Genomic DNA, 144179 nt, shown 5'->3' with positions numbered 1-144179 from the left:
GTGTGGGAGACAGAGCTCTGGAGATCGGACACTTAAGGAAAGATGGAAATTTCTCAAAATTCTTTCTATACTTTTCATTGAAAAATACATAAGTCAGTGACAGAATAGGAAGAATATTCAGTTTGACAGACATTTGAGTTAGACTTCATGGGTTGTTCCCTGGGGCAGCTGACGGGTAGCTCCTTCTTTAAGCGATAAAAAGTAGGTTTACCCGGAGCTGCTTGGGCTCCATGAGACTGGCACTAGGAAACCAAGTCTTTTCTTGCAAGAGACACAGACTTCACAGCAAAAGGACACAGGTTATGTTCTTTCCTCCTCTCTTCCCACCCATCATGCTTCTTCATTTTATTATTTTTTTCATTTACTTACATGTAAAGAATGGGGTATTTTTCATCTGACGGAGAGAAAGGAAATGTCTTTGACTCTTGCTAATCGATGTCAAGTGTAGTTCATGTTTTCTATCAAAAACATGATACGAATGTAAACCATGATGACACAGACTAGGAAGGAGCTTCAAAACATGCGTGATTTGGAGTAGAGAAGGATATGGGCAGTGAAATAAATGATGAAAAAGGTTATTGTTTTCTAAGCAGCACTGTCTTATAATCAGTAAAGGAGATGAAAATCCCTAACTCCATGAACTTTTTGAAGCTGACCTCCTTTCCCAGCCCGTGGTGTGTATACACTTACTAGCTGGTCTGTGGGCTCTGCACCCCTGGCTCTGCAGACACACGTTAGATTGGAGAAAGATTTGCACCATAGTCAGTGCTCTCAATCCCATAATTCAAATGTGTCCTCAGTTATCTCTCATTTCTGTTTAATTCGGCTTTCAAACTTGACAGCTGGACCATCTGTCATACAAAGCCAAAGTGTGAGCACTTACTGACTGAATGCCTGTGCAAGTTCAGCATTAAAAACTCCTGAAAAAACAGAGAAAATCTCTGCCTTAAGTTTTCACTTAAACTTTAACAGGGAAAATCATTTAACAAAGCTAATTCCTAGCAAAATATGTAAAAGAAAGCTCAGAAAAAGAGTGGAAGAAATGTTGAAAATGGGGAAAAGACAGGCAATATATGCAGAAAAAGAAACGTACTTTAAAAACAGATGAAAGGATAAATAAATAAATGTACACACATACATATCATAATAATATGTTAGCATTTTTGTCAATCAAATTGGTAAAAACTGAAAACATCCAGAATGGTGAGTATAAGGAAAAATAAATCTTCATAGGTACAATTGGTGAATTTTGAAGGGGAACTAATAAACTTTATCTAAATTTTCAGTGTATACACATTTGACACAACAGTTCCTTTCTCATAAATCCCATAAATGTTATTTAAGTACACTGTACAAGAGCAGAAATATTCAATTCATCATCAAATTGCTTGTTATAGCAAAACATTGGAAACAAGCCATGAGATTGTGTGTGTTTGTGTGTGTGTGTGTGTGAAATGATCACGTTAAAATTGTGTGTGTGCATGTGCAAATGCACACATGCTTGTGCACACGTGGAGGCGAGAACGCAAGAGAGAGTGTATGTGGAGGATTGAATGGGAGCTTTGTGGAGAACAGGCTGGCTCTTTTTCTAGGGACTCTAACTACATACTTGTACGTTAACGGATGCATAGAACAATCATTCTAAACAATAATACATTCTTAGCAGTTTTTACTCTGGGTGGGGAACTTGTAGAGTAGTTAGTTGTCCTTCCATGTTTTCTTATACATCTCCATGCAGTTTCAATGTATTATAGTAAGTAGTTTGTACTTTAAAAATCAAGAGGAAAAATTAAGAGCTATCACAAAGCACCAAAATGGCTAATATCCAGGTGAATTATAGAGAAAGTGAAAGTGATCAAGGAATTCAGAAAAGACAGAGCGACTTCCCAACTGGCTTCGTCCTGAGGCTGGATGGGGGTCCCATTGAAGTGAGGTCTGGAAGACACCGCACCTGAGTGCATGGGGTCTGGGTATTGGCTTCACCTTAGTGGACGCCGCACTGCAAGCTGCTGGACAGGGGCACAGATGTCCGATTTCTGAGCTCTGGGTCTGGAAGATGGGCTTTTGGTTACTGCAGGAATTGGGTCTACTTAATCTTTCTGTATCTCAGTTTAGAATGAAAGGTTTAGATCTCTCTCAAGACCCTTTGATTTCAAGAATTAGTAATACTTAAGGAGAAATGAGCATTTCTGCGGGAGGAGGGAGAAGAAGGCAGAAAAATACAACCTTAATCCTGGAATTAGTGAGAAAATCATTTCCCACCCAACAGAAAAAGGTTGTTAGAGAAGTATAACGGTATTATAAATATTGCTGAAAAGGTGAGTGTGAAGCAGATTGTAGAGGGTGTTGAGTATAAAAAAGATGAGCTTTATCTAATAGGAAATCATGATAATTTCAGAGTAGGAGACCTCCATTGCAAACTAATACTTTGAGAGCTGTAATTTGACAGTGAAATGAAGGAACGACGAACTAGAAGTGTGGGGAGGATAATTCAGAGGCCCTGTCAAGAACACAGGTGAGGGAAAAAGACTTGCATTGCATATCAGCCATGGGTATAGAAAAAAAGGGGAAATCTTGGACCTGGTGTTAGAATAGGTAACGGAGGCCTGGAGGTTGGAAGATATCATTTTGTTGCTGATACTTTAGTTTGAGGAATAAAAACATTAAACAGAAATGTAAATGTCACTACAGGGTCCTATTGTGGGAAAAAGGAATGGGATTCAGATTTAAGCTCCAGTAATATTTATTTGTGTCTTGGTCACTAATCTATGAATTAAAGGGGGTCCATTAAAAAAAAAACAACCTCTATAATCTTGCCTATAAATGGAAATGCAATGATCCACTCAGCATTAGCCAACACACATGCAGTGCATTAAGAGTGGAAAACCACAAAGGTCTTGTATCACAGAGGAAAGGTCCTAGGAGCCACCCAGCCCCCACATTCAAATTCTGCAATTTTTGTTCTAACAAGTGGAATACTGGGAGGCTTAAATTTTGCCAATTTTATGACATAAGACTTTTTTGTGAAGGGAAAAATATATTTTATTATTTTCCAACCTTTCTAATTGACAAAGCCCTTGTAAACATTTTGACTCCATTGAACATGCATAACGTTTTGAGCTAAGGATGCTGGGTACTATAATACTGTTTTGCAAGAGGAGACTTTAACTCCGAGAGCCTATGGTGATTTACCCAAAGGCCAGTGGCTGATTAATGGCAGAACTGGAGCAAATAAATGCCCAGGTCTCTTTTAATATGCTGACTCTGATAACCGTAGGACCGAAGATGCAATGACTACCAAACAAAAGTCTTTCCATACATCCTCACCTAGGATATCAGAATAAATACAAACGGTTTCCAGAAAAAACTGCTTTATTTATGATTGCATTATAAGGTTTATAATGTAACTAGCTGTGTATCAAGGAATTAAATGGTAGCATGTATCCATCACTGCAGATAAAGTTTGTCACTCAGAAAATGCATTTCTCACTCCGGTATTTGTGCCAGGGACTACTGCATAGTGGTCATGATAGCTCTTGGAGGTTCTACATTCTCCTGTATCTTGTTTCATTGATCTAGAACTCAGTATCATTTATTCCTCTCAAGTTAAGAAAGATCATGTTACTTTTGTCCATTTGGATCTATATGATGCAACAATTTCTAGAAATTTCAAGCACAGTTATTTTAACTACTATAATCATCCCAGAAATTAACCATGAAGAATTACCACATTAAGAAAAGTATCCTTTTTGTACATCCTGAGGATGGATGTAGCCTGTGTGACATTCCACTGGGGTGATTTCTGGATGTCTCTTGGACACATAATGAGGACTAGTCAAAACATTGGTTATTTTGAAAGTTATTTTGAATCTTGTGTTTGGTTTGAGTGTAAAAAGTGGTGAGCTGGAGGTGGGGCATTCTGCCATACATAAAATCTTTACCATTTGCAATCATTTGGATCTGCTGAGAAGCAGATACTGATATGGGTTGAGATGTACGTGCAAGAGATTTACTTACTGGGGGAAGGACCAGGAGCTCCTTTAGGCAGCAATGCAGACCTAACATCTTTGGAAGGTAAGAGACAGGAAGGAGGATTGCGTAAGAAGAATCTTAGACTGTGGCATAGTTCCAAGAAAGATTCAACCAGGTTGATGCAGACTCCTGGAACTAGTCACTAGTGGGAATAGACCTATATCTTGCCATCTTGGCCTGCCCTGGTACTTTGCCATGTTCAGTTGGTGGCAGCATGGCCGCGATGGACCAGGAGGAACAGAAGCTCGGGTCACCAGGCACCTGTGCTCACACCACAGCAGGAGATCCAGGCAGCACATCATGGCTGCTGTGTGTTGGCATCACCCATTCCTCGGAGAAATGTTTCTCTAAATCGGCTTTGTTGTCCTCGGATTGTTAAGATGTTCTCCGTGATTTGCCATCAGATTCAAGTGATCTATTATGAAGTCAAAAATACTGAATGTAATGTGCTTTTTTCAAGCTAGAATTATTATACGTGTCTTGATTGAATTTATTTTTGTTTTGTGTGTTTATACATGTGTGCATAAAGACAGATCTCTGGATCAATATAAAATACATCTTTAGTATATTAAATATTTTGTGCATGTCGTCAATTCAAATTTAGACTTTATGTAGGAAAGTTATATTGACAACCATATTGCCATCTATATAGTAACAGGACTAATTGGTGGCTCTTAGAGGGAAGACTTGTGAAGATCAATGGCATAATTATTACTATTTCCTGCTGTGTGTATCAAGAACTTCACAAATGAACCTTATAAGTAATAGACTCTTTTTATTTAATTTTCTACTTGTTTTTAACTCTACAGAGGAATTTGTGGATCTTAGTCAGAGAGGGATGCCTAGTCACTTAAACAAAATCATTAAGTTTTAAATAAAGCTTTGGCAAGTTAGATGTATATGTGTGTAAATGCTATATTTATATGAAGTTAATAGTCACTAATAGCTGGATTTATCCTTAACAGAGAATGAAAAGGAACGTGGCACAAAAATTTAGAAGACCTGAGTTTGGATGTTAGTTTTGCCATGTACTAATAACAACTCACCTTAGATGAGTCTTTCTAATCTTCAGTTTCATCCTTTAGAAAATAGAGATAATTGCTCATATGCCTTCTTCAGTTAGTTTCTAGGAAGGTCAAATGAGCTGTGAGATCACACTAGAGCGACTGGATGGTTCCGTGAAAACATTAAAAACTGGAATGGTGACATGCAAGATAAAATTATCCGTAGAGATTTTTCACAGTGTGGCAGCATTCTTTCTTCAAAGGAGTTGAATAAATCTCCTGGAAACTGTTCTGTGTTGTCTCCCAATAAAAACACAGAATCCATCCATGTCCATAAATTCTCCTCTGGGAGGAGAGATCACTGTCTTCTCAGCCATTTATTTGTTCAACAAATATTAATCAAGTACCTTTCAGGCACTGTTCTAGACACTGGGGGATGCAGCAGTGAATAAAGTGAATCAGGTTGATGAAGACACTATTCTCGTGGAGCTTATACTCCATGTAAGAATTATTTCCAGTGAAACAGACTCTGGAATGGAGATTTGTGCACAGGAGTTTTAATAGGGATCAATGCATGTCAGAGAATGAATGAAGAAGGCAGAGAGTTTGGGCAGAGGGAAAGGCTAAACTGAGACTTAGTTGTAAGAAGGTCCTCAGAAAACCCCAGAGGAGGATGGAAATTGGGGTGTCCTTTGCACTGACCATGTACTTGATGTGGTTTCCCCAAGGGAGGGACAAAACCTTGAGTGAGATAGCTTTTTTTTTTTTTTTTTTTTTTTTTTTTTGTTAGCCAAGGGCAACATTAAGTGGAGCAGGCTGATTACCTATGATCTGTAAGCAGACAATACTTCCCACAGCTTGGAGAATGAGCGTCTAGTCCCTGAAGGGATATCACAGCACCCAGTACAACAAATAAATGTGTGCTATGTCAAGTAGTGACTGATGCTATGGAGAAAAATGAGACAAAGCAAGACATAAGAGCGTTGGGCAGAGGGTATTTTATACAGAAAAGGCAGCAGAGTCTATTGAGAAGAGACCTAAAAGAAGTGAAAGCATGACGTATGTACATTTCTGTGGGTCAGAACTTTCCAACTAGAGGGGAAAATAACTGCAAAGACTGAGACAGGAAATAGTGGTTGATGTGTTTGAAGAACAGCAAGAAAACCACTGCAGCTTAAATATTAGGTTAGTGCAAAAGTAATTGCAGTTTAAAATGTTTTTAAAAAAATGCAAAAACTGCAATTACTTTTACACCAACGTAATAGTATAAATAGCAGGGGGTGCTGAGAAGAGCTGGTGTAAGGGGGACAGGAGTCATGTAGAGTCATATTCATCAAATATTGACTTCCTGCCACAGCTGGGTCCGATGAGCAAGCTAGCAGTAAGCAAGAATGACCAGACTTCTGCTGTCATGGAGTTTATACTCAGGTACTAGAAGGTTGGGGAGCATGGAGCAGTAGATAGTAAACAAAAATGTAAAAGATGATGTTCAATAGTGGTCAGCACGAAAAAGGAAATTTCTAAAAGGATAAAGTGACCAGAAATTAGTAAGGTTCAGAAGTATTTTTAGATTGAGTGATCAGGAACGTAGGTAAGAAGGTGATATGAGAGCTGAGACCTAAATCACCTAAAATGGCGTCAGAACGTGTATGTATATTAGTGAACAATGTAGAAACTACGTACAATTTACATGTAATCATCCTTTATTTAAAAAAAAGTTTCAGTAAATAGCCAGTAGCCTTTGGGAAAATTCTATCAGATATGGTTACCTTTAATTGTGCCAAACTCACTAGCCAGGTACAAGATGCCACTGCACTGACTCTTGAAGACAGATGGAGCACTGAATCCTTGGGTTCATTGTTTTAGGGATGGGATCAGAGTCCTAATTCATTTCAGCTCATTAAAATTACTCCTAGGATGCAAGGCCAATGAATGTCCAGACAACAAAATAGATAGACCTGTTCTCGTTCAGCCACCATTTGTCAATTTTTCATTACCTTGTTTAATTGGAACTTGATGAATGAGAGTAAGGCAATCTCCTCTGTGAGTCAATTACCTTCACCTATTTCCATGGTCACTTAACAAATTTATTATCTCAACTAACATTTCAATTTGTTTCACCTCCAAAAATGCTAATTAATGACCGATCCTGTACAAAGCACAATGCTACATGGGACAAGTATGCTTAGATTATCGATATATGTTCCATGTCCCCAAATAGATTACAAGAAAATTCGAGGAGGTGGTATTCATGAAGCACGAGGCTGACGGTGGTAAGTATAATAGAAGCGTAGCGGCTAATCATCAATTATTAAACATTGCTTTTGAACATGGAGCAGATAAGACAAGTGAACGTAAAGCAACCCATCAGCAGTGCTAAAATAAACTCGAAAAGAGAATGCTTTTGACCAACATTCACAGCAGGGAGAAAATATAACATTTATTAATTTACTTAATTCACTTTGCACAGATAACAAGTTCTGTGGATTCTATTATGTATCCTCAAAACTCATAATGTTGACACCCTAACTGCAGTACCTCAAAATATGACCTTTTGTGGAAATAGGTATTTACAAGTTAAAATGAGGTCATCACGGTGAGCCCCACTACAATAGGACTGGTGTCCTTATGAAAGCGGTAAATTTAAAGGCAGAGTTGCCAAATTTGGAGAACGCCATGTAAACATAAAGACAGCTTTTTTTAAGCCAAGGACATATCCTGGCACAGATCCTTCTCTTGTAGCCCCCAGAAGGAACTAACACTGCCAACACTTCGATTTCAGACTTCTAACTTCCAGAACCATGAGACAATATTTTCTGTTGCTTAAGTCACCCAGTTGGTGGTACTTTGTTTTGGCAGCCCTACAAACTAAGTTAAGACACTACACTTAATACACTAAGTTTGAATATACTCCCAGCTAATGTCTAAAGGCAGAAAAGACTATTATCGAATTCATTGATTAAACCATACTTTATGTATTTATCTAGCTCACATGTTTGAGGTTTGGAAAAGGTTAATTTTCAAGATGACTCAAGTTTACTTCCTCAAGTGCCGTCATTTTTTTTTCTTTAAAGAAGTGAATCTAAAATGTGTGAGTTTTTCATTCCTTTTAAGGAGTACAGTTAACATAATTCAATCACAGGACCATCAGGATGACTCTAAAGTATTTAGCCAACTTGTAATACAGAAAGACTTCAAGGGACATTAGGGTGAGAGAAGTTGTGTGTTCTGGCTATGGCCTCCAAGAGCTCTGCTTCTTGAGGCTTTGGGACAATTTTTCCCTTTTTTCCCTCCCTCTTGCCAGGTTTCTAGTCATCCGTCCTCCTTATTGTCTGTATGCTTGTTCCTCAATTTTTGTAATTGAAGGCAGTTACTCCTGGTTGGGAACTCAAATAACAGTCTGTGAAAGTTCCATGTAAAAAAATTTAAAAATCTGATCTGAGTAAGTGAGGGATCCCCCCCATAAAACGTAATATCTTGCGGTCTTTTTTAAACATCTATTTTTAAAGCAAAGGAGATGTCTGTCTGCTTGTTTGCTTGGAACAAGTTCCAAGCACTACATTTGGTGGAAGTCTTTCTTCTGACAAAGTTATTACCTTATTTTAGTCCTAAAACCTAAGGCTAGTTGGTGCCCTGTTTCCACGGGTGTGTTAGTCATCTGCAAAGCTCTGAGTGCACATCACTGCAATCATCACGTGCTTAGAATGAGCCTCTGTTAATACGTACTCAACTTTGGCACAACATGTGGGTACAAGGGAAGCTCATTTTGAAGAACAGCACTATCTTCCATGCTCTAATTCAGATAATCTGAATGATTTATCTTTTAAGTAAATTCTCTTACGGAGAACTTGTCCTTTAAAATCTTGTCCCTGGACCATGGTGGACGGAACCCAGAATTCCTGACATTCATCTTGGTCCAGCTCTGGTGCCAACCGTGCCTCTTCTCCTCCTCTGTTTGCTCTGTTAATCTTCCATTGGTCCCTCTGGCTTCCCGCTCTTGCTCCTCATTCTACCATCTCCCCCTGGGCAGTCTCAGCCCTGCCCCAGGCTTCAGTTACCACCTGGGAGCAAATGGCTCACAAAATTATATATCTAGCTTAGACCTTTATTTGAGTTCCAGATCTGTATTTTCAACTGCCTGTCATCTCCTGTTGGTCTGAAAATTCCTTCACACTCCGTGTGTCCAACATGAAACCTCCTCTGAGAGTCTTGTCCTCTTCCAGCATTTCCAGTAGGAGTCAGTGTTATCAGCACCTCAGATGGCAGAGTGTCATCCTCAAAAATCTCCTTCTTCCTCCACCATATCCACTCTTCACCAAATTTTATAGAATTGACACCAAAGAATACTTCGGAGTTCATCATCGTGTTTCTCTATTTCCACCACCGTGCCCCAGTCAGAGTTGCCATCACATGTCCCTGGGCCTTACGCAAGGGCCATGTCAACCTATCCACAGTTGCTCTTGCCTTCCTCCAACCGATTCTCCTCACAGAACATTTTTTTAACACATTTGATTATAATCATCTTTCCTCACACCCACTTAAATCTGCCAATTGCTTCCCATTACTTTGATTATAAAGACAGTGTTCCTAAACATGACTATACTTTCCATGCATGGTTTCCTTCCCCCATGCCTGCCAAACCATCTCCACTCAAGAAGACATCCCATAAATCTCCACATTTCATTCATACTGGATCTTTTTCAGTTTCTTTTCTGTCCTCCATGCTCTCTCTAAAGATCTGACCCGTAGTTCCCTTTCCTAGTAAATATTTTCTTTCACTCTTCACTTGATTAGTTCATTCTCATCTCTGAGATGTCAACTCAAGCTTCACTTCCTTAGGCAACCTTTCCTTGGCAGATTCAAATCCCCCTATTATGTATTCTTAGAGCAATGTGACCTCTGTTCCATTACATTTATCATAGTTGTCATTTTCCATTGAATTTCTACAATTAATTGCTTAATATTTGTCTCTTCCACTATACTGCAAGTTCTATCTCTGTTTACCATTTTATCCCAAATGGGTTGCCCAGGATCTGGCATATTGTAGCTGCTTAATAAATATTTAATAAACACATGGGTGGGAAATGACAACATTCCAGTGATTCAGAGGATACCTAAGCATTGCCCCAGGTTTACAATGAAAATTATGAGAAGCACTTGGGCTAAGGGGTAAAGATAGTGGCAAAAAAAGTAACCGCCCCTGAATAGAATAATTGTATAGGTGAGAAATAAGTTAGGTCTTTGGCTGTATTGTTGGGGTTAGATTTCTAAGACTTAAAAATACTGGCTCAAACATCTACCATGTTTTTCAAAATTAATATTAGTATGTGAAGAAATAGTAATTATTAGGCAAGAAATAGGACAAGGGAAAAAAACACCTGGCATTGTCCACAGCTACACTCCTTGTTCAAGCATGGTTCAGATTTGCGCAGTGTTTTCTTGGAGCCTGGCTTAGCCTTACAGTAGCTTTTTCCACTGCCTGGAATATTCTCCCCCCAGAACTTCACATGGATTACTTATCATCATACATCTTGGTCCAGGTCTCATTCTGGTCTCTGATGAAATTTTAGCCCTTACTGCCATGCCTTCCCTGACTACACTTTTCGTTCAGAATGGATAATTTTGTGGAGGGAAAGACAAATATTTGTAGCATAAAATGACAAAGTTTTATTTCACAATCCCGCTAAGTATCCACTGTGATTAGTCGGAGTCACTCGGGAACCCAGACTGTGGAGCTTCTATCAGCTGCTATATCAGAGGGAATGCATGAGGTTCTCACACTGGTAGTTAAATACTCAGCTTTGAGTCATATTAATGCCATTCACACCTCGTAAGTAGACCTAGTCGCATTACCCTATCCCGCCACAACTGCCACATGACTTTGTGCCTGTAAGGAAAGATAACTATAAATATTTAAACTAGTCTCTACTTGGTTTTGCATTTTGTAGTATCATTGTTTGGTTATCTACCTACCTACCTATCTGGCTGTTTACTGCCTGCTTTCTCCCACAACACACCTATGAAAACACGATTTTTGTGTTAGTCAACTGTGATCTCTAGCTCATAGAACCATGCATGGCTTTAGTAGGCACTAATTAAATATTATCTATTAAGTGAATTGAATGAATAACACCTGGTGGCTTTTTCTAACTATTACCTTCTTTTAATTCAAGTCTGCTAGTAATGCGCTCAGTTTGCCTGTATTCTAAGTCAAGAGCATTGCTGGAGTATAAAGATGGATTATAAGCAAGGGCTATGACATTCAAAGCAGAGTTTGAGCCTTGCACATGGGGAAACATAAGGAAGGGAATACAGACTGAGAAAGTTCACAGAAGCTGCATGTGGTATGGAGCACAGGGCCAGAGAAAATCTGACATTTTAGCTCCAACTGGCTTTGTCAAAACTCTGATGAGGAAATTTGATGATGAGACAAGACCCACTCCAAAATAAGGCGATTTATACCTCCTTCTTAGGTTATGATCAATCCAATCAGTCCCCAAATTTCAGGGACCTTGACAGAGGCTGATACCACAGAATAATTGACCATTAGGGCCTATCCTGATAATCTACTATGAAAGAATGTGTCCTGTTCTCTCTCCAAGGTACTGATTCACACGTGGTAAATATGGCTGAACTGTCCTAAGTGCTGAACATTGAGTGTCAATAAACTTCTTCCTTAACGCTTTTGCAGCCCTCCCCCTGACTCTACCCCCACAGTAGGAAGGTTATTGTAGCCACTATACTTGGCTGAGGCTTTGGGGCACAATACTTGGCACGATTATATTACCACTAACATAAGCACTGGAAAGTTGTACAAGCTAAATTAATGTTAAGCCTACAATACCTAAATCACTTTCTATAATATGAGTCAAAACTTGGTATATTAATTTCCTATGGCTGCTGTAGCAAGTTACCATAAACTTGGTAACTTAATACAATGCAAATTCATTATCTTATAATTTGGTAGTTCAGAAATCCAGTACGAGTCCCACTGGGGCTGCATTCCTTCTGGAGACGCCAACAGAACATCTGTTTTGCTAACACTGCCCATCTCCTACAGACTGCCTGCATCTTGTCTCATGGCCCCTTCCATCTTCAAAGCCATCAACGGCCAATCAGGTCCTTTTCACATCCCAGGCCTCAGATACTGTATCTTCTGCCTCAGTCACCTACTTTTAAAGACGCTTGTGTTGTGTTGGGCCCAACAGAAGAATGCAGGATAATATCCCTATTGTAAGGTCAGCTGATTAGCAACTTTAATTCCATTCACCATCTGAATTGGTTTTTTGCCACGTTTGGTAACATAGTCATAACTCCAGGGATTACAATGTGGACATCTCTGGAGAGGAAGCATTATTCTGGCTGATATACTTAGTACATATTAATATTGAAGATTATAAAAATCACCATAAAGTTGGCCAATGGAGTATTATGAATAGCTGGATTTCTCAAAATACAACGAATCTTGAGGTACTAAAATATATCTTTTAAACGATCTGGAGTCACTTAGGATGGATACATTGCCATTTTTCAGATAGAGGGAGTGAAGCATGGACTTCACTCTCTTTTATCTGAAACTACTTACCCAAGGCCATATGACTTAGAAGAACTAGGATCAGGATTGAGGACACTTTCCGCTAAGACATTACTGTGGCATTTCATTTAGGAAGCCAGGCTATTTTGCAATACGTTTCAGAAGAAATCTATCAAGTGATTAACATTTGTTTTAAATGCATAAAGCCTAAAATCAAAAATTTACAATACTAGAGTAATTCAACAATATAGAATGTGTTCATACATTGATGTTGGCCGAATGATCATTCCTCTCAGTACATGATTTCAATACTTCAGGTGACCTAGTTACAAGAGGCTGATGCTCCCCAGATGTGGCCAGGTGTACATCCACTCGATTCATCGAATTGCTGTAGGTCTCTATGGTATACGGGTTACATCCTTCCTGTGAGAAGCTGAGGTTTGTCATTTGCTGGTCTCACCACACAAACGTGTGCGCATAAATAGACAAATGTTTGGTGAGTTAGTTTTATGTGAGTTGAGATGGTCACTATTAAGGAAAAATATAAACATCAGCCATGATAGAAGCCAACTCAGAGACAGTGAATGGAGTCTTGAGATCTACTCCAAAAGAGCCATTCATCTATAGATTTATGTTGTTTGGAATTCTATCATGAAGTGTTATCTATACTAGGGAGTCACTTTTATTCTTCAGGGCTATCTGAAAACTAAATAAATACTCTACATGTTTATACACAGTCACATAGAAATGCTTTAAAAAATGCTGTCCCTAGCCCTGCTGTGCTTTGTAAAACTGGCATTGAACATCCTATTTATAGCTTTAATAAAATATTTAGATTTAAATTAATTTTTCTGCTTCACCACAGATCCATTTTGAGAAACACTGTGGCGTGCTGGTTTGGGGCATTGGACTCTGACCCTTCTCCTTAGCAGCTAGATTGTTACACATTTCAATTCTTTCCTCCATCATGTCACCACATCCTCAGGCTCTCTAGAATAAGTTCTTTCCATCCCTGCCATCAGGTTTATAAAGAGGCTCACAGAGAGAACTGTCACCACACAAGGGAAAACGCGAGCAAAAAGAAAGAAAAGAAAAAAAAAAACAGGAGCTTTTTCCAAGACTGTTCATGTTTTTCCTACTCATTTGCCTAAGGAGCTCTGTGGAATAGGTTTATAAAGTGCACGTGAGGCAGCGAGAACTTTCAGCTTAGCACAAGAGCCATGCTGTAGCAGTTCAGCCGAAGAACACAAAACAATGGCTCATTGCCTTTTCCTGACAGTGCTTATTTTAATTTCCCATCCTCCCATGGATGTATTTTGTGGTGGACACGGGGAGCTGGTTCCTAGCTGTCTCTTAAGATCACGAGTGTTGGTTCCATTAGGACATCTAATTTCAGTTGGCAAGCGCCTTTTCACAAAGTCTTCCCTCACTCCTTCTCTCCTCCCTAATCTTTTTCCATCCACTGCAGTCCTGTTTAGAATGTATTCCTATTTTCCTGTCTTTGTGAGTCTGTTAATTCAATGCTTTCCTTTTAGATCACGAGTTAAACTCACCAGGGTTACCTCCAGATTAGAACCAAAAATAACAATCAGAAGTTCTGGAGAGGAGAGAGAATAAGAAATCTTGTCAGTTCTAACATTGCAGAATAAGTCATTGTCACTAAGCAGTCAGAGTGAAAAGTGTTTTTTAGTGTATTGGGATTATTTTAATGATGTGTAAATAATGCACTTACATTAATATGTGTATTAGTGTTCTGGCCCGTGGCAGTTAAGCCCAGTGCCAAAGACAACTCAGATTTTAATATGAATTTAAAATCCCTTCGTGAAAACCCTCATCATACTGGTATAATAATGTCCTGAGAAATGTTCCCTGTCGTTCAAGTTGTGAACAACTAACCCCATCAAAGTAAAGCTGAGGTTGAATACAATACTTCAACAAACCTGACTTGGTGAGTGAGAGAAGGGTCTCCTGTGCATGCTTACAGCCCAGCTGCAGTGGCCGTACCCTGATTTATACGAAATGGTATTGGGTTCAAAAGAAGCAGCAGGAGAATGTTTCAGACCATAAAAAAATGTATTTTTTATGTATATATATGTCATATATATGTATTAATATATATATATTAATATATGTCACATACATAAATATATATAAATATATACATATATAAATATATATGTGACATATATTAATATACATATGTGTGTTTCATATATATAAATATATTCAAGGAGGAGGAGTCCATATCTAAACTTGCACAGAAGCACCGGGAAGTAGGGAGTTGAGGTCAAGATTATCTGGTGAATCTCAAATCAATTGGTACAGATACATAAGTACAGAGTAGCAATTGGGCCTGAGAGAATGTTTAAAGCAAAAGGCTTGGAATGAAAGGACGTTGATGAATTTAGCTGCATTAGAAAGAAAATCCGTTTCTTGTATAAATGCATAGATCCATAGGGAGCTTTTCCTGTATCATTTTACTATCAAGAAAGTACTTACATTCTAAAGGACCAGAAATTAATTTCTAGCGTTAATAGCTATCACTACTCCTAGTTTTAGAATCCAGAGCAAAGCAGCTGTTGGGAGTTGTATGTATGACTCAGGGCTGGAGAGGCATCTATCTTTGTGTTAGAGGAGAAATTTCACTTTTCTTCGTTGAGAGCCATATAAGTTCAAGGGGTACTTGGCTCAATACTCTATACCAGGAGCTGAGGAGACTAAAGAAAAGGAGACACCAGTGATTCCTTCATCTTTCTGGTAAGGATGCACATCTATTCTTTTCTGGTGTGATTTGAGTGAACAAGATTAATACCCTGCCCCCAACTTTTTCTGTCACCAGCCACGTATTAGCTAATATTCTCCTAAATTGGAATTGTTTTTAATTCAGACAGAAACACCTGCCTGTGGGGAGTTGGAATTGGGCAAGGAGAAAAGAAATCAGTCATTCACGTCACAATTTAATTACATATCCATAGTTAATAATAATTCACATTTTTCAAAGTGTTTTTCGCAAATACTTCAATTAATCCTCATCACGACTCTGGGACAGAATCTACATGTTATTGACACGTGAGGGAACTGAGTGGTAAAGGGATGAGGCATTTTGTCCAAGGTCACATATCTAATAAGTGGCAAAATTTGAACCTCAACCTTGCTTTGCCGTGGAGAGAGTTTGGGATCCCATCTTTCTCATGTTTTGGCCCTAAAAGCAAGTTTATACCTTAGCACTTTTCCATCCTCTTCACTCCTAGTTTTGTCCAGGTCTTCCTGCTTCAGAGATGATGATCAAGCAGCCTTCTAGGAAGCACTGTCTTCAGTTACTGAGGGGTATAGTCCCACTTTCATCGTGAAAATTCACCCCTTTCTCCATTTTAATTCTCTCACTCATCGACCTGGGCCAGCTCCAGTGCAAGACGTAGAGAAACCTGAGAGCACATTCCCAAGATAAGCCCAGTATTATTCTGCAAACTGAAAGTATAAACCATGTCTCCAAACAAGGTCCCATCCCTTTAAGTCTGTTCCGTGAACAGGGACTGCCTTCCACTTCCCCATGAGATGACCCTCACCCCCAATGCCATTCTAGGATAAGCTGTAACAGCCATGACCAAGAGTTTTCTTCTCAAGAAATCATGGACATGTCTATATGCCAGAGATACTGTGTGTTTTGGGAGGCAAAATTATACTCAGAGACTGAGATTGTCTCTGCCAGTAATTTATTTAACGTAGGTTCACTGTGGGACTTGAAATAATTTCACAAGCCAATAGTATACAGGATAATGTCTCTTAGGAAGCGTAAAAGAAATAACATACTCCAAAGTAATGATAGATTAATCACACTATTGTTCCAGGCAAGAGGAAATGAAAGGAATAAAGCCCAAATTTTGCTGAGGTGTAATTTTACAGGAGTTGGTACTAGGGAGAGAGTACTTAGCCAACTGAAAACTGACTACCCACTGCCAGTGCAAAAATAAAAGTTCCTTGTTGCTTGAGCCTGTTGCTAGGGTGCTGGTGTTGCTAGGGTGCTGGTGTTGCCAGGCAAGATGTCCTCCTTCATGGGGCCTCTGCATGTTTTTCACCACTTCTGGTAAAAGAGTCACGTTTAGCCTTTACTGCAGCAAAAGCTAATGTCCCAAAGGTCTTTGGAGAGCTATTTAGATCATCAAAAAGTAGCCTTCACCTGAGCAAAAGGGTTAACTTTTCAGAGCTTCTTTTGTAAATAACAGCTCAAAATAATATGCCAGAGAGGCATCTTTGGGATGGCCTGTTCCGTCCCCTTCAGTGGTCATTAATATATGTCTTCAGTTTTAACAGCACCTTCCCAGGAATTACTTTAAATGTTTTAAATATTGTTTCATCATTCGCAGCATCTCACACCCAAGATCTAACTCCCAGCTTCCGAATCCCAGATAGAGTAGACCTTGGCTGGAATCAGCCCTGCTAGAGAAGTGTCAAGGCCCTTTTCTGAACTCTCAATAGCTTATGAAATCAAAGCTGTTTACCACAGGTACCTCACAGCAACACTTCTGTTTGTGGTGTTCACGCCATCTGGGTTAGCATCTGGATGGCAGGAAACTTTTCTTACTTTTGTTGTTGCCCTAGTGGCTAAGAAAATGTTGAATGATTATATAAATATTTGTTGAAACCATCTCAATTCACCAGTTCAGTTTATAGTAGGCTTCGGAGAAACACTCAATTCTCAAAGATGCCCACTGGCGTTGTCAGCAGGGTCCCCGACCGTAGGAAGCAAAGCAATGGCAGTTGGCTTACATGACACTTCCTCAAGAAAGAAACATTTCCAGGAGATTACTATCAGGTGGGAGAATCTGAACTCCATATCCTGACATCAGTAAAAGGAGAGGACATTTTGTGGGCTGTGATGTTCTAAGGGTAGGTTTTGAGTGGTTATTAGTAAAGATGGTCAGTGATTACCAACACGTGCATATTAAGCATCCCTTTTATGTTAACTCACTTTCTAGGAAAATGTTTGCCATCGGTGGTATTGTGATTAGGTATGTACAGTGTCAGACGGGTAGTACACTTGTTGGGGTTGTCACTTTGTGAAGGGTGACACACACAAATATCTAATCACTATGTTTTGTACACCTGAAAGAAACGAACGAATGAAGGAACGAATGAATGAATGAATGAATACTTTGTAGGAATGTAGCACATACACTGACTTTGCCTGAGGCCTGGTCTCATTCCTGTCTGCAGGGATTTTTAGAATACTGCCCATGAGATTTTACAAATGAGGCCGTTACGCCAAAACCCCGTCACCTTGCTGAGTAAATGAGGAAGAAAGGACGAAGTGTCCAGGATACGTTTTATTGGGCACAGTAAATCAAAGAGTATGTTAGGGAGTGCTTATTTGTGTACTAGTAGGAAAAAGAGCCTGCTTTTAAAGTGAAACGGTCTACAGGGGGTGGTATTATAGACTCACTCAGTTGAGTCTTGCTTGGCAAAACACAGCTTTCTGCATCACGATGATCTCGGTCACTCTCAAGAAGCAGAGGGCAGATGATATGTAGTGAGGATGCTCTGTCCCATGTTGTGGTGTCTCCTAGGATATGTTTTTTTTTTTGTTTTTTTTTTTTGAAATGCGGTAGAGTTTCCACCGGTCCCTTGAAAGGCCATTGTAGTCAGCTTAACAACCAGGTAAGTATATGATCTGAGCAATTACCCAAATTCCCATGGGTAAAGTGATTCGTTAACTCCACATTCTAAAAAAATTCGGTTTACCTAGAGACAAAAAAGATTTTGAGTAGTCCTAGAGACTGCTCCAAGAGCCATTGATTTAAATAATTTGGGGCCCCATGCACAGAGAAGACTCTGTCACTTTGCATTTGCTGCCATCTTGCCTCCATCTGAAATTCCAGCGTCTAACTTAAACCGTTAAAGGGGAAGTTTAAGCTGTCTGTCAGAAAACACCCAGCGGTGGATGTGGTTGAAATGTTTCAGTTCTCCCTGTCTTAGAGGTTCACCTCTAAAGAGGAACTCAGCATTACCTCCCAGTAGGAGGAATACGCATACATGAAATGCTTCTCTAAGTAAACACACGCTTTTTTCCTTCTGCATTCTTACATTCTTAACACTGATTTATCACCATTGCAACGGCTTAACATTTTGCCTGGTGTTGTTTCATTTGCCCTCCCCACCCCCCATATTCCCTGTTTGAAAAAGAGCTCTATGTTTTAAATATGTTAGACTCAGCAAGCAGTAAATGTGTTCAGGCTTTGGATAACACCACCTCTGCTAGGAGAGGAGGAGTTTAAAACAGCTGTGACACCAAATTTCAAGAAAAAGGGAAAAGAAAAAAAATAGCAAAGCATTGTTAGGCTGTCACCAAATATCACTCAGAATCAGTCCCATTTGTGTACGGAAACTCCCGTGGCAGGGTTTTCCTGAAAAAGGAAAGCTTAGGAATTTCTAGAAGAAAAAGGGATAATCTTTTTTTAGCTAAAGAATAGACGCATTTAAATTACTTTCTGGGAAGGTTTGTAGGGAAAATAAATAACTCTAAAAAGAATAGTGTGTCTATTATGTGGCTGTTACTAAGATTTCAAAACAGTGAGAAAGACTGAAAAACCATTTTAGGCAGTGATTGTCATCTAGTGGACGTTTACTTTTAACCCAGGATTTTTTATATTTCAGGCTGAGGTCAAGAAAAAGATAGGTTCCTTTGCTCTATGTTGGGGAGGAAAAATTTTCCTCTGACACATAAAGGTTCTCTGGCTGGGCTAATAATCAAATCAACATAAGACAAGTTAACAGAAGAAAAACAAATTTAATTTCATACGTATGAGAACCACACACACACACACACACACACACACACACACACACACACGAGAGGTTCAAGGACAGAGTAATAAAATGAGGTATATGTGCCATCTTGAGCCAAGGAATGGGATGGGAGCCTGGGGCTTCAAAGGGGAGGAGAGTAAATTCACAGGATGATAAGAAGAGCAGATGTTCAGTAATTAGATGTTTGCCCTGCCATACAGATAAGTCATAAAAATTTATTTCTTATTATGGGCAAGGCCTGCAATTTAAATTCTTTAAGGGAGAGGTAAAAACATCTTTTGAGCCACAGGGTCTCACTTGACTTCAGCTCAAGATAATCCACATGCCAAAGTGGTACGTCCTGGGGAGGCCTATTCTGCACCCCTTCGTATATGTCAGAGAAATCAGCCTGTCTTTCCCAAATCCCCTGCTGATAAATGCTGTGCATCCCTAGTTCAACTCTGAAGGGTTTGTGTGAGTGGGAGATGAAGAATGAGGCAAGATTTCCTGCCCGTGGCTCATTTTCCCCTAAAGGGAAAGTCCTCACCTCCATTTTCTCGGTTCTTTGAAAGCAGACAATTAAGAAAATGTTTGGCCGCAATACCTGGTGGGAAATCACTTGAGCTGAACTTGTCACCCTCTAAATCTACTTATGATGATAGAGTGCTGATTTGTGCATCTAATTACCGAAGGCTAATTATGCTGCATTGAAATCAATGTGGCACAATAAAATACACATCGCCTTCCCAGGGATGGGATCTGTCAGTCATTCCCCTTCTCCTCACCTTAGTGGTGACTTTATTTCCAGTCTTACTGAAACGTGAGCTTTGTAAAAGACTCAGAGTGATCCCTTTTAGGCATCTGAGCTTTTCAGCGCATACCTAAACTAGCTTTATGAAGTTGTAGGTAATGAAGTTTGGCTTCACAAGTGGAAATTACTAATTTATTAGTGTTCTTTGAGGTGGAAAATAGGCATGTTAGATAAAGGGAAACCCATAGATGCATTCTACAAAGTCTTTAAAAACACTCTTGAAAATGTTCCACACCAGGGGTTACTAATAAATGTAAAAGCTATTTTCCTGGGATGGGGTAGTACTCTTTTATCTCAGAAAATGAACTGGCTTAAGAGACAAAAATAAAATGTTCAAAATACATGTGATCTTTTCTTGTGTAGAAAAAAAAAAACTAGAAGGGGAAAAAAATCAGGTTTCTTGGGGTTAGTGTTATGGTAGACAACATTTAACCTGATATTGATGGTTTTCATTGTCAGGCTCACTTCTAAATGTTTTGATTCAGTAGTTCTGATACATGACCCAGGAATTTGTGCTTTGAATTCCTGACTGACGGTCTTATAATTATGGCTCATTTGCTATAACCCATGCACTCTTCTGAAAACTTTATATGAATTAACCCTATTATTCCTTATAACAATCCCAGGACATACTATTATGTTCCTTTTACAGATTAAATAACAGAGGTATAGAGCAGTTAAATTATTTCTCCAAAATCACACATTGAATGGCACAGCTACAAGAAAACACACACACACACACACACACACACACACACACACACACACACAGAGTTTTTCAGTGATGACCAAGAAGAAGAAAATGGACTTCATTGTTGTTTGCTAAAACTCCTGCTTCTATTTTCAGGTCCTCTCGAAAAGGCCATAAGTATACTGATTTCTATTGGACACAAAAGTTCAGTTACTCACTAACTCAGTTTTATTCAAGGTTAAGAAAATATTTGTTAGCTTTCATTGACTTTTGCTTTATTGCTCTTTTAGGAATGTGTATCCCTGTTGGTAAGAAGGCATTAATGATGTGAAAGAACAAACTAGCAACAGATCACTGGGTTTTCCTCTTCTCTGTTACTGGCCAGGGATCCATTCTCTTTTCTTTTTCTGCTTTGGGGTGTGTGTGTGTGTGTGTGTGTGTGTGTGTGTGTGTGTGTGTGTGTTTTCAATAAGATTCAAGCAACTCCATGGATTTATGGAGACTTAACAGAAATAATGGAGTAAGGAAGGAAAATGTGAAGTCATTGTCAAAAGAGCACCTAACGTAGAAGAAATGACAAAATCCAATATTTAGCATAATGGACCAAATTCTGCGGGAGGCTGAGCTCAAGACTGGACAGAGCTGTCTTGATTTTCTAACAAGTATCTTATCATCTCCCAGTGATGGTGACATGGGAGGGTTTGGAGGCTGAAGACAGAGCCACAGCATTATAATGTATTCTTTCAGGTTGACTTCACTTGAGCAAAATCAAGTGTGTGCCAAGTCCTGCTATGTATTAGCTCTGAGTTAACAGAAAGGGCAGAGACTTCGAGCTACAGCATTTCCAGTCGTCAATGAATTTGTATTGTTGTATAATTAATGCTCTTGATTGTCAACTGCTACACAGGTGTTTCATATGTGTGTCTTTCCTTATCCTAAGATCAGAAGCTTCTAAGGAACAGAGACAATGACCTTTGATATTCCCTGTGCTCTTTGACCCTTAGCAAAGGCCTAGGCATTGAGAATTGAGCTTGATTTAACAAATTGGCTATATTAAACCAATGCATCTTTAACCTCCTGCACTTTGTCTGTCTTTGTGATCCAAAAAGAGATGCATCTGATTTTATGTTATTCAATTTAAGGTTTCAACTGTCTTCATTCGATTGCACAAGGTGGGTGAGAGAAAATGCAGCCTGTATAATTTATCAATATTGATGTTATCATCTTATACGTATATACTTTCACAAAAGCAAGTCTTGTACTCAGCTATACTTTAGAACCATCATTGTGCCTATGTTAAATGGATTAGTACCTAAAAATGATGAGTACTCTTTGAAGAAATGTCTCACTAAAAATGAAGAAATAAAAATGTAAGGCTGATCTGAAGACAGAAAAAGTTTGCATCAGAATGTTTTTCATGGATATCCCAAATTCCATTAAGCACCATAAATACTTTGCAACATAATGCCTGTTAGTTGAAGAACACATGGGCATTGACTGGTATTTAAAATAAGAAAAAATATTCCTCTAACACATTTACCCCTGTCCCAAGGTAATAATCCTTGAATAGTTTAGCACATTTATATGTCTGCAAAGCATAGCAGATTTATTCCAACATTTTCCCACCTGGAAAAACGAGTTTTAAGCATCTCCCGCAATTGAAAAGCAACATTATGTTCTTTCTAGTAGGTCATGTCACTTTTATAGCAATCACGTACTTGCAGGAATGGACTGGGCGGTGGTGGTGGTAACTGTAAAGGTTCTGATGTAGAAATTGCAGATGGAGAGCGGGGCTCTTTGGTTGGACCTGGAGACGAGCAGAAAGGCGCCGGGAGAAGAAGCTGTCATATTTGCTCAGAAGAACCGCCAAATCAGAGAGCAGGGAAGATTTCATTGGAGGAGCGCCTTCAACAGCAACTAATCCTGTCATATCGCAAGAAAATTGTAAATGTTGTCTCCAGAAATTGTCCGCCCACTGCAGTTAATCGAACATACACACGAACACAGACCCACTCTCCTGCTGTACCAAAGGCGCCGGGTGCAGAGACCCACTCCAGCGAGCTCACGCGCTCGCGCACACACGTACACACACACACTCACACAGGCACACGCACACACGCCAGCCTGCGGGTTGGCCAGAGCCTTGAAACCGCAGATCCCATTAGGAAATAGCCACAGGCGCCGAAGTAGGTGTTGCTTCTACACTATTTACTACTTTCCCAAGCACTTCGGTGAAGAGATGTATTCCATCCAGCTCTCCAGTCAATCCAGATCTCTGTTCTGTTTTGCTCTTCAGATTCATCGTCTTGGTGAAAACCAGGTTTGAAAGTCCTTTTGGCTTCTTGGGTGGTTTGGTGTGGAGGGCGGGGGCAGCGTTAGTTTCACTTCAGTCTAAACTGCGAAGGGGGTTTCTGACTCGCCAAGTGGCTGGGACCGGTGTGAGATGCGTGGCTCTGCTGGCCGGCTCTGCTCGGGTGCGCTGCAGCCCCACAGCTCTCGCCGGAGCCTTTGGGTCGGCTCACTCCCCGCCTCCCCCGCCCCACCCCTCCTGGTGTCTCGGCACCAATAAATCTTTTCCTTTTCTCATGCAAGATCAAGGGAGAAAGCAAGCCGGCAGCTGGCTTCGGACTCTGAGCGGTGCGCAGCTTGCACAGGGGCAGGTCAGCCCCGAACCCGCGAAGGGCTCCTCGTTCCTGCCAGCCTGCACCAAGGAAATCGCAGCCCCAAGAGGCAGCTGGAACCAAACCATCAGCAGGTAAGATGTTCCGCGCTGCCCAGCTCTCGACTTGCCGGCGCCAGGGGCCCTGGCACTTGGGGTCCCTCCCAATCTCCAGAACCGGGAGAGGAGGGGTTGGGGGTTGGGAAATTGGAGAATGGTCTTCCACAAGTGCAGATTCTCAAACGGAAACTTTGGCGCCGGGGGCTTGGAGGGCTGAGGGCAACGACGGCGGGTCAGGCAGGAAGGGGCAAAGGAGGCATCGCGCGGGGCAGGGGTGCGCTTCCGCGGGTCACTGAGTCCCGCGGAAGGTGGAAGGCAGCCTAGAGTCCCGCTTGCTGGAGGGAGCATTGCGCCCCCTTCCAGTCCGCCACCCCTGCACTGTCACCCGACCGACCCCCTCCCTCCTCCTTCCCGAGATGCTGTCATGGAAAAGACAAGAAGAGCTTCGCCCTCTATTACCCCTCCGCTCCCTTACCGCCTGGAGTCTGGCCACCTCTTCCAGGCGTTGGGGGTGGAGGCCTGGCTCGCCCAGCTCAAGGAACCTGGCTCGCCCGGTTCCACTCTTTGGTGCTGCGGTCCGTGGACCACGGCCAAGGGGCAGAGGAGATCAGAATGAGTTAAGGATCCCAGGACAGATGAGGGGGACCCTTCTGCTGCTCCGTCCCATTTCAGCTCCGCACGTGAGGAGCTTGGCCTCAGCTTGGGGACAGCGTCTCAGCCCGGCGCTGGCGAGGTCCCAGACCTTGCCGGGGCTTCGCCAACACCCACCTCAGGCTGTGCCCTAGGCCACCCTGGTGGGGCTCGGGCTGTAGACAGAGGCTGCTGCACTCCCGGTGTCCCTCGCGGTCCGCAACTGCGGACCTGGACGATCGCTCGTAACTTGTAGCTCTCAGAGCCCGCGCGGGGTAGATCGCGCAGAAATCCCACCTGTACGCTCTGCGGGGAGCCCCTGGGGCACCTCTCCCGGGGCAGTAGGAGGCTCGCCTAGGGGAACTCTCAGGAGATTCCCCTGAATTGACACAGAGAGCGGCGCACACACTCTGCCTCTGGAGAGACCCCTCCAGCACCCGCCTCTCTTTCTCTCCTCTCCCGCTAGTCTCCATCCTCTGAGCTGCCTTGAGCCACAACACCGTCCAAGGAGGGTCCTCTGAGCTCACCAGTCCCAGGTCATGAGACTAGGGCTGTTGCCAGTATGGAAAGGTCACCGAGGTGGGGAGACACGGGAAGAGAGCAGAGAAATAGGTAAACCCCTAAGGCAAGCAGAGCGGCACTCCGACCTCTCACCCCAGCCGCCCTCCCGGTGTCCTGCTGTCAGATCAGGGCCCCACCACGTCTGTGAGGAAGTTCACCGAGGGTTATAGTCTGCCAGCCCGTGTGCAGCCAGCCTATCAAAAGAATGGTGCCTCCCAGTCTTCAAGCTCCAGAATCCCCCACGTTGACTTTCTATTTCCTTTTCATCTCTTTTCTTTTTTTGGTTTGTTTTGCTTTTCTTGCTCTTTTTCTTAGCGTTGGGTGGCAGTGGGTAGGTGGCAGCCAGCTATGTGGTGTGTCCGTCCCTAGTACACGCAGCCAGTAATACAAACACACGTCCCCACGCTGTCCTGCACACCCGCGGCGCTCCAGCACACAGCCCTGGCTCGGAGACCCCGCGTGCCTGCGGCCTCAGTCACCCTCACGATCTCAGTCACGGCCTAGGCTCCTTTGAGGATGGGGCCAGAGGTGAACGGGGCCAGCCCTGACTCCAGAGAGAAAGGGGCGACAGGAAAGCCCTGAGGAAAAGCTGGAATTGGGTTGGGGGTGTGTTGGGGGTTGCTTCTGGGAGGAATAGGTCCTGGCTGCTCTGTGTCCCACTGTGCGAGTGGAGAGTTGAGCAGTCTCTAAGAGGCTGTGGAGCGCTGGCCTCCAAGTCCCCTCAGCCTGACGCCAAAGCCCACCCAAGGGGTGGGGGCTGGCAGCCTCTTTCACAGGCCCAGGGAGGTCCAGATGGCGGGGTCCCGGGATGGACCAGCACCTCACTTCATTCACTCCAGGCCATTCTGCTTTACGGGCTTTGAGAGGGATCTAAAAGTGAAGTAACTCTTAAAACTTCTGATACGCAACCCTGCAAGGGCCACACACTGCATTTTGTTGACAATCGTATATGAGTATATGCAAAGCATATGGCAGGGAGGTAAATATATTCTCATTGATAAGCACATAATGGATCATAATTCTGCAGACAAGTACAAACAAGCATGTGTGGGTGTGTATGCGTGTGTGTGTGTGTGTGAGATCTTTGGAGTGATAACAAGGGTACTGATAAACACAGAAGTAAACCAGTTCTTTTGGCCAAGAGACAGCCTCACACTGGGAACTGTACTAGGCTGCAATTCAGGACGTGGCGTTTTGAGACTCTTATCAACTGGATGGAAGAATTTTGTGCCAATGATGTTGCGGCTTTGCAGGATTTGGCAGCTGAGGACTCAAAAAGCAATTAAGTTAATGCCAGGTGACTTTTTAAAATTGTTATTACTATTATTAGTAATGTGTTCTGGTTGTGACAGTGCAGTAAGATAAGCAAATTCTCTTGACTCTATATGCTTTACTGAGCTAAACAATCATGCCAGTTAAAACTGAAAAATTAAACTTGACCCTAAAAAGGCATGGAAATTCCAACCAAGTTCACTTAATGTTTTAAAATTGAATAGATGGGTATGGGGAAGAGTCTTGGGACCCAAAATTCAGGAGGCTTAGTTTTCCTACAGAGGAAATAAGCCTGTTTGTTTATGTAGGTGAGCCGGAGAGCATTTAGAGGGGGATCAGAGTGAGAAAGTAGGTGGATTTGAATGTCCCTATCATACTTCAAGTTTAAGAGAACCCAAAGAGCTTGTTTGCAGTTCTCAACTGTCTTCCGAGGGCAGAGCCGGAAGAAACTAGCAGTCAAACATAGGTCAAAGTCCCTTTGGGATGGTCCCCACAGTTTCTCAACTTTGGGGGCAGAGATTGCTATCTTCACATTAAAACATTGCTTCAATGTGATCCTATTCCCTTCTTTGCTGAGATAACCCGCGAGGTCAGGCAGCTGGATATACATTAACGGGAATTTTCCAATTCCAGTTCCAGGGCAGCCGGCGCCCAGGTTCAAGGGCACAGAAGGGAGAGGCAGCTTCAGAGGTGGGAAGCAATCAGCAGTCTCCAGCCTGCTGGGTGGCAGGGAAGGCCGGGAGGGCATGGCACCCACTTCAAGGGAGGAGGGTGGGTGGGCTTCTTATGTCTCTGACCCACAGCAAGGAGCAAAGTTTAAGCAGGTGCAAAAGATGAAGAGGAGGGGACAGTAGAATAAAAGGAAATGAAGAGGGAATGAATGGGAGAAAGAAAAAAAAAAATAAACCCGGGGTAGGAATCTGTGGGTATGCCATTAACAGGCCCCATGAGTGCTGGGTCCAACCTTCAGCACCCATGTCAGTCCTTGTTTCGAGTCTGCCTGGGAGAAAATGCCCATCATAATTGTCTAAACTTGACCACTCAAGCCCAGTCTTTTTTTTTGTCTTTAAATTTATTTTTATTAAAATATAGCTAACATACAATATTATGGGTCAGGTGTGCACCATCGTTATTCAACATTTATAGACCTAAAGAAGTGATCACCATGATAACTATCTGACTCTGTACGATGTTATTACCCCTCTCTTAATCTTCTCTTAGTCTTTCTTCTCTCTGGTTACCCAGTTCCCCTGAAGGACTGTTTTTCTTCATTTAAACATATTTGCAGTGCTTGGGCATTTTACAATGCGGACTCTCAGTGTGATTTTCCTCAGTGGACTCCTACCGTGTTTCCCCGAAAACAAGACCGGGTCTTATATTAAGTTTTGCTCCAAAAGATGCATCAGGGCTTATGTTCAGGGGACGCCATCCTGAAAAATCACGCTAGGGCTTATTTTCCGATTAGGTCTTATTTTCAGGGAAACATGGTATCTATCAAACATTGTCAGTATCCTCCTTGTGATGATTGACAGCTGGCCGTCAGTCCCTATCACGTGTCCCCACTTTGTCTACCTTCAGTTCATTGAGCAGGTGGGGACTGCTTTGATTAAAGGGCATCAGAGTAAGGGTACTGACTGCATTCGCCAAAGGTCAGCTGGGTCACACGGTGGTAGAGCAGGTGGTAATTTTAATAGTGTGTGTTATATGTGGGGCAAAGGGAACAGGTCCTTTTTCCTTAGAAATGCATTTTCAAAGAGTGTGTTCTAAGTCCCTGGCACTGTCCTGAGTACCTTATATGTATTGTGTCATTGGTTCCATCAGTGCTTTATCCCCACTGTTTAAGATAGTGTCTGGCACATCCTAGGAGGTTATTATGTATTTGTTGAATGCGTGAATAGGTGAATCAATTTTATCATTGCAACACTCCTATGAAGTAGAGGTTATTTTCTCCATTTGAGGAAAACAGAGTTCAGAGGATCAAGTAATGGCCCGAGTTCACCCAGCTAGTCAGTTGCAGCCCCAGGATTCAAACACAAGCCTGTTGGACTCCGGTCCGTCTTTTGCTGTGACGGGCCATGTGAACGGTAGCATTCGTCTGCCCTTTGTTTGGGGCAAACTGTGGTGTTCAGACTTCAACAGCGTTCTCTCCATCCTTTTCATTCCACTCTGCATATTCTTGTTGGATCCCCCAGACCCTGAGCGAGGAAGACTCAGGGCCAACGAGGCTCGTTCTGATTAATCAGTGATTGCCTCTGGCAGAGGGAAACAAGGGCACCGAAATTACCTGGTATCTTGGCAGGCGAGGTTTCCACCTATCGCTATATTGGGATTTTCTTTGTCTGGTGCAAAAGGATGAAAGCATCCTTTTGATTCTTTCCAGTGGAACTTGTAATAAGTGTTCAAGTGGATGAAGAGGCCTTGCCAGCCTGGCGCTGCAAACGCAGAACTGCGCACAATCCGACATCCAGTCCAGCCGCTTCTTGGTTCTGCCGCGCTAAATGTGTTCCTCTTCTTTATTCAGATTGCTGGTGCTTAAGGGTCTGTATTTCAATGGCAACTTTTCATTTCAGTTAGAATTTATCATCCACACTTGCTTTGAAAGGCATAATGTGACTTGGAGAAACTGCTATTAGCAAAAAAGGGTGAGGTAGATTCTGGCTGGTTTGCCTCCTTCCACACTTTATATATTCTTGTCTTTATTTCATTTCCCTTCCCCCCCCCCCCACCCCTCCATGTTCAAGCTCCTTCTTTTATACTGTGACCTAAATATACAGTCCTCTTAACTGGTGCCGTTACCATGGTAATGTTTCATGGTAGATAAGGGTACACACTAAAAAATCAGTTTCTTTCATGAGCAATGGAATTCCTTCCCTCTTTCTCCCTCTCCCAAATCCAGGCTTTCACGGAATGATGCCCTCTGGTGTTCAGTAACAGGAAGCTCATTACTTTGGCTAGGTCAAGAACGTGTTTTTAAAACTTAGAATTTCATTTTCAGTTACAATTTGAAATGGAAAAAAGCAAGAAGACTTTTAATTAGCATATTTTTAAACAAAGAGATTAGTAGAAGAGATTCATTGCCTGGGCATAGTAAGTGCTGTTTGTTATGTAAAATTCTAGAAAGTTACCAGAAAGGGGTAGATATATACACTTATGTGTTTAACATTGTTGTGAAAATATTTCTGTGGAGACAGAGAGATTCCATTGAGATATCCCTGGAAGAAGAATCTAATGGAATCTTCTATGTTTAAATCTTTAAAACTTCAAAATGGAATTATTTAGAATAAGAATGTTTTTCTTCTATCTTCTATAGATTATATATTGTATAGTATATATTATTATATATACTACATTATATTATATATCATATATAATTTGTTGTTTTGTTATGAGAGAAACTTGGAAGCTTTGCTCTATATTATTGTATGAATAATAACATGAGTCTGCACATTATTGTTTGTCACAAATTACATAACAAATTAGAAGTGAGATTGATATGCTATAAACATGTCTTCTTTCTTCCTTGTTCCAAATGCTACTGTCACCATCTAATGGCGTCACCAAGTCAGACATGTCTCTGAGCCTTGTCTAGAATTCATCCCTGCCTCTCCATCCACAGGTAGTCTAACTGGTTTCTCACCTCCAGTCTTTCCCTAGTACAATCTGTGCCTCACACTGCCAGACTGACCTTTCTAACATGCAAATCTTGAACATGTCATTCTCTTATGAAAAGTTCTTCACTGTTTCTCAACTGTCTAAGATAACCTCGAAAATCACACCCACAAGAGATCTTCCATAACGATCAAAGCCTTTTGGCCAAGACCTGTCTATCAGCCGCTTCTTCATTCCCCGACTGCACAAGGAGATAATGCATGTAAATAGCTTAGAGTAATGACTGGTACAGAGTAAATGTTAAATAAATATCAGTCTATCAGTATATTTCTTTTCTCTCTTTATTCTCCACTTTCTCTTTCTCCCCCTCTTCATTTAATTTACTCTTAAGTGTAATAAGCACTGATAAGTACTGGTAAACATCACAATTCTACTAGCCATCGCCCCAGTATCTTCCTGAGAAGATATCTTCATGACTCCAAAGTTCACCTGTGCCCTCTCCTATCTGGTGTTCTGTCTACGTTTCCATTACTCATCTAGCTGGACTGAGCTCATGGCACTCTTCCTCTTGATCTCTCCCAGCCCTGGAGGAGGAGTTCTTGAGAAGCAGGGGATGGCCTTAAATGTGAATGAGGTTACATTTTGCTGTTACTGTTGCAAAATGGTGATGCACTGTGATAATCCCCGCTAACAGACTGATCTACTACCCCCTCTAGGAATAGGAAAGCCATGATGATTTCTCCTGATGTTATTGCTCACTATTGGTCATGAAGATAATTCTTCCACTTTAATAAAGCCAGGAAGCTTTCCCTTACCTCCCCAGCTATGCCAAGCCAATAAACAAGATGGAATAATATAGGAAGACGAGCCTATTATTCCTTGATTATTTAATTAACGACTAAGGAGCTCTTTAGAAGGAGTGAGATGGGTAGCTCAAGAATTACCTGAAGGCTCATTTTCCCTACTCTTCATAAAAGCTAAGCATGAAATAATTTGATGGGTAGAGGGAAGAACATAAATTTCACACACAGTTTCATATTGGTGAACACAGCTGCCTTAGCACTACTACAGAGGGAAGAGGCTTCTACCATCTGACCAGCAGGAAAATAGAATATGATAGCAAAACTCTACTTAATTATGTTCTCTGGAGAGCTTCAAGGCATTTGGTTTCATTTTAGGGAGAAGATAAAGAGCAGCCCCGGGGCCAAAGTGTTTCCCAGGCCTGCTTGCTGTTTTTCTTGCTTCATCCTCAAAATTACTTTTCAGTCAGATTTTATCAGTGGACTGGGCATCCATGTCTTCGTGTGTAAGGCGAAATATTACAGACTTTTTTCTCCCTTGAATTTGTCCTGAAGGTGCCATAGTGGCAGGTGGTGTAGATTTCATTTCTATTGTCTCTGCCCAGTGGGTGTCATTCAAAGGTAAACACGGAGTCACCATTTTGCCTTTATTTTGAAGTGAGAGTCACTGGATATTTTCCATGACTGGCTATTTGCATGATAGGGGAAAATTTCAGAATTTTGAATGAGATACTCTTTTGTGACGATAGCAATGACAACAGAAACTATGAAATGGCAGCCACTGTTTCTTGAGTGTCGACCAAATTTAGGACCCGTGCCATATCTTTACTTACATTATTCCTATACCTCACGCCAATGCTTTGTGGCTGATGTTTGTTATTGTTTCTTTGTGCGTGTAGAAATTGTGCTCGTTGACATCCAATAACTTGCCCTTGTCCCTTTGGGCATCAGTCTTCCATCTAATGTCAAAGGTAAGTTTAAAAAATGTGGGTTTTGTTAGTTTTGTTTTACTATGCCATAAACAGTTCCTTTAAAAGAATATCCCATTATGCTATTTGACATCTAACTCTGATAACGCCAAGGAAAAAGAAAGAGGGAAGAAAAAGGAATGGAGGACTCACATCACACTTTGAGTCAGTGTGTTCAGAAAATGTGAAATCATGAAAGTAGACTTCATGATAGAGGAATGAGTTTCAGGTGAGACTGAGAAACCTGCACTTGGCTAGCTTAATCTCATTACAGTCTTCATATTTGAAGATGCTTTCATCTTCCTTAGTCCCTGGGGAGCTCTTTCTAGGCAGAGGGGAAAGAGTCAGTAAAGCTTCCAGTGATGGCAATTCTAAGATATAAAATATGATTTTATGAATATTTGTAAAACACATACAGGTGGGGACATTTCTGTTCACTAGAAAAACACCGTGTTAGTAAAATATTATTTGATCGATTTTATAGTGTTCGGTCTGCTCCATTTCTCTGCAAAAGAGTTGTTATTACTTAACAATAACCTCTGCATTGCAGATGGAAAACAAAAGGCCAAAGGAGCTCATTAGTCTGCAGGATGGACCATCAGTGGATTAATTCTGTTCCTGGTTACTGTCCACTGTCAGCTCTGTTTGTTTCTTTGTCCCAAGTCTCCTGAGAATCATGAGTGTCTATTGGTAAACGATAATACCAGCTAATTCTTTACAATTAATTGAAATTTCACACTCTTACATTTCAATATCAGTCAATATTTTTACATACTGACACTTTTAATCAAGGATAATCTTTCACAGGGGAGCTACAACAGGGCCCTAATTAATTAACGTGATAATTGCTCCTCTCCCTCTCAGTTTGTTAGTTACATAACACGTTCTTCAGGAAATTCTCATCCTTAGTGTTCCTCTTTAAAATCCCCCCGTTTATAAAGAGGTTCCTTGGCTTCCATCTCTGTAAGATTTTACTAGAAATTCAAATTAGATTTTCAGGCAGGGGTATCGAAAAGGAGGTCCTATTTATTTCCCAGCAAGTTTCCATCGTCAGACAAAATAAAATGACATCTTTCAATCATTGAAATGTTCAGCAAGAATCCTGGGGGGTCGTCTTCATGGAAAAAGAGGTTGTCAGATATCTCCCCTTTGATGTTTACTGGCTTATTTTAGCTTCTTTATCACAATGCAAGTTACCATGGTCCATTCCTCTTGGATCTTTCTTCCATTCCTCAGTCCTCGGCTACTTAATTGTTCCTGCTTCCCTGCGGCTTCTTCAGTGCCTAAGGTGTGTTTTATTTTCCCTCTGGTTTAGTCCCATCATTTTTGTAGACATTGAATCTAGAGAGTTGGCTATAATTGGCAGCCCTGCGTTCTTCTTCTTTAATAGATATCACTCTAATTCCTATATTTTGGCACCTGTTGGTGTGAGGTGCATTTTCAGAAATAATTGATGGCGACTAAATCCATTAACTGACTTCCCTAAGACTTAGGAATCTTGGATCATTGAAATCACTGCACCATATATTGGTCAGATTTTCTAAAGGCTGTTATCCTAGTTTGCTTTTTTTTACATTAAATTAGTGTAACTTACTCATTCCACTTGCAGCAAATATCTAACTACTTTTAAAATATTTTTTTCTCCCAAACTACTATGTGCTCATACTTTACTTTTCCAATATAACTGAAAATGAAGCCATATCAATTGCTTAATTATCTAAAACTCAGACTGCTTTTTTTCCCCATGACTACGTATAATTATTGAACGATAGCTTTTCTTGCTGCAGAAGGGTTTTTTTTTTTTTTTTTAAATAGACTATTTTTTAGAGTAGTTTTTGGTGCAGAGCAAAACTGAGTAGAAAGTACAGAAAGTCCCCATCTACCCCTGCCCCCCAAATATGCACAGCCTTCCCCACTATCCACATCCTGCACCAGAGACGCCCATTTGTTACAGTGGATGAACCTACACGGACATGTCACGTTCACCTGACATTCCCAGTTGACAGGAGTTCTCACTCTTGGTGGTGTACATTCTACGGGTTTCGACAAATGTGTCATGACATGCATCCACCATTATAGCATCTATCACAGAGAGTAGTTTCACTGCTCTCACAATCCTCTGTGCTACCCTATTTATCCCACCCTCCCTCCTAACCTTTGGCAAGCACTCATCTTTTTATTGTCTCCATAGTTTTGCTTTTTCCAGAATATCATACAGCTGGAATCATACAGTAGGTAGCCTTTTCAGATTGGCTTCTTTCATTTAGTACTATGCATTTAAGGTTGCTCCACGTCGTTTCATAGCTTGATGGATCATTTCTTTTTAACGCTAAATAATATTTCATTGCATCAGTTTTTCTTTGGTGTTTTCATTAAACCAGTACATGTTTTTCCTTACTTCTTTTTGAAAATTATTTCTTTCTTTATTTTCAGTTACAGCTGACATTCAATATTATTTTATATTAGTTTCAGGTGTACAGCATAATGGTTAGACATTTATATAATTTATGCAGTGATCCCTCCAATTAGTCTACACCCACCTGGCACTATACACAGTTGTTGAAACATTATTGACTATATTCCCTGTGCTGTATTTTACATTCCTGTGACTGTTTTGTAACTGCTGATGTATACTTTGTAATCCTTTCACCTTTGTTTACCCAACTCCCCAGTTCCCTTCCCCTCTGGCAACCATCAGTCTGTTCCCTGTATTTAGGAGTCTGTTTCTATTTTGTTTATTCATTTATTTTGTTCTTTACATTCCACATATAAGTGAGATCATATGGTATTTGTCTTTCTCAATTTGACTTATTTCTCTTGACACAATACCCTCTAGGTCCATCTATGTTGTCATAAATGGTGAGATCTCTTTTTTTTTTATGGCTGGGTAATATTCCATTATATAAATGTACCACTTCTTCTTTATCCAATCATCTATCAATGGGCACTTGGGTTGCTTCCATATCTTGGCTATTGTAAATAATACATAGGGGTGCATATATCTTTTTGAATTAGCGTTTTGGATTTCTTCGGGTAAATAACCAGAAGTAGAATTGCTGAGTCATAAGGTAGTTCTATTTTGAGTTTTTTGAAGAACCTCCATACTGTTTTCCAGAGTGGCCATACCAATCTACAATCCCACCAACAGTGTACAAGGGTTTCCTTTTCTCCTCATCCTCGCTAACACTTGTTTGTTAATGTATTGATGATAGCCATCCTGACTGGTGTGAGGTGATATCTCATTGTGGTTTTAATTTGCATTTCTTTGATGATTAGTGAAGTTGAGCATCTTTTCATAAGTTCTCTTTGGAGAAATGTCTATTCATGTCTTCTGCCCCTTTTTTTAATTGGATTATTTGTTTTTTTTGGTGTTGAGTTATGAGTTCTTTATAAACTTTGGCTATTAAGCCCTTATTAGATATATCATTGGCGAATATCTTCTATTCAGTAGGCTGTCTTTTCATTTTATTGATGGTTTTCTTTGCTGTGCAAAACTTTCTTGTTTAACCTAGTCCCATTTGTTTGCTTTTCTTTTGTTTCCCTTGCTTGAGGAGATAGATCAGAAAAAAATATCACTGAGAGCAATGTCAGAAAGTTTACTACCTATATTTTCTTCTAGGAGTTTTATGTTTTCAAATCTTTAATTAATTAAATTAATTGAAGACATTTAAGTCTTTAATCCATTTTGAGTTTATTCATCTATATAGAGTAAGACGGTGGTCCAGTTTTATTTTTTGCATGCATCTGCCCATTTTCCCAACACCATTTATTGAATAGACTGTCTTTCTTCCACTGTATGCCCTTGCCTTCTTTGTCATAGATTAAATGACCATATAGGTGTGGGTTTATTTCTGGGCTCTAATGCCAGTATCAGGCTGTATTGAATATGACAGCCTTTTAGTACAGTTTGATATTAAGTTGCGTGATACCTCCAATTTTGTTCTTCGTTCTCAAGATTGCTGTGGCTATTTGGGGTATTTTGTGGTTCCATATAAATTTTAAGATTATTTGTTCTAGTTCTGTGAAAAATGCCATTGGTATTTTTATAGGGATTGCATTGAATCTATACATTGCTTTGAGTAATATGGACATTTTAACAATTTTGATTCTTACTATCCATGAGAAGAGTATATACTTCCATTTATTTGTATCTTCCTAGATTTCTTTCTTCAGTGTCTTATAGTTTTCTGAATATAGGTCTTTTTACCTCCTTGGTTAAATTTATTTCTAGTTTTTGTTGTTGTTGTTGTTTTGAAGCAATTGTAAATGGGATTGTTTTCTTAATTTCTTTTTCTGACAGTTCATTATTAGTGTATAAAAATGCAACTGATTTCTGAATATTAATTTTGTATCCTGCTACTTTACTGAATTCATTTATCAGTTCTAATAGTTTTTTGGTGGATTCTTCCCTTACTTCTTGAAGATAAGTTGTAGCTATGCATTAGAAAGACTTCTTTCGTTTCATCATGTGTATTATTTTATTCTTATACAGTATTGGATTTTCTCTAGTCCTACATTTCCATTTTCTTAGATTCTGGAACTTTCCAATAGAAGATGCAAAACTCATGTTCTTAATTTTTTAATTGTATCTTTTCTTCATTTTCCTTTAACGCACCTTACCTTTATTTCGGTAGTTAAGTGAGAAAAGAGCATTGTTACTTGACGTCTAGTGGTTTTTATTTAACTGTTTTCATCTTCCGATTATTATATTTTTCACAAGATTTTTTTTTTTTTAATTCAGGTGAAAAAAAAAAAACCTTGCACGTCTTTTCTGAAAGACTTAAATGGTTAGTTTATCCAGTTTGGGCAACTCTTCTGCTCCTGTAAGTCTGTAAATACATGAAGAGGGAAGAAAAGATATTGCAGAGCTGTCTTTTCTATTTCTCTTTCCTACTTGATCTTCCAAGCTCCAGCAGTCACGCTCGTGATGAAGCTAAGTAAAAAAGCCAAGAACTTATCCAAGATACTTCTCCTGACCTCTAAATGGAGTGCTATAAATTTTAATTTGTTTGACCAATAGGAAATAGCATATTCTTATTTCTATTTGCAAGGTAAGCGACGTCCTAAGAGGTTGTTCAGCGCTCATTTCTATTGGCCCTTTCCTCTCTTCTGTGCCCTTAAGAAGACTGATGCTGTTTGAAATATTGGTCGAGTCATTCCAGCTATTTATACATAACCTTTGCCCTGGGCAGCTAGTGGTTCCCACTTTTAAACTTGACTTTTAATATCTTAGCTTGGGTCTATCCTTCAATTTATACAGGTACTTTATATTTAACTCCTTTGTACAATGAAATCATCATTGATATTCCCTGGTTTCATTAGAAGAAATCTGCTCCACATGGGCAAGATTTGTATTTTTCAAATTCTTCTCAGCATTAAATCTCATGCCTAGCTCTATTCTTGTCACATAGCAGGGCCCAATAAATGTTTTCTTAATGATGATTTTATGCCACTAGTCTGCTAGAAAAGTTTCTTACCACCCTAATCTTCTCCTCTGTTGGTTTCATAGTAGCAAGTCATTATTTTCTGAAATAGCTCAAAGAAACTCTCTTTCTTGGTTAAAAAAAAAAAAAAAGTCCTTTCAGAATAAATCTTCCCTTCTGACAAACTTTCCTGCTTTTGAAACCAACACTTCATCTAAGCCTGAGCAAAATTTTCTCTGGTCTACCTTTGTAGCTATATAGTAGTATTTTTATTTTATTTAAGTGGAATCTAATTACTATCTAGGACATGAACTTATAAAGGGATCCACCAAGTTTGTTTTTATGTGTGACATATCTTGAAACAAATTTTAGCTGGCACAGGTCACAGACCACTTTTTCCCCTCCACATTAGGACGGATTCCCAGTACCACTGGGATATAGGACCAAAGACGGAGGACAATTTACATCACGAATCTCAGTTGCTGTACTCTAGCTTTGGTCTTGTGCATAGACTTGAAGTATTCATTTATTTGTTCTTTTATTACTTCGTTCAATAGACATTGGCTGCACACTTATTCTGTGTACACTCTCCACTGTCAGGCAGTAGAAAGTAGTGGTTAAGAACATGTACTTCAGAGACAATTGTACCATTGTCAGTTTACCTCGAGTTCCTTCAACCTCATATATTCAAGAATTTAGTGAAATGTTCCACATCATCTAGTTGGGCACCTTTGTTTTACTGTTAAGGAGACTATGACCAAGAAATAGTAATGAGTTGTCCCATGAGTGACAATGACTAGAGGTGATAGAGCCAGGATTTGGGGTCTGAACACCATCATACCCAACCCATTGTCAATTTTTATTACTCCCACCATGACTACCCCTATGAAATGTTCTGTGTGATTATTTTTAATGTGCATCTCTCCTAAGAAAGAGCAGAGTTTTAAAAAAATAATAATAAAATAGCCTGCTCTTCTTCCTCATTTGTGTGGAACTTCTGATTCGTTTTCCATCTCCCCACTTCTGTTTTCCCTGATGTTTTACAAAGGGTGTCTCTTGGTTTAGTGGTAAGATTTTGTTGGAAAGGCTGAGGTTCACACATGAGTGATTGTCAACCTATCAGAACACGGAACAACCATTATGTCATTCTTCTGGGTCCCTGCTAAGAATTAACCCTGGTTCAATGAACTCTCCAGTCTTGAGAGAATCTACTTTCCTGCTTTCCAGAAGTTTTGGAGACCTCATCTATTTAGGTTTGCTTAATTGCATGTAAGTAATTAGGGTTTTCATTAATTCTTGCAGTAACTATTTGGACCAATATTTTTTTTGATGATGTTGATGCTTATAAAAAGATCTCAACTCAACCTTTTAACTTTACATAATAAAGAAGAGTTGAAAACAACTTACACAATGTGTTTTTTTCCCTGAAGATGTACGGCAACTTTTAAAAAGCAGAAGGACATATAATGGATGAAGCCTTTTAGAAAACAGAATTAAAATCCACTTCTTTCTTCTGCTTCTCCATTTCATGAGGACATTAGGAAACTCTGTTGTCACATCTCCTGCCAAATTGGCAAAAATTGTCCATGCAGTATCTTTAGAATAAGAAAAAAAGACAAATTGGAAAGCTGTAATTTGATGTCATCTCTCCTAATTGTCGATGTACTTTTCTTCCAAATAGCAGATTACTTCATCTTGAAGTCCTGATAACCATAAATATAATCAGCTTTGACACAAATGTTTTCAAAATGAAATGCCCATTTTTTCAACTTGTCTTTTTGCTTTGTTTTATATCAGAGGAGAGTGGAAAGGAGAAGCAACTGGTAGTAAGTTGAGGAATTGGTGTTGTCTGGGACACTGGGCATTTCATGGTCCAGAGAAATTCACAATGAGGTGACAGAATGCTCTCTCAGACCACTGTCACTTACATTGGAATGTGATGTGCTCCTGTGGAATTTTGGGAAGGCATTTGCAAAGCTATTTTAAGAGGTGTTTGGAACTGTGAGAGGACAACGAAGTATAGGAGAACATGCTAGAAGTCTTGTTTGTAAATACTATATTCTCTTTAGGGGCTGTTCAGTGACAAAATCAAAAGGATGTGTTGTCAGGAAATAAATCTGCTTATCTTGTCTCACTAGAGGAAAATTCCACACAAAATGAAGACCTGAAATTAAAATGGCAACATTTCAAGAAAAATCACAAGAAATCATGTTTGTTTGTTTGTTTTGTGTTTCTCTGAGGTGAGCACCCCAAGCTTATCAACCAGCTAGTACCATTAGTTGGTATCAGTAAACAATCAATCACAAGACAAATGGGACTTTGTTTTCAGGGAAAACCGTATCTGAGAGACTGAAAGCTCATTTGCTCTCATCTTTTTAGAAAATGTTTCACTCATCTTCATAAAGGCTCAAAGAAAAATGATTTGGACATGAATGACAATCTTTCTTTGGCAGATGGCACTACCTTAACAATCGAGAAAAGGGAGAAACAGATTGGACCCCAGTGTTTCCCACCTTTTTCATCTGTGGAACCCCTATGGAACCCAGGTCCCCAAAGGAACTGGAATAGAGCTTGCTCATAAGAAGAGCAGGACTGCAGGCCTCCCTTCAACTCCATCCTTGTCTGTAAAAGAGCAAAAATTCCAGAGATTAAAGGGGACATTATCTATAATTAAAACAGAAAAAAAATTCATCACTCCTGTCAGTATGATCCTCATCTCGTCATTCTGTCTTCCCACAGTCTTCAGTCAGTTTTTGTAAAGAATGCATGTGTAAGTGCTTTATAGGGGACAGATATCGATACACAGGAAATACTTGTTTATTCATTTATTCTTCAACATTTATTGCTGCAAAACTAGGTACAACCGTGTACTCTGCTGGACATCCAGAATACAAAGACGATTAGTCATAATCCTAGTCCCCGCTGTCTGTTCTGGGAGATAAGGAAAGGAATAAAGAATGATACACGATACACAGGTGCTGTAATAGAGGTGTTAGGATTCTTGCAGTCACAGAGGAGAAGGGGAAAACTAACCCAGCTGAAGCCTGGTTTAATTGAGCATTTAAAGAATGAGTTGGATTGATGGGGATATCTTAGTCAGCTTGGGGTCCTATAACAAATATAACATAGATTAGGTGGCTTCAACAACAAACATTAAAATTAAGTACTTATTATATATAACACATATTGAGTACTTATATGTAATGTGTATTGAATACTTATTATATATAACAAATATAATTGAGTACTTATTGTATATAACTTATTATATATAACATATTTTGAGTATTATATATAACATATTTTGAAAGTATAAATTTATACAGAATAATTCTAACTATAAGGGTAAGATAGGAAGAAAATAACTATACTTTATTACTTACCAAGCAATGACTATCACAACATAAAGAAAAAGTATCAAAATATGTAAAGTACACATTAGGAGGTCAGCAAAAGAATAGCGTGGAGTTGAGCAAACCACCCCTTGTGCTTTCATGTGGCTTTAGAGTTACCAAAGCTCATCATTGCATTGTTTTAGAGCAGGGATTGGGGCCAAGTACAGCCTTTGACTTTTCTAGATGGCCTCTAGCCAAGAATGTGTTTTGCAGTTATTAAAAGGTTGTTAAAAGAAATCCCAGAGAGATTCGGTGCAGAACATACTAGACCTTCTACCTGCTCATTGTAATATGTTCCTGCTCTTGTTTTACATTCCTCTGGTTTCCTCCATTTCTGTGTTTGTCTTCTTTTTTATTACACATCCCGTAGACCATCTCAATCTCTGGAGACATAGGTGTGTAAATACTAAAAATGAAAAAAAAAGAAGAAAAAGAAGAATGCACAATAGACACCAAATGTGGCCTTCAGTGTCTATAATATTTACTTTATGGAAGAGTTTTCTGACCCCTCTTTTAGAGGAAGCTTTACAGGTGCTTTTAGTGCTTCTCAAGGTGTGATTAGTTCTACTTAGTTCATTTCTGATGGAACTAAGGCAAGATGGAGGAAGCACAGTGGTCTGATATCATGTGGTTTGGGTTAAGGAAACTTATTTGTTGTGGTCGTTCTAAGTGATGCATTCTGTGTTCCATTGCTCCATAAATATACCTAGAAGGTCAGGTGTCTAGGTTTGGGTTTCAGAACACGTCCACTTCTTCGTCTTTGTGCCTGATTCCCACTTTCTTGATGTCATATTTTGGGTCTAGTTAATGATGATTTAAAATAGACAATACTTTGTTTAAGAAGCAAACCTTTCACTTACAATATATTATCAGGCCCATCACCTCATTTTATTTTAACAAAAGCTCCAACCAGTGGTAATAACAAACTGAGGAAACTCAGAAATCGGCATCTTGGACGTGTCCAGGATGATACAGCTTGCATGAGAATGCAGAATGCCCAGCTCCTATCCGGTTGTGTTTTCCATCCTTCCTCACAGAAAACCCACTGTGTCATTGCCAGAAATGCCCTTGAGTGTGTAACAAATGTCAACTGCAAGCTCGTCTGTGATAAATCTTCTAGATGGGTTACGGAGAAGTAAATTAAGAATGATGAGTCCACATTTTTCTCTTGAATCAACTCACCCTCAAAGAACAGGGCATTCATTGTGGAGCTCAAAACTTCACTGATCCTGCCTCATAGGTTTTCGTGAAGACAGATTAAGGTAAATATATATATACACACAAACACACACACACACACAATACATAAAACAGTTGGATCTTCAGGTGTACTCAAAGGCAGCTTTACTTACTATAGACAAATGTCTTTGGATAGAGACGTCTGTCATAGTCTCTTCAGTTGGGCAGAGTAAGAGTTGCAAACCCTGTACCCTCATTAGGCTGGAAGGCTCTGTTACTTGATAGAGCAAAACCCATGGTTTCTGACTATCAGGATGAAGGAGGTCCTCTGGGTTTCTCCCTAGAACACCCTGGTAAACAGTGTTTCTTCCTGCCTCTGAGTCACAAGTTCTCACTACTGCAGAATATGACAATTTTCTTTTTTGAGACTGACATCCTTTGGGGATTCTGCAAAGGAAAACTACTTAATTTGAAAGATAGCTAATGGTTGCAAACTATACTGTTCAGAACCTTATTTTTTTCTCAGAATATTATGATCAATGTTGTGCACACAGAGCAGCCCATTGCGTCATATTGGAGACAGTGACATGACAGAGTATTGAGGTGACATCACGGTTCTGATGCCATGTGTCCACATCTCTCCTCAGATCACATTTCTGTTACTTCCTTGCCAGTACGTCTCAGCAAGATACAAGTCAAAACTTCCAGAAATCATGTTTAAGCACAAACGAGACATTTCTTAACTTTCGCCTAGAGTAGGAATATATTATCGCAGTTTTGAAGAATTTCCTTGAAAATTTGGCAATAACTTTAACTTGTGACCCCAGGTTAGAAAAAAAATACTTACAGGAAAATTAATTGGAGGGTTCATGCTGGACTTTGATGGAAAACAGTTAGGAGCATCTGGATACAAGGTATGGTAGGACAGGGGGATTTCCTTCTTCACCACTGGCTAATGCTAGTGGACTGAGAAAGTAGCGAAGGCGTCATGTCTGCTTTATGTTTGTGAAATGTCACTGGATCCAGCAGGAATAAGTCAGTCAGTCTAACAAGAAAAGAAACGTAACTTAAAAAATGTACTAACATGGAAAACAACAGCATATCTTTAACAGTACTATGTAGCTAAATGAACCAAACAGAAATGGTTGGAGATTTTATCTGAATCTAGTCATTGTGAATAGTAATAATAATTTCAATATACTCATTTGCATAGCATTTTAAGTGTTTACAAAATGTTTCCAAATTAGTTCTTCTGACTCTTGAATAATCTTAAGAAGTCATACGTATAGATGTTGGTAATACCCATTGTAGAAATGAGGAAGCGACAGGGTTAGACGATGTTCTGAGGGCCACCTTTTTGGGAAAAAGTGTGGTGCACTTGAGTCAGAAAAATGGATTTGTTTCCTGGTGCTGTCATATTCTTAAAGCTGAGATTGGGCAAACTCTTATTCCTCATCTGGAATTCAGTAGTAACACCTACCTTACGGGATTGTAAAGGGAGCAACAGATGCAGAAACATGTGAAAGCAGTAAATATCAAGCAGGTATAAAATGGTTATTGTCTTCCTTAGCTCAAGAGGAGCTAGGCATGCTTTGAAGTCAAGTCACCTCCATGTAAGAAATGGCTCCCCGGAGCCTTCAGAGCTACCTGCAAAGGACTAGCATCTGGTGATAGCTGAGCACACAACCTCACACCACCAGCCTTTCTCCCCAGAGCACATTTCCCCATCGGTATTAAACATTATAACTATTCACGGGCAGCAATCTGAAGGAAATGAGGACAGCATGAATTGGGCGATGAGACAGAAAAGTTGTTTTTTTTTTAATAGGGGATCACTTTTAATTGCAATAATCACATCCCCATTTCTTTGAAGCTCCCAAGTCACTTTAATAACAAGAATAATTATGATTTTCCCATTGGAGGAAGTAAAACAGATCATAGCCCCATTTTAAATTAAAGGGAACTGTGATACATGGGGCTCATCAACAAACAAACAGTCTGAGGAGTAAGTGCTAACCCCTTAGTTCTCAAAATTAATTCCCTAGCAGAGAGATCTTTTGCCCTGAAGATTGAGGGCTGATGACTGGTGTGACTTGAAAAGGGTTATTTCTACTCACATATGTGATTCCATTCTGAAAACCTGCTAAAATATTTCTCACTGAGCTTCCATACCTTCCAACATCATAGGTCAACTGCTCACTTTAGACTGACGCAAGGATTCAACCAGGAGGGTTCTCGGAGATAACGTATCTCCCCTCTCCCCAGTACAGGCGAGCGTACGACTGTGTACATTTATGTCACAGGACAGAGGGGACTTCACGTCCTATCCACTTTCAGACAATAAGATCTTTCTTAGGTTTCATATTAGGGACCCATGGACTAAGTTACGACTTGATGCCCTAGTCCTCTGCGGGGAACGGCAACACCCACGTAAAATTCAACTGTTTAAATACAGCAGGGCAAAGCAGCACATCCAGCGGAGTCTTAACAAAACGAGGTTTAGAAAGGTTGAGTAGCATGAACAAGATCACCGTGCCAGTAAGAGTTGGAGTTCGGATTCCAAAGCAAGTTAGTGTCTTTGTCTCTTTGTCACGTTGTCATCTTCAGGACTGCTCAGAGAAGGGGCCAAGGGTGTTTAAAGAAAAGACCGCTGGGAAGGACACCTAGAAAAAGTCAAGCAAGTATAAGTCGCTTGACTTTCCATCTGGATGGAGTTGGTGCCCCTCTCAACCATCATGATTCTTTTCAGCACGTCTTGTTTTTGTGTGGATTTCGGTGTTCTTTATTACTTTATGTGTAATACTGAAAGGGAGAATAGATAATAAGTTCTTGTGTGCCAGCTGCCCAGAGCCATCTACTCTTTTTATTGAAGTAAAAAATACATACCATTTACCATTTTTAAATGTCCTTCTGTTCAATAGGTACATTCACGTTTTTGTGCAGCCATCACCTCCATCCACCTCGAGGACTCATCATCGCAAACTCTGTACTGCTTAAACAGTAACATCTCTTTCTTCCTCCACCAGCTCCTGCAACCACCATTCTGCTTTCTTGTTTCCTTTTTAGGTCTCACCTAGACCTCCATTTCTACCTGCCTGGCATCTTTCTTTGGATGTTTGACTACACCTCTAACTTAACGTGCTCTGAAGTCAAATTTTGCTACCTCATGAAACTCGTCTCCTCCTAGCCTGCGTGCATCCCCTCTCTGTTCCTTTGTCTTTCTCATTTCAGGAAATTCGTACCACCATCAACTTGTTTACGAAGTATAGAAACTTAGGATTCATGTTTTAAAATAAACTTTAAGTTTAGTATTGGTTTAGATTTAACAGAAAAGTGACAGAGATAGTACAGAGAATTTCCATATACACCCTCACCTAGTTTTCCATTTTGAGATACATTCGTATGATACATTTGACACAACTAATGAACCAATATTGATATTATTATTAATGAAAGCCCATACATTATTGGGGTGTCCTTAGTTTTTACCCAATATTTGTTTTATGTTCTGAGATTTCTTCCAGATACCACAATAAGTGTACTTGTCATGTCTTTCTTCTTTGGCTCCTGACAAATGTGACAGTTTCCCAGACTTTCCTTGTTTTTTATGACTTTCGTAAGTTTGAGCAGTCCTGGTCAGATATTTTGTAGGATGCTCTTCAATTTTGGTTTGTCTAATGTTTTTCTCATGGTTAGACTCAGGTTTTGGTTTTCTGGAAAAGAAGACCACAGAAGATCAAGGGTATATGCCAGTATCAGAGAGGGTGAAAATTTCCCCTTACCCTTCTTGAGTTCTTATGATTGGAGTAATAATAAAATTGACACAAAATCAAATAAACAGGAGAAAAAACAATTTTATACGTATACATGGGAGATCATAAATGACGCTCAGAGAAATGATTGAAGCAGGCAGCTATTTATACTTTTTAGACAAAGAATAAATTTGTGAAGAGCCGACAGAACAAAGCAACTTAGGTTTGAGTGCTCATTAGGGAGGAATCTAAACAGAGAGTTTAGGGCAGTAAATTAGTAAGAAGTAACAAGATTTGTTTATACAGGCTTTTGGCCCTGGATTTCTTAACTCTGATGATGAGAGTTTCTCTCTCAGCCCCCTTGGAGCAAGGAAGGCACCTTTCACTGGGGAAATTTACTTCCTGCATTCAAAATGACAATGGAAGGACAATGTGCCCCTTCCATAACCGGTTGCTTTTCAAGCAACCTTAATTCAGAATAATCAGTATGTCCCTATGGGATATTTTGGGGCACCCTGCCTTGGGCCCTACACTGTCAGCATGACTTCTCATCGATGATGTTAAGCTTGATCACCTGGCTGAGGAAATGTTTGTGATGACTCATCTTTCATTCTGTCATTACGCTTTTTATCATGGTCTTCAGTGCATAATCTAGAACGTCCCACTTCTCCAGTCTCATCTTGAGCTGCCGTAATCATGTTTTAGCCACAGTTGTTTTGCCTTTCAGTATTTTGAACAGGATACAACCTTTTCTGCCTTAAGTCTCCTGCTTAGAATGTATGCTATATACTGTTCCCTTCATGGAGAACCTTCTCTGTTTAGCATGGAAAGCACCTTCGCATTATTCAGTCTGATTATCTGCCACTCCACAGAAAGCCTTTCCCTGTGAATCCAGTCTAAAATGGCTTGGTTTAAAAGCCATCTTAGCACCTGTCTATTTCCTTCCTAGAATTGAATGCAGTCACTTATGTAACTTTTACTTTATATCTTTCGTGTCCCATTAGAAGGCAAGGACAAGATCTCTCTAATTCACCACTCAATCACCAGGGCTTCAAATGGTATCTGATAGACAGTAGGTCTTAACACTGTTTGAATGAATGAATGAATGAATGAATGGCTCATATTGTCTTAGATACGTGCTAAGCTTGACTTTGAAAGATGAGGGGAAAGGTGCATGCTTAGAGAAATCCCTTTTTCTTAAATTATTGATAGTCGTTGAATTATGCTTCATTTATTTTCTCAGTTATCTTCCTTGCTCTGATACATAAATCAATATAGGAAGATAGAATGAACAAGATTTACTTTCTGTGACAAATAAAGGAAAGGTATCATCTAACTATTCAGTGAGATGATAGTGGTCTTATGAGACCCTAGCTGGGTTATCATGCTTGGTGGGCCCCAAATATCAAGATAGTGCAAACCCATAGACAAATCTCAAGGGAAACAAACAAACAAAGATCCATGGCAGAATTAAGGCCTAAGCCTGAAAGCAAACAGACAAACCGGTGTGTCAGTCAGTTAATTTGGATCCAAATATGATAAGGGCAAAAGCATCTAGGTAGGGAAACGTTGCAAATATTTGAAGATCTCTAAAGGTGATGCCAAGGAAGGAAAAATAATAAGGTATTCTTACCAAAGTTCTTCTACAACGAAGATTAAGGGTTCATGTCTCTCCTATCCTCTGTCCTAAGAAATAAAAAATGTCCCTCTATCCTCCTCTCGTTTTAAAGCTGCCATTGCACAGGCCTCCTTGAAATGGCCGTCAGACTTCTGCGAACAGTCGTTCACACTGCTCAACACCCCCTTGCTATCTGACCTCTGCCTTCTCCTACTTTACTGACAGTGGCACCCACATTTTTCTTCATCCTGTGGTCTTTCTCGGGCTGGTCCTTTTAGACGGAGGAGAGCTGCTGCAAAGTCTTGCTACAAAGATTTGTCTGAGAAGGCAGATCTCATTCTATTTATGACTCAGTTTACACTTCTTAGCAATGGATTCTCAAATTAAATTTCATAACTCTGTTAGTAAACAATTGGAGTTTTAGTCTTAATTTGCCCACTGCCCTCTGTCTGCCCTGGTTGCAATAGCAAGACTCACCCAGTTTAAACGTTCCTGCTACTATACCCTCCTCACCCTGCCCCTAGAGCCTAAAATGATATTCCTTTGGTAAATCACTTTTTCCTTTTTATGGCAAAAGGCTCAAGTGGCAAATTTTGTTTGATGGATTAATGCACCCTTTCACTGATACATACTATTACTTATGTGATTCTGTTTTGTTGCAACTTTGCTTTGTTTAATGAAACACACTTGCAAACCTCTTTTGCACCTTTAAAATGTAAAGAATTCAGCGAGATGCTCAAACACCTCGCTCAAACACCTGTAAACAATACTCTCAATCTATTTGATATTCAAATAAAGAATTAAATGTAAAAAAAAAACATATAGTCACTATCCTATAAAACATGGATCGGATTCCAATAATTTTAAGAATATAAAGCTTTACTTTTCTCAGAAGGCTGGGGGAATGAATGTGTGATGTGTGCCAGGTTGGGGGTACTTCCAGGGTGGACTATTTCCTTGAATATAAAATTTCTGTTACCTGCTCCATGCTTCAAATAGTCCAATACAGAGGGAAATGAAAGCCTTTGAACAGTGGGAAAATTACCTCTAAATCTTTCCAAAAGAGAAAAATAATAACAGTAGACCTGATCACAGTATCGTATTCATCTGGGCTTCAGTCTCCTCATCTGAAAATGAGAGAGTTGAACTAGACGACCTCTAAAAGATCTATGAGATGGTCTTCATCAGAGGAGGTTAGAAAGTCAGTCTCCGTTTTCTATTACAAAGAAAAGCCCTGTCTCACAATTCTCTCAGAGATGAAACACGATTTCTCAATGATTTTGAAAGGTTAAAGTAAATGTTGCTTTCCTGAATGCTCATGAATTCCCTAAATTCCCTAGTGTACTCTAGGTCTAGGAAAGCATCATAATGAAATCGTCCAGTATATCTAAATGAATGTCCAGCATTCATTTTCTCACTAGGAGAGGTTATTTTTTTCTAGGTACCATGTGGTAGTCTCTGGGCTGAAGATTATTTAGTAAACTGTAAGCCTTTACAACACAGAGGGATATAAGGCTCAGTGCTTTTAGAGTTAGTAATTCTGCCGTGTGTGTGTGTGTGTGTGTGTGTGTGTGTTGTGCACTCTTCTGTGTACACAGAGTACTAGCTAAAAATGAAAAGTACACAAGAACATCTAGGGTCATGGAAATCTCAGACAGGCGGAAGAATCACTAGAGGGGAGAACATAATGAGTTTTCTAAATGAAAGTATTCAGAACAACTCAACTGAGGTGGGGGTGGTGCGCGGTGATGATGTGGCTTCAGGGTGGCAGTGACACACTATGAAGAGCCCGTCAGGTTGAGTTGCCTTAAGGCTGGGTTTAGAGAAGTGAGGCATCATTAAAGACTTAATCAAGAGGTAGAAATGATTGATTTGTGTTTAAGAGAAATGACTATGATTGAAGAATGCAAAATGGTTTAAAAAGAAGCAAGATTAAAAAGAGGGAGGCCGGATGAGTAAATGAGGTGGCCAGGAGGGGATGGATTGGAAAACTGTTAGACAGGCTAGATTTGCCTGGGTGATTGGGTATGTGTGGTGGTGGTGGTGGTGCTGGTGGTGGTGCTGGTGGTGGCGGCGGCGGCAGTGGTGGGAGGTTGACCCAACAAAATGATACCAGAAGAACAGTTAGGTTTCCAGGCTGGGCAGCTGGGCGATGGAGACAGGGCCAGTTGCCTAAGAAGGATGATTAGTTCAGTTTTGAACCTTTGGTTTTGAGGAAACCCAGTGCATGCTCAGAGGAGTCTTAGGATGAACTGTTGGGTCTACAGGTCTTAGTAGAGAGATCCGGACTGAAGACATACAGTTAATGTTTACCAGCACATTCATGGCAAACTGCTGTTGTATACGTATATTCACATATAACCAGTTTATTTTCAACTCACATTTGTTCCCAACTCAGTGGCTCTCAATGCTGTATCCTTTTAGGAAGTAAAACTGCCAAGTGGTGATAAAAAAGGGCAGATTTGTGATAAATGAGCTTTATAACTGGAAAGCAGTGCTAGGTCATTTTTCTTAATTGAGAACAGTTTATCTTTTATTCATTTCCCTGCTGTTGTTTCCATGCTGTTGTTTCCATGTTTGCCTTCCGAATACCTAGGTGTAACTCAGAGTATAATTAAAGGGTCGTGGTTGTACCACTGTTAGAGCCATTTTTAGCAGTCATTAATAATAGTCATGAAAAGTAAAAACAGGCATAGCTTTCATGATATTTCACAAGGGAGAGCTCATGTTTCCATATCTACATGTCCTCATTTTTACTTTCGTGTCAACCTAATCACAGTTTCTCCCTGCTTTTTGTCCTTCATGTATGTTGCCCTTCAATGCGTTTTTCTAGCAAGTTTTTTAAAAAATACGAATGCTGGCCAAAAGAAAATAAAATTCCAAATGTCATCACTGTGTAAAATCAATATCCTATCTAATTTTGTGCCTGTTTCTGTAGTGGAATCACAAAGGCCGGCATATACTGGGACATCTCTCTCTCTTCTTTCTCTCTCTCTTATTAATTACAGTTTATTGGGGTGACAATTGTTAGTAAAGTTACATAGGTTTCAGGTGTACAATTCTGTAATACATCATCTATAAATCCCATTGTGTGTTCACCATCCAGGTTTTGTGAGATAAAACTGAAAACAACAAAGGAGCAAGACAAACAAATAAAGAAACAAAAACTCATAGACACAGACAATAGTTTAAGGGTTACCAGAGGGTGATAGGGGAGGAGGGTGGTAGATGAGGGGAAAAGGGATCAAATATATGGCAAAGGAAGGAGAACTGACTCTGGGTGGTGAATATACGGTCTTCTCTTAAAGACTTCGGCATTGTTACTGATGTCAGCAATGTCTGCATTGTGATGGCAATAAATACATTCCAAGTGATTTTATTTCTGGTCATTAGACACTTCACCTGAAGAGTGAAAATGAATTTAACAGAAAAATAGAATGTTGGAATTAACATGGAACAATATGAAATATTTTTCTCAAGTTTTATGTATTTTTCATAGTACATACAAATGTGGTGTGGTTTTTTTTTTTTACTTTTTTGGAATGTTTATTTGATAAGCTCATATTAGTTAGCATCATGCACTTGTAGAATTAAAAACAAAAATTAATCCGTTGTTAGATGCTCTCCATGTAGTGTTAAATCTCGAAAACACTTAATTTGATGACAAGCTATCTCCATTGACAAGCACTGAATACAACCAGCAGAAGAGATTGTTTAGGCCATATCAATAACCAGTTTTTCAGTACAATGGTTTTTATGCAGTTAATTATTTCACATTGTTAAATCTCTAAGAGTGTGGATTGAATATTCAAGTGTGTGTGTGTGTTAATTAATAGATTATCTGGAGGCCTTCCTGTGACCCTGTTGAAAAGATGAACCATTTCCAGTGACTAATTTACTTTCGAGGTTAGAGAAAGAAGTAGCTGATCAGAAAGGACAAGACATATCTTGACACATAGTAAATAGAAAGTAGGATAAAGGATTTATTCAATGTATATTGAGTGCAGTAGGTCCTGAAGGGAGACAAATTGATGGTATGACTTGGGTACACAAAGTGGTAAATTAGAAAGCTAAAATGAACACTGCTTTTATTTGTTAAAGAAACCCAATGCTGTTAACTATCAAGATGAACACTGTAGTGAAAGATTTCAAAGAGCTTTAAATCTGGTTGCTAACATAAGAACAGACATAAAACAATTACAGAAGAATAGTAAATTCTAAAGCGTTACTTTATATAGAAAGCAAATTTTATGTGATAAACTTGTTTTGGCTGATTTATGGCTTAATGTGAATTTGTCGTGCTACACAAATTCAAAATATCACAGTTATTATTCTCATGAATATTACCACTAAGGAATATTATGCAGTTCTGAATTTCAATATTTTGATTTTGTTCTTTGTTATCTCTCGTACTTTATAATCTATGTAATTTGAATACTAGCTAGTGGGTGTAGACCATTGCTTTCAAAAAACCGAACAATTTCATTTCAGGGGTCTCTTACAGATGTGTTGCTTTTATTCATTATTTCAAAAGAAAAACTAATTCTGTACTGAAATCGCATCATTTGGCAAACTGAAAATGACCCCTCAGTTGGGTACCTGAGAGAACTTACAGCACAGGACACAAATAACTGCTCATTAACTTTTTAATATGAATAATTGGCTTCACCCCAAGAATCTAAACCACTAATTCTAAACTCAATGGGTCTTGTGGTGGGGCTCCCAGGGGATTCTTACCAGCCTGTCTGACCTCCATCTACTACAGAAATGAGAGAAATAATAGGAAAACTTTTCTAAGATATGTCACATCTTTACATATCTGTTGGTTATGAGGTGTGACAATTAAGCATTTAATTCATGTTACTGAGAGCCAGAATATATGTCACTTAATCAAATTAAACAATTAAAGAGGCATTAATTTAAGATTTGAGAAGTATTCCACTACTCCCTTTGGAAACAGCACAGCAGGTGTATGTAGAGAATACTAAACTCTGTATTCTCCTGCCTAATGTGTTTCTGTGTAAAATATAATGTGTTTCTGTGTAGTGATCCATCTCTTGTTTTACGTTCCTTGAATGCAAAGACCTCTTTTTGAGTACATCAGAATCTTCAGAGTTAATATTTGGAAGGAATGGTACTCAGAAAGTATTAAGGATTGGGTGACAAACCTTAGATACGGGTGCACTCAGCTTTAAAAGTGAGTGTTCATGCAAATATTTTCAGCAAATTCCTGAGAGAAGATAAATCCTGAAAGGTATCTGATTCAAGAAGAAGAATCTCTTATCAGGAGTGCTTAGTTTTTATTATTGTCATTATTTCTCCTTTCGTTTTCCAGGAGGCATTGAAGACTATTTAACTAAACAAAGACAGACACAGAAACCTAGTGAGTCATGACTTTGTTTGCATGAATTAATAGGAGGAAAGTAATTCCACCAAAACAAAAGCGGGGTGATTTCTGGTCCTATCATCACCACCTCGTGTGATGCCTTCCCCACCATTCCACTCAGAAGCTGAGAGCAGCCCAGTGTAGACATTGGGCAAACTGGTAAAAGGAAACAAGGACCTAAACAAGCCTTAAGACAAACCTGAATGTTTTGCTGACAACTTTCCTTTTTTCTTTTTCTTTTTGGTATTATGCCACATTGCAACTGTACTACACCACAGAGAGACGTAAAATTAGACTGATTTTGCTCTGTCAGTGATTGTGAGCAGATTGCCTTGAAAATCCACAAAATAAGGCCATGCTTTGGAGCATCTGAATGATTTTGACTTCATACCCATTTTGGTTTCAAGACCCTACTTCTGCTTAGGAAGTAAGTGCAAGGAGCTACCTACATAGGAAACAGGGAACATGAAACAGGAAAGGAGAGTCAGCCGATCAAAGGTTTTCTAGTAAGCTGGGCACTTCAGAGGGTGACTAGAACTTGAACACATCGGAAACTCTAAGAAATGGTGCAAAACCATGAGCCTCGTAATTTACCTTGCCTGAGGATTGAGGGAGCTAGGGTATTTAGATGCCAATGGCCGAACTAATCATTACCTGAAGGCTGCTCCTAGAGGCCATAAATTTTGGGTGCATTTCCAGCTTGCCGCAAGGATTGGGCACAGCAGACTTTTAGGTTCCTGAAAAAGCTCTCAGATGCAGAGAAGCAGATATAGGCATGTGGAAATCAGGAGGAGGACTTTAAAAGATGAGTGATATGTGTGGGTACCAAGAAGGTCAGCTATGTACATCTAATCACAACACAATTTTGAGACCTTATCAATATATGGATATTTATTTACAAATTATATAGATGGATGGGATATCATTTGATTATGTATATTATAGTCTGTATGCACATTATTTTATTTTTTTATTAAATTTACTGGAGGCGACCTTGGTTAGTAAAATTATATAGGTTTCAAGTATGCATTTCTATAAAACATCACCATATATTTGCCCCCTTTTCCCTCTTCTACCAACCCCTCCCTTCTTACCCCCTGGTAACCACTACCCTGTTGTTTGTGTCTATGAGTTCTTGGGTATACATTTCTTTTTTTAAAGGCTAAGATAAAAATAAATTCTTCCTGCAAGCTAGTGGATTGTCTTGCACAGCCACTGGAATGTAAGCACCCCTCTATGAAGACCACTGCGCTGGGAAAGTGAAAGCATCCTTTCAGCTCCAAAGAATGATGAATTGCACAAAATTAAGGACATACAGTGGTGACCCCTGGTTCTTGAAAAAGTGGAAAGGTGCCGTGGGTTTGCATCTGTGTTCACGGTGGAAGTGGACTGAGGCAAGTCGGACACACAGGTGCTTGCTTGAGAGGCAAGTTTTCAGTATCACTGTGGTCTTCTCATGTAGACACATCTGAAAACAGGCACACTGGATGCCGACTAAAGGAGAAGAAAAATGTGTGTCCTTCATCCAACAGATACTTAGGTAGCATCTGTCACGTGCTCTGATTGAGTGACTCCAAGAGACAAGCAGCTCCTCACGTGAGCCTATAGCAGAGGGACATGAAGATCAAGGGTCTTTGGATGTCGATGCAACTTTGGCCATGCTGCCATTCTTCCTCCTCTCCATTACTAGTCTTAGAAACACACAAAGGCTGTGTGATCCCATTTGTTCTTATAAGGGCCTAGCCCTTTAGCTTCTTGATCTGTTCATTTTATTAAAACAATATGAAAAGTGTCTTAAATGTGCAAGCTTTACAACTTACAAAGAACTTGCACACACCTTACCTTCGTCAGACCTCACAAAACTTCTCCTATGATTTTCAAATAATACACGGAGCAGTGTGAACTCAGGGGCGATGCGACTTGCCAAGAGGCTGTTGGTTATAACGTGTGAGAGCCCCAAGGTGAGATTGACACCCTGGCTTTCTAACAGGAGTGTGTACATCTCTCTGAATATGCTAATCTATTACACAGCCCGATAGAAAGACCTATCAGTAGAGACCATCATTCTTCCCTCCTATACATAATAAAACGGTATTCTTAGTTAGATTAGGTAAATGAAGGGCTGTCTGTAACACTTCCGCTTGCCCCTTCCGACCATTGTTTTTTCTAGGCTTTCAACAGGCTCCAGGGTCCACTGCACCATCAAAGCCTACTCTCAGATCAGAATACGAAAATAACAGTTTATTACTAATATGCATACTGTGATCTTTCTTTTAAACTCAACTATCTATCCATCTATCTATTTTGTAGTCAGCTGCCAGTAATTAAGATACTTTGAATCATTTCAGAATTAATAATTGGTGTAAATTTCAGAAGAGTTTGGATTTAGATAGCAACATCATAAGAAATAAGAAGTTAATCTATAGTGTCTTCCATGGCTTTGTACCTTTTAATTTTTTGTTCTCTCTCTAATTGAAAAGTAATAGACATAGCCCCAGTAAAACACATCTAAAAGTCAAAAGCAGATGGGATACATCTATCTATCTATCATCTATCATCTATCTATCTACCTTAAAATTATAGTTGGTGTACAACATTGTATTGATTATATTAGTTTCGGGTGTACAATATAACGATATGACATTTTCATACCTTACAATTTGATCACCCCACTAATTCTAGTATCTGTCACCGTGAAACTTATCACAATATTATTGACTGTATTCCCTTTTCTCTTTTCACCCATCCCTCCATCCCCTTCCCTCTGGCAGCCATCCCTTTGGTCTCTGTTTCTGTGAGTCTGTTTTTGTTTTGTTTATTGATTTGTTTGTTTTGTTTTCTTAAAGTTCACATATAAGTGAAAGCCATACGCTATTTGTCTTTCTTTGTCTGACTTACTTAGCATAATGCCCCTAAGGGCTGTCTGGTTGTCACAAATGTCATTCTTTCTCTTTGCTGTCAAATATATAAATGCATATATATATATCCATTCTTCTTTATTCGTCCATCTATCAATGGACACCTAGGTTGCTTCCATATACTGTGTTTCCCCAAAAATAAGACTGGGTCTTATATTAAGTTTTGCTTCAAAAGACACATAAGGGCTCACGTCATCCTGAAAAATCATGCTAGGGCTTATTTTCTGGTTAGGTCTTATTTTCAGCAAACATGGTTTTGGCTGTTAGAAATAATGCTACCATGAACATAGGGGTGGATTTGTCTTTTCAAATTAGTGTTTTTGTGTTCTTGGGATAAATACCCAGAAGTGCAATTGCTGGGTCATAAGGTAGGTTTTAGTTTTTTGAGGAACCTTCACACTGTTGTTTTTTTTTTTTAATTAAAATTTATTAGGTTACAATGGTTAGTAAGATTATGTAAGTTTCAAGTGTACAATTCTGTTACACATCACCTATATATCACATTATGTGTTTACTGCCCAGAGTCAGTTCTCCATAGTGGCTGTACCAATTTGCAATCCCACCAAAAATGCACAAGAGTTCCCTCTTCTCCTCATCTTGTCGACACTTGCTACCTCTTGTCTTTTTGATGGTAGTCATTCTGACTGGTGTGAGGTAATATCTCAGTGAGGTTTTGATTTTCATTTCCCTGATGATTAGTGATGTTGAACATCTTTTCCTGTGTCTCTTGGCCATTTGTATGTCTTATTTGGAGAAATGTCTTTTCATGTCCTCCGAACATTTATTGATTGGATTATTTCTGTTGTTATTGAGTTGTATGAGTTTCTTATATATTTTGGATATGAACCCCTTATTGGACATATCATTTGTGAATGTATTCTGCCAATAAGTGATTTGTCTTTTCATTTTGTTTATGAATTTCCTTCACTGTACAGAAGATTTTTATGTTGATAAAGTCCTATTTGTTTATTTTTGCTTTTGTTTCCCTTGTTGGAGGGGACATTTCCAAAAAGACTCAGACTGATGTGTAAGAGTTTACTTCCTTTGTTGTCGTCTAGGAATTTTATGGTTTGTGGTGTTACATTTAAGTCTTTAACCCATTTTCAGTTTATTTTTGTATATGGTAATGGTCCAGTTTTTTTCTTTTTTCTTTTCTTTTCTTTTTCTTTCTTTCTTTCTTTCTTTCTTTCTTTCTTTCTTTCTTTCTTTCTTTCTTTCTTTTTTTTTTTTTTTGCGTATATCTGTTCAGTTTTCCCAGCACCATTTTTTGAAGAGACTGCCATTACTCCATTGTATATTCTTACCTTTATATCCTAGATTATGTGACCATATAAGTGAGGGTTTATTTCTGGGCTCTCTATTCTGTTTCATTGATCTATGTGTCTGTTTTTGTACTGATATCATATTGTTTTGATTATTATAGCTTTGTAGGATAGTTTGAAATCAAGGAGCTTAATACCTCTAACTTTGTTCTTTCAAGATTGCTTTGGCTATTTGTTCTTTTGTGGTTATGTGCATTTATACACAGCCCTTCCCTGGTCCTTGGAACTCATGCCACATATAGAGGCACTTTCTCTCCCTATGCCTTAGTGACAGTGGCTGGGATTGGGGAAGATACAACTGCAGGGATCTGGAACAGCCAGTGTACCCATCTGAGGGGCTGAGGGGTACAGTAGGAATAAGCAGAGCAAAGAAAAGGCTTCAAAGATCCTATGAAATGCAGCTCCCAGGGCACCAGGAACAGGCTACAGCCTGGATGGAACAACCTTAGGACAATCTAGAATATAAAAGGGCAAATCATAAAGAACGAGGCCCTAAAATGTTGGATGCAGCCCCAACCCGAGGTCAGCATTTACACATGACTATTAGCTGGGCATTCTTTCTCCATTGTACATATAGAAAACAACTGCAATTAGAAGCGTAGTCATTGAACTTTGAAATTCCACCGCAAGATGTAAATATTTGGCCACCAAGTACAATTTACTGTTTGTTATACAGCAACCAAAATTTGATACTCTCTGGACTTTCATGATAAGGTATACACAACCTTCAATTTCTTGCTCGTGTCCTTGTTTGTTTTTCTTCATCAAAGGCAAAATGGTCAAGTTTGGGATTAATCTGGAGTCTGGGAAGCCTACATCATGGCCAAGAGCTTTAAAATGGGCCAGAGGTGGAAAATGGATGGAGGACATTCTGAGAGAGAAGGCAAGAGCAGAAGCTGATTTGGGCTAGAGTAGGTGTAGGTTGTGTGTTCTCCAACCAACGATGGTGAAGAGGACCTCCCCTCACTTTACGGAGACCTTGCTGGTTCGGAAAGTTCATTGTTCGACACCATGGATCTCCAGGTGGGTCACGTTTTGAGATACACCAACCTGGAGGACTCCATGCTGTTGAGCTGTTCACAAGCAGCGGACACTTCTAACCCCATCTTCCCAGGAGTTAAACTGGTGTCTTCCATAATGTATATGCAAATCTTTTTCAAAAAGAAATTTTACTCTTCCTATTTCAAAAATGGGGGCAAACTTCCCCCCCCATACATATTTCTGCTTCAAAATATGTCATTTTTGTGGATATTATTTAAGCTGGTGTTGCAATGTACTCTGGAAATGCTATAAAAAGATGTATCTTCATAAAAGCTAATTAAAAATGACAGGTATAAGTACAATATTTATTTGTGGACTTTAATTATAACAGGAGTTTTAGTAATAAGTGAGTCTAACATATAACACAATGCATTTTTTCAAAAATTTGAATTTATTGGGCTTAGTTGGTATATAAGTATATTCATAAATAATGAAAAATGTCCCTCTGCAGTAAATACATTTCTTGTTTTTATTTAAAATCTTTTTGAATTAGATGTTTTGTATTAAAATTATAAAACTGTTACTATAACTATAGTATTGTTATAAAACAATAATGTTGAAGCAATCATTCTTGTTATATTTTAATAAGAATTCGATTAGTCTTTTATCAGTAATATGGAATTGTGAATTGGTTTAAGGTAGGTATTATATATCATATTAAGAAATTGACTTTTATCAAATAGTTTATTTTTAATGCATTGGGATTTATATATGTATATACGTATGCTCTTATGGGAACGTTATGTGATGTATCAAATTTTAGTTTTCCTAATATGAACACATTTTCAAATTCAGTGGTTTTGTCATGATATGTTACTCTATTAAATGTACTGTTGAATTCAAATTGTTACTATTTTACTAAAGCTTTGTGCATTTACATTCATAACAGATTGATTTAAAGTTTAAAAAGATTTTTTGAGTTATATTTAGCTCATATGTTATTTTATTGATGAATATCTTATAAAATAGAAGCAGAAAATCTATTTTTATTCTATTCAAGTCTTTTGTATTTGTCAGTGAAGGAAAGGGTTGGTACACACACACACACACACACACACACACGCATACCCGATGGTGCCAAAAAAATGTATACACATTTTAAGAAAGGAAAAAACTATTAAAATTGCAATGGTCAATATATACCAATAACAAAAGATGAATATGAGTCACTTTTGACTTCTGCAATTACAAGAGGTGCTCAAAGTGGTTAACATCAGCGTAATTTTAATACAGTTTTTTTCCTTTCTTAAAATGTTTATGCTTTTTTTGGCACTACGTGTGTGTGTGTGTGTGTATGTATATATATGAGTAAACTTGGAGAATCAAAAATAAGTCTTCACCTCTAATATATAGAAGAGATTGGCTTAACATTCACAAATTTGAAATGCATTGTACCACAATGAATAACAGGAAAGTTTTTTAATTATTTGGAATTATGAGTTTTCAAGTTTGTTTTCCCAAAGGAGTTGACAGGTCTTTGCCTAGATTTTCAGCTTTATTTTTTGGTGTGCAAAATGTGTGCTAAAATGTTTAATATGCTCAATCAAGGGCACACATGATTCTCACTGGGATTTCATCTCACTGACTTAGGGATGACTCTGCGCTCCATATTGCTTCCAACTCTTCCAACTATTACTTGATTCTAATGTTGGAAAAGCTGCCAATATTTACAGGGGGAGGAAAGGGAATGTAATAAATGCACACAAGGCATAGCCAGTGTTGTTCTCTGACGCAGACATAGCAAGCACAGTTACATTTATCAGAGCATGTGTCCTTTCTTTTTCGTGGAGATAATAATATATGATAATATTTACCCATTACTATGTACCAAGGTTAAACCTTGTTAAAAGATTCCTTAGGTAATACTCATTACAACTCCACAAGGTAGGTACAATTCTATGCCCCCTGTATAGATGAGGAAACCAAGGCAAAGAGATCCAAATAATTGATTCAAGGTCACACAGCTTATAAATGTTGGTCCTTGGATTTGAATGCAAAAAATTGAGCTTCAGAGTTCAGGTTTATAATTATGCTAAATTGCATCCCAAAAAGATCTTCTATATGTATATCTATGCATAAACACATATATACACATATACAGAAAAGACCTTCTTGCAGAAAAGACATTCTTGAAATCCACAAGCCTACCGAAACCTTTCAACTCACATCCTTCTTCCATTCTCACACACATTTATGCCTATCTATCACTTAGCTGACTTGAATCCACACAAATATGCATGGATAAACAACTATTTTATTGGAGAAGCTGACTTAAAAACAGTGAAATTATCTTGTACTATGTCATTTGCAGAGCATAACCAAATCTGGGTGAAAGAAGGGTTATTGCTTGAATAAAATTTCCCTCCAAGATAAAAATTACACACACACACACACACACACACACACTCACACCAGACACACACTCCAAGAGCCATTAATACTTAGTAGTTGGGTGCGTAATTCTGTGATTTTTAGCCAACTTGAAGGGTTCAGGTGGGGCTAGGAGAGCAGGTAAACAGGAAAAAGTGGACAACGTTGCATTCAGATTATTTAGGTCATTCAAACAGATAAAGGGCTGCCTCTCTAATCATTTTGTTCTTAACATTTAAGGTATTGCCCAGTTCTGTATATAGTGTCATAACTCTATATATACTCAGCAGATATTAATTAGCTTTGGTTTTAATTAGCATAGTAGTAAACACAGACATTGATTCTTTTAGTAACCTTCTATGTCCACGTGATTTTAATCTTTCTTATTTTCTGGGAGTTTGAATTGAAGCCAAGTAATTATTGTTGCAATCAGATAGGTCCTCCGACAGGAGTTTGAAATTCTCTTTTAGAACTCGAAGATCCTTATATGAAAGCACCAAATGTTCTATTGTCTCAGTTACTTCACCTGTCACCTTTGGGAGATGTGAAGACTGCGAACCTCTTTTCATCGCTGAGGTTCAGAATAAAGCTTTCGTGTTTACCAAGGGAGAAGATAAAAAGGAATGTGATTAGAGGAGTGTTGGTACTCACACACAGCTAAACCTGCCTTCAGTCTCTCCCCTCTCACCTTTCAACAGCAGGTTGCCACCTTTGAAAACTGGAGTCTGGCTTTTTTCTTATTGTTACTATTTTTTTCAGTGCTACTGATGTTTTGTTAGTGAAGAGTAGTTCCTAACTCCTGACCGTATCATTCCTAGGCTTTGTTAATTAAAATTAAGTGTGGGTGTGAGAGAGAAAGAGAGAAAATGCCAAACTGAAGCATTCAAATTATAGTCACGTAGTTGTCACTCCAAATGGTGTGTTTTTAATTGAGTTTTGCTGAATAAATTAGTTGTTCTAATATACAAATTCTGTTCCCGATTAGTGGAGCTGACGTTTGAAGGTTTCTGTCACTTCCAGATTAAACCAGCTATTTCTGATCAATTGCATCCAAATTGGCTTAGGTTAAGAGGAGCTAAGAACCAGTAACTTTACTGTACTATGATTTGCTAAATTATTTGTTTGAGAAGTAAATTGCTTTTATTCAACAAACGAAATGTTGGGTTCCAGCAGTGATATAGATTAAAAACTAACATGTTGTCACTTTACATAATTAATATCATAGTTGAACATACAATACCTAATAATATATCTAACATAATGTTTTAGATCGAGAGCTTCTTAAACATAATAGCAGCAAAATCAACAACAAAAAAGCAAAGGTCACACTTATGTAGTGCTTACTGTACATTTAATAATTGCCTAAGTATACTGCATGTACAACCATTCTATAAATTAGGTGCCATTATTTTTCCCAATTTACATTTGAGGAAACTAAGGATCACAATTCTTAGTAAGTAACTTGCCCAAAGTCATACAGCTAGTTTCTGACAGGACTGGGACCCAAAGCCATGCTTCTCCCCACCGTACTGTACTGATGCTAATTTATTTGGGTCCTCAAGCTATATCTTCATGTACCCACTGGTTTGGAGGAAGGAGGGAGGGAGTGAAAGGATTGTATTTGGTTACAAATAATACTGAGCAACTAGTTACAACCTAGCTATAAAACGTCTTAGTTCAATCAATGTCCTCTTTTTCAAACCAGTTTATGTACTGAAGTTTCTTGTCCTGTTTATGTAATATTTATGATTCAGGTGAATCTGTTTTGCTTTGCTTTTCTCTATACAAATTACTATATTCTTGTAAATATTTATTGCAACAAGTCCTAAGGCAGCTTTTTAGATATTCTATGGACAAGGGGGTCTGCATTTTTCAATAGATCCCACTGAATTCTCAAATGGCCACCTCTAACAGTCTTCCATTTCTTTTTCGCATATTACAATGATATTATCTATCCCTATAGATAATGCTTTCAAAAAATAAGTGAAAAATAATAGGCTAATGGTGATTTTCCATTTTCTTTACAATAATTTCTTGTTACAATTTTGTCTTTGCAATAAAAATGTAACTAAATCATAGATATTTATTTTTATACATTCTTGCAAGAGGGTCTTTATAGGAAAGGCAATTTTCAATATCAGAAAAAAAGATAATTAAATGTTTCTGACCCTTCCTTCCTCCATAACATTATGGTTTTTTCTAGGCAAGATATACTTAAATATTTATGTCTTTAATATTGGATGCAACCAAGGAATAATATAGCTGTTGTCTTCTTTCCTCCTTCTAAATACATTCAGTTCAACAAATAGTTATTGAGCACACATCATAACTTTTGTGTTTCCATCAAGTTTTGACATGTTTCACAAGTAATTTATTGACAGTGATATTTGGGGGACAAAAATCTGTGGTTGGTTTCCATCCTTAATAAATTAGAGCAGATCTATTTTAATCTTAGTTACTTGCAATTTAGTGTACTCATTTGCATGAGAGAAAAAGAAGTGAAATTATGTTTATTGCTTGTTAGTTTCCGAGTGCATCCAAGGGACCGTCGTATCACAGCAGGCAAAACAAATATATTGCTTTGAGAGATAGAAAGATAATAAATCTGCTTCTTGTCCCGAAGGAACTCAGTTCCCACGGTCTCTTCTCATCCTGTCAGTGTGTCAGTGCACTCTCTTCATCACAGATAGCAGTGTTGTCACTCTCTGTTAGTGGGGAAAACTCCTAAGTACATCTAGAAGGTCTCCTTTTTCTCATCAATGGGTAACAAAGCCGAGATTTGAAGCCAGAACTTCTGACTCTTGGCATAGCTTATTAGGTAGCATAGCTTATTAAAAACTGTACCACCTAAAGTTACTGTTATTTTTAATGGGAAATAAGACTAGAGTCAACGTTATCACATGGAAATACCATATTCATTCTGAAAGGGTAACTAAGATTAGTATTGGCCATTACTACCTAAAAGCTGCTAATTGACTTTAAATAAATTTAATACCAGCAGACATGACATTAATTTATCTATGCCTTTGTTGCATCCTCTGTGAAATGGGATGGCAAGGATACGTATCGTCGGGCTGCTGTGCAGGACAAGTGCAATAACCTGCCAGAGAACTTGCTATGATGCTTGGCAGGTGACAAGCATCAATAAGCATTATTATTTTATTACTGTCATAGTTTTCTTTAGCTCATTACTATTATGTACAAAAGGGCAAAAGTCTAGAATGACAGTGGAATATTAATTTATAATAAATGTATACTAAATTTGTAATTAATACATTTAATACATGAAGCTCATGACAGAATGTCTAACTTAATGAGCATTCAATATCTATCCAAATGCTTTCATGATATAAAACAGATGATTCTGTTCATTTATACGAGAAATGTTTTCGAGCACCTTCTCCATAACTGGAATTTTTTTGATTGAAAGATATAGAATAAAAATAAAATAAATTAGCAATTAGCTTCTTTATTATTCAAGGTGGCAGAATATGTTTTCTATTTCTACAAGAAGGATTTGTTTTAAGGAATCCTTTTCCAAAAGCAAAAAAAAAAAAAAAAAAAAAACCTTTCAAAATCTGGCTGAAGTAAGCTCTCTGTTTCTGAAGGAGGTCTCTAGAGCACATTTGTCTACTTTTGAGGAGATATTTCTTCTCAGCAAAGAGAACTGACCTGTCTCAGCCCTCAAAGACCCGAGACCAAACAGGCAACTGCCATTTTGCATGTGTCCTGAGTTCCTATCACTTGAGTGACACTTGATTTTCAAAACAATTCTCCAAAGTGGTATTATGTCTAAAAGATTGTGAAACTGAAGTCCAGAGAAATGGCAGAGCATGTAGATAGCAGATGTGGGATTGACAGCACAGCCATTGCCTTTCCTTTTCCATTATAGTTTGCATCCCACTTGGAGGCTAATTTCCCAAAGCACTCTAAATGTATTGGTAGCACAGTGTGCCAGGCACAGTGCCATACCCATCAGGTCATTCATTAAATGCCATTTTAGTATATTGCATTGAGAAGTCTGGACCATATTGCAAAAGATCACACAAATATTACTAGTGAAACCTGAGTCCAGCTCGTTTCCTCTTATGCCTAACTCAGTCTCTTATTTTGCATCAGGATTCCGAAAATACACATGCAATTGCTTACCTCAGCTTCCTTTTATTTCATTTCATTATTGTTCCAAATATTGTTCCATTATTGTTCGTCTGTTTTCCAGTTCATGCAGTTTTTCTCAATTGATTACGCATTCCCTGCAGTAGCCACCTCAGATCACCTACCCTCCCGTTGATTGCCAAGGATGCCTAAAACAGCATCTTAAGAAAGGATACATTTGGGAGAAAAACAATTGCAGCTTTCATTTGTTCTTGCACAATACAGTGGTTAGTAAAAGAATAAGCACTGTCGCCTCCTTGTTTCAGAAAGGCAGACCAGGATTCTTTGGAGGGGCTGCCGGCTTTCATAGTGAATCCCCACTGGGAGTAACTTCATCCACTTCTGAAAGTAGGGTCATGTAGGAGCATAATGACCTATCCCTGGAGCAGCCCATGTAGGGAATCAGAACACGCCCCTTTAAGACACATAAAGAAACCGAGGCAGTATTGTACAGAAGGTGCTACCTCGATGGTGATTGGATCACTCTAATAAACAGTGGGAGTTTGAGCTTCCATGTCCTCATTTTTTAAATACAAATATTAATCAAATCTACCTTATCTCCCATGTAGAACTATTGGAGGGGAACGAATAAGGTAATTCAAATGACAGGCTTGAGTACATTGTAAGTAACATCCCAATGTTTGTTGTTATAATGAAGTCGACTCTGCCGAGTGAAGGGCAAATTAAGTCCTTGGGCAATTTTGGTTCTTTCAGATAATTGTTGATTTCTTTTCAGACTAGAAGGGTTGGCAATCTTATGTGATACCCTAGTGAACTAGAGGGATGGATTAATGCATCCATCGAAGTGCCCACATTATATACAGAGTATGATTTACAGCAGTTTTAAGAGTTATCATGATCAATTAACTTACAGACTTGGACTGCAATGCTCCAATCACTCCTGTAAGAAATGTGCATGGGGAGAAAAGAGATGTATTTGGGAAGAGAGATATCTGCGTATATTAAGGAAAGCAGAATACAAGGAAAAATCCCTTAGTTAGGTTGTATTATTTGCTTAAAATCACAAAGTACCTCCATGCATCTCAGTCTCAGGTTCAACAGGATTAATTAGAGCTATGCGTGCAACACCGTAAGATTAATTTACTGAATAACTCGCCGGGAAGAGTCACTTCAATTTTAAAGTGCAGAAACTGGAATGAATCATTGGCATAACTAATTGACCTTCCCTGAATTGACTGATAGGTTTTAAATTGAAGTGATCGGTAATTTCGGTATATTGATCCCACTACATGTCACATGTATTATTAAGAAATCCCAAGATTTTGAAGGACTGGAACATGTTTTTCTATATAGGGAGATTGAGGAATCTCATAACTTTTCAACTGGACTTTCTTCTCTAGACCCACGCATGTGTCAACAAATTCCAACTTCTGGTCACAACTGATAAATCCAGCGAGAGGATTACGTTGGTAGTGATATGCAAAATTCACAGGAACTCAGAGAGGAAGGCTGACAGAGAAATGCCTACTATTCTTCTTTGTGACAGAATTCTCGTCCACGGTGCCAATGACTAACCTCAGCGAATTCAGTACAACATGACACCAATCAGTAGAAAACGTGGCAAGCACAATTATGTTATCCAACTCAAGAGACATTTGGAGAAAAGAAACTTTTTTTTTCTTTTTTTGGCCTGTGAAGTAGTCTATAATATGTTTTGGAGAATCACACTTACTTAGAAACAGAATCCGGGAGAAATTAAATATATCCTAATGACTGTGTCATAGTCATCTTCATATAAATTCTGTCTATCTCCAAGCCTGGCCCATTGTAGGTGCTTATAGTTCCTCAATTAATAGAGTAATGGTCGAAAAAAATAGAGTAATGGGTGAGCTAACTCCATGGTAGGTCCTATTTACAAGAACCACTGCTGTATTACTGTATTTCATCCAGACTAGGTATCTCTTATCGGTACCTATTGTTCTAACTTCCTTTTTGCACCATCACTACACTTGCCATCTTGGTTTTCATATCGGAATTCTTACTATTGGGAGTGATGCAAGCACATAAATTAAATCTGCTCTGCCTTCTTTAGTATGCACATCTCAAGTTGAGAAGCAGCCGCATCCTTTTAAAATCAAATTTTATCTTGGAAAGAAGAATAAGTGAAAATAAGAATACAGTTTACTAGCCTTTGGCTGTGTTTCTTCATCTGTTTTCTAATCCTCGTTTAAGATACTATACTATTCTCTGAAGAGAAACTATCACTCTAAAACGAGTCTGCCTTAGATTTCACTGAAGAAGTTGTTTTCTTTTTTCAAATGTTTAAAGAATCTCGTCTTAACTAAAAGGTACCCTTGTGATATGGATTCTAAAGACCATATTACTTAGTTCAATTGAAGATATATTTTATGCCCACTTTCTGTTCTTTTCTTTGAGTGGATGTTGATGCATTTCCAGCTTTCACAACATATTTTTTCATATTTTTCTATTTTTCCTCTGTGTGCACGTTCCCATTAAAGTTTATCTTTTCTTCACCTTTTCCCTTTTATTTACTTATCCCCTTTCTCCTTAAATGTTCATTTTTAAACTTTTTTCTTATTTTTAATATTATGGCATATAACGTACCTGTGCTTTCACAAACAACCGTTGAAAATACTATTTGCTATATTATACGAGTATCTTCATATAAAGATGCAAAAGCTAAATTCCTATTATAAATCAGGATAAAGAGAAATTAACAGTTGTATTGTGTTCTCTCTCTCTCTCTGTCTCTCTGTCTCTGTCTCTCTCTCTCTCTCTCTCTCTCTCTCTCTCTGTCAATGTGTGCATGTATGTAATTTCTTTAAGCTGTCAGGAAGCTCCAGTTTAGAGCCCAGTTTTGATTTCTGTTTCAGAAGTTTCTTTGTTAAATACTTCTTAGTATCACTTCTGCCTCTTTTTTCAATGACCCCTATTACCTTGGCTCTTGTATTGACGACTCTAGGATATGCCTGAAGTTCGTTATAAAATCCCACCAAATCCTTTTCAGAAATAGATATATTATGACTTTTAAAAGACAACATGATAGTTTCCACATACAGCTCAATTACATTCATTATTTTCACCTTTCCTCATTTTTCTCTGTTTTCTTTCATAATTGTTTTAGGCACGTCCACTTACTGTCCATTTGTCTTCCTTTTTCCTTACATTCCTTTTCTCCTCTTCTCCTTCCTTGGGTTTCAGATATTTTCTCTGTTCAGCATTATTCTCCATATTCTTAATTTCCTTATCCTTTCCCTGATCTGACAAAAGGAAATAATATATGAATAATAAACTTTGTGTCTCTTTGCTTCGTATTAGTTCTTAATGTGAGAACATATTATTGCTTGACCCATTGAAAGTAGAGGCTGGTTGCTGGCTGTCCACAGGCTCAGAGTCATAAAGGGGTCCTGAAAGATGAGTTGGTTATGTCTTCTGTGGTTCCACTCTGCATTACGAAACCCTCAGAACTGTTTTGCACACATTTACTACCCTTCATAAGGAGAGAATGAGGTAAACAGGTCTGGGTGGTGGACTGCTGATACATTTCACCAGAGCTAATGTACAATCTTAAACATAAAACCCAATAATGAATCAATGTCACTATTTTGCTAGAAAATGCAAGACCAGATTAGGAAAAGTAGTGATGTAGGGTTTATAAAAAAGTTGTTATTTTTTTTTCCCATCTCATCTTCCCTTTCCTCCTTTCAGAATAACTAAGTTAGCCAATAAGATCAGGGTGAGTCATCTAAGATAGTAGGTGAGATCCAGGCTAAAAAAGGCAAGTAGAGTCCTATTGGGTAAAGATATTTCCACTTATTTTCCTGGGGTCTTAAGCATGTGCATAGTCTACCTAATGGATAATCCATCATGAAGCAGAGGTAATCAGCTTGAAAATGTACTAAAAGTAAACATGTATAAGATTTTAGAACAACTGATTTCTGCTAAGAAGAAGAAGCTTTTAAGATTTGACTTTGGGTGGTGAACACAAAATGCAATATACAGATGGTGTATTATAGAATTGTGCACTTGAAATTTTATATAATTTCATTAAGTTACTGTCATCCCAATAAATTAATGTCACCCCAATAAATTTTATCAAATTTTAAAAAGAAGGGAAAATGAATTAAGGGAACAGGAAACAGGAAGATCCAAAATGTGCGTGTGGAACAAAATGCCTTCTCTTTCCAACCAGGTCATAAACCACTGAAGCTGAGCGCTGTTCCCCTGAAAGCTTTATGGCCCTCGGTGCCATAGATTTAACGAGGAAATGGGTTAGATAAGAATTCCTAACACCTCAAGAGAGACAGGAAGTTGAAATTCACTACTTCAGCTCATGCATTATGCATTGCATTTAACATTTTACCTATATTTTATACCTATATTGATACCTACATTTTATATCTATATATTATATATTATGCCTATATATTATGCCTATATTGATGACATTTTACCTATAAATGACTAGCTACTAACAACTTAGTGTTTCGTTTTATTTATTTTTTTTTAATTAAAAAGCAGTACAAACTTAGGCTACTGCATTTTAAGTTTATACTGAAATTCTAAGATTTATATCTGACCTTTTAGGATTTGTAGCCCTATGTTCATCCATCTCACTGCTGTTATCCTCAAACTTGCATGCTCATCAAGTGGGGTGCATAAACATTTCATGAAAATGTTCCCCTGGAGTGACACTTCTGACCTTGTCAGCAAGACTGTGGATTCTGTGTTACAGAGAAATTTCCGGCAGCCCATCGATACATCTTTCTGTGGGAACTTCATGACCCTGTATTTATTCCTTGTCAGTGGGAACTCACAAGTTAAAGCAGATGCCATGGGAAAGGTTTCCTAGATAACGCTTGCGACCCACTCCATTGCTGCTTGCTTTTCAGTGATGGATCGTTTTCCTTGGTGGTTCCTCGTGGGTAGATCGATGCCCTGAGGTCTTAATGTCATTGCCTAATGAGATATGAATCTGAGAAAATAATGCTGAATGGCTTCTTAACAAAGTAGAACTCCGGTGTTATCTGGAGAAATGGCTGTTACTAATGGTCCAAATAGTTTTCCCAGGAAATGAACATTTATAACTTTTGTGTAGCTAGCTATTTCTAAAGTGCAATGTGGCAGAAAACAGTTGGCCATTTCCTCTACGTTATGCTGAATGGACAACCTTTTGAAGACCCTTAGGACATATCATAACAATTTATTTTTCCTGTTCTCAGTTCAAAGCACTGTATGAAAACAATAATTTGTCCAGCATTCGTGGGGGGAAAAAGATGTTTCTGTAAGTGAATTTCCAAACTGGTAGCCTACTCCTTTAAACTTCATATTTTGAAATAAGATCAGATTAGGATCAAGATGCTTTTATGAAAACTTTCAATCGGATAGAAGTACTTCTTTAAATGTGATACATCACCATAGATTCTAAGGCTCTCACGAATGGTTTACCTTAATTAAAAATCATTCCTAGAAATAATCAATTAGTATTAAGTAGATTATTTCAAATCTCACATTTATTTTCCTAATGAAGTTAGTGTGCTCTTTCTAACTTGCAAATTCAGTCAAATCATCCCCCTGCTTAGACTCCTTCAATAATCTCCATGACCTGTAGGATAAGTCGATATTCTAATAAGTTCGTCAGTGTCATGTCTCTTCTTACTCCTCCCGTTTCTTCTTCCTTTCTCCTCACCCTTAATGCTGTAACCCGATGAAACTCCATGCAGTCCCTCCAGTGGGCCACGGTGTTACACAGCCTTACGCTTTGATGCTCCACTTTTTTTTTTTTTTTTAAATTTATTTTTAATTTATTGGGGTGACAATTGTTAGTAGAATTACATAGATTTCAGTTGTGCAATTCTGTATCACATCATCCATAAATCACACTGTGTGTTCACCACCCAGAGTCAGCTCCCCTTCCATCACCATACATTTGATCCCCCTCACCCTCATCCCCCACCCCCCAACACCCTTACGCTCTGGTAACCACCAAATTACGTTCCCCAGATTAATTTTCAAACCCCGTGGCCATCCTGTGGTCACCGACTGCCCTCCAATCCCCTCACCCTCATCCCCCCCCCCCCCCCCCCCCCGCCCATCTAGCAACCCTCAGTTTTTCCTCATTGTCTCCCAAACTGTTTCTGATTAGTTCATTCACTTATTCTTTTCTTTAGAATCCGCAAATAAGTGAGATCATATGGTACTTATCTTTCTCTGTCTGACTTATTTCACTTAACATAATGTTCTCTAGATCCATCCATGTTGTTGCAAATGGTAAGATTTCTTTCTTCTTTATGGCTGCATAATACTCCATTGTATAAATGTACCACAGTTTCTTAATCCAGTCATCTACCGATGGGCATTTTGGTTGTTTCCATGTCTTAGCTATTGTGTATAGTGCTGCAATAAACATAGGAGTGCATAGAGATTTTTGAATTGAAGTTCTGGATTTCTCCGGATAGATACCTAGGAGTGGAATTACTGGATCATAAGGTAGTTCCATTTTCAGAATTTTGAGATACCTCCATACTGTTTTCCATAGCGGCTGCACCAGTCTGCAATCCCACCAACAGTGCACAAGCGTTCCCTTTTCTCCACATCTGCGCCAGCACTTGTTGTTTGTTGATTTATTGATGATATGATGCTCCACTTTTCCCGAAAGCCCTTTCTCTCCATTTCTGGCTGGACTAAGCTTTTCCTGACCCATTGCCCACATCTCCTGTTTTTATTTTAGCCCTTCCAGCCCTATGATGTCCTACATCACAGTCTTCAGTCACAGTCGTCATCAATCTTTGGTGTGCTTCTTTATCTAGATATTTGACTCATGGTGACTTACTCATCTGTTTTTGTAGTCCTCAGTGTTCCTCAATAACTGGGTTTCCTAGTGTTTCCTACATGCTTATAAGGTCAGTGAGTACAATGCAGAGAAGCTCCTGGAGATTCAGAGATGTGTGAGACCCTCTCCTGTGTGTAACTCAACGATCCCAGTTACTCTGATAGTTGTGTATTTTGTGACTGATGTGTATGGTGTTTTTTCCCCCGCATCTCTTCCCATCATGTCAGGCCCTTGTCAATTGCTGCTGTCAGTGTGCACGCTCAGCTAAGCATCTGTGTGCCCTTAGCTAAGATACGGAACCCTTCTGTGCCTCACTTCCTTTTATAATGATTAGTGAAATAAGTTGGGGGAGCATAAAAGTGATTCAGTGGTTGCCCACCAATGTTTGCACGGGATGCAAACTTTGAATGAGACCTCGCATCCGGTTACAGACCTTCAGACTGTAGTGCGTTCACGATCACGATGATGAGTGGGCCTCATCAGCTCCACGTTGTAACTTCATACTGGACACATCTGTGAGGCTCTGACTAGTGTTTTGAAACTTCAGCTTGGAACGTTTCTGGGGAAAGTATTAAGGCTCCTTTTGCCCTCATAGACTAACTAGGACGCACTCTCTTCACACCGTAACTCCTGAACATGTGTAAACTAGATTTGCATAGTAATCGTTTTATGGAAAAGAATTATAGGCACCTTAAATCCACAAACCTTAGACCCCTATCGTTGTTTCTTAAAGCCCACGCTGGTATACCCTTTCCTGACTCAGCTGTCCCTGTGCTCTCAAATTCATGGCACTCAGTGTTTCTTTCTCACAGACACAAATGCCTCATCCACCCACTTCTGCCAAAACTTTCCACCATCCCCTCCACATTTCTCATTTCTGTCATGAACAATTTTTCTTCTTCCCCACAGCTCCTTCCCTGAATACCTCCTGATCTTAACTGGCATCTTACTGTTCCTTGAGGGCACCACATTCCCAGAAACCATCGGAAATGGAGGATGCTTACTTTTTCACAGCCCAAGGAGCTCAGCATCTAGATGTGGATATTGGAATCTTCCAACCTCCCCAATGCATGCTTCCAGAATTACTTTTACACAGTAGTGTAAAAAAAGCGTGCTCCTCTATGGTTCGTGCTGCTGCGACACCCACCCTCACGCTTCTCATTTCCCTCCCCTGCCCACCTCCAGGTCACTTTGTCTCCTTCCAGGAAGCTTCAGCCTTCAACACCTGGCCCACATTCTTTATCTCCACTTCCAGTCTTCTAGTCAACCTGGATGGCTTAAATGTCCACCCATCTAGTAGCCTAATCTCTCGGTCCCTTCTTCCCTTGTCTCCAGTGAGCTTTGCCTTCACCCATTTCAGTTACCCAAACCCAGAAGATTGTCATCATCTGGAAGAGTTCCATCACCTCTTGAGATCCTAAAACCAAACATCCCACTTTCTCTGTCTACGACTTCCTATATTTATAGCTCTCTTATTCCAGGCACGTGCACTCCTCCACATTATAAGGACCTTCGGCAATGTGGCCCCTCTAACTTAGCTGTATTATCAGTTTCCTTTTCACTTTTTTCTCTCACGGCTTTAAATCCCTCAGCCTATCGCTTTGATAGTCTCGTCACTACTTCACATCAGTTTCCCCACTGTGTTCTATTCACACCCACTCAGAGAATCCTCTTTCCAAAAAAACCCAAGTGTACCTTCTTTGATGCTATATCCTGACTCCCACGCCGTGCTGTAACAATGTCTCCTCCATGAAGATTGTGGCTGCTACAAGGTCATGGCCAGCAGCCTTAGCCGGTCCCTGGGAGAGGCTCAGGTGTCTTGTTTCCATAGTTAGCTTGTTACCTGTGCTACAATCTCCTAAATCTCATTTGCTCAAGCAGCTACGTTGGTGTCACCCTTGACTCTGCTTCCTTTCACGCAACAGATCTCATCAATCAGAAATCCTGTGAACTAAACACAATTTCACTTCTCAAATCTCTCTGCCTTGGCACTGCCAGTGTCTTAGTTCAGTGTCACATCTTACTCCCTCTAGACTATTGTAAGAACATTGGCCCTCCTCTTCTCCACAGAGTGACTAGAACGATCACTTGACAATGAAAATCTGTCCACGGGCTTCAAGATGTTCTTCTTGTACTTCTCAGTAAAAAGCCAATGTCCCTGTATATGACATTCAGCATCCTGTGGGACATTCTGCCGTAGCTTATCATCCCAGTTTGTCTTTCCGTCCTGTCTGCATCTACACACACCTCATCTACAGTTCCTTCATGTCCCTTTCCTTCTTGAACACGGTAGCCACCGTGTCCAGGTTCCCTCTGTACCCTGCCCCCTCCTCCTCCACGCCTTTGGACAGGCTTGGATAATGGCAATTTATCTTTCAGTTGTTCCATCTGACGTCATTCCTCTGGAATGCAGTCCTTGCCTCCCTCCTTAGCAACTGGGAGAAATCAGAGCGTTTTACTGGCTCTGATCTCGTTACCAAAGGCCGTGTATGTTGAATTGTGGTTTCTTCTTCCCTTGCATTTTTATGCTGAGGTATAGCCTGACAGAAGGCAAGTTTGTTTTGTGCTTTCAGAGCAAAACACACTTTATAAAAGGATGAGAGAAAGTGACTCTCTCATCTCCTTGCCAAATCCTGAGCCTCAATGTACTTATCTCTTCAATGGAGATTATAATGGGATGTGCATATAAGCACTATAATGATCAAGTGATTAAATGAACTGTCCCCTGTTAAATGCCTGGAAAATGTTAACCCTTAAATACATTTTAATTACAATGCCATTTCTAGTGTGGCAGAGGGTTTTTAGATCATTATCGCAAATCTGATGCCAGATTTTATGTAAGATGTTTCCTTTAAATTATCTATCCACACAGCTGGCAACCAGAGGGAAAATATTCATGCTTTTTACAAAAACAGAGGTCATGAATGATAAAAAAAATTATAATAATAACATTCAAGCAAGTTACCTTTTTTTTTTTTCCTACTATGCTCAGTAAAGGTGTTAAATTTTCAAGACAGATTTTGAATTACAGTGATCACAACAGGTATGGAATGGACCGTAGGCATGTACGCTCCCCACATTGTCCAGGAACATGCTCCTTCCTCCATCTACACAAACTGAATAGATGAGTCAGGTGTGAAAATTCCTCCTCAGTCAGGCAATTGATGAGTTGTTACAATCGAAACACCTGTTTACCCTAATTCAGCCCAAATTAGGCACTGAGAGATGAGTGGCTTCTTAGAAGTGGTCGTGAATATAGACTCCACATAAAGGGACTGGCATTGCATTAGGGAACCCCCAGAGCCACATACTAGGGCCTAGGTGCCAGCACGTCAAAGAGCATGCGCACCTACCAGGCCTTCTAATGATATTTTCCCTAGTGTTGCACTCGACTTTTTAATGTTTTGACTACAAAGGGCTTTCGTAATTTAAGAAAACAAAACGAAAAAATTTTCTTGTATTCTCATCTCCTGCAAATAGGTTATGAATAATTTTCCATCTGTTCACCTGAATACAAACTTCCTACAGGAAATGTGTGTGTGTGTGTCTGTGTGTGTGTGTGTGTGTGTGTGTGCATGTGTGACTTTGTGCGTGTGGTGTGTACACACATTATTTCTAACATTCTATGAAATTCCAACCCATTGATAGTGTCACAAGAGATTATAGTAGGTTTACAGTTACTTTTACATGTTGGGATCGGTTATCACAACATCACAGGTTTATTGATGGACTTAACCCAAACGGTCCCATTAGCAGACTCCCTAGGTGATGTGGAGATTCCCTCTGCCCACTCTGACCTGTGCTCGTTCATGCCGTGCTTGGTACCTCCCATGAGGTTACACCTTTGCCCACATTCCCACCGAGACGGCTCTAAGGCTCACGAAGTGCCTTTTTATGGCACGCCTAATTGTATTTTCTCATAGCTTTCGTTCGTGCGTCATGGTTCTATCCTCTGGAGTAATGCAGAGTATTTGAGGAAAAGTTTTACTACGTCACTACTTCTTCTCCAAAACCAGCTTCTGTACTCATGCCTACTGTGTCATAGTTTTATAATCATTCATTCACTCATCCATTCAGCGAGCATTGCTCAAGCTATTACTAAATATAGAGTATTATTTGGGGTGCTGTAAGAGATAGAAAGAGACATAAGACACGACCCTTTCCTTCGAGTAGCTAGTACACAGTAATTTGTTCATGTCCCTCTTAAAATATGGCATGCTGAATGGAACATAACCCTGCAGATGTGTTTCTCCCACCTCCTCGAAGGAGGTGATGGGAACGGAAGGTATGAAAGAAATGAGCTATTTGTGGCAGAGAATTCAGTCCAAGGAGTCTGCCGTATGTGTGTCCATTCTTCTGTAGAATTTAGTTTGTGCTCTGCTGTGAGCATCCAGGAACTAAGGCCGTTACTGTGTTGGCAATGCCTCCGATGGTGTTTCTGCTGCAGCTGTCAGATGGATGGAGACATCATTAATGAAATTCTATTTATACCCAGGGATAAACTTAGAAAACCAAGCCATGCCGCCTAAACAAGCACATTCAGTGGATCCCCTCGCTGCTGCTGTCTCTACCATCCAAGTGACAGCAATATTCATTTTCTCTTTGCCTTAAAAATCACTGATTGGTTCACACCTTAGAATATACTAAGAGTGTGTGACAGGAATGCAGCTTCTGAGGTCAGAAGACCTGGGTTCAAATGCTGGATCTATTCAGGAATATGATCCTGCGCAAGTTCATCAACTACTTCTACAGTAAAATGAGAATAGTTTCCACTTTACAGTGTGGTAGTGAGGATTAAATCAGCCACATTGTATTAAGCTCTCAAGACAGTGCCTACATACACAGTAAGATCTCAAAATTAGTTACTTTTATTTTCATTATGGTTATTTCACTTCTAATGGAGACAGAGGAGAGAGTGGTGGGCCAGAAGGTGCTCTGGTCCAGGAGTTAAAACACTTGGGTTTCTCAAATACCATATGATCTCACTTATATGCGGAATCTAAAGAAAAGAATAAGTGAATGAACTAATCAGAAACAGTATTGGAGACATAGAGGAAAAACTGAGGGTTGCTAGATGGGAGGGGGGGTGGGGATAAGGGGGAAGGTGAGGGGATTAGAAAACAGTCGGTAACCACAAGATGGCCATGGGGTTTTGAAAATTAATTTGGGGAATGTAATCAATAATGTTGTAAAGATTTTGTAGGGTATCCGATGGACACTTGTCTCATTGGGGAGACCACCTCAGGGATGATGTAGATGCCTGATCACTGCACTGTACACCTGAAGCTGAACAATAATGAATGCCAACTATAATTTTATATATATATGCATGTATATGTACATATATGTATGTATATACTTACAAGAAGTGGAGTACAGCATTAGGAATAGAGACAGTGGACATGTAATGGCTCTGTGCGATGTCAGAGGGATAGGGGTTGGGGGAGGGGGGTTCACACAGTGTGAGGGACATAAATGATAAACGTCTAAGTATTACTTTGCCTTGTGCACCTGAAACTAATAAAAAAATAAATTAATTAATTTAATTAAATTAAATAAAAAAAACACTTGGGTTTCAATCTCAGGTGTGCTGTTAGCAAACCCATGTGTGTGACCATGTGACCTTGGAGAAGTCATTGGACTTTCTCTGAGCCTTAGTTTCCTTGTGGGTAAAATGGATGTATGTGGGAGGAAAGGTACAGTGTTCTAAATGTTAAGGTTTCTTTCAGCCCCTGAAGTGATCATAGCACCATCAGTTGATGGATCCCTAGATAATACAGCTTGAAAAAGGAAGATAAATAGTATTGAGGGAATTATATTCGTAAAGGAAACATTGGGGCTAATAGGAAATACCACTTATGCCAGAATAAAGAAATTTTAGAGTAAGGAACCCTACAATGCCACACATATGGGCAGCATTTCCAAAATCATGTTTTTTCTCCAGTGACAAGCTATTTGGGGTCAGTGTGGAAACAGAATCAGTAGAGTTGTGTTTCTCAGAGGAATCAGGTACACCCTCATTGTCATTCCGATCTGTAGTAGAAATTTAAATGCAGGCATAGGAGTGGAAATGCCTGCTTTCAGTTGCAGTTATTCCAAGGAAGTAAGCTCACGATATAGACCCTGAAAACAGAATTACAAATTCTGGGGTATTTCTCTGAAATACCACAGACACAAAGGATGCTTATTAATCCCAGTAGAAACCAGGCTTCTCACTTCATATCCCCGATCTTTTCCCAGAAGCAAAACTGTTTCTTGTTCTATCGTAGTACTGGACAGAACCTTGCACCACAGGGCGGATCAGGAAAGGGAAAAGCAAAATGTATAAGACTAAGAAAACATTAGTCAAAAGAAGAAGTGTAAAGAGGAGGAGAAAGAAAAAGCTGCTATAAGTTGTTCTAATGGTTAAATCTGGGATCAAATTCTAGCTTTCTGACTCTGTGAGCTTGGGCAACTTATTTAACCTCTCTGAGCCTTAGGGTTCCCATGAATGGGTTGAGAAAATAATACAATTTTAATAGAAAATAATAATATTTTAGTAGAAAGAAAATAGTGTTTTCTTTGTTGGATTTTAACGTACGTGAAATATATAAAGAATCTAGCAGAGAGACTGGAAAGTAGTAGCTGTTCAATAGCTTAGAGAGATTATTTTCTGGATGTGAAGGGGGAGGTTTGCACATGCGACGCTGTGTTGATCCTGGGGCATAGTCACATGCTTCCTAATTCTTCAAAACATCAGTGGAAACAATGTTTTTAATATTCACCCACTTTACTTGTATTCATTGGAAATAATGCCGCTGATTGACTGAGTTAGCTGTGTGGCTATTCCAGCTGCTATTTCTTGCTCAATGAGATTATTTAGTAAATATTCTTTAGAGAAGAATTCACTCGTGATTTCAAGACTGGAGAGGAAAGGGGCTGCAGCGTACCCTTCTTGACAATGTTGGGTATTGGAAAGAGCCCATGATTTTGAACCCTATCTTGTTTGAATGCCAACTAAACCACTTACTAGCTTCTGTTTCAGGGATAAAAAGCATTTAACCTCTGAGAATAAGATTATGTAACTGGAAGTGGAAATGGAAACAAAAATAGCACCTATCTCAAAGGGCTGCTGTGAGGACGAAATGCAGATGTACGTGAATAGGTTTCTTGAGGGAGTAAAGCACTATAAAGGCTGATGTAAATACTCAGCCATGTTTGAACCCGAACCACAGGAAAAGAGCTTACCCTCCTCTTAGCTTAGCCTCCTCCTGCTGTGTACATGAAATGCAGGAGGAGAAGGAGACCTCTTTCTACTTTATGAACTGTTTGTACTCCCAACAATCTGACACCAAACACGTGTGGGAGTTTTTTTCCCCTACACCAACCAATTCTGGGGTTCAGTGCTGACATGAAGTACCCACCCAGCGTTAGGTTAAGGGCAGTCTTGCAAGATTTCCACTTCAAATACCAATCAGAAGGCCCAGGCCTCCTGGACTTCCGAGTAGCTGACTATAAATTGGGGCTCTTTCCTTAGGTTCAGTAATTGACTATAGTGACTCACAGAGCTCAGGAAAATACTTCCCTTACTATTACTGGTTTATTATAAAGTATGTTATGAAGGATACAAATGAATAACCAGATGAAGGGGTACACAGGGTGAGGTCCAGAAGGATCCCAACCATGGGAGTTTCTGTTCCTGAAAAGCTGGAGGCTGCCACCCTCTCAGCATATGGATGCATTCACCAACCTCGAAGCTCCCCAAACCCTGTCATTAACAGGTTTGTTTTAAATGGAAGTTTCATCACATAGTCATGATTGAGTATTAACTCAATCCTTAGTCCTCCTCTTATGCCTGGAGATGGGGGGAGGCGGGCTGAAAGTTCCAAGTTTCTAATCAACATTTGGTCTTTCTAGGTACCAGGTCCCTGCCTAAGCTATCTAGGGACCCACCATAGGGACCCTAATTAGAACAAAAGATAGTCCGATCACCTTTATCACTTAGAAAAATCCAAGGCTTTTAGAAGTTCTTATGCCAGGAACCAGGGATAAAGACCAAAACTATGTTTCTCATGATATCACAATATCATATCTTTTTCCAGGATTAATAATAGAGGTATAGACTCTTTAGTCATTCTATTTTTTTCCCCTACCAACTTGTTCTGTGGAAACAGCTTCGAATTTACTCATTGAAGTAAGTCAAACTTTTTAATTTTTCTTCCGCTTTATTGAGATGCAAATCAAAACCACAAGGAGCTATCACCTCACACCTGTGAATGGCTGTTACCAAAAAAGACAAGAGATAACAAGTGTTGGTGAGGATGTAAGGAAACCCATACGCTGCTAGTGAGAGTGTTGATTGATACAAATAGCCAACATGGGAAACAGTATGGAGGCCCTGAAGTCCTTAGTTTGGGACCAAATTAAAAACATTGGAACTCTCTCTTTGCCTCCAAAGGCACAATAGCTTTTCCGAAAAGAGCAGGATGAAACGTGTGTCTTGCCTCTCAGTTTTTGTAGACACAGCTATTCCTCTGCGAAGGAATGTCCTTGTATGTCCTGACTCAGCTCTCCCACGTTTTCACTACCAACCCAAGGAAGCTGGAAGAAATACAGGTAAAGGCATAGTCACCACGCGCTCATTGCTGCCAGGTTCCATGGCAGCCTCCTTCAGGAAGCTCCAGCCCTGGGAAGAAGAGGGAGTCCCACTTTTGATCACTCCTGCTTTTTCTAGTCCCTTGTTTTCCTCCCTCCTTTTTGCCACTCTGAGACATCCCTTCCAGACCAGGGCGTCCAAGTGGATAGGAGATGATAACCGATGGGGTACTTGCACAAGGAAACCCTGCATCGTAGAGAAAAGAAAGATACTCATGGAGAATGGAAACAATTGTGGGACTGAGGAACAGAGCAAATGGTAGGAGGAGTGGACTATTTGGTCTTCTGTTTTCAAATAATAGTGGGAAAATATGTATCTGTCTATTGAAGAAAAAGTTACTAATTAGGGAGAGGTGAGTGAACCTCCAGGTTAATCAGGACAAAGATAGAATGAATGAAATATTCATCAAGTCAGCAAAAGAAAGAAAGAGGATCAAAAAGAAACCACAAAGGAGAATAAATAATCACATTGAATGGAAGGGTTAATAGCAAGTCTGTTAGTCATTACGCTAAATACAAATGGACTGAATGTCCTATTAAGTGAGAGGTGGTCAGATTATATTTTAAAAAGAAACTCAATACATGCTATGTAAGAGAAACAATTAGAAGAAAGAAATAAGGAAATGTTGGTAATAAAGAATGGGCACCAGTGGCAGTGATAACCTACCTGAATTTTAATTTCTTAAAAGTTTTTTCTATATAAAAGTTAAATACATAAAAAATTAAATATAAGAGTTAAATCTATATAACCTAGATTTAAAGAAATACAACCCTAGACTATCTGATCTATAGATTTTCTGCACTATATGTTTCATATTTTATGTTGGTTTATTTATTCTTTTATTCAACAAATTAATTGTGACTCTTTCCATCCAGTGACAAAACTGTGTATGGTGGCTGAGAACTTTATTTGTCAACCTGGAAGAGATTTCTGATTGATTTAGATTCTGCACATCACTGTACTTTTCCTCTTCATTTGTTACTCTGGCTGGCAGGTGGAGCTGCAATTTATTTGTTGGAGCTGATAGGATTTTTTTTGGTGGCCTTCCTATTGTCTATTCTTTTTTGTACTAGCCATACTAGAAAACCTTATGTTAAATGTTTGTTAAGTGTCTGAAATCAATTTTGACTGAGAAAGGCTATATTATTCACTCAGTAATTTAAATCCTGATTATTTGCTAGTTGCTTTCTTTTTGTCATCTTTAACTTTATGGCTGTAGTTTCCTTTTTCCATTTAAAAAGGAAAAACACATTTGGCTGTTGTCCTTTGCCGAATTGCCATGTGGGAGTGCCAGCAGTGAAGGCTTCAAAAAGATCTTATTGACCTTCAGCTTCATCTGGATCTAGTTGGAAATACAGATGCTCAGGCCCAAAGCTTCTTGAAACATAATCTACATTTTAATAAAATTCTAAATTGATTTATTTGCACATTAAAATTTGAGAAATACTTCTCTAGGAGATTGTTTTTTTGGTTACTATATTAATTGTGAAATAAAAATATCCTCGGTTACACAGTAGAAAATAATGGTCAGAGAGATTCTTATCCCATATTCCCACTTTGCTTTATCTGTAGGAGTCTTGGGATTTAATGGGGTGTTCAGGCACAGGAGTTGTCGTATCCTAATTTTTCTGGTACAGTTACCTCTTTATTTATATTCCGAGAAGCATTTTAATTCACTCTTAGTGTCAGTGGCTTAGATATGTATATGGTTAATGTTTACGAACATCTTCAGAACCTATTTAGAAGTGAGTATAAAGAGCAGAGAACAAATTCAAAATGTGTCTTTTCTGATAACAGAATTTAGGTGTGTTGAGAAGTGATGGTACTTTCATTGTCAATTCAGTTAAATCAGTTCAGGCCCAAAGACAGAAAGGAACTTTTGTTCCAGTAAATGCACAGCAGGAACAGCTGAAACCCAGGGAGAGATAATGCACTGAGGATAGCAGTTAAATGGTAAAATTTTGGTTCCTAAAGTAGCAAGCTCAAAGCATCGAAGCAGAGGGACCAGCTTAAGGCAGCAAATAGAAGTGGTGAGGACTCATATGAAGATGCCGCTGGCGCCTGTGAGAGGAGGCCAAGTGAGGTGCCTTCTAAAGGGACAGATAATTACAACTGGTGACAATTGACTGTACATCATACAAAGCACCGTATTGTACTAAGACTCCGACTCAAAGAGCTTTTTGAAATTATTTCCTGTTTGCTCTATAAGGTCGTGTACTCCCAGACACCCCTGTTCCCCACCCCCCAAACCCCACCCCCTTTAACTTTGCAGACCTGCCTGACGCTGGCTGTCCTGGCTTGTCCCCTTGACCTGATCCTTTGAAAACAAAGGATTAGAAGACTTAATCCTGTTCAGTTGGCCTTATTCCTCAGAATGACCTACTGCTTCTACATAATCTCTATCAAAATTCCAAATGTGTTGTTACAGAAATCAGCAAGGTAATCCTGAAACTCATATGGACATGCAAGGGGGCCCAGAATAGCCAAAACAATACTGAGAAAGAGAAAAGTGGAAGGACTCACTCTTTTCAATTTCAAAATGGATTAGAAAGCTACAGTAATTGAGCTAGCGTGGTAATGGCATATGGACACAGATCAGTGGGAGTACATTTTTATGTACTGACTTTGAGTTAGACAGTGGTTTCTTAGATATCACACACACAATCCATTTTACCATTTTCTCAAGCCCCAAGTCTTCATCTCTGTTATCCCACTGGCACCTAAGCTGTAAAGTCAAGAGTGGGGAAATGTTGTACGTTTTATATGCACAGGCTCCCCAAATCTGGTTGTCAGCCGGGCCTGCACGTTGGAGTATTGGAGGGCTTCAAAAAAAAATGCTCATTAGGCCGCACTCAGACCTTCTGATTTCATTGGTGCAGCCTGGACATCAAAATAGTTTAAAAGTTTTACACGTAATTTCAACAAATCAAGTTTCAGAAACTTGCCCTAATGCATAATGAATTCCTTTGTCATTCATCGTATCCTCAGCACTTTGAACAGTACCTAGGATGAGAAAGATGCCCAGTCTCAATCATTGTTGAGCCAGCATTCTTTTATTCTAATTCTTTATCCTGTGTTATTCCTATATTCATTACTTAAATCAAAATGATCAGACTGAAAATTTTGTAAAAAGCTATGTTGACCTAAAAGTAAGGTCAAATGTTTGGCCTCGTATTACTCTCCTGAATCCATTGATAGGAAGAAATGAAAAGTCATAGTTCTGTCAACAGTGGAGACACGACAGATATTGGTCACCCATGATCCAGATTGGAGATCTCATCATTGTTGCTGGATATCACTGGCTTAGTGGTCATGCCTAATTCTGTTAACGTCTTTCCCCTGTACTATCAATGTAGAAGGAAGAGCACGTAAGAAACAGCATTCGTCTTTGAAGAACTTGCAGTCTAGTAAAAGAGATAGGACTCAATGAGCCGGGTATCTGCTGACATTTCAGAAATGATATACTTAACACTGGACGTGTTGTTGTTGTTATTTGTTTGTTTGGTTTTTAATATCACGAATGAAACTCGGATGTCCACAATCACTTTGACAATGTATGGAGGTCTTGACCGGCGTATTAAACAAGAAAACAGAAATTAGAAGGATAAAGTTTAGAAAGGAATAAGTTAAACTGTCATTGTAATGCAGGTAATGTGATTTCTTTTACATAGAGAACCCAATATAAGTTATTAAACATAATGAAAAAAGTGGTTGAGCAAAAGATAAGTGGTTATGCAAAAAAGAAGTTACTTTTCTATGCCCCAGCAACAAATAAACAGAAACTGTAATTACAGAGAGGACATTACTTTCTATAGTATCAGAAATTATCAATAATCCAGAAATAAATAAAAAATAATCGCAAGACACAAATAGGATAAATCATAAAACTGTGAAGAGACACTGAGGACCTAAAAATCAATGAAAATTAGATTTATATTCAAGGTTAGGGAGACAGATTTTAAAGATACCAGTTCTCCCTTAGCTGTGCTTTATATTCATGAAATTCTAATTAAAATCACTAATAGGAATTTTCGTTGAATTTCATACACAAATTCTAAAATTTCCACGGAAGAATAAAGAGCTGAGGAAACTGAAGATTTCTGCTCCACCAGATCTTAAGACTTAGGAGTTTATATTAATTAAGGCACTATATTCCTATGTAAGGATAAACACATCCACCAAAAGAATAAAATAGAGACCTCAGAAATAGACCTGAAAATATATAGAAAACTGTTCTCTTACATAAAGCATGTAGCATCAATTATGAAAGAAGTCGGGTAACTCAGAGATTAAACCAGGTGCTAGAATGGAGTGTGTGCACAGAAGTGCTGATGTGAAACAGTGGATTAGACAAAACTTTGAAATAAAGCTGGATTTGATTAAACAAGTAGGTAGTAGGAAGCAACTGAAAACCTAATGATGCAGAATAAAGAAGCATGAGAAGAAATTCAACTACAAGGACCAAGATTAACAGGTTGACTCTGTCTTTGAACTCTGAATTGTCCTCTCAGGGAGCAGCTGTTCCCACAGTCTGAAGTCGTTTGGGGAGCTGTTCCTGAATGCAATGTTTGCGTAGATGACCCAGTCCTGCAAGGCTGTCTTAGTTTTATTAGGTTAAGTTACATTGGAGGCAGGGAGCCATCTTCAAGCTCATAACACCTATAGTTATTTTTATCAGAAAGGAGCACTGCCCCTTTAGCACAGGCTCGGGTATCCAGGTGAGTGGTCTTACCCTCAGAGAACAGGTGGGCATGGCAAGAGTAGGACAGGGAACAGCTCACTGCCTTTTCACCTAAACATTAGTCCTCTGGAAACCCCATCACTCCTGAGAAGGCAGAATGGACCTAACCTAAAGCTAGAGCCTCCACCACTAACCCTCAGCGATATTTACATTAAAAATACTCACACGAGGGCCGCTCCCTCTGTCGCTGCCTCACCAATGACATCCTCCGTCCTCTACAGTGGGAAGGTGGTGTTTGATTTAAGTGTGTATTTCACTGGCGTCTCATTCAGAACTCTTAACAAAAACCTTGTTTCTCATGTTCACATCTATGTTCGGGTTGGATGAGGATTTTCATCCATCTAGCCACATAAGCCACATGATAAAAATGACTTTCTAATTACACCCACATATGTGGAGTAATATCCCTTTCTACTGCCATGAACCCTGCTAATGTCAAGTAAGTGACTGACTATTGTTGATAGTCTCACTGGTGTCTTTGCCTGTGACATACTTTAAATGAAGATATGTATGTACTCAAATGGAGACAGCTAGAGAAAAGGGAATATGTAAAATGTCACTCAATCTCCCAACTCCCCTTAGTTAGGAAGAAAGTCAGGTGGAAACTACAAATGTCGCAACACATTGTACTGTGGCAGGATATGTAATAGGTAATTAATAGGCACCTACTAATAGGTTTGTTGAATATTAAAGTAGAAAATGTTTTAAAATAAATGACATAATGTAAACTATAAATTAGCCATCATTGAGTACAGATCAGTCATATAAGACTCTTCTGGGATTGTGTGTGTGTGTGTGTGTGTGTGTGTGTGTGTGTGAGAGAGAGAGAGAGAGAGAGAGAGAGAGAGAGAGAGAGAGAGAGAGAGAGAGAGAGAGTTTTGTGAATGAATAGAAATAAAGAACTGAAGTAATACAGACTAAGTGCAATCATGATTCTTTGTTTTATTTCTCTTCATTTTCTAAATTTTCTACAATTACCTTGTGCCACCTTGTAATCAGAAACAAAATCAATTATAATTTTCAAATACCTGCAACATTTTCATATAGGTTGTAAGGTACAATTAGCATTCTCTTTCATATTACCTCTTTATGTCTCTAATTGCTTTCTTTATAAGTTGAAAAGACTCTAAATTGAGTCTGGATATTACTGGAGACTCAATGTAACTTCTGTCTTATAATCTATCTCAAACAGATCAAGGTCACACGTGCTTTCAAGTCCCAAGATCAAACCATTTCTATCAAACCAGTCAACATGCGTAGAGTTTCTTTTAAGCCTAACGATTTAAACTAGGAGTACATTGTACTTTATTGCATTCCGAATACTAATATACTTCAGTTTTTCTTGTCTGGCCCAATGGCAGAGATTGTGATTGGAATGAAAAGAGGTAGATTTAAATTTTTTTTCCTGATTTAATCAGTGATCCAAAGAATGATCAGAGTTTCAATGGCCACATAAATGAAGTTATCATTCTCATTGACTCAAACATACAGGCTCAGGACAGTTAGAATAACTTTAGAGTTAGGGTGAATTGGGACTCTTATAAAAATTCATTTGTCTCCCTTTAATTCCTATATATGAACAAGAAGCCAAACTGAATGAAAGAATTAATTTCAGAATTTAGTGAAACTATTTTCTTTCTCAATGATTTTTTAAAACATCGGTAATTTTTCTAAAATCTATCTTGCATGTAGATTCACTGTATTATAGTACACTCACCCCTGGGTCACTCTTTTTATTTAATAAGCTAAAAATAAGCAATAAGGCAATGATTGTGATTACACTGGACTCTAGCTCCCTGGGCAGAGTCTGAGCAGTTTGAATTGGCATTTGCGTTATTGTCAAAACCCAACTGCTTGCCACATCCATTGGTGTTAAACACAACATCTGGTTCAGTCTAATTAGGTTTTCAAGTAAATTGATGAGAAAAATGAGCCTTATGCACTTATCTAAATGGAGAAACATGAAGAATTTTCTCTTGATTGATGTAAACATATGAGTTGAGTTTAAAAAAAAAATAGAGCATCAGGTCTTGAAATCACACGTTTGACCTCAAACTTGACCACTGCATAGCACTTAGGAAGGGAAAGTAGAGACAGAGCTCTCTGTTATCACCAAACACATGGTCAGTCATTGCATTTTTTTGCGTGAAGAGTAATGGGAGAGGGTGTCCTGTGTTTGTTTTTCTAATTGAGAGGTTGGCCCAGAAATAAAGAAGAATTGAGTCTGATGGCTTCCTGACGGTGCCTGCAAAGGTATCAGCATCATCATGGGCAGGGCTATGAATGTAACTGGATCATTGGACTTCACTCTTGAAGAGAGGACGATGGAAGGCATTTTTGGAGTTGGGAAATGGCCAGCTAGGTGGAATGGAGTTAGGTGACCTGGCCCTTGCCAGAGATAGGATCTGAATACTATCTCTACACACTATCCTGGAAGAGTCCATTGCTCAGAAACTTGCTTCTCCCTCCGAGTAGCTGTGTTATTGGGCCTTTGGCTAATGGTTTCAGAGACTCTAAAAGAAGAGCACTTGTGAAGCAGTTACTTTTTTATATATTTTTTATATTTCAATTACAGTTGACATGCAATATTATATTAGTTTCAGGTACACAACACCAGTGATTAGACATTTATATAACGTATGAAGTGATCACCCCTATAAGTCCAGTACCCATTTGACACCATACGTAGTTATTACAATCTACTGACTTCATTCCCCATACTGTACTGTACATCCCTATGACTATTTTGTAACTACCACTTTGTGCTTCTTAATCCCTTCCTCCTTCACTCATCATGCACCCCCCCCCCACCCAGCAGCCATCAAAATGCTTTATCTATGAGCTTGTTTCTGTTTTGTTTATCCATTTATCCTGTTCTCTAGATTACACATATAAGTGACGTCATGTGACATTTGTCTTTCTCTATCTGACTTACTCCACTCGGCACAATGCCCTGTAGGTTCATCTATGTTGTTGCAGATGGTAGAATTTCATGATTTTTTTGTGGCTGAGTAACATTCCATTGTATTTATGTACCATCACTTCTTTATTCATTCATCCATTGATGGACACCCAGGTTGCCTCCATATCTTGGCTATTGTAAGTAATGCTGCAGGGAACATATGGATGCCCATGTCCCTTTGATGTAGTGTTTTGGCTTTCTTCAGATAAATACCCAGACGTGAGATTACTGGGTCTTTCTTTGTCACTTGTTAGAGCCTTTTTCTAAAGTCTGTTTTGTCTGGTATAAGTTACTAGTTGCGTTTTGTTCTGTGCTCGGTTCTTAGGCTCTGTAATGTGTTTATTGATGGCTCAGATCAAGCCCAGAAAGAGCAACTTAATATATTGTGGATAATAATAACTGAACAGGATAGTTTTACAATTTAGAATCAAAAATGTAAGCAACACCATTAGGTTTAAATAATGAGCCAAAACTAATTAGATTATATTTAAGAGAATACAGACAGTATTATGCACTGAATTTCAAAAATAAATAAATAAACCAAACAGGAAGAAGATAGTAGCTTGTAAGAAAGAGTCACTTAATTTGATGACAAAAATCAATACACTTGCGGTGTGATTCAGATGCTAGACAGCTGTGAACATGAACACAGTCTTAGGTAGTAACTTGAATAAGAAGCAGTTAACAGTACCACTTTCTGGACAGACCAGTCCTCGAGAGGAACTGTAGATAGTGGCTAAGGGCATAGACTCTGGAATTAGATTGCCTGGTTAAATCCTGGTGTTGTGACTGTCTTCTCGTGTGACTTTGGGGAAATTACTTAATTGTCTCATGCCTTACTTTCTCCAATTGTAAGATGGAGTTTATAACAGGACATGGCTTATAGAGTTATTATGTGGCTTAATAGCTTAGCCCAGGTGCTGGAAATGGGGCTTGGCACAAAGTCAATTAATCGTTATGATTATTACTATTAATTCTGAATCACAAACTGAGAAAGGCACTTAGAATCTGGATTATTTCCAGAGGAAGCAAGTAGGATGGCATCAAGATAATAATAAATCACTATTTATTGACTATTTATTAAACTCCAAACCATGATCTACAGCATTTTAATTTAATCCTTTCAAAAAACCTGAGAATGAGGTACTATTATTTTCACACTGCATATGAAAAACCTGTGAATTAGAAAGGTTATTTAACACAACCAGTAAGTCATGGATGTTTGATTGACTTTGAGATACCTTTCCCCATTAAGCAATGCTTGTTTGATGAGCAGATGACACAGCTGAAAAAGTTTAACCTGGATAAGCAGGGACAAAGTAGAAACATATTGTCCCTAACATTTGAAGGACTGTCAAGTAGAACAGGGGTTTGACCTTGCCGAGCCAATAATATAGTCCTAGGTAAGCATTCCAGGCCAGGACTCTAGTTCATCTCCTTATCGGTTCAGGCCTGGGTTTTCTGTGTTAACCTCTTATCTGAACTTCATACCACTAAGCTTTTCTTAGTACAATTTATCTTGCATCCTATTATGAGATTAAATCTTCCAAAAATACTACCACAATGATATCAACCTCCAACTTCAGTATTTCCTTCCTGGTAAACAGGGTAAAGTCCAGCTACCTTAACTTGGCATTTGGAAGCTTTTGTGACCTGGTTGCAACCAATATCTAGAATCATTTACTTTCAAGACCGAACAGTGCCTTGGCCATAATGTAGTTCTGTCCCATCATTGTCATATGAGGAAAATGAAGCTCTGAAAAGTTCCATGATTTATCAAGAACCCACTGCTACTTAAGAGAAGAGGGTGGGTGAATATCTAGGACTCTATCCTACTATTGCAAAAAGACATTACAACAACAGTAATTGAAGCAAAGCAAAATACTTCATCCTAGACAATATAATAGGTTTTCCGCACACATTTCTTTTATGCAACTCGGAGAAGTTTGTCTTCCCCTCCCCCTTAATTTTAAAGACTTAACTTTTTTAGAGCAGTTTTAGCTTCACAGCAAAATTGAGAGGAAGACACAGAGATTTCCTGCATTCCCCTGCTCCCTTACATGCAGAGTTCCCCCCAATTATCAATATCCCCCTTAAGTGGGTTACATTAGTTACAATTGATAAACCTTATAAGTACCCCCAAAGTCCATAGTTTATATTAGTGTTCGCACTTGGGGAAGTTACTTAATTTGGGGGAAGTTACTTAATTCCCCATAGAATGTTGTACATTCTATGGTTTGGATAAATGAATAAGAGAATGTATCCACCATTGTAGTATCGTACAGAGTATTTTCACTGCCCCCCAAAATCTACTCTGCTTATCCATCCATCCCTTGACCCTCACCCCTGGAAACCACAGATCTTTTAACTGTCCCCATAGTTATGCCTTTTCTAGAACATCATATAGTTGGAATCACAAATTATGTAGACTTTTTAGATCGGCTTCTTTCATTTAGTAATATGCATTTAAATTTCCTCTGTGATTTTTCATGACTGGAACCTTTTGTCTTTCTACAACCTGTTATTAATGTCTTTCTATAGTTTCCTTTGAACCTATAAATATGTCTAGACTGATTTATTGAAAACATATAAATGTAACTCTAAACAGAGTCAAATGAAGGACCATGTTATAGTCCCTGAGATTTTTTGTGCCTTTTTTTTTGTTTCAATTTTTTATTTGTCATTGTTAACTTTGGGTCCCAGGTAAACGTGAGGAGGTATCCTGGTCGTAGAGAAGAATTCCGCATAGTTGACAAAATACATTCCTGGTTTTGAGAGAAGAGTGACAGTTCTGATTCTGGAGTCAAACTGTCCAGGTTTATCCTTGGCTCTGCCCATTTCTAGCTGTGTGACCTTGGGCTAATAAATACACCTCTTTGAGCCTCGGTTTCTTAGACTTAACAGGGATCTTTGTTATCTTACTTTTTGACGCTTGTGAGGTTTTGTTGAAATAACGAGTGGAAAATACTGTACAGCCTTTACAGGTTGAACTGTGCCTCTGGAGGAGGTGGGGGTAGAAGGAGTCCAGCTATTCTTAGTAGCAGTCTTTCCTTTGGACGCCTAGTGTAGGTCTTCACGCATTAACCTAAGAGAATAATGAAATTTTAAAAATGCAACGTTTAAGGTCTGCTGTATTTCTCACTGGGACCCACTGTCATCTCACTAAAGGTCCCCGACTTCTGACGGAGCTGGAAACTTCCAATGGAAGGCCCCCATCCACGCAAATCCCAGCAAGTGTTTCTTAGCTTCTGCTTTGTGTAAAGGGAAAAGAAGGCTTTTGTGCCCTGAAAGCTTCCAGAACCTCACCACCCTGCATCCCGTAAGAAGGCTCCTCATCAGTGTCCTAGAGGACGTTGGCAGTCCTGTTACTAAAACCCCAAAACAAACGGCACCCCTGCAGGACTCAGTTCTCAAGGTGCCTATTTTGAAAGATAAATCACATTTTTGTCGGAAGGCCCACAGCGCTGCTCTCTCATTCTTTCAGAACGCACATCCTTTCTCTGTGATGCCTGACATTTTTAGTTCTCTTGTCCTTTTACCCTTTCATTTAATACATCACTCCCTGACAGAGCCTCACCTTCACTGTCAGGGAAGAATAACCCCGGGGCAGGCTGTTTGCTCATCATCCTCTGTGATGAAGAGAAATCGGTTCGTTTTCCCCAGATCTCTTTATCCTCTTTGATTTTTCTCAGGCTTTGCTGGTTTGCTGGAACTCACTGGGGTGGCCACCGACAACATGCAGGAGAATTTTTTTTATTTAGTTCTTTTCTTCTCCTTTTTTTCTACTCTCCCCTCAAAATCTGTCTTTGTCCTTCACATCATTCTCTAACCTCTTCCTGTCAGAGTCTTTATTCCATGCTAAGCGATGCGATAGATTCACATGTCCATTTTAATCATGGCCTCTGAGGTTTGGAAGGGAAGTTAGAGGTCCCCAAGCCCAGATCACACAGGGTCTCTGTCTTCAGCTTATGGGAGAGACAGCCACTTAAGCTTTCTGTGGACACTTTCAGTATCGAGAAACGCCCTGTTTTGCAGTATGGCCCATCCCATGACAGGAACACATCCATCATCAGGGACCTTTCTTATTTTTAGCCGTCATCTGTTTCCTGGTGACATCTAACCATGACTGAGCTTGTCTCTGGAGCCGTAGAGAATAAGTCTATCACCTCTTAGACGTGTTATCTCTTCTCATGTGCTCTTTTTATTGCAAAACTTCAACAATTCCTCAGACAGAGTGGCTGCCTGATTTGTTTTTTTAATTTCTATTGGAAACAGTTGAACGTAACAACTGCTGTTTTCTCCCCAAACATGAAAACAAAGTGCACAATAGCAACATAACTTTTTGTCATTGGAATAGTATTTTTGTTTCTTTTACTAATGCCACCTAAGACCGTTTGCATGCTGATATGAATTCTTCAATTATGCTCATTTGTGCATCTGTTATAAACACCGTTCCTCTTTGGCTGGTAACAGACACCAAGCTAATATTTCATTGACCAAAAGTCTATTTCTGCATCGGTGATTTTTCCATTTGGTATCACTATCTAGGAATATTTTAGGGCAAAAGAATAAAACGTTCTTGCAAGCACCAAGAAAGGGAGACAAGAACTAATGAGCTTCTCAAGATAGAATCATGTTTTAAATTGATACAGTGTCAGATGATCCCACAGGAACTTAGCAGGACAATGGAACAGAGATTAAGATGGCCCATAAGCTCACTTACGGACAGCACAAAGTATACAAAGCATCTCACACTAAACACCCTGAAAGGAGAGAGTGTGCATCATAAATACACACAAAACAGTGGCTAATAGACTTCTTTCAGAGAGTTTAATACATATGGGAAGGCAACACCTTCCCCTAGATACAAAAGGGGATATCTGGACTCATTCAAACATAAAGGCAAAACCAAACTGAAAATAATGCACAACTCCATGGCAGAGAGTAGACCTCTCAGGTATGTACATGCTCATTTACTGACCGTGACTACAATACTAGGACCAATGTGACCCTCCAGGTTGGTTTTCTACATGGAAACGGGGACCTCTGTCGGTAGGGAATAAAGGAAACTGGTACAGAAGCAGCTACATCTGTCAGACCACTAAGTAGGTTGTGCATTGAGTATTACCTGGAGGTATGGATATCCAGGTGCAGATAAGCACACAGAGAGAAGCCTGAAGAGAAAGGTGCATAGGGTAGAAAGTGCAAGAAATGGTGTGTAAGTAGCTACGATGGCTGGGTGAGAGAGAGGTCAACTAGAAGAAAGAGGGAAGATTAGGGGGGAAAATCAAACTTTGAAGTTGTTGTCAGTCATGTACAGTATGGGATATCTTCCTCGAGACTTTCTCATTTCAATTTCTAAGAATATGTTTTCTTATTTTTACTAATATTAACTATTACATTTCAGCATTTATTGGACACTTACCATGTGTCTGCTAAATGCTAAGTAAGCATTTCTGACAGTACTTGAGCTAACTTGATAAGATAGATATTATCATTCTTTTGTTAGTGAAGAGGAAGACAGATCAGGAAGGATAAATAACTTTCAAAGATTGTGTTTCTAGTAATTCAAGAGTCAAGCTCAGCTAGATATAAGATCAAAGGACTTACGCATCATAACATGACACTATATGGTTATTCTCTGTATTGACCCAGACGACATCCAAGAATCAATTCAAGTCTTCTGTCCTTGCATAGATTCCATTATATGGAGCGAAAAATAGCAGTATGTTGAAATGGAAAGAGAACCAGACTGAGAACTTCGAGGCAGAGATTCTTGTCCCAGCTTTACTTGTAGCTAAATCTACATCATGCAAACTACTCAACTCTTGGAATCAATTGCTTCAGCTGGCAAATGGGAATAGCAACCTATCTTAAGGGTTATTCTATAAATCAAGTGATATGATGCTTATAAAAATATTCGTAAAATAAACAGAAATGTGTGAATACACAGTATTTAGATCATATAATCAGAAGAGCTTCAGGGTCTTTGATGTTGGAAAAATATCAAAATCTGTGATACAAACTGAACAAACTATGTTAAATCATTTATATGTTAATTTGCAAAGTATTTATGGAGTGCCTACAAATTACGCATTGTGCAGAGCTGTAGGAGATATAAGAATATGTAAGACATGGCTCTTCCCTCGAAAGGTTTACAATCTAAAAAGATTTTACTGGTGTTCGTGGCTATATTTCAGAAAATGTAATTTTATTTCCAGCATATATTTATTTATGTGACAATAAACTGTACTACTGTTCTGGATTTCTTATGACTGAAAGCACAGTGGAGGAAACTGAGATTTGGGGGTTTTGTTTTTGGTTTGGTTGGTTTTTATCCATTCCCAGGACAGAGTGTATATTGTAGTTTGCTACCTCTATTTCTGTGCTGTGTTATATTCAAACTTGCTACAAGTAGAATCATGCTACTCATTTGTAAATATATTTATAAATCAGTTGAATCTGGAGAGGTGTAGCATTGTTAAAATACTCACATAATCATCTGTGTCCAAATTAAAGGCAGAAAGTTATGAAAATATGTCTGGCAGAGCATTTTCCTCACAGAAGGAAAGAAAGATCTCCAGGACCACTTCTTGACTCTCTAGAGCCCCCTTGATTCACTCTGTCAGCTTCTAGGTTTTCAGTTACAGACCCGGAGAATGACGATTGATAGAATTATTTCAGTTACTTTCCAAGGTGAACTGTAGACCCAACGTAGCAAAAGGTTTAGTCACTGGGTTCATTCTGTTGAAATTTCTGCCAAAATAAAATCCTCTATTTTATGTTGGCCAAATTATTTTTATTTTTTATTTCTAATGATTAACTCAACCAAACCATCATTGTCTCAGCAGCTTGAGGAAGGATTTGCCCTGTCTTATGTGTAAGGTCAACAAGTAGCTGGAACACTGTGAAATTATCAATTATAAAAGCAGTTTAGAATGAGGGTATTTTTTCAGATGCAGAGGTGGCTGAGAAAAGAAAGACATGAAAAGAGATACTAAATCTAGAAAAAAAAGTATGTGCTTCATTTCTTTAAGTCCTCCCATTTTCTTAAGATCTAGGGATGGGGAGTATTAGAATGGTAGAAATGATGTGTCAAATAGTCTAAATATGAAATTGAGTAAAAAAACAATACAGTAATTGAACTATTGGGGTTTTTCTCCCCCTACTTTGATTATAACAAAGGTTAGTGTAGACGTGCAATAAAGTGATTATTGCGTATTTTTATCAACTTAAGTAACAACAAAGTCTTCTCCATGGAAAATTTATTATAGCTCTTTCATCACTGCTGGTTTGGGCCTCTGCCCAGAAGCCATCTTCAGTTATGTCATGCACCTGGCAACCTGATAGGGATTCTTCCTGTCTTGGATTGCTGCTAAGAAGCTCTGGTTTTTTAAAGAAAATTTTTTCCTTCAGTAATATTATCATACACAATTTACAGATCAAGAAACAGAGATTAAGGGCCTTAGAAGAGGCTGGGGTTGATGGGATCTGGTGCTGGGGGTTAAATGCAGCTAAAGGGGGTTTCCATCTGCAGAGGGAGGAGGAAAGATTAGGTACAACAAGAGAGGAGTCAGTAGGTGGCAAGTGTAGGTGCTGAGGGCGTTCTCTCTTTATAGCCTCAATTCCTGATAACAAGGGAGACAGACAATCATGAGAGTTGAGGCAGGTTGAGAAGAGTAGTGAAGGTTGAAGATAGCTGTTGAGGGAGAGTGGATGGAGACATGGCTAAGGAGGACCCTGGTGAGGTTGGGATCTAGCGTTAATCATCGTTCCTGTCCTCATAGCTGGGTGACTTTCTGTGGCAGCAGGCGGTAGCTAACCTGCCCCTGGAAAACTGGAATAGGACAGCTCACAGGAAGGGTTTCACAGAAGAGCAAGGAGCAAGTGATCTTGGGTGACTAATGAGGAAATAATTGGCTATGGAATACTCTCTAGATGGACTGGAAATGAGAAAATGAGGTTAAGACAAAAATTATTAACTGGAAGGAAAATAGAGCACCTCATAAGGGGTCTTTCTACAGTTGAGTAGATAGTATATGGGCAGTAAGAAAAGTATCGAGCAAGAATACTAAGTCGGAGTCAGAGAGTGGAGTATTACAGTGTAAGACTTCAAAGATGGGATGCTTCTGAGTTACAAGGTCAAGCGTGGGTCAGTGGGAGTGCATCACTGCCGTCGAGTGGAAATTAGGGCAAATGGAGTTGAAGAGGTCAAGGAAATGTTAGTCTAGGACATCTCATGGGTTAATTGTGTGGCCATTTATATCACCTAAGCAGTTAGTGGGATCAGCAGTGCAGAAAAATATCACGAGTCAAGACCCAAATTCTTCTGGAAAAGTGATTGGGTGAACATGGATTTGTCTAAGTGACAGAGGAGGAAGGATTAAATGGCAAGAGTGTTTTCAAGTTGTAACTAGATTAAGAGGAAAAACCGTGAACAATAGAAAGAAGGGAGAAGACTCTCTCCCTCCACAGGCCCTGTAGTGCACAGAGAGAGAAAAAGAGCGTTGTCCAGTGGATGACCCAGGGAGGCAGCATTCCTGGGGGCGGGAAGGTCAGTTCAGTTCTCAGTGGATCCACAGAGAATGCAGAGCAGGAAGAGAAAGGAAAGTAAGCTGTAGAAGGCAGCCAAGGTGGGACGGAAGAGGGCTGTCACCCACGGGGCTATGATTTGGGGCAGTGACGAGGGACAATAAGAACAAGTAGGAGGGTAGAATTTGCCACCTGGATCAAGGATGTAAAGAGGTACCTGTGCTTAGACATGCAGACACTCTGGATGGTGTCACCAGCAAGATGGTGTTTATTGTCTGTGGCTCATTGCAGCAGAGCCTGTATTACAGAAGGTAAAGAAGTCAGAAACGAATATTTATCGCACTGTAGATAAATTATCTCGTTTAATCTTCATAAAATCTCCAGAATGGTGACATAATCATGCTCATTTTTTAAGAGATGAAGACAGAAACTCAGAGAGATGAAATAATTCTTGCAAGGTTATGAACGCCACCAAGTGCTTAGGACAAAAACGCAAACTAGGTCTGTCAGAATATTCTTTCTCTAGCACGAATTTAGACAGGCGTCTAGCCCTGGACCCACACTTGCTCGATGTGAGTCAATTAATTTCTAAGTCTGCTTCTTTAGCTCTAAAAAAATAGCAGTAGTATCAACTTCATCTAACACTGGTTGACTTTTTAAATGATCGAGTGAGGTGTTTGTAAAACCAGTCTGAAATAAACATAAAACTACCCATGTTTACGAGTATATTAACTTCTTTATTCATGAGTCTTTTCTTTTTTTGTATCCTTAGATCCCTACAAATACAGGTAAATAAATTACTCATTTATTTATTAGCTTTAAATGTACTTGTGTCTCTACATTATAAACCTGTACTATGTAAAATGACTAGATGCAGAACGTAGAAATTTCACCTTCATAAAAGAAGACCAGATTGTTTTCTACAGGAGAAAACTCCAGCAATTTGGAAGCTAGATCACACTCACTCCCATTCTTTTCATCACTTGCTGTTACAACATTTCTTTGTTGTTGCCAGTCTCGTGGGAGTAAAATGGTATCTCGTGGTGGTCTGTACTTGCATTTCTCTGATTACTAATGAGGCTGAGCATCTCTTTATTTGTTTCTTGGTCACAAATGTTTCCTCTGCTATGACATGTCTGTTCAAATTTTTTTTTTTTTTTGCTCATTTTTCTGTTAGGTTTATTGCCCGTTTCTAATAAGACACTCTTCATCTTATAAATGTTGAGTTTGAATCAAGAAGATGAAGTAAGGCACACAGAGTCTCCCAGTAAATTGAGGGGAGAGCCTGAATTAGGAATGGGAACATGTGGAATATCCAGCTAGGATGGTTTTTGTTACTTCAGTTTTATTCTTCCAACAGAAGTGAAACAGACTGTGCCAGACACAATTACAGGGGAACCCTGTCAATTTCGATGGTGCATGGAACCTGTTAGAAAGCAACCACTAACAGAGAACTCCCAGTCTGGAGAAAGGTGGGGGTCAGTGTAGATATGATCTGAAACCTCATGTAAGATATATGATAGGCATTACAAGCATGACAGTTGGAGCAGAAAATAATAAAATGTGACTTGTTAGAGAGGCTGGCTGCCTGGTCATATTTAGGAGGTTTTATTACTGCAGCTTACGTCCCCTTTGTTTCATGGTATTTATAACACACTTGATGGGTTGTTATTCTTCCTGAAGAATGATGGGAAGTGGGAATTGGCATATGAGAAGACAGAGGGGAGTGACTTTCTGTCATTTTGTTATGATGTCCTCAACTAATCACTTGAGATCTGGAATGGAAGAATACTACTACTTTACGAGTGCAATAATTTGCTGAATTTACTCATTTATCAATCCATTCATTCTCTCCATCCTTCCTACCCCCTTCATTCGTCATTTTAACCACCGAATCATTTTCCTTAAGCAATATACTGAGTTGAAGTAGAGGGAAATCCTATTTTTCTACTGAAATGGCATCCTGTGGTCTTCATGCATCCTTTGCCTTTCCTCTTGCTGTCAGTTTCCCAGGTTCTGCCAGCCCATCTCTCCTTGTTCTTTTCTTTCTCCTCCTTCCTCAGCAGCTTTCAGACTGAGGAGAAAATAGTGTCCCTGGAGCTACTCATGCAACTCAGATTACTTCCCTGTCAAACGCACAGGATCTGGCTCACTAGTCCCTTAAATGCTGACCAGAAACCATAGAACTTCAGGGTAGGTGGGAGCAGAATGTGGATTATTGGTTGGTCCCACTATGTGTTCTGTGAGGTAAACCCTATGGCTGGTGGCCTCATTGCTGTGACAAGGGCATAAGTAGATGGGAGGGCTTGGGGGAGTATGGAAAGTAAAAAATGAAAAGGGCAAACAACCCACAATTGAACCTTTGAAGACATCCAACGATCTCCAATATTTGGTACAGGACAAATAGTTCTTTGTTTCCTATATGACAATATAAAATATAATATTTGTAGCTATGCCATGTTCTATCCATACAGAGTGCAAAATATTCTTTAAAACCTATATTTTAATTTAATTTCCCTCTTGCCTCCCTTGAGGTTTCTCCTCCTTACTTCTGTCTGCTGTTATTCCCATATTCACTTTATTGATGTATAGAATTAATTGAGCTATTATTGAAGATCCTATAATCCAACTGCGTTATTTGACAGAAGAGGAACTGACAGCCAGGGGCATCGTTCAACCTGCTTAAGTTCTTCAGTCCCGAAGCTCTGGTCTTCTGATTAGTATTTTCTATTCATTATGACCAGTGTTTATAGTCTAGAAAACCCCTCAGATATCTTCTTATTATAGACTTGCTCCTTTTTCTTTCTTTCTTTTTTTCTTTTTTTACAATTGAGAGACTGAGTATCTAAGTGCCCTACATTCTCCTAGGTTAGTTGTCAATACCAATACTGCAAACTTTCTAGTATTTCCCAACAAACCTTGCAGAGACATCCTAGAGTCGCTTTCCTCTATGATAGCTTACTAAAATGCGATTCAGTATAGAGATAGCTTGTTTCCTGGGATTCTCTAAGATCACAAATATCTTGATTATACAAGTGATTTAATTTATTTTACCTGTCCTTAGGAACCTATATTTAGTAAAATCTCACATCAAATGGGGTATTTAATTATGCCACAGGAATGATCATTCATTCAACACACATTGAATACCGGTCATGTGCATCCCACTGACAGGCCATAAAAATATGGAGGACAGATATGATTCTTGCCGTCTGAGAGCTCATAAGCCGTGACAGAAATAGACATATAAACCCCACATTTAAATTCTATGCCAGAGCAGGCATTGCCAATTATATCAGGCCGACAAAACAAGCCAGGGGAAGGCACAGCAGTATCATAGAGTAGCGCCTGTTGGCTCAAGGGCACTACACCTCAGCCTGGGTTCATCAACACTACCCACTGAGAGTGGAGGCAGGAAGATTTACCTAGCAGGATACTGCCTCAGAGAGGCACATGCATTCTGCCATTTCCCAATCCAGCGTCTCTTTCATCCTCTCACTTTGGTGAGAGGGCAGCTGGGCCAAAGCTGAACTAGTCAGCCATGTCACAAGAAGTGAATCTTGGTCAAGCAATGGCCTTTCTAACGTGGAGAGAGCCTCCAGAGCTCAGCTTTTTATATTAGTCAAAACTTGATGTTCTTCCCTTTGTAGTAACACAGATTGGGAATGGCACCTTGATAAGCTACCAAAATGGAGGAGGAAATGGTCCAAGACCAACCAGTTTGTCTCTCCTATTATTTACTGTATTACACACACATATGCATTTTAACCCCACAATGTCATTGTTGAAATTTGGTGACTTGTTGTCTGAGCAAATAACCAGGTATGCATGTTTAGCTTTGTGTGAAATCGCAAATTTTCACCGTTCTCTCTTTTGCTCATTGTTCATCTTCTAGAGTCAAAAGAATGTAAATCAATCCACAATTCCACCAGCTTCTTCCTGCATATTTCCTATCTTTCCGTAGCATCCCATGAATTTGTATATTGTCTTCTACACTTATTAATCCAGCTTATTTTATTTCTTTTGACTAGCCTTTGCGTACTTTCCTCTTGATTCTTAATGGATTCCCTTTCTGAGTATTTCTCCCCGGTGAAAAATGAGTTTATGGGACTACACATAATATAGGAAAGCCAGACTATAGGAAAAACATGAAAGACTTTTGAAAAGGTAGGTGTGTTGGGTATATTTTATGTCCCCCACTTTCAACATGCTCAGTGCCCAGGAAGTCGACCCATATGGACTACATCCATGAGTTCTCTTCCCCTCTAACTGCCAGTTGGTTTCAACCAATGGGAGTCACCAGAGATAAGACAAAAGGAGAGTTAGATGAGAATATTTATTATCTTAACTCTCCTGCCAGGCCAAAGCTTCTGTCAGGCAGCCCTCATCACTGTTGCATTCTGGTTCCAGGAATCACTTTCTTCTCTTCCTCTTCAGGCCTAAGGATATTAATGAGCCCTGCTGGTACTGTACGCTAGATATTGCACTTCCCTTTCTTAGTTCCTTTAAAGCTTTCTCATAGATCTGTGTTGTAAGTAGTTAGATATATATGAGCCTGAGGCTCAGAATAGAAGTTCTAGGATAAAAGTATAGATTGGATGTTGAAGTTAGGAATAGTGTGCAGAACAAGAAAGGAAATGGTTGAGGAGAGAAGCTTAGAGAGTGCACATAGGTGCCCCAAAGGATTTTTCCCTTGGTGTTCTTGCCATATCATCCTCTTCCTTTTTCCTTATCCATGAGCATTTCCTCCATTCAAGAATATATAATGGTTAAATTATAGCCATGAAAGAAATACGAGTGATTTCTTAATGGGCAAAAACATAAGTAAACATCTTATTTTAAGAATTCTGAATAGGTAACAATAAGTCATGACATATTTGAATCTGTATAATAACAAGTTTTATTATAAATTCTTCAACATGTTCTATGTATTTGTGGAAAGGAATGCTTTAGCTAGCCTCCCTTTTCACTAATAACATTCCTCACTGGCTGTTTCAATTGTTTTGTCCTCTTTACAGCACATTAATTTAAATAGAGCAGGTCTTGATCTCTATTATAATTTTCATTTAGTTGGATGTTAATTATTTTCATAGGTAAAGGAACCCCAGGATGAACCATTTTCCAGTTTTCCTTACTGCTCCAGCAGTCCCAATTTCTATTTAACCATAAAAGAGTTTTACACACTTGTGTTTTCTTTAACACTGGCAACTTCTTTTTGAGAAAAACTTTTACCTTTCTTCTCAATTTCTCATGACTGAATTCTAAAATGTATCCTGCTTCCTTCACTAGCTGAGATATTTATTACTCTAGTCATATAAATGCATTAATTAATTCAGTCCCTATAAATTATGTTGCTGACCCAAATAATATGAATGAAAATGGCACTTTTAGTAACTATTCCTTTGGTGTTTCAACTTGGTATAGGTTTGCTTTCTTGTAATATTCCTGCCCTCAGTATTTTACCTTCTACTTGACTCCTTAGCATTTCCCCAATGGCAAAGTCTCAATTTCAATAGCAGAATAAAATGGGATATAGTCTACTGTATGGATTATCAACATGTTATTCATCAAAGTCCAATTATGAGTTGTATATCCATAGCCATGATCGAACATGGTTTAGTTTTACCATTTCATCTCCATGAGGAGTGTCTTGGCCTTTTTTTCTTTTTTTTTTTTTTAATGTTATTAAGGAGACACATTTGTCCCTGTCGTAGAATCTTGGAGACCTAGAAAATATGGTCTTTGGTCTGAGCAGTTGGCTTTGCACAATTTAGGATTAACTACTCTCAACACAATGATATTTGGGCAATTGTCTATGCCCTTTGGTGCTAGATTTTTATTTTTTTTATTTTTACTATCATAAAACAAAGTTGATAGCAATTAATGAAGACTTGTTCTCTTGATGCCTGAATTTCAACTCAGCACATTCAACATATGTTATCTATGCAAAGTGTTATAAATCACCATATGAACACTAACTACACTTGTTGTCTGCACCTCTAATAAGATATTATTTTAGTTTCTATTACACATTTTATTTTACTTGAATAAATGGGGAGAATGCATCAGCTGAGCCCCTTCTCTCATCTTTATTCCACTCTTGGTGTTAGAAGTAACTCAAAAGGAAAAATGTTTACATTCTCAATTCACCCTGAGGCAGATTTTTTGTGGAAAAAAGAGAGATACTATAAGTCATCATAGAGAGTAGAATTTAAAAAGAATTTTGAACAGGGAGGGTGAGTTTGTGAAAAGATGGCATCTATTTCAGGATTCTGGAATGGCAATGGCATAGACTGTAGCATATGGCCTTTACGAGAGAAGACACAGAAAGGATTGTTAGTAGCCTTTTTGTTTTGATTCTTCCTTGGTTTTAATGCATTGCTTTTTTTTAAATGTACTATTTCTTTTCCATTTGAACTATTTTCTAAATGATCCTTAATATAAATGTATTGTTTAAGGGGAAATGGCAACTCTTAGTCATCTAGAAAAGCTGCTTTATTCTGCCCTAAGATTAATGGGTACAGATAGTAGCAGGAATCCCAGATTAGAAATAGATCTGGTTTCTGAATCCTCCATTACAGAACACCAATATAGAAGAGAGATATACGGGAATCTTATCAGTTGCAAAAGGAGACAGGAAGTGTCCACCCACATTTTCACTCCTCCTCTGACCAGAGGGTTTGAAAATTACTAGTGTGTTTCTTTCCTGTTGTTAGAGCATCTTCATATTATCCTTCATTATTAAATAATTACACGTGAACCTCAACCCTTATCCCTTTGCCTGTGGCTATATAGTTAGTTGCCAAGAGGGTTGTTTAATGTAAACTGAAGTAACAAATCAATGCAGACAGGGAAAAGAGCAAGCGAATAGGGCCATAGGAAGTTTTTTTTTTTTTCTTTTGCTTCTGTTATTATTACACCCATTTTACCAGAGGATGCGTGCAAGCTGTTGAATGATGACCTCTTTTTCCACTGACCTCCCAGCAGATACTGGACATGTCCTACTTGATCAGATGATGTGAGGTTAGCCCTGGGACCCAGTGCTCAGAAAAGCTGGGAGACTCTACCTCCTCCAAGTCTCCTTAGGAGCACCTAATGACCTAATGGAAGAAGTGGGTAACTCGGCCTGGTTGGCAGCCATCTTGGCTGGTCCCATAGACCAAATGCCAAAAATCCACTTTAATTTTTGCTGGCTTGGCAGCACGATAGGTCAGGAACTCAGCCTGGGCAGGAAGCCAGGGCTTTGAATGCCCATTTCCATGCCTTGTCCAACACATCTTTTGGAGGCAGCCTCCTCTTATCAACATAAAAGCTGTTGTCATATTTTTTTTTGGTTGTTTTTTTTTTTTTTTCTTTTCTCTAAAATAGCTCTGTTATTTAAGGAACCAGGTAGTTCCATTATTGGCAAAGTATTCATTGGGTCCTGAATTCCAAGTTATTGACTGAATACTGCTCTACTGATTTGATGCCCCTGCAAACGAACCGAAAGTATTAGAGTTACAAGCTGACAAACACATAAGCCAGAGAAAGAAAATTAGTATTTTTATTTGCTGTGCAAGGACATCCTTAATATTATGAAAATATTGTGTGTTTTTTTTGGACTATTGCTTAGTGACACCTGAGAAATGAGTTACGATCTCTGACAAATAAAGAGCAATCATGAGAAGATATATCTATATATATATGAGAAAGCCACAAGACATATACCAGGGCTGTGTGTCTCTATATCGTATAAATCATCTAGTGTCTTATCTCTCAGTCACTTGAAATGGTTTTACTGGATATATGAGAGGCTTTGTAGAATTCTGAAACCAATTTTAAAATATTATGACCCCTCGGTGACTTTGGTTACCACATAAGAAATCTTCATATTGCATGAAAATATATTTTATTGATGCCACATCTCTAATTAATCAAAAACATTTTATCAACTCAGAAAATTTTTTTTTATCAATTCACTAGGAAAATGTAATTAACTTTTGATACTTTATTAACCAAACTAGAAGTTTAACAGGGCTAAATATTTGCCATTTGATTATTTGATTTGAAAAATAACAATCACTCCTTGGGGGCTGCTTGATGTTATGCAGTTTGTTCAATTTGGGGTACAAACATGAAACTAGCTTCTCAGAGACCTTGTCCAGACATCTGTAAAAGGTAATGGAACAACTGGAGGGTCTCAAGCAGACTACACTGAGGGGCATATAGCCAAGTTATTAAAACTTTGGAGTAACTATTATTGTCAACTGAATGGGTGGTAGGGGGTCGAGTGGTAGAGGGGAGAAGAGGAGAGGAAAACACTAGGTTAAACTCTAAATAAGAACAGAAAGTCACTACCTGGTCTTTGCGTCACCTGTTAGGCTTTTCATATTCAAATGTGAAAATGTTCTTTTTATTCAAAGTTAATAGAGAAATACAATTTTTAGAAAGAATGAGAATTTTATTTACTTAGTATTGGTTTGCAAAAAACCAGTACACTCTTGAAAAATATGCTTCCCCTGCTGAAGAATGGCATTGTATGGGGAATAAATGGAAGCATCCCCATTACGAGAGCCTGTAAACATCTAATGAAAATACGTATACATTTGTGCAGAGTACTTTCTGTACCTCTGAAACAAACGCCTCAAAGTGACTCAGAGCTCACTCGGATAAAAATAATTAAACCCTACAAAGTCAGTGGGCATTTCTTAAAGGCTTAAATTATGCTCTATAGTATAGTAGGAATTATAGTGGATATAAGAAACAGTCCTTGCTTTCAAAGAATTTATCTACTTGTAGGTAAATTGAAGATAGAAATTGCAATATAAGTTTGATACAGTTATGATCAAGCACTTATGTTAGTAATTACAAAGAGAGAATGCTGGCCAAACTTAACAGAGCTGGATTTGTGATATTTCATGGAAGAATGAGAGAAGGGAGCAGAAGTGTGGGGAGAGAGAAGGGGAGAGAGAAAATTACTTTTAAGGTAAAACATTGTCCAAGAGTTCAAGAGGAGCAAAACAATAAAGAAACAGAAGGGCAGACAGCAGGAAGTTTAGACCAGAAGGGGGGAAAAAGAAGAAATAAGAATAGCCAGAGTAATGGAGATCACAACATCTGAATACTTGCCCGTTCCCTTTATATTTTCCATTAATTAATACATTTACTGAACAAGCATTTATCTCATAAGCACCAGGCAAGGTGATGAGCAATGAAGAAAATTGTTAAAGAAGGCATGATACCTTTTCTTGGAAGAACTTGCAATTCCTGGGAGCAAAGTAGTAAAGCATTGGTTTTACATGGCAGTGGGTGATGGATGCTTTGCCAGAAAAAGGTGTTCATGGGACCTCCTGAGGAAGTTAATTTACCTACAATATCTGCGTGGTCGAGGATGTCAGGTGTTTTGTTTGCAGGGATGAAAGTCGAAGAGAGTAGTAGGGTGAAATTAATGTATGACACTGATTTTCCTTTATTCAAGACACACTTCTCCAGTAATCTACTGTAGACAGATAAGCTGTGGTTCATCCATTCCCACCTAGGGGCGTATTTTGGCTAACCAGGGAATCTCAGCCCACATTTCACATTAGAATCACCCTCTATACTCCTGCCTGGATTACTTGGGTGGAAACGTAGGCAAAAGCGTTCATTAAAAAACTTCCCCAAATCATCCTACTATGATTCTGGAGGTGAGAACCACCAGCCTGTAAAGAGACTTGGACAGACTACTGCTACAGAAGTTTATCGAAGTTTTCTGGCTTGGTCCCAGGTGTTATAACAGAAACAGCCTCTTCTTTTGGTGCCACTTACAGCCTCTCTTTGTACTTTCCATTTACATTCGACACCGTTTAGTTGAGTCCATATCACAGTTAGTCTAGATGAAATAGATTTTATTTGCAGAACATTCTTGATTTGAAAATTTGGCTATTTGCTGCTGGGGCACACACATTGGCCAAAATGCAGCTAGCCAAATAATTCTTTCCTAGAAATGCTGCTAGCCAAATAATTCTTTCCCAGGGGGGGAAAAAAGTAAATTCTAACAGTATAACATTTTTATGAAAATATAATATTCAAATAATTTATTAGTGTCAGTTAATTATAATCTCTAAGCAATGGCTAAATATACTTCTATAACCATATGCATTTAAAGAGAACTAGGAACAAATGAAGAACTTTTATGTGAAATACACTTATATGTTATCTCTATTTAGCAGCAAACTGCTACTTCAGCTTGTTCTAATGCAGATTTCAACTTCTATTCCTATACATTTTGTAGACAATGACTACTAACCCAAATCTTGACACTCAGTGACCTCTGTAAGCTTTTTGAACGCTGCCTGGACCTCTGTATTATGGTCTTCAGTTGGCCTTTCCAGTGTAAAGGCTGGGAGCAAAATGTTTTTCAGTTGTCTGCCTACAAAAAATAGCAGGCTAGTGAGCATTGCCAAAATACTTTCTTCTTTCTTTGCCCAGTCTCCTACAGGAAATACTGGATTCCTACCTCCTTTTCCTTTGTGCTAGGAAAAAAAGGAGCTGACAAGTCCATTAAGATAGAATTTCCCTGCTTTCATAGGTTCTTAGAGTACACTGTCCACAGGGAGCAATATACCTAGTTTCTCTTCTCTGTGACATCTACTCAGTTTTCTCAACTCCCTTTTCTGACCAATGGACCCAAACTAACCACAACCATAACTCTTTATGTACCTTAAGAGGAATTAAGCTCTTTTCCCTTTTGAAATTTTTAAACAATATTTGAACAAATTATTTTGGGGGTATTATAGAGTCTTACAATTATTGGAAAACTTGTTGAGAATTCATGGCTGATACAATGCCACAGAAGTTATACTTTGTTTAAATAAAACCCATGTAATCATAAATGATGGAAATTTTATATCAAGAAATAAATCAAAATATATACAAATATTGAATCACCATGTTGTACAACCGAAACTGTATGTCAATGATATCTCCAAAAATGTATTAAAGTTTAGAAATCTATAAATTCATGCACAGAAACATCGTGATGAGCTTTCAAAGCATGACAAATTAAAAGAGAAACAGAACAATCGTGTTCAGGGTGATTTATACAGACTGCCTCATCAAATTGCTTTCTTAATCCAGGCATCCATGCTGATGCACAAAGCGTGTATATTAAGAGTGGGAAATTCAAACATCTACGTTATTGGTTAAGAGTTAATTTTTGCTAAATAGAAACAAACTAATAGCAAATTGATAGGTGAAATAGAAGCAAAAAAGAAAGTGTCAGAGAGAGTGATCATGTCATTTTATTGTATATAATAATAATTACATTTTGCAAAGGAAATTTCAAAGCAGAAGAGGAAGCATAAGTAAAAATTTCATGTCCAGATCCTCTAAAAGAAAAAATAGCTCAAAATAGATGGAAGGGTCCAAATACAGAGCCTCCTAACTGGGTACTGCCACTGCTGTTTTCCTTCTGTTGTCAGTCTCCTCATTTCCCATAAACTAACCAGCACCCTTCCGGCACATTAATCTTTCCAAATGTTATTTTAATTATTGCTTATCACAAAACCAATGTTTCCCACTAGCTATGGGATGAAGTCTACATTAGTCAATTCAGCCTGCCGTAGCAAAATACCATAGACTGGTATTTTTTCTTCTCACAGTCCTGGAGGCTGGGATGTGCAAGATCAAAGTGCCAACTGATTCGATTTCTGATGAGGATTTACTTCCTAACTTGCAGACAGCTGCCTTCTCACTGTGTCCTCAATTGGCAAAGAGAAAGGGAGACAGAGCAAGATTTCTGGTGTCTCTTCTTATAAAGCACTAATTGCATTGTAAGGGCCCCACCCTCATGACCTCATCTAACCCTAATCACCTCCCAAAGTCTCCATCTTCAATTACCATCACTTGGGGGCGAGGACATCAACATGAATTGTTGAAGGACATTCAGTCCATAACAAAGTGTGTTTTTATGGTCTGGTTCTAAACCATGTGTGGGGACAGAGCCCCAAAAAGCAGTTTCCAGGCTCTCGGCCTCACATAGAAAGGTGCTGGCTCAGGTAGTAAATGGCCATCAACTGTGATCAAATGGCCATCAGCTGTGGCTAGTTGGCCGTCAGCTGTAACCATTGAGCCGTTGGGCACTAATATGACTGCTGTGGCTAGGCTAGCAGAAAAAAGGGGGATCTAGCAAGAAGATGGTGGCTGAGTCTGCAAGCGGCACAGTGAGAGTTGAGAATTGTGTTGCTCCTGGTTCCTGTGTCTCCAACCCAGCCGCCAGTGAGAGTATAGTGGTATGACTCCCCTACCTATGGCTCCGTGGGTGTTCCTTTTTGGCCTCACCATGTCCTGCGTTCTTATGTGGGACCAGAGACCCCGCAGGCCGCCCCGCAGGATCCCCTGCACGACACCATGTTTCTAGCTTTATTTTTGTTTTGTATTCCTTTATATAACTCCTTCAATTAAATCTGTTTATTCACACTTTTTTTTTTAATTAAAATAGGTGCTTAAATCTTTTTTTTTTTTTTTTAATTCACATTTTCTTCATGACACCATTTCTGCTTTCATGGCTCCCTTAAGGACATACACCCCTCTATTTTTTAAATGCTGCCCATCTTTAGCTTATTATATTTCTTCGATTATTCTCTTAATGTGTTTCTATTCTCTATTTTATTTAACTTTCACATAACTAAATGGGAGGTAATTCGTCCACAACTACATTGTAATTCTCATTGAATGCAAAGGCCATGTCTTAGACTTCTTGGTACTGAGTACATAGGTCTTGAAAAAATAATTTGTAGTTTGATTCATCTTCAGTCCTTTACTTAGTCAGCAACATTTAATGACCACCTACTTTGTGCAAGGAGGGTAAATGTAATTCTCTACCATGTGATCTGATTCTCAAAATGTTTTACTTTCCCCAAAACTTCCACGTTAATACCTTTGAGGATAAAAGCCATTTCTCTTTTCACCTTTTTCTTTATAACGTTACACAGTTAGACAGCGTCACTTAACTGCCTAACTGAGACTCTCAGAGATTTTGCTTTGGCCAGAAACTTGAGATTATGATTTTTCCCTTCAGCTCTCACTATGAAACAGAGAGAGAAGGTGAAGACAATGTCCTTTTGCTTCCTCATATTTCAAAACATCTGAGAAAAATAATTGGAAAAATTGGGCAAAAGAAATTAATCATTCTTCTTTCCCATCCCCTTTGCTATTACTAAATTTAGCCCAGTGTTTTGCAATATTAAACACTGAAAAAATAGATTGAATGTTGAATGAAAGAATTCTCAAGACAAATTGCTGAAATCTGCCAGCATAGAAACAAGAAACATTCGAATTAGGACCAGATCCCAGAGACCATCTAAATAAACATGTTTATTTTCTAGACGATGGAACAGAAGTCCATAGATGCTAAATGTCTGCCCCCAAATCATACAGAGAGTAGCCAACCAAGAGAAGGGCTCAAACTGACCCTACCCCATTCCAGTACTCTGTTGACTGTATCCCATAGTTTCGACTATATTACTTCAGTGAGTTTCGGTGGCTAACACAAAGATATGCTGTAGGACTTTGGGGAGAATTTTACAGAAAAAGATAGTTGTAAAAAGACCCAGGAAGAAAAACATCTAAAAGGGAAGAGGATAGACTTACTCTTAAAAAAAAAAATTGGTGATTCCTACCTTTCTTTCATGACTTTGGTAAAGTTCTTCATTAGAACCAAAGGAAAAACTGAAAGAGTCTTGTGTTCCTTCCAAGTTACAGGATTCACACTCCCTGCCCCTCGTTTTTCATCGATTACTTGCATTTTTGTAATTTGGGTGTTAATTTCCAAAGGAAGGAGACAGCGACAAAAATCTTAAATTCTTTAACTATTTGAAAACTGCTGCTTTTGTTTGCATGATTCTAAAAAGGGCAAAATGGTATGACTTCTTGTTTCTGATTGGTCTGGTAGTTGGACATTATGCATACGGAGTCTTAGGGGAACAGAAAGGCAGCCCGTTGGGGAATGTCAGCATGACTCTTTTTCACCATGGTTTCTCTCCTAAAGTTCAGTAAAGACCATCTTTCAGAAGCACATAAATCCACTTACAGATAAAACTAAACCAAAGGATTTATTTTCTTCATGTGAGAGTAAAATCCTTACTTATTTCTTAAACACCTCTTCTACCTTCCACCTTGGGGGAAGTTTTCTGTGTTCATTTTAAGGCGGTCTCATCTGCCCTCCGTCTTTGAACCTCTGCCTTGTTTTGTCCAACCTAGAGGATAACAGCATCTATGACTTTATATATCTTGTTTCCAGAAACAATAGCCTGTGGCACTTCCATTATTTATTCTTTCTCCTTCTGTCAGTGACAGAACGGTCTGCCGCTTGCCAAGAACTCTGCTTTTCCAGGCCAGTGATTCCATCCCCTCTAGCATTTTCTCAGATTTAATTTCTTGTAAAAGAAAAAAGAAAGAAAAATTATGGCTGATTCTTCTACCAGATGGGAACTCAGTTTTGAATGAATTAGGCTGGACTTTAGCATATGTTTGTGACCGGCATTTGAATTGTTGATGAAAATGTAGTGGAGGTTGTGATGGTGGTAGGTAATGATGGTTTTGTTGTTGTTGTTGTTGTTGGTGGTGGTGGTGGTGGTGGTGGCAGTGTTGATAATGGTACTCACAATGGTGGTGCCTACTTGTTGGTCTGCCTTTTCTTCTAAATAGCCAAGTGGTTTTTGGGATAATTTGTTCCCATTGTAGAAGGATAGAGAAAAAATACATAACAATGAAATTTAAAAATCTAACGTGACAATACATAATTTATACAGTATTATACTATTTGCCAGATTCTCAAGGACGGAAAATACTTAAATTAGTTTTCTCGAGAATAATACATTTTGTCACTCTTATTGTCTCTTTGGCTGCAGTCTTGTGTTGTTATTGATTTTTTTTTTATGGGAGATCCCATACATAAGAAATAAAATTAGAGAGTGTATTATGTTTATGTCACCTGAATAAATTAGTCTTTTTACCAGAGTGTATTTAATAAACTTCTCCCAAGCACTCAGCATTGCTTTTGGCACTGAGAGTGTTATCATGGTTTTTGTTTTCAGGTCAGTGTATTTTAGGTCAGATGATTTGATATTAATTTATCCAATAAATTTTTATTGAATATCTTCTGTGTCTGAGACACTGTGCTAAGAAGAGGAAATACAATGCTTGGCTCCAAGCTCTCATTGAGACCATGGAATTGCAAACACTGTTGCATAGCAAGAATTTTGTTGGAATGGTAATATATAAAGTGTACTGAAAATCAGATGGGAAAAAAATCTAAGTTTCACTGGAATGGTCATGAAAGGCTTAATTTGAGGAGGAAACCTTTTAGCCACAACATGGAGGCAAATTTTAAGCAAATGAGGCATTCACTAGAAGGAAGAGGATGCATAAAAACTCACCAGCTCGAGTGCATCTGTCTTATAACTGCAGTGAACTCAGTATTGCTGTAGTACATCATTCAGGCAAGAGTGTCCGTGGGGAAATAGAGGACTGACTTGAGATGTAGCTTGGCAATCAGGCAGAAGCCATTGCAGGAAGTCTTGTAGGATAATCCATGTTAGGATTTTATTCTCCATTGAATAATTTTCAACAGCAGACTGGCATATTTACGTTTGTAAGTTGGAAAGACCATTGAGAGATCAGAGTAGAGAGTATATTTGAATGAGGAAGACTGAAGGTAGGAATACCAGCTGGGTGACCTTGAGGGTGAGGAGACATGAGACGCTGAACTAATATAATGGTGGTAATAATGCCAAGGTGGTAAATAATACACAGGATATAAAAAAAAATAGTATCTTACGCAGGTAAAATTTTTTTAATGTGGGAAGATTTAGGGATGGTGACAGTTTTCTGGAACTGAACAATGAAAGACAGTGTATAATTAGTTGCTAAACTATGCAGTTTCAAAAACAAGTACTTGAAAACTCATATCGTATTTCCCCAAAAATAAGACCTGGTGTTATATTAATTTTTTGCGCCAAAAGATGCATTAGGGCTTATGTTCAGGGGATGTCATCCTGAAAAGTCATGCTAGGGCTTATTTTCTGGTTCGGTCCTATTTTCGGGGAAACATGGTAGGAGTGAGCAATACTTGAAGATGGATCTGCAGAAGGTGTCAGGATTTAAGTTGAGATATCAGAGAAGTGATATATATGACGCACTCTGCAAGAAAAGTAATTTTAAGTGACTCAGAACTCACTTTCTTGTTTCCTGCTTGCGCTCTGGAGAGTCGCTTGACTCCCACAAAAGAAACTCTCTCCCCACCCTCCTTTACTCTGAAAAACAAGGGTAAATGAGTTTAGACATGGTCCACAGCCCTTTCCCAAATAAAATATATTTCTAATTGCAGAAATACATAAATTCTTTATCACAGATCCCAGTAGAGAAGGGCAGAGGAGCAGGAAAGGAAGGAGAAAGGAGCTAATTAGTAATTATTTTCACAGAGATGGGAGAGGAGTCAGGAAGTAAAATGTTACTTCTTAGGTTGGGAAAAACTAATCTCCAATGCTCCAATAAAACAAAATAAAATCTAACAATAAAATCATCACATTGGCCTTCTCAAATATTAAAATGTCATTTTCCACTGCCTTCAAAACAAGGTCTATAACATCAAGGGGCATATATATTTGCTACTTTATTAGGAGTGCCCTAATATTTCCATTTATTTTATCTCCTCCTGTTGGCTTCCTTTTTGCAAGTTGTACAGTGTTTAGAAAAAAGCCTACGAGATCAGTGTCCAAGAGCCATCTGATAGAAACAAACCAACAAAATAGAGTAGGCCAGTTAATCACCTTCTCCAACCACAGTGTGGAGAGATAAAAAAAATTCTGATACTATCGAGAATAATGGTGTTCCTGTTCATATTCTCAAGACGAATGTATTGAGATATGTCCTGTGAAATACTCGTACATCAGTATCTGTGTGTGACACAGTGTTTTGTTTGCTTCGGAAAATAAAGTATCGTGATTATAGAGATGGGAAAGTGATCTTTCCAATGAAGTCCCATGGGCACTAGACCCTGAATAATGGTTACAAATTGACTAGTTAGAAGAAAAAATATGTTAGAAGAAAAATATGTTATAAAAAGGGAACCATTTGCACAAAAACCTGAAGGTTGGGCTAAGAGCGAAGCATGTTTGGAGTATACTTAGGAAATCCCCAGGCTGAACTTTAGACTTCCTATCAAGGAATAGTAGGATATAAAGTATTATATGCAATAGAATATTTTCAAGGTTAGGAGTTTAGATTTAGAAAGATCTTAGAAGATTTTGGAGAGGAGAGGGAGCAAGGGACATTATTGCTTTATGAATGATAAAATATTAACAGTAATAATGAAATGAATAGCTAACACTTAGTGCTTATTATTGTGTCAGACACTAAATAACTAATCCTGATCATACTTGATGATATAGATGATGTTATTATCATCCCCATTTTCCAGATTTATAAACTGAGAAAGTGACCAGGTAACTTGTACAAGAAACACAAGTAGCCCATGAGAGAGTGCGTTTATGAACTGGGCCCAACCTAGTATATTAATCTCTGCATCAAGTTTGTTATTTTTAAGACCAAATAAAGGGGAGAAGAAAAGTTGAGAAACTACTTAGGAGTCTCTTGTGAGGTATCATGGCTGAGATTCTGAGGTACTGAAAATTAGTGATGACAGAGGAGGTCCACATGTGAGCCATTTTATGCAGAGCAAGATGTCTGTTGAGGTCCAACTCCAGCAGATTTAGAGAGAGAAACTCGTATTCCCTGCTGCAGAGATGGATCTCCCAACCAGGCTTGAATCAACTTGGTCCCAGGAACAATGGCCCTAATTCTCTAAGTGCAGCCACCAGCAATCCTTCTTTCCCTCAGGGACAATCATTTTCTTACTCCATTCATAGTTTTGTTTCTGGAAATGTTGCAGTCTGTAGACTATGTAAATAGTGCAATTGCTTTTCCATGAAAATGCATACAATTCCTATTGTACTGTGTGGACTCCCATTGGCCCTTAAGGGAAAAAAACGTAGCTTAGCATCACTGTGGGAGACGGAACATCTGCTTTGGAATCCAAGAGAAACTCTCCACATGGCTTCCCTCTAAAGCAGATTAGTAAGCAATTTATGAACAAATTATCCCAAGGGCTTTCTTGTCCACATGACTAAGAGTTGAATGTTCCCTAGAACCAATTTTATTATTTTAATGGCTACATGATATTCATTCTTTCTGGGATAGATTTCTAATGATAAAGGGAAGCTGTGGTTTCCTCTGAAATCTCTCTCCTTAGTTTCTTATTGTCTAGCCAAACCTCTCTGGGGATGTGATTCCCTGAAACTGTTTTTGTTTTCCCCACTCATCCATTTACCAAACATTTGTTTATCATTTCCCACGTACAGGGTCTTATAAGAAGCACCAGGTTTATAATAGGGAGCAAGGCACGGCCACGTCTTTCGAATAAGAGAAGAAGTAAAATAATTGTAAGTGCTAATGTAGAGCTAGTTGACAGTGTTAGGGACGGTCAAATGAGGCACATCCCACTCAGGAAAGGCTTCTTGCAGGAAATTACTTTTAAGCTGGGACTTGAAAGGTCTTACCCAATAAGGGGACTGGGCAGGGGAGTGGGTGGCTAATGATTGATTGTCATTCCAGGGAGAAGGAACAGCGTGTGCCCATGCAAAGAGGTAAAAGAATGATTGGACTGTCTAGGACTTCAATGATTGCAGCTCAAATGCCCATCCATTTATTGATTCACATAGCACAGTGTTCCAACGTGTGTTCCATGGCATTTTTTTCACAAGATATTAATACATATCCTGTGAGAAGAAATGTTCTCTGCTCAACTCATTTTGAGAAATATTGAAATAATCTAAGTTACTGGTTTCTTCACTACAACTTTTTTTTTTCATATACCAGTATAAACAGTGACTCAGCAAAAGAAGAATTGAGGGTATAACTTTTTCCAAACTTATTTGACAATGAAATGGTTTATTCCACAGAACGTCTTTTAACAACTCGTGGAACCAGTGTTGCATAGAACAGACTTTGTAAGTGCCAGTCTGGCATCATGGTAAGGTGTTAGCAACCCTGATTCCAAATTTTCTACACATAGCATTGAGAAGAAATCTGCAGGTGTTAGAACATATGCAGTTCAACCACATTAACTTTTGACCAGCCACTAGGATTTTAGAGACTGCTAAAATTAAGTTTGAAAGCCACCTCTAATATCTATAATATCCTGAGTCATGCCATTGAAGAAAGCAGTGGATTTTGTGCCAACCTCAGACAGGATTACATTTCGGTCTCCTGAGGATGTTTCCAAGAAAGGACCTAGATCAGCAGCATAGAGATAGTTCCAATGTCGCCTAAGCTTGTTTATGTTATAGTCAGGACATATTGTAATGTGAGCATTTCCTTACGTTCCCTATGCAGTAGTCCACTGGAGAGGACCAATGTTAAAGTAGATTTGCTGAGTTATATGGAACTCAATTTCTCTGCAAACCTCTTTGGATGGAGGACACATATGATTACACTGATGTTTTCCATATTCATTTGACAAAGATCAGCTTTCACACTAAGATAATTTTTTAACCAGTGAGTGAGGCAAACAAAATCTTTTCATCGTTTTTCCATTGTTATTACATAGGGTTACATAACATACATATCACAAAGCTGTTATATAACAGAGGGTTAGACGGGAGGCGGATCTTGAGAATGACACCTCTTATATTTTCTCTTTGATATAGATGGATGGACCCTCAATAAGGTCCACCCCTCCACCATTCTAGAAATAGATGGGAATAGAATCAGCTGATTTATGACTCATATTTAGGTAGTGATGGAAGTGAAAAGATCCCCTTTTTCAGCAAGCCCTGAACCGACCCCATTACTATTTTTTTTAAGTTGAAACTGTGTCTGTGACGCTACCAAAGCACTTCCTTATTTTGGCATTTTAAAAATAAGTATTAAATATCTTAGTCTTTAAATTTGTCTAGGTACTTTTTTTTTCTTCGAAGACTAAATTATTTATATTGATATGTTCCTATTCCCTAAAATAGTCTAAGCAATATGTGGATAGGCTCAATCCTGTTATCAATAGACTCTAAGCCAAAAGCACCCATTTCAATATAAGAGTACACGAAAGCAGTGTATTTCCCCGTTCTGCAAGGTCCTATGACAGGTTAGTGCAATTGCAAATTCTTCAACTGCCTGCTAGAGATAGGCCTCCTTTCTTCTCATGTCTTTGGTTCACCCATTAATATGTGTTTGGTCAATTAGGATCAACTATTTTTGCTCTTCTTTGATTTGCCTGATAATAATTTTGACAACGTTTATCTTGTTAAAAATTTGGTCTGAGTGTTCAAAGATATTCAGCTCAGAAAATGTCAAATAATGCTTCCCGTAATTCCTGGGGTATGTTCAATAAGGAGAAATTACATAATAGCATACATCTTATCTGGGCCTCTCTTACCCCGAGGAACCACTTCCAGTTGTAGGGTGAGTGGAGGTTTTATATTTGTTCAAAATCACTCTCATTGCATATGAAATATACCCATCCTATATTGGACTCTGTTTATTAGGACATTAATCCATTCATTCATTTATTGACTGAAATTCTACCTGTAATTTTATGCAAAATATCTAACACCCTTGTATTGAGTAAAACCAAAACAAACTGGCAAAACCAGAACAAACCAAACAAAAATGGTTTGTTCTTCTGCTTGAGAAATGTCGCTTAGATGTGTTTGATACAGTTTCTTAGTGTCTAAAGTATTTGTGGTTTTTTGGTTTTGGGTTTTTTTGGGTTTTCTCCCCCTCTTCTTTTTCTTCTCTTTTATTCTTTCCTACTTTCCCCTGAAGTCCATGTTCATAGCCCCGTTTCCAGAGTAGCATCAGGGGACTGTGTTCGAACAGCAGCAGCGCACCTTCAGAACTACTTTGTTTTGCTGCAGAGGGCCATTCAGAGGAGCCCCCTCTTGCTTCAGATGTATCCATCATCACTAGGCTTCTGTTTCTTTCTCCACCTTCTGGGGGCTGCACTGGTGGCTTACCCATTGTGCCCTACCGTTGCATATTCTGAAACCAGAGACTTCCCCGTGGCTTTCAAAATTAGAGGACAAAAGTGGGTTTGGAGAAAATCTCTCTCAAAGCTGTGCCCAGTCTCTCCTCTAGTCATTTGATTAACGTATCATTTATTGCACACCCAAAGTTTACGTAGCATGGTCATAGCAGCTGCATACCAACCCTCTGAGCCTTTCAAGTGAGTACATTTGCAGATGTATGTCATAGTGACCACAGGGGACTGGGGTAAGGCAAATGAAAACTGCACACAAGCAAGGACACATCAATTAGCACTGACATGACTATGTCCGGATCGGCCTCTTAAATTTACATCTCTCCTTTTTTAGTCATAACCAAATCGCCCTCCCTTAAACACACTCAGGCTTCAATGAAGTCCTTCTCTCTTTCAGGGACTGTATATAACACTCTTGACGTTTTTACTTTATTAAATTTTTTTTTACAAGCAAATAGGGAAAAAAACAAAGGTGCACAGGCTAGTATTAGAAGATTTTTCCCTTCTAGAGTGAGAAGGAATATTGTGTGCGTAAATCATACCTACAGATATCTCATATCCCCCCAATTTAAAAAAATACATACAACAATATATTATCTTCCAGGAAAGGCTCTTTGATATATATATATATATATATGTATATATATACATATATATATATATACACACACACATACATATATATACATATATGTACATATATATATATGTAAAATTTCAGATGTAGTCAGTCAAAGTGGTTTCTCATTGAAGAGGAAAGGAAATTGAAGGGAGGGGAAAAAAGTAAAGAAGACAGAAGAGAAGGAAGATGAGGTCGGGGAAGGAAAATGGAAGAGTGGAAGGAAGGGAAGGCAAGGAAATAAGTCTCATGACAGAATATATAATGGGATCATCTGTAGAAAAAGGAATTTAAGTGAATAATTAACAATTTGTATATTAATAGCAAACATTTTCTGGGAGCACACTCTCTGCTGGCCTATATGCTACGTATTCTACATACATTATCTCATTTAACACTTAGAACAATTTTAAATAGTTTCTTCATTTTGTAAAGGAGATAACTGAGATTGAGAAAGGTTAAGTGACTTGTCCAAGGTTATATAGGTCTAAGTTAGAATCCAATGGCATCGTCTGCCTCAAATCACCTCTGTCCTGAAGCCATTGCTTGCCTTAGAAGACCAGCAAAAAAGAGATAATAAAGTAAATATGTATATATTTATATATGTATATCAGGTTGAATATTATTATTGAATATTATATATAAGACCGAACTATATGTCATTGCCAGTTTGTCTTTCAAAATGGTCTAATACTGGAAATTTCATATGGTTCAGCCAAATAAATGTCTATACACGTACATGTTTTATATACAGAGACATACATTTATATATTCATAATAATAATTAACACTTCTTCAGTGCACATTAAGTTTAAGGGACTATTCTAAATGGTTTACATTTATCGTTTTACATAGTCTCCCCACCAAAACTATGAGCTTGCTACCATTTCCCCCACTTTATAAAAAAGAAAATGAAAACATGGAGAGATTATGTGACTTATTGAAAGTCACACAGGAAGTCATAGAGCCAGGATCTGGTCTTTATTAATCTGATTTTAATCCTGATTCTCTTGACCACAATCTTGACTCTATATTTTACATATTTATTTCTATACGTGTCAGAAAAATCCATGCTGGAGTAAATTAATTATTAAGGACTCAATAACATTTACTTTTTTATTTTTACTTTTTGCATCTTGCCTTCTTCCTCTGATAGATATTTATTATAAATATCTCTCCTATTTGATAGATCTTTATTTTGATTTAATTTTTAAAGTGATGAAGGTTAAAGCAGTTACTTAACTTGGTCAAGGTCACACAAGGATTTTTTTCTTTTTGTTTTTCAATTTGTTTCTTCTGACAGAATACAAGGCAAACACCCAGTTTGCTTGAGTTTTAAAAAGATATTCCCTTTGCCTCACTTGAATGACCAGTAAAGAAGGTCATACAATGATTAATGACTAAAGTGGAATTCAAACTTAGGTCATCAGGATCTAAGGACTCTTCCAATCTCAGTGTTATTCATGGTAAAAGCAAACCTGTGCAAAGCCAGGTGCCTAACTGAGAAGCAGTTTCCTTAGTGAGAATAAAATCTATCTTGTCCTGCAAGCTCACAGCTAAAGATAAGTATCAGTGATATTCAATATACCCCCATTAGTTTTTGTAAGGAGTTCAAGTGCCTCTGCATTTAGAGTTTACACTAATAATGTAATAGAAATGTGTGTTACCTTTTGACTCCTCTTTTATCCCCCACGTTTAAGCACACGTTTTAAAACCTAGCACTCTTTTCCATCCTTATCATTTTTGCCCCAGGTCTGTTATTTGCCATGGATCATTGTAGGTACCAGTCTCTCTGCTCCTGGTCTTGTCCCTTCAAATCCATTTCCTGCACAACGGTATCATAGATCTGCCTAAAATACAAATTTATTCATTGTACCTCCTTTTTTTAGGTCCCCATCCATTATAGCATAAAGTCTGAGTTTTGTAAGCAGGGCACAAGAGTATTCCATAACTTAACTTCTTTCTGACTCTCAGCCAACTCCTTTTACCTTTCCCAGACTCTGTTTTGTCCTTGCAGCACCACTGAACTTACGTGCACTGCACTTTCTTGCCTCTAAATTTGCAGACTGTTCCCTACCACATTACTGTGATCATACTTAATTTTTACAACAAATTCTTCAGGTGGGTACCAGAATTATTCCATTTGAGAACATTGCCAGGCTTGGGGGAGCTTTCTATAGCTACCATCTAGAGGTCAAGAGGAGGAGCACTTTTACAAAAATACTTACACACATTAACAGTCTGCTTGTTTTCTTTTCTCTGGTGGAAACACTTCCTCTGCCATGTCTACCTGATAGAACTATATGCATAACCAATTTTCAGTGATGTCATGTGAGGGGAACTTATCAAGCACAGTGTATCATGAAGGCAAACCATGGCCATTAAATAAATACCTTTTATAGACACGACGTTAAGTTCCTATGAAGTCACAATAACCCATTGGAAAGGTAGCTAGGTCAAACTCACCATCAGATACTATTATGATTACAAAAGTAGCAATGAATCTAGGTTGCTTTGCCATTGTAGGACATTTTATTGACTTCAGCCTAGAGACCAACCCCAAGGCACAGACAAGTTATTCGTTAAGATGTGCCTGCTCTTCCAAGTCAAGTTGATTCGGCTTCTCAGGAAGAGGGTTCACACACTGAACACATTGCTTAATATGTCAATATTTTCTGAGTTTGGACATTCTTTCTGATATCCAAAAACAAATCTCCATTCTGATTAGTTCATAGGCTCCTGACCCTTATCTGTTGACTACATAAGAAACAAACTTTATTTCAGTCCGAAAGAAGGAAGAATCATGGGGGAAAGGGAGGTCAGAGGGACAGGTGGCAGCGATGACCATATTCATAAGGAAAAACTTTGTCTGGATGCTTCCTTGACATGCGCTGCTCGTAGCTGATCACAGAACTAAGAGGAATGAAAGAAGCAACACAGATCAGCTTATCTGCAGCTGTCGTGTCCATGGGTGCAAACCAGCGTAAGTGGGTTCAGTATACTCAGTGATTAAACGCAGCCTAACCAAGACTTTAAATTTACATCTAACAAATAACTTGAAATATTCTTCCCATTCTGATAAATTCATGTCCATATAATAAACACAGGCACAGTCTCTATATTGCCTTAATTCAGGTGCACATTTGTAATTATCAAATTAATTCTAAGAAGCTCTACTGTTGGGCATAATATTGGTATTTTTCTCAAGCCTTTAGTTTCATTTTCTATCTGGACTCAGGTATTCATAATTAAAAATGTTGGTTTATTTGCAGTTGTGTTGATGGGGTCACTGGATTCTCCAGAGAACCAGAACTGAGAGGGTATATAGATATGGCTGTGTAGTTGATATTCGTTATTTGTGGATTCCATAGTTGTCAATTCACCGACTTGCTAAAATGTGTCTGTAACTCCCAAATGATCACTTGCGGTGCTTTCATGGTGGTGTCTAGATATTCATAGGGCAGTGACAAATTTGAGTCACCTGACACATGTTCCCAGTTATCAAACAAGGTAGTGCTTTGCCTTCTTCTGTCCTTTTCGTGCTCTATTTAATGCCATGTTGTTCACATTTTGGTGCTATTTGTTGGTGATGTTGCTGTTTAAAATGGTCACCAAGCATAGTGTTGTCTAGTGTTCTAAGGCTGTGAAGTGCCAGATGGAGAAAATACGTGTGCTATATAAGCGTCGTTCAGGCATGAGTTACAGTGCTGTTGGTTCTGGGTTCAATGTTAACGAATCACCAATATGTTAAATAAGATGTCTTTAAACAGAAACACACACAAGGCTGTAGTTTGATTAGTTGACAGAAATGAGTCGTGATCAGAGGCTTGCAGGAACCTAATGCTATATTTCAAGTAGGAGCAGTGGTTCAGTATTCACTAATTTACTGCTCATGTGGACTTAATAAAACATTACTGCAAATAACAAGAATCAACAGTATGCATCTATCTATCATCTATCTATCTGTCTGTCTATCTAACATCTATCTATCTATCTATGATCTAACTAGCCATCTGAAGAGATTAATTTTAAAGCATTGCTCATGCATTTGAGGGCATTGGCAAGTCTGAAATCTGTAGAGCAGACCAGCAGGCTAGAAACCCAGACAGGAGCTAATGCAGCAGTTTTGAATTTCTTCTTCTCCCAGAAACCTCAGGTTTTGCATTTAATGGCTTCAACTGATTAGGTGAGGCCCACCTGCATTATTGAGATAAATCTCCTTTATTTAAATTAACTGATTGTAGATGTTAACCACATCTACAAAATACCTTCAGCGCAACATCTAGGTTCATATTTGATTAAATAACTGGGTACTGTAGCCGAACCAGTTGACCTAAAATTAATCATCACAGTTACCATAGATATTGATGGGCTTAGAGAGAGCCCAGGGCACTGTGTGGTGTTTTTATTTATAGAAGTGAGTTATAACTGGAGAGAGAGAGAAGAGAGAGAAGAGAAAAGAGAAGAGAAGAGAAGAGAAGAGAAGAACATGAGAAGTGAGAAGTGTTTACATGATCGGGAACTAAAGCTTTGCTATTAGACTCCCTTGATTTCAAGTCTGCAACACCACTAGCTGGCACTGGGAAACGTACTTACCTCTATGTGCCTTAGTTTTCTTATCTGTAAAAGGGAGGATAGACCCATGACACTGGGACTATTCTTTATAGATATTCCAAAAATGTTAGCCCTTCTCAGCACTAGCTCCCTGCGGAGAGTGGAGAGTGACGAGGCCATGGGTATGCACAGACTCCACTGAAGATGAAACCACAGCCCCTTAGCAGGCATATGGAGAAGCGCTCGGGCTGACGTGATGGGAAAGTAGCCAGCGCTAGCCCAGTGGCTCTCTGCTTGTCACCTTAATCAACCCACTCTAGGAAGAACATGGGAATGGGCTGGGTGCAAGGTTTTGACCCGATTTCATCAATACAGAAAAGCTTTCCCATAGGTTAGCCATAGAATTCGTATTTCTAAGTTCTAGGACCAAGGAACTATAACCCCAAAGCAGAGAGCAGTAAGTGTGATGGGAAATGCAGATCCCAGATGATTTCCATGACTGATTTCTTTTTACAAAAGAAGTGCTCACAAAACCAGTCTGCACAGCAGCCACAGCCACCAACTGAAAAGTGAAAAATTCACTCAATCAGGATATACACACAGTGCAAACAACCAGGGTGACCACATTTCCACTGGTTGTTTTAAAGGTTGCTTGCTTCTATGTGACTGTTGCGATGGCATGAAAATACAAAAGACTCCATAAGGAAAGGTGAAATCAGGACCTTGCATTTCCAAACACTCTCTCTGCCTCCCTGACTGTACCTGTTGCCGGGGACCAACCTCTTCCCTGACCTCCCCCATCACAAAGTGACAGGCCTTGGGGAGAATGAGGGGACATTCTAACGTAAAAATAAACCTGTCATTTTTATAGTCAGAAGTGTCAGAGCTCAAACATCAATGGTGATTCAGGAGAGTCAGTAATGTATTTTGTGTCTGTGCCTGCTGACACTTAGTGGTTATTTTGTATATCAAAGTTATTTCCAAGTTGTTCTTGCATTTTACTCTAATCGATATATCTGTGGCTTAGAAATACTATTTCAACCTTGCTGGGCCACACTACATAAGCCACATCAATTCCTTATTTAATATTGAGGCATTTATTTGATTATATGAGTATAATATTCACTAAAGTGCCATCTCCTTTCCAACAGAGACACATTTAGCTTTATTGTCTTTACTCAAATAATTGTCATAATTATTGGATTATTTTTCAAGTTGTGTATGATGAAAGCACTACACTAAATATTTTGGATATGATTTTTTTTGTTTATAAGTATCTTAAATTTTGTGATGAAAACTAAGTTATGACTGAAACTAGATCCTATACAATCTCAGTGAATTCATAGAGTGAGGTAGTTGTTTCCATTGGGAGGAGTGGCTGTGCACATTTATGTGCTTATTCGTTATTTTGGAAAACTTTCAGTTCTGTACAGGATAAATTTGGAGGCAAGAGAATAACCACCAATTATTGTAATAATCCTCATTTAAAGGCAAGAAGGCTGTGAGATAACATGAACATTAGTAAATAAGGAAGCATAAATTTTAATTACTGTATCAATTATTTGTACAAGAAATTGGCCAGGTGTTAACTAATAGCTTTCACACGTGAATATATGCTATATACATTATGTAGAGGTGACCAAATACAAATTAATGTTTTTATTTTATTAACATATTCCCTCTATATGGATTATGTACATATGCATATATCATAATTAGAAATATGGTGACAAAAAGATTCTATTCATTGTTCAACTAAAAATAAGTAAGGTCAATCTTAGCAAGATATATATAAATATATATACACAATCACAGGTCTATAATAATTTCATGTTGGATATTATGAAGAAAACTACAAGACATCATAGAGAGACAAAAGCGAAAACTTCAATGAATGGATAACACTCTGTGTAGGAAGACTTAATATGAGATAGCTGTTAATTTTTCCCAAGTAATTTATAATGGTCCAATAAAAATGCCATAAGGATAAAGGGGTTCACAGAATATTCTAAAGTTTATATTAAAATAGCATGAAAATATAATAAAGATGATTAAAAACAGTACACTAATAAATGGGATTTCTAATTAGAGCCTCTAAATGTGTTATAAAATTACAATAGGAGAAATAATGTTACTGGTACAGGATAAAAAAAAAAAAATAACATAAAGTAGAATGGAAAGCCCAAAAATAGACCTAAGGTAATGGAATTATTTAGTAGATGATAGAATTAGCTTTTCAAATTGGTGGAAAAAGTGTTAGTTCAATAAATGTTCCTGGAGTGATTTTTAACTATTTTGAAAAAATAAATATTAAATCTCTTTATATATTATTCTCAAATATATCCATTTAAATTATAGCTTCATGTATAAAATATGTGAAATAATTAAAGGAGATTATCTTAAATACTTATTTGGAGTAGAGAGACTCTGAATGTTTGAAGGCTATCATTAGGTTAAATATTAACAGAGATGACACGTGCAAAAATCCCCTGTGTGTCAAAAAAAAAAGGCAAACAAAAAAACACCAATTGTCAATAACAAAAAATGCAAAACTTCACAAATCAATAAAATAATAGCTAAAGCTTCAAACAGAATATTTTACTTATCTGATTTATAAAAGTTTTTCTAAATCATAATTCTTATTTTTATTAACAGCTATAGGAAAGTAACATAAGCATCCATTGCTGGTGGGATTTTACCACCAAAGACAGCAAGTGTATATAATTGTGGCCAGTGATCCAATTTTTTTAGGAATTTATCCTAAGAGAGCAATCAGAAATCCATTTTAAAAATTATATACAAGGACGTTCATCACACCATTGTTTGTTAGAGTGAAAAATTGGAAATGGCCTGAGTCATAAAGCGAGGATTGTTAAATTACAGTATGGCCACAAAACTAAATACAATGTGCCTATTAAAATGATGCATTAGAAGATTATCTAGTGTCATAGAAAAATGTCCGTGTTTATCTTTATTTGAAAATGTTGTAAGGCAGTAACTGCCAAAGGTCATAAAGTGAGGGCCCACAGGCCAAATCTGTCCATACACAGATGTGTTTTTCTCACTTGTCAGTGTTTTATGATGTTGAGCCAAGATTTAAAAATTGGGAGAATACACATAAAAATCCGGATTCCAGTGTATCTTTACACTTCTAAATACCTGACAACTCCATGTCCACATTCCCGCCTCAGCTAGGAACTGACTAGTGGAGTAGCTGCCAGCTACCCCAGTTCTGTGCCTCTCCAACACCTACCAATCATGCAACTTGTACACCTTCACTTACACCCAACCTGTTTCTCTCACAAGTTCCCTGCCTGGCCCCAGGGAGACAATGAATTGATGTATACCATGTGATGGAAAACTTTTAAAGTTTGTATGTGTACGTAGGTGAGTGTATTTATCGCATTGCATAGTATTTATTGCACAGGGAGTGTATTTATTGCCCAATATATGTATGTAAGTAGATGTATGACAAAATTTCAACACCAGTAAAAGTTCACAGGTGCCTCCACCTGGACTGTAGGGTCTTTGACAACAGGAAACAACTCAATATTGTTCATTACTTTATCTCCTGAAGTTAATGAGAAGATAATTATCTGTTGGTCAAATAAAGAGCTGGTTTCTTCTGGTCTGATTTTGTAATTTTGTTTAGATTCTTGGCCTCCAAGGGAAGTCATCAAAATGCCCTTCCTTACCCTTTGCAAATTAGTGCATATCTCAAACAGACCCTCTCCAGAGCTTTCCTTCCATCTCCCTCCCTCCGGGCAGGAATACTTAGGCAGCGATTATAGTGATGCTATACAGCCAGCATTTAAGTCACTGGGTCACTGGTTCTAGTCTGTCCACTAAATAAGTCCAGCATGAAGTCATCGGCACAGAGGTGTCAGTTAACTGAGGAATCAGACAGCCGAAGAGACCAGACTGGGCGAGAAAAGCACTCTTATCCCAAGGACAAACCTTTGCTCGGACCCTGGAGAGAATACTCAAATGAACTTGCCAAGTAAATTACTTTCCTTCTCTAATATATGATCTCTTGCTCCAGTGCTAAAGCCACTTTTTAATGAGTTGGAAGGTAAATACGGAACTAGATTGAGAGAATTAGTTCATGCCGGTACATTTTCAATATTGCGAGTGAAATGAAGACACAGATAGCAATTTGAATCTAATTTTCAAGCTGGCAGGACTGAAGGTTCACAGAGGGAAGCTGAGACATACCAGGATATTGGTGGTGGGAGGTATGGTGATGATAATAAAGCAAACCAGGTAAACAAAGCAGAGGTCGTACTCTTCCGTGAGACTAGCAGAACCCAAATAGTATAAATTCAAGAGAGATGAGGCGTTTAGGAAAATATAGATCCAAGGCAGAAATCAGTAAGGCCATCTCTGACCCAATCAGCATCACATGAATCCTAAGAAAATTAAAGTAAAATTAGATCCTAGAAGGCTTTTAGAGCTGAAAGAGACGTTAGAGTCACATGTTCTCACTGCCACAGAGGACAGAAATCAAACTCAGGGAGGTTAAATACCATCTCCTGGATGAGAATGCAGACAATTTAATATCACAGACCCTGCTCTTTGCCTGAGTTCAGACCAGCACCGCTGTTTCAAAACAAATAGATCCATAAGAAATGGCGGGGGTAGAGTGGTTACTTTCTGTTGCCAGTATGCTGAGTTCCTGAGTAAGACACCACCTTGCATAATTAAGCATTTTGTTCTGGGGATGAAACGTTAAAAAATCCATCCCAGATAGCACCGCCAAGTTCCTAAATTAAAAAAGGAAAGAGACACACCGTGGAGAAAACAGTAGGACCAGCTACTAGCCAGCTAAAAGAGAAAAGGTGGTTTGTATGAAAGGAAAGGTCTCAATAAGCCCCCTCAGATTCATTCTAGTGCAGAGGTCAGGCAGTATCAACTCCCTAAAATTAGAGGGATACCCTCACGTAGATAACTTGATGATCTGGGGCTGAGGCTTATTTCACACAGTAAGTTTGTTTCATTTAGTCATTAAATTGTCCCATGAACATTCTTTCATATTCATTATCCCCCTTTCTATTTTTTGTTTTGTTTTGCATCAGATAGCCTAGCAATGGAAAGTATTTGAATCATTAATAATGCTATTTACTGTTTATCATCCTTCAAAGTGCGTTAATAGTTAAACAGCAGTCATATATGGCACGTTTTTGCTGTGGATATTTATAATCTGATGCCGTTTATTCTCCATAACAGGATATGTAAACACAATACAGCAGGTGCTCCCTTCCCAATATGTGGAGACTTAGGTTTTGTTTCTGGTTAATGTTAGTGAACAAGAAACAGGTATTAACAAATGTATTTACTATAAACTTGTACAGAGTCCAGTAATAAATGGTGATTATTTAAATGTAAGAGATTGTGACTTTGTGAAAATTGTTATTGTTTGGCATAAGTAGAAGAAATCTATGCAAGTCCCATGAGCTTACGAAATTCAAGAATATACTTTCTAAATAACAGAAAGTAGTCAAACTGTAGTTCAAACAGATCTCTGGTGTCGTTGACAATTTTACAAACTGTGAAAGTAATTCTTCTACCTCTCCTCCGTCCCTAGCCAGAGAAAACTTTTCGCTTTTACTTAAGTTTATGAATAAAGGCTGGGGAGCATGGCTTAGATTAAGTCCCTTTGTGAGAATTAGCTCATTTAATATTTGAAATGGACCTGCTGGACCCGGGTTGTCACTACATAAGCAATGAGAAAACTTATTCTTGGAGAATTTAGAAACTTACTGAAAATTTGGAGCAGGCTTATGGACCCAGACTGGAGTTTGGGGTGATTGAAGGGAAGATATTCAAAGCTACTCATGGTGGGAAAATCGAGTCCAGCCAGGGGGGAATCCAGACAGAAACAATGATGCAGGCAACGAGGATGGTTGATTTGAAATTGAAATCCAGTGAAAGATACTGGTCTATGAGATGACTCTAGATGGCAGCTTGGTTGATGATACTGACAGTTTAGTCTAGTTTTTGACGTTAAGTCGTCTTCATTGCCCTGAAGCTCTCAATCTCCATTACTCCTTAGGTCCTCTGCCATACTGCCTTCTTCATACTCAACAGATACTCCAAAACCAACCGAATCTTCTCACACCCCTCCATTCTGTACGCAAGATTAGTTCTGGGGCCATTCTCACCCAGTTCCTGTTGATTCCATTCTTGCCTCACCAAGGATTACGTATTGCTCTTAAGTATTTAGATCACTCACGAGGGTCTTCTTCCTTCAGCTTACATCAGCCTTATGACAGTAAAACAAAGTAGAAAAAAAAGAAAAAATAACTCAACCAAATATTTTCAAGGGCTTTCCCTAACTACTTTTCCCTCAAATTATCTTTTTTCCCCCCTACTTTGTCTTACTGTCAAGTAACAAAATAGGGGCTGTCTGTCCACCTCGTTGCCCTATTACCCACCCCAATCCTGAGCATATACAAGACTGCCTTTCATGATTTCTTATTCTCTGGCTTTTATATTGGAAAATTTCCCTTCTATTTCATTTTGTTGAAAGTAATTCATAATTTTGTTTTTGACAAGAGATATGCAATTCGTACTAAGAATCATAAAAGCTAGCTATAGGTTGGGTGTTAAAAACTTGGTTATAAAACTTGGAATTATATTTAAACAGAAACTAAACTTTATTCAAGTGGTTTCCAATCTTTATTTTAAAACACAGTTGGGGAATTTGAGGATGTACTGGGCACTGTGCCAAACATAATGAAAAACCACCCCATCCTACTTTACACTCCTTGCCCCCACCATGCCAGTTTTTGGTATTTCTGTAGTCTAGCTAATTTCTCCTTTCCTCTTACACAGGGCTGTATTATTGTAACTTACTGTTTTGTACACAACGTCATTTGTTATTTTAATAACAGTACTGAAAAGGGAAAAAAAAAAAAGCACAAAAAAACATGGAGTCAAGCTGTCACCTTCAGTTTTAAAAGCAACCAACAAGGGAAGAGCCAGAGTTAGGCTGCTCACAAGATACATTGCTAAATGCAGACACAGAGCTGGGGACACTTTATCATGAAAGATGAAGAGGTGGCCCACAAATGAGTGTGTTCTTGGAACTCTTTGGCTCAGTGTTCCCATCCTGATAGCCAGGCGTGAACCATAGTGAATGAAGACTGCCTGAGAGATACCTAGACCGCATATCCAGGCTTCGGACAAGAATTGAGCCATCACACACTGTAGAGAGTCTCCTCAGCGGGTTTTGGGCTGTCTGATCTCCAATGACTATCAATACAGTAGGGCTGAATCCCTCGTCTTGTTGTTGGAGGTCAGCTCAGCCAGGTCATGATCCCTGGATTCTAAGATGATGACGCTATGCCTCCTTTCGGTGGAGTAGTATTTCCAGATAAATGTTTTGTCGTCACCATATCATACATAGTTAAGTTTCTTCCTTCTAGCCAGTCATGGCAGAAGAGTAACATGACCTTAGAGACTGGCAAATTGGCCTCTTGTGGTGGTTCCTCAGAGAACCCATGTCAGACATCTCCTACAGGTCACTCAAAATAGGACAGATGAGGGAGAGAGTGAATACACGTGTAGAAAATAAGGATTTGGGGAAAAAGATTGGCGAAATCAAGAGATATAAGCATGGGTAAGCAAGAAAAGGCTTAAAATAACTCACTCAAGAAAACTAGAGTTTGGCGTAATGAATACCCTATTTTGTTCTTATAAGGTATTTGTTTTTGATGAGCAGAACTGCTAAGATGAAATTTGAAAAATAGTTGTTTCTTTGAAAACAGCACTTAGAGTGATATAGTAAATGGGAGTCACAGATTAATTTTATACACTCGTATTCTTAGAACATGTGACCACATTGCTCTAAACACTCACAAGTGAACACAGAATAGAATTTTGCTATTTTCATATTTGTTGTTAACAGTAAATCTCTTAGTTTCATTATTTGTTCCAAATTTATATAGGGCAGTAATTTTTCATAGCCCCTCAAAAAATTCATGTTCTCCTCCAACATAAACTAATTTTCCTTCAGCTAAAATATAAGTATAGAAGCACTAAATAATCTTTCTTTAGATGTATACAGCAGGAACTTTAAATGGAAGTTTACTTGTCTGTAACCTTCTGACCTTTTGGTTAGGAAGAGAATTAGTGACTGATTTTTAGATTGAAGTGTTTTGAAATTTAGACTGAAGATTCTTACCATCTCAGCTGTAAGAATCAGGACACCATCGATGATTAGGAGACTTCCCAGATTCTTAAGATGAATGGAAACAAATAACAAAAATGGCGTAGAATACAAAATAAAAATTGCTTCAAATTGCTTTCTTAGTTTCTTGGGAGAAATAGAATGCATCCTTCATTCCCTTTTGTTTCTCTCCCTCCCTCTCCTTCCCTCCCTCCCTTCCTTTCTTCTTCTTCTTCTTCTTAATGCTCTGCTTGTTGGTTAGAACCATTTGTTAAATGATAATGAAGTTAGTAATAGTGACTACTTAATGAACACCTGCTAGGAGCCTTGTGTATTGTGTATATTTAAAAAAAAAAAAACAGTTCTGAACGGTAAATTTTATTTCCCACATTTTTTTAGATATAGAAAGTGGGTCAACAGATTTAAATTCACACAACTAAAAACTAGCAAAGATGGACTTCAGTCTCAGGTTTAACTACAAAGCTTTGTCTACTGCATCCAGAGATCCATCGTAGTTATCTATGTATAAAAGTGACAGAAAGATGAGCTGGACCACCCTTACGGAACAAGAAGTCCAGCCCTTCTCGTCCGTCTCTTGGGAGGTTAGCCAAGCCTGGTGGGCTTTTGCTTCTCTCTACCTCAAGAGGAAGTGATACTTCATGAGAAATTTTCCTTAGATTCTTAACCTTTTAAGAGCAGAGTCATTGTTTCTTTCTTTTCTTCTTTTGCGTGTTATCATCACTTCTTCCTCAGCTAACACGCTTGGCACATACTTGCACATAGGGTTTGGTGAAGGAGCTCATGGCAAATACGCTTAGCTTCCTATTTTCATTTTTCTTGTTTCAGAGATAATTATGTACTTATAGAATCCTACCCTAATGAGTTCTCTTTGAGATCCAGCTAGATATACTCCTGTCCCAGCAGATAACACGAAGTAAAACTGCTTTGCTGATGGTACAGGTGTGCTTGAAGGAAAAAAAGTGAAAAATCCTGCTTAGCAGATTTGTGCACAAGTCCCAATCCATTCAGAGTCTATTTGAAGGTCTTCCCTTCTCATGCATTATTTAGGAACAGACATTGTAATTAAACACCTTTACAATGTGAACTGCTCAAAGTTTAGCTGCTTTTTACTAGATGACATGGTGGAGCTGGGGATATTTACTAGCTGACATGGTATAATTGAAGGGAAGTGTCATTTTTGTCTAGCTTTTACACTGGGCTCATTTCACCATGGAACCTCCCTCCTGGGGCAAGGAAAAGATTAGGGGTTGTAATTTTAGCTCAGTCTGAATGAGATCTGATTTTTCAAAATGTCTGAAGGTGACAAGGAGTAGGAGTATTGAAATATTTAAATAAGTTTGAACTAATGGTGTTGAGAGAGGAAAGGGGGGTGGGGGAAGACACGGCTGCAGCGGCGTGTGATGTCATATAGCACATATATTAAATGATGTGATTCCCCGGTGGTTATCAGGAAGAAAATGGTTTTATTTCAAGCAAGTAAGAGAGCTGATTGTCCTGATTTACCACATAAAGTTCTTCATTCTCTCCAACCAACTCTAAATTAGTGCTTCAGATACTAAAATCTTTGCTGAGTTGATGCATCTTTTTATGTTCCCTCATCTCAATTGCCATTAGATCATTTAGTAAAGACTTTAATCTTCTCCGTGCTCTCGTTTTTTTCAAGTTTTAGTAGGATAACACTGTGGTCATTTTGCTCAGTTCTAGAAATAGGCTGCAATCAGACGCTGAGGAAACAATCATTTTGTCTTTCGATTGGAAACAATAAAAATAGTCGCTGCCCATTACTCTCTACACTTCATTACTATTTTATTTTTATAGCCTCATTGAATCTGGTGTGAATAATAAGTATATGAGGTCTGTGTCATTTCTGTCATTGAAAAGTCAAAGGACCCTTAGTTTAGCCTTACAGAGGTGAATTCTTTTCTTGGGACTCTATACCTCACATTCTAGGAATTGTTACCAGAAGGATGATGGCGTGTGTTAAGCTTATGCTTACGGGTGCGTTTGTTGTAAGAAGTGATAACCCAGAATATTATGTTTACATAATCCACTTACCTTTACTTTTCGTATGTGTATTGTTAGGAAAAGACTAACACATACATTGTTTAACTTTTCTCTTCATAAACCATTTAACTTAAGTAGAGACGTGCTTAAATTAAATATAGACTCCTAAGTACAACTCAGTGTCCTTTTCTCTACTTAATCTGTTATAAATGTGTTATCTAAATTTGTATATTCTTTATACTCAGAAGAAGGAATTTTACTCCTGTGTGCACCTCCTTATCTTATCACAACCCTTTGGATCCCATTTATTATTGAGTATTCCAGTCTACACTTAAGGAAAAATATTAACTTACTCTCTTTAGCTTTTCTCTGAGCCCAAACTTATTTTCATTCCTCTCTTCAAAACTGTCCTTGATCTACTATCCAAAATTCCTTGTCGCCTTGTGCTCTAAGTTTACAATGGAAGGCACGTGCACTATTGAAATGGATCCTTAAAGGGATGCATTGTTTGGACTCGCTCAGCTTCTCTAGAACAACAGCTTTTATTCTAGAATGTTCTATCAGAGTCATAACAAGACTCAATCCCTCTGCAAATTTGATTCACATGTTTAATTCAAAGCAATGAATTAACTAATTTAGAGTTATTAAATCAGCAGCCTGCCAACTTTAGGAAAAAGTAAAACAAAAAATAAAAAAAGCCGACTATACAAATTTCCAACTTCTCAAGACAGTAAGACACAGACATCGATTCAAATACAGCTGCCTAATCATATACAACTTTCATCAGCTCTCCAAGGATTGCTTCCATTTTCCTTTCACTCCTCTACTTGGTGAGGATGTAACAAACTTTAGACAGAGGACTTGCTCACTTTTGCTCTATTTCGTCCAAGTGCCCCATTTAGTCAGCACCATGTACTAGATCATGTTCATCATTGATACTGGAGTTCTGTCAAATTCCTGGTGCAGAAAAGGAAGGGTTGTGCAGTGCTTACTCGAATCCAATTTCATTTTTAAAAGTCAAAAGAATGGTTTATTCCAGACTGTGTTTTATTTATCATTGTCCAGACCTCTTTTCCTTTTGAGCAGGAGGTGTACCGTGTGGAAAAATAACTAAATGGTACTACGGACATAGAGACAAGGAAAGGTCACTAGTTAAATCATTTTTAGGCCTTTTCCCCTCTTAGTCATGAAATGTTTCTAGAGTAAGTGGTGTTCAGGATGTGTTTTGAAGAAGGGAGCTTGGCAAACATGGAGTGGAAGTTTGTCGGATGTCACTAAGAATAGTATTATGTTTGACAGGCAGCCAAAACTGCAAACATATTTACATGGTAATAAGTGCTTGGAAAGCCTTTAAGGTTTTTGCATTGGAAAAATGCATGAATTCTTTTGTGTTTCTACTAACCTGGGACCAAATTGCTGTTGCAGCTATTTTCACTCTTTATTTACCATTTGCTTTTACATTTTTTTCTTTTTTATGAAAAAAGTGAAACTTACATAAAGTGCACAGACCTTTAGGGTACAGCTTGATAAATGCGGGGTTTTAAGTGTGGTTTTCTTTTTTCAACTATTTTACATAATGCATATCTGGTCAAGTTTGCAGTACTATGCTGCGGTTTCCTCAATGAAAAATAAACTACCCATTGCTTCCAGAATACTTTTGACACGTATTTTCAGATATAGTTAAAAAACTCAGTGTGAGTCAATGGCTAAGTCTCATTCTGTGTTTCTGAAACTACAGGTTGTTTAGGCTTAATGTACTGGGTAGGCAGCCAGCATCACTATGTGGCACTTTCCTCACAATAAACCGTAACACAGAATCTTGAGAACAAAGGGGGGGGGAATACACACACATACACACATATATGTAATATATATATGTAATAGATATGTGTGTGTATATATTTATGTAATATATATATATACATATATATACACACACACATATGTAATATATATATATGTAATAGATATGTGTGTGTGTGTATATATATATTTATGTAGTATATATATGTGTATATATATATGTGTATATATATATATATATATACACACACACACACACACACACACACCAGAGGTGCCCAAAAAATATGCAAGGGGACACTTTGGTCAGCATGGCTCAAGCCATAGTTCACTGTAATCGGAAGTGTCTCGACGCTGATGGTAACCACTTTGAGCACCTCTTGTAATTGCAGAAGTCAAATCTGATTTGCATTCATCTTTTGTTATTGGTATATATTGAGTATTACAATTTTAATACAGTTTTCCTTTCTTAAAATGTATATACATTTTTTGGCACCCTCTGTATACACACACACACACACATACACACAGAGATATGTCACAAACAAGCAAATGTTAAGGAGAAGGACGAAAAGAGACAGATATATTTAGAAAGCCTCTGTTTATCACCTCAACCTGACCAGCTTCCTCCATGGAGTCTTAGTCTTGGGACTTGTCACTGTATTGGTCCAGAGTTGTTTTAGTTAGCTGAGAATTCTATCAGCAACATGTGTCTGCCCTGGATTATACGTTCCCTGTGGACAAGAATATGCTCTTTTTTTTTTTTTTTTTTTGTCATTCATTCCCCCTTCACTTCCATCCTTCAACATCTCTTGAAGGCATCTAAAGATGTGATCATGACAGAAGTTCAGAAAGATGTTTTAGAATGAAGAAGAAATAGTAGAGAAAGCCATGATTTCCTAGCAGGGCCCCCAATTGCTCCCCGTGGTCACCACCCCCAGCACAGCTGCTCTTACAGTGAGATTCGGAAACTCAGGAAAAAGCTCTTAATATATGCACTGACTCATAACGTGTTGCTTGGCTCAAAGGAAAACCTGATTAAAGAAAAAAAATGGAAATTGACTCCATTTCTACCTGATGTTGTCAAAGTGTCAGTGTGGAATATCCATAGTGTCAGCTGTCAAAGCTGCATGGTCTTCTGAGCCCCAGGCCAGAACTTCCCCTTATTTGTAAGTAAAATTGAAAGACATTCCTAAGCGTCATCATGGTATAAGCAAACTGTGTTTTCTACTGCATTAGTATCAAAACTGTGTGTGTTGAAACCTTTCTTTAGAGACGGGGACTTGGTTCTCCAAGACTTCCTTAAAATGTCTCTCTCCAGGTCTCTTTGCTTTCTTTCCTTTTCTCTCCAGCATCATTCATGGCAGGAGTGACAGACCATTGATGTAGAAACAATCTCAAAGCCTATTTAATACCTATACCAACATTGTTTATAAATTAGTGGGATTAATTGTTTGGAAGATCTAAAACAGAGTATAGACTACAAACCTCTGTGGTCATCTCTTTGATTATATAAAATTTAAAATAAATAAGCTTCATTTGATGTCTAATTGATGATAACACAGTGTAAAATCACCACATCTCATTCTTGAAACAGAGAAGAGATGATGGGTAAGTCTAGACTGGTACTTGCCAATTCCTCAGTAGGTATAGTCTCATTTCTAATGACAGTCTGATATTTTACCATATCATCCTGATTTTATGTTTTCTCTAACAGTAGTATTTTGTACTGAAAGCTAAATATCTAGGCATAATATTGTTGAAGTCAACTTTTAATTATCTCAGGACAGACTGTGTTTAGCCCTTATACATACAGTGTAAAAAGCTAACATGAGCCTTATTACTCTGTGAGTTGAGAGAATATCAGGCAACACTGATGAAGCTTATAATTTTATCTCTAGTGTTTGCTCAACGATTAGGCTGCTTCTTAGAGACCAATGTCTGGAAGAGACAGATGAAGAACACCCTGCCATTTTTGGCAACGTGTTCAAGTAGCAGCAGAAATCAGAAAGCTATAAAAAGTATATACACCAAGACTGTATTTTAAAAATGAAAGTTTGATAAATATAAACAATCATAAAGTCAACTTGATGGGAGTTCCTCTTGATTTCTTGTTCTGACCTTTTGTTGTACAGTTACATATCTTCTCTCTCTAGATGCCAGTTACTGTCAGTCATGGATTTCTTTTTTTCTGACTTTTCTTATTCTTCTAGAAAACTTTTTTAGTAAATCAGCTTTTGTTTCACGGTTTGGCTGAGTGGAAAGAACATGGCCCTAGGACTCAGGGCCTAGAACTTGCTGGCACTTTGATCATCTGTAAAACTGAAAAGATGATACCTCTTTTCAGGGTTATTGTTAGAATTAAATACAATAATGTGCAAAACAATTCTAGCACTTAGGCTATTCATGTATTGATACATTTATTATTAGCTTATTACATTGTGGATGCACCTATGAAGTGATCATTGTATATCAGGTATCCTGCATGACTTGGGCAGAGAATGGAGAAAAATCCCAGTTATTTTATTTAATTTCCACTGTGTATCTAAATACGTATCAGAATTTATATTTTAAAAAATAGTTTTCATTAACATTCTCTGTAACTTCACAAAAAAATGACTATAAATATTTCGAACTTCTGCGTCATTGATACGAATACTTTAGTGAAAGGTTATGTATCAGTTCTCGTGCTGATGTAGTTTTATGATGATTGTTTGTAGGAAAATGTTTGAAACATTAAATGTCATATATTTCCATGTGCAGAACCTCACTTACTGAGTCTTTATCTTATTGTGAATACCTGTTACCCAAAGTCACAGTTTTAGCCTGGCCATCATCATCCTGCGTTGTCTGAACCAAGGATCCAACTTGAACTTGGGGCAAAGGGCTTAGTCATGGCAGGCCAGAGGGGTAAGTGTTTGGGGCACCCAGTTGTTGTTGGGTAAGACTGCCCTACAGACAGACAACTATTTGTAGCAGGCACTTGGTGTTTGAATCTCAAATAACTTAATTCTTTGATCATTAGTTCAAATTTGTAAAAAATCATAATAATACCGATCACCTCAGGAGTTGCTGTGAAGAATAACCAACACATAATTATTAATAGTATTATCATTGATCATTTAATATTAATAATGTAATGTCATTGATAATAACTTAGTGTTACCACTACCACTGCATCCCACACGTCGTCACTCTGAATCTATTTCACACACACACACAAATTTCTGTTACCTATTAAGAAAGGTGATGTATACCTTTCTTACATATAAATGGGTATATCGAAGGTGAATATTAACAGCATTTACTTACTACTTAACATTTATCGATCATGTTTCAGAGACATTTTCTCACTTTGATCCTTACTGTAACACTAGAAGAAAAACAGGTTATTATTCCCGCTTGAAAACAAAAGAAAATGAAAGTTCATAGAAGTGCATGATCAGACTCATATGGCTAATAAGAGCAGAGATTAGCACCCACAACTTTGCCAGGATAATATTAAACCATGATACATTTCTTGCCGGTACGTGTAGGAACTCAAGTAGTGAAGAAACTAAGGGCAGAAAATTATTTTTCTCATAAATTCCCATAGTGCTTTTAGGACTTAGTCATAAACTAACATTGTAAAATACCAAATGGACGATTACACACTTGCCATATTAAGATGATGAGTCTTTTGAAAGTCATCTTCATTGTTTAGTCTGTTGTGGTGATGTTATTTTATCAATGATGTAACAATTTTTGTTTTAATAAGCTCCTGTGATGCCACACCAGAAGTAAAAACTTTTACAGAAATGTAAACAGTAGAGGTGGCAAGCAGTTGACAAAAGGAAAGTTACTAGAAGAACAGTCCTTATGTAACTTGTGCATCACATAGGGAGAAAGGAATGCCATTCTTAAACACTGTGCTTGCTTCTAAGTGAAACGTTTTCCGTTTTTACACATAGCATTAGTAGAAACAAGCTAATATCATACCTATGAAAATTTAGAGGCTATGATAGCAACTAAGTATGTTAACATTGCTACGTTCTGCCTGGGTCAGAATTTCCAGATCCCTCCAACAGAATCTGCCTTAGCTAATAGCCTCTGGGTTCATCATTATACAGATGCCTAACAATTTCACATATTATTGGATAAAATATAATTCTCAAATGGGGAACAGAGAGAAAAAGGATCCTACTGAAGCATAAGGGTGTTAGTTTTAGTCGTAGATACTTACTCATTAGCCTTGGAACCAAGGACAATTTGCTTAATCTCTTATAGTCTCAGCTTCCTTCTTCTGAAAAAGGGATGATAGGGCTTGTTCTATATATTTTATAGAGTTGTTAATATTAAGTGAGATAAGATATTCATATATTCAAGAGTCCTAAGGTTGTGTTTTCTTTTAGATGTGTTCTGTTAGTTGAAAATATAATGCATGGTCTTGGTGAACGAGAGCAAGGAAGAGGAGGAAGGGAAAAACAAACTAACAAATAAATAGTATGAGAAGAGGTAGAGTGAGAACCATGCAGCTCTGTTATTATAAAGTTTTAGAATAACAATCATTACTATCATTAGCAGAAGTGATGGCAAGAACTGGAGGATTATGGACAAATCATTTACTCTTACAGTTTCTTAATCTGTAAAAGAAGGAATCAAACTAGTTTATTTTTTAACATAAATGTTATATTTACACATTTTTCTCCAGAGCAAATCACCAAAAAGCTTTTTAAAACTAAAATATAAGCCTACATTGTATAAAAATGAATGTGAAGAGTAAGTTAAAGTGTCAAAGAGGACACTCACAAAATATAACTTTAGTATTTTCCAAATCTTATTAAAATGAACATTTTGTGAAATAGATACACATAATTCAATTCCCAAAATGTCCATGAATTTATCTCATGAAGAGACAAAAGCAAGCTTATAAGCAAGTGACAATTCTGGTCTAACAGTTACGTTAGCTAATAAGGCAATGATTGGAATAATGATTGAATTAGTGAAATTAATTTGTTCAAATAAGTTACATGCATAAACAATTGTATATTGAATAATGACCCAAAGGGTTGTTAAACAAAAGTGCTACTGAAACAGTTACATTGATTAGGTAAATAAGGGTTGAATTAATATTAATTGTTGATCCTGTATTGATTGAACAAACATTTTTTGAGCACCAGTTATGTTTCAGGCAGTGAGTGAATGGTAGAGCAACAATGACTAAGTCAAAATTCAGTTTTTCTTCCTATTTTTGTAGTGAAGGAGGAAAATACATAGATGGGTGCACCAGTGTCCTATGGGTCAAAGGTATGAATGGGGGATCTACAAAACTGGAGACTGACAAGGCTACTAACTACATGAGACAAGTGCTTGATCTCTCTAGGAATCCAAGAAATACCTATTAAAACCAAAGCTACCCTTTACCGCTCTAGGATTGGCAAATGTTAGCAAGTTGCACAATTGTTTAAAGGTTATTGAGAAACTGGACTGACCTGATCAGAATAGTTCTGTTGCAGCCACCCAGGAAAATAATTATGGCAGTCGCCAAAAGAATGCTTATACCCGCATCTTGATCCAGTGCTCTCACGCCTGGGCACATACTATAGGGAAATTCATACTCAAGTCTGTGACACGATGTGAAAATTGTAATTTCAGCACCGTTTCAAGCAGTGTGAGGCAAGCAGCATGTCCATCACTAGAGACATGTATGTATAAGAAAAAAAAGTCATGATTTGCTCACTACAGAATTAGAAGCAATACATTTGAAACAGCTAGAGCAACGTGAAAACCATAGTACTGAGTCAAAAATAAAAAGAAACAAAAGCTAGACCACAATATTGTTTAGTAAATTAAGATCGTAAGGAAAAAAAAAAAAAAAAAAAACACCTGATCTTTTTCCAGAGTTGCATAGCTAGCTAGCCAAAGAAACAGTCTAAGCAACTCAAGCAAGTTGTAAAGGTGAAAAGGGATCATGAGATGTGAGCATTAAAACTGAAAGGAAGGAAAGTATTGATAAAGTGAAAATAAGAGAAGGACCTTGTAGAAACTGGTGAGGATGTTATAGTCTGAGTATGATAAACTCGGCTTTACACTTGACATTCAAATAACTGTAAGCCAAATTAACAAGTGACTCAGAACAACAGAAGAGAATAAAATGAGATGAGGCATGCAATGGAAGCAGAGATGGGGGAAAAACCAGCTAGGTCAAGAGCTCTCAAAAGGGTTTCATAGAGTTGATGATGCTTGAAGGCTGACTAGGAGGCACAGGTGAGAAATGTGACGATGTAGAATGAACGATGTGGGGTAAGAATGAACGATTTAGGGTAAGAGACAAGAGTGTAAAATGGCACGAAGTCATCAAACATAATCTTGAGTTTGGACACTGCATGTAATTTCCTTGAATGTGAGCTATTTAGGGAAGTGTCTGAGATCCTTCTGGAAATAGGCCAGGGGGCGAGATTATAAATGTTATCAAGGGTTTAATTATGTCTAGGATTCAAGTAGGTAGGTAGGATACAAGTAGCTGGGATCTGAATGAATCGCGATTTCTGAATTTTGTAATACTAATAATTTTTTCAACAATACTTTGATACACACAGCTCACGTCGATTTTGTCAACCTGGGCTAGTTTTTCTTTCAGACACTGTGTCTCCAGAACTGTGTCAAAGCTCATGATGGACTCTTACCTTTCTTTCCTATGACTCCAGCATACTTTTTTTTCCCTGATGAAAGATCATTCAATTGTCATCAGACTTGGTGGTATTACCTGAAAAATGGTGATATGTCTTTACTTAAACACAACAGGGTTGGGCAACAGAAGGCACACTCGGGTTAAATAATGGCTTCTTAACCCACTCATCACTGCCACCAGCGCATAACCCTCTCACAGGCAGGGACTTTGTCTTAATCATCACTGAATAGCCAGGATACAGCTCAACACCTATACAGAGAAGTTACTCAGTAAGGTATGTGAGGGCAAAGGGAATGAAAGAATGATTAAACAAACTAAGGTTTAGAGTCTTATCTGTGTCATTGATTTCATATGTGTATAAATCACTTAATCTTTCTGGGCTTCAGTTCCTTCTTCTGCTAAACAAATATAAATCCTAGCCTGATTGCCAACAGGAAAAACAGGAAGATAATAGATTTGGTAGTGATTTGAAAAAATAAAACATTCAGAAAGCTGACACAATCATGTCAATATACAGTTAATAAATAACTTCTACTGAAAGAATATCTTTCAGTGGAATATTGGAAACGCTAATTATATGCTACGGACAAGTGTAAAACAGAGGTCAGAGAAAAATAATACTCATTGGGTGAAGTGTATTGGCTAATAAAGTATTATCTTTATTATCATTATCAATATTATTATGCAAAAGACTTAGAGCTACCAGGTGGAAAGATGTTATTGGCTATAAAAGTCACAACTCAATATTACAAGTTTTATGCCTTCTTCCCTAATTTTGTCCTCCCGTTGGTTTGTTAATTTTTTGTTCCATATCAGAAACTTTTTGATGCTCTGGAAAGTTTTATGTATGATTTTGGTTTATTTAGTTTAATTCAAAGACATTATGCTCAGTTTAATTGACTGGCGATAGCAGATAGAGAAAGAGAAAGAGACACAGAGAGACAGACAGATATTCTTATCTAGATATGGCCACGTTGAAAACATTTTCAGACTGTGACTACTTTGCCAGCCTGAAATAATCTTTTGCATAATTCTTTAATCAGGCAAATAGGCACAATAAGCATATAAAAGAAGCAAAGAAGATTTTTGGGGGGAATGTGCTTCAGAAGGATGACATCTGATCTCTTTTAAAGCACTCTTTGTATTTGTTAATTTTCTTCTATTTCCCTGCAGGTTTAAATGTTTATCTGGCTCGTTGACTACTGATTAGAGGACACACAATGAATAACTCAACAAACTCCTCTGACAATGACCAGGCTCTGGCCAGTCCTTATAAGACATTTGAAGTGGTGTTTATTGTGCTTGTGGCTGGATCCCTCAGTTTGGTGACAATTATAGGGAACATACTGGTCATGGTCTCCATTAAAGTCAACCGCCACCTGCAGACCGTCAACAATTACTTCCTGTTCAGCTTGGCCTGCGCTGACCTCATCATCGGTGTTTTCTCCATGAACTTGTACACCCTCTACACTGTGATTGGCTACTGGCCTTTGGGCCCTGTGGTGTGCGACCTGTGGCTGGCACTGGACTATGTGGTCAGCAATGCCTCCGTGATGAACCTGCTCATCATCAGCTTTGACAGGTACTTCTGTGTCACGAAACCACTCACCTACCCTGTCAAGCGGACCACCAAAATGGCAGGTATGATGATTGCCGCTGCCTGGGTCCTGTCCTTCATCCTCTGGGCTCCGGCCATTCTCTTCTGGCAGTTCATTGTAGGGGTGAGAACCGTAAAGGATGGGGAATGCTACATTCAGTTTTTTTCCAACGCTGCTGTCACCTTTGGTACAGCCATTGCGGCCTTCTATCTGCCCGTGATCATCATGACTGTGTTATACTGGCACATATCCCGCGCCAGCAAGAGCAGGATAAAGAAGGACAAGAAGGAGCCTGCGGCCAACCAAGACCCAGTTTCTCCAAGTCTCGTACAAGGCAGGATAGTGAAACCAAACAACAACAACATGCCTGGCAGTGACGATGGCCTGGAGCACAACAAAATTCAGAATGGCAAAGCCCCCCGAGATGCCGTGACCGAAAACTGTGTCCAGGGGGAAGAGAAAGAGAGCTCCAATGATTCCACCTCAGTCAGTGCTGTTGCCTCAAATCTGAGAGATGATGAAATCACCCAGGATGAAAACACAGTTTCCACTTCCCTGGACTATTCCAAAGATGAGAACTCTAAGCAAACATACATCAAAATTATCACCAAGACCCCAAAAGGTGATTCCTGTACTCCGACGAACACCACGGTGGAGCTGATTGGTTCTTCAGGGCAGAACGGAGATGAAAAACAAAACATTGTAGCTCGCAAGATTGTGAAGATGACTAAGCAGCCTGCAAAGAAGAAGCCTCCACCTTCCCGGGAAAAGAAAGTGACCAGGACGATCTTGGCTATTCTGTTGGCATTCATCATCACGTGGGCCCCATATAATGTCATGGTGCTTATCAACACCTTCTGTGCACCCTGCATCCCCAACACCGTGTGGACAATTGGTTACTGGCTTTGTTACATCAACAGTACTATTAACCCTGCCTGCTATGCACTTTGCAATGCCACCTTCAAGAAGACTTTTAAACACCTTCTCCTGTGTCATTACAAGAACATAGGCGCTACAAGGTAAAGCATCTTTGGGAAGAAGGAAGGTGGTCAAGAGGAGCTTAAGAAGAAGAAAAGGGGCGAAAGAGCTAGTTTTAAAAATCTCTGCCATTGCACTTTATAGTCTTATTATGGATGTGCAATTAAGGAGCCCAGCAGGGACACTTTCATTGCGCCTAAGCTCCAGCTTGAGACGCTTGCACCTTATAAACCCTGTCAATGTAGGAGCAGTGAGACCATGAAAGTGACACACTGAAATTGTGGATGGAAGGAATGACCTACGTTTTCTCATCGTCTCTTGAAGAAGGGCTTCTGAGTCTACCGTTTTATCAGTCTCTGCACAAGAAGAAGAACCTCGCTCCTTTCTCCACCCCCTTTTTTTTGGTTCCCATGTGTTTATGTAAGGATGAAAGGCCACAGTTACAAGCTAACACGGAGACTTAAACATAAAGAGACATTATACAATGGGGAAATGAAGAAAGAAAATCAAAACAGATGTAGAAATGGTCTCCAGAGTGTTCAGCATATATTATTCTTTTGTTATGGTTTCACTAGGAGGATTGCAATGCTTTTTTTTTTTTTAACCTCTCCATTTACCCACCATCAAAAAAAGCAAACAGACAAAAAACCCACATCATTATTTTTCTCGTATGAGCATTTGTTTTTGTACTTCCCTCTTCTACAGTGTGTAAGGGCAAATTCTGCAGGACTTTCACTAAAATCCAACCAGAGACAGCCATAAAAATGGGCATTTCTTCCCTGCCCACAGTGTTCTTTGCATCCTTCGAGGGTATAAAAACATGTAAGGACATGGTTCACTGATGACTCTTTATGTGAAATGTTTTTACCAACCTGGTGTTCTTCTAAACTAGCCTCTTATTTTAATAGAATAGCCTCCCTAATACATAAACATGCTTGAGGAACCAAAGCGATCTTTTTTTAATTGAGATTTCATAAGTTAAATAATGGTCATTCCAGTAGGAGAAAGTTTACGGAGGCCAGACAAGTTATGAGATAAGATAATGGAAAA

General features: G+C 38.6%; 1 protein-coding gene and 1 non-coding gene across 3 annotated transcripts; one reads left to right on the top strand and one right to left on the bottom strand.

The window, feature by feature from the left end:
• Positions 1-22535: 22535 nt before the first annotated feature.
• On the top strand, positions 22536-143774 carry CHRM2 (cholinergic receptor muscarinic 2). Of its 2 annotated transcripts, XM_033099163.1 has the most exons (3): positions 22536-23175; positions 23448-23610; positions 141727-143774. In XM_033099163.1, exon 3 carries the CDS (start codon positions 141774-141776, stop codon positions 143172-143174), a length of 1401 nt encoding a protein of 466 aa, XP_032955054.1. In that variant the 5' UTR covers positions 22536-23175; positions 23448-23610; positions 141727-141773; the 3' UTR covers positions 143175-143774. The 2 variants fall into 2 exon arrangements, with proteins under 2 accessions (XP_032955054.1, XP_032955055.1); XM_033099164.1 differs by lacking the exons at positions 22536-23175; positions 23448-23610 and adding an exon at positions 101964-101992.
• LOC117018363 (small nucleolar RNA SNORA27) lies at positions 118617-118743 on the bottom strand. The gene has a single exon (XR_004422223.1). It is a non-coding gene; the product is annotated as a small nucleolar RNA SNORA27 (small nucleolar RNA).
• Positions 143775-144179: the final 405 nt, after the last annotated feature.

This window comes from Rhinolophus ferrumequinum, chromosome 26 (genome assembly GCF_004115265.2).
Source record: "Rhinolophus ferrumequinum isolate MPI-CBG mRhiFer1 chromosome 26, mRhiFer1_v1.p, whole genome shotgun sequence".
NCBI classification, from domain to species: domain Eukaryota; kingdom Metazoa; phylum Chordata; class Mammalia; order Chiroptera; family Rhinolophidae; genus Rhinolophus; species Rhinolophus ferrumequinum.
The sequence above is the reverse complement of the archived record's forward strand: the minus strand, read 5'-3'. Positions and strand labels throughout refer to the sequence as shown.

Excerpts from the sequence above, each read along its gene's own strand:
- CHRM2 (XM_033099163.1), top strand. The coding sequence starts at position 141,774 with ATGAATAACTCAACAAACTCCTCTGACAATGACCAGGCTCTGGCCAGT.